The sequence below is a fragment of the Salmo salar genome, chromosome ssa03 (genome assembly GCF_905237065.1).
Source record: "Salmo salar chromosome ssa03, Ssal_v3.1, whole genome shotgun sequence".
Lineage (NCBI taxonomy): Eukaryota > Metazoa > Chordata > Actinopteri > Salmoniformes > Salmonidae > Salmo > Salmo salar.
Window position 1 is genome coordinate 103,648,993 of NC_059444.1, and position 144,179 is coordinate 103,793,171.

Here is a 144,179-nt window from a genome sequence, read left to right on the forward strand (position 1 = left end):
CCCAGGCTGAAACACATTATCGCCTTTCTCAAGTGGCCCATCAAGAGACACTAGCTTATGCGCGTGACCCCGACCGCCCCCGCCTTTGGGATTTTTTTCCTCTGTTTGCCGAAAAGGAGATTCCCTGTCGGAATTTTACCGCTTTTCTACGAGAAAAATGACGTAAAAATTGATTTTAAACAGCGGTTGACATGCTTCGACGCACGGCAATTGAATACTTTGAATTTTATTGTCAGGAATTGCGCCAAGCGCGCGACACTTCTTTACTATTTCGGATAGTGTCTGGAACGCATCGAACAAAACGCCGCTATTCGGATATAACGATGGATTATTTTGGACCAAACCAACATTTGTTATTGAAGTAGACGTCCTGGGTGTGCATTCTGACGAAGACAACAAAAGGTAATGACATTTTTATAATAGTAAATATGATTATGGTGAGTGCTAAACTTGCCGGGTGTCTAAATAGCGAGCCCGTGATGCCTGGGCTATATACTTAGAATATTGCAAAATGTGCTTTCACCAAAAAGCTATTTTAAAATCGGACATATCGAGTGCATAGAGGAGGTCTGTATCTATAATTCTTAAAATAATTGTTATGCTTTTTGTGAACGTTTATCGTGAGTAATTTAGTAAAATGTTAGCGAATTCCCCGTAAGTTTGCGGGGGTATGCTAGTTCTGAACGTCACATGCTAATGTAAAAAAGCTGGTTTTTGATATAAATATGAACTTGATTGAACAAAACATGCATGTATTGTATAACATAATGTCCTAGGGTTGTCATCTGATGAAGATCATCAAAGGTGAGTGCTGCATTTAGCTGTCTTCTGGGTTTTGGTGACATTATATGCTGGCTTGAAAAATGGGTGTCTGATTATTTCTGGCTTGGTACTCTGCTGACATAATCTAATGTTTTGCTTTCGTTGTAAAGCCTTTTTGAAATCGGACAGTGTGGTTAGATTAACGAGAGTCTTATCTTTAAATGGCTGTAAAATAGTCATATGTTTGAGAAATTGAAGTAATAGGATTTTTAACGTTTTGAAAATCGCGCCACTGGATTACACTGGCTGTTACGTAGGTGGGACGAATTCGTCCCGCCTAGCCTAGAGAGGTTAAAGAACAACCAGGCATCCTCTACTGACTGGATGAGGTAAAAATCCTTCCAGGATACCCGGGCCAGGTCGATTAGAAAGGCCTGCTTGCAGAAGTGTTTTAGGGAGCGTTTGACAGTGATGAGGGGTGGTCGTTTGACCGCGGACCCATAGCGGATGCAGGCAACGATCGCTGAGATCCTGATTGAAAACAGCAGAGGTGTATTTAGAGGGCAAGTTGGTCAGGATAATATCTATGAGGGTGCCCATGTTTAGGGATTTAGGGTTGTACCTGGTGGTTTCCTTGATAATTTGTGTGAGATTGAGGGCATCTAGCTTGGATTGTAGGACGGCCGGGGTGTTAAGCATATCCCAGGTTAGGTCACCTAATATAACCAAATCTGAAGATAGATAGGGGGCAATCAATTCACACATGGTTTCCAGGGCACAGCTGGGAGCTGAGGGGGGGTCTATAACAGGCGGCAACAGTGAGAGACTTATTTCTGGAGAGATTCATTTTTAAAATTAGAAGCTCGAACTGTTTGGGTATGGACTTGGGAAGTATGACAGAACTTTGCAGGACATCTCTGCAGTAGATTGCAACTCCTCTCTTTTTGACAATTCTATCTTGACTGAAAATGTTGTGGTTGGGGATGGAAATTTCAGAATTTCTGGTTGCCTTCCTAAGCCAAGATTCAGACACGGCCAGGACATCACACAGGGCCTGGGTTAACCTCTACATCACCCAAGGAACAGAGGAGTAGGATAAGGGTACGGCTAAAGGCTATCAGAATTGGTCGAATAGTGCGTTGGGAACAGAGAATAAAAGGAGCAGATTTCTGGGCGTGGTAGGATAGATTCAAGGCATAATGTACAGACAGGGGTATGGTAGGGTGCGGGTACAGTGGAGGTAAACCTAGGCATTGAGTGACGATAAGAGAGGTTGCATCTCTGGAGGCACCAGTTATGCTAGGTGAGGTCACCGCATGTGTGGGAGGTGGGACAAAAGAGTTCTCTGAGGCATGTTGAGTGGGACTAGGGGCTCTGCAGTAAAATAAAACAATGATAACTACCCTAAGAAACAGTATACAAGGCATATTGACAGTTGAGAGACATAAAGCGAGGCATAAAAGCAATCACAGGTGTTGATTGGGATAGCTAGCTAAGACAACAACGGGTAAGACAACAACAGTTAATCAGCTAAGACAATAACAGGTAAAATGGCGATGAATGGGCAGAGAGGGTCAGTTAACTACATACGGGGCCTGAGTTCGAGGCTGTGGCAGACAGATAAACAAAATAAACAAAATGGAGACCCGTGATTAATGAACAATCCAGCAGGCATCAGCTATGTAGCCAAGTGATCATAGGGTCCAGTGAACAGGAATATATGAAACAGGGAATCAGTTAGGTAGTCGTTACTACGCTAGCATCTTCCGCGCCTGGCTCGAGGCTAACTGGTGCTAGCTTCGGGACAAGGGCGTCACCGACATCCTGCAAAGGCCAGTTGAGGGCACATCGGACGGATTACGTTGGCAGACCAGTCGTGATGGATTGGCGGGCTCCATGTTTACAAAGGGTCCAGGCCAATTGGCAAAAGAGGTATTGTAGCTGGAGTAATTTTGTTTGCTAGCCGGGAGATGCACCTGGCTCAAGGCTAACTGGTGCTAGCTTCAGGACAAGGCGTTAGCCACTATAGCCACTCCGGTGCAAAGGTCATCACGGCAGGAATCCGGTGATGTAGTGGCTTCTAGTCGTCTTAGTGAAGAGTCTGGGAGGCATCAGCTGTGTAGCCGAGTGATCATAGGGTCCACTGAGCAGGCCGGGAGATGGGCCTGGCTCAAGGCTAGCTTCGAGGCTGGGCCACTCGGTAGCAGCTAGCTAGCTGTGATTATCCGATGTAATGGTCCAGAGCTTACGGCAGGAATACGGTGATGTAGTGGAGAAAAAAAGTCCAATATGCTCAGGTTTGATAACGCGCTGTGCAGACTGGCAGGTATAATCCAGGCAAAAAGCGGCTGGTGTCTGAGCTAAAAGGTAAAGCAGTGGCTAAAAATGACTAAATAGCTAGTTGCTAATTAGCTGCTTAGCTCCTGATGGCTAGGTTCTGATGGAGGTTCTAGCTATAAGGTCTAAAAAAATAGCAGCTCCGTATCACATTGGGTGAGGCGGATTACCGGAAGGTATATTTAATTTAAACATGGAAAAAGAGATTGAAATATTTTGCAATATATACAAAAAAAGACGAAAAACAACAACATTTACAACAACAATCACGTCATACTGCTACGCCATCTTGGATTAGAAGATGACTCAGTTAAAAAACATTGGATACAGCAAACTCTGAAATGATTTAGTATTTCTGTGCCCACAAACTGTTTTCCCAGCGTAACATAAGGAGCCACTAAATGATACGAAGGTCGAGTGCATTTTCATTCACCCGTCGCTGGAAGCCCCGCCTTCCACAGGTGATGAGCGTGAGGCTCGGGTTTATTCCTTAAAATTTAATACCGCTCTTCACCGACCCAGGAAGGGGTGGGGCCAAACAAGTGTTGCACCTCATTTCCCTCCTTCAGGGAACAGTAATTATAGTGTTAGGTTCTAATTTTTCAGAGTAAATAACTCACGGACACTAGAGAAGCTTGTGCAAGTTTAATTCTTCCCAAAGGGTCGTTACAGCTGTAATTCAGACAAAAACATGTTCTCACCATCACAAGTATATATACCCCACTTTGTACACTCCTTCAAACCAATCCTTACATCTTCTGGTTCAACAGGAAGAGGGTAACAGGATACTAAACCCTTATTACTCCCATCAGGGATCTGACCTGACCTCCTGACCTCAACCCCTCCTTCGCCTAATCCACAGATGTCCAGCCGCTTCCCCTAAAGCAATCCTGTGATCTCCTCCCGTCCACCCAGCACATTCCACAGCCACTCTGTCTTTCTACAGATCTCACTCCTTTATATACTCTGTGTCTGATCTATCATGTCTTTAATATGATCAAAGTTTAGAATCCAACAATAGTCATAAAGTTACACTCCCTTTTAGTCGGTCAACTTCGGTACTATGGGACAATACAATCATTCTCAATGCCGACCCAAACGGATACTAAATGAAACGGCCCCTGGCAGACCACCCAGACCTGACCCCGCAAGATGCTTCAGTTTTGTCAATTTATTAATTGTCTTTTGTTTGAAACACTCCTGTCAATGTTGAGTAAGGACGCACACCTAATTACGCATATAGAAGTAGGACTAGTCTACCTGGCCTGTGTGCAAATGTAGGCCTATAAATGTGCCCATTTGGGGATGTCTGATAGTATTTCTGATTGTCTTAATGCACCACCACTAATGAGTTGTGGAGGTTCTCAAAGCAAATGTTTCTTCACCTCAAACAGCAAGTGCACCTCAGCCACGCTCAAGGTCCTAAACGATATCTTAACCGCCATCGATAAGAAACAATACTGTGCAGCCGTATTAATTGACCTGGCCAAGGCTTTCGACTCTGTCAATCACCACATCCTCATCGGCAGACTCAATAACATTGGTTTCTCAAATGATTGCCTCGCCTGGTTCACCAACTACTTCTCTGATAGAGTTCAGTGTGTCAAATCGGAGGGCCTGTTGTCCCGACCTCTGGCAGTCTCTATGGGGGTGCCACAGGGTTCAATTCTTGGGCCGACTCTCTTCTCTGTATACATCAATGATGTCGCTCTTGCTGCTGGTGAGTCTCTGATCCACCTCTACGCAGACGACACCATTCTGTATACTAATGGCCCTTCTTTGGACACTGTGTTAACAACCCTCCAGACGAGCTTCAATGCCATACAACTCTCCTTCCGTGGCCACCAACTGCTCTTAAATACAAGTAAAACTAAATGCATGCTCTTCAACCGATCGCTGCCTGCACCTGCCCGCCCGTCCAGCATCACTACTCTGGACGGTTCTGACTTAGAATATGTGGACAACTACAAATACCTTGGTGTCTGGTTAAACTGTCAAACATCTCCAATCCAAAGTTAAATCTAGAACTGGCTTCCTATTTCGCAACAAAGCATCCTTCACTCATGCTGCCAAACATACCCTCGTAAAACTGACCATCCTACCGATCCTCGACTTCGGCGATGTCATTTACAAAATAGCCTCCAATACCCTACTCAATAAATTGGATGCAGTCTATCACAGTGCCATCCGTTTTGTCACCAAAGCCCCATATACTACCCACCACTGTGACCTGTACACTCTCGTTGGCTGGCCCTCGCTTCATACTCGTCGCCAAACCCACTGGCTCCAGGTCATCTACAAGACCCTGCTAGGTAAAGTCCCCCTTATCTCCGCTCACTGGTCACCATAGCAGCACCCACCTGTAGCACGCGCTCCAGCAGGTATATCTCTGGTCACCCCAAAGCCAATTCCCCTTCGGCCGCCTCTCCTTCCAGTTCTCTGCTGCCAATGACGGGAACGAACTACAAAAATCTCTGAAACTGGAAACACTTATCTCCCTCACTAGCTTTAAGCACCAGCTGTCAGAGCAGCTCACAGATTACTGCACCTGTACATAGCCCATCTATAATTTAGCCCAAACAACTGCCTCTTCCCCTACTGTATGTATTTATTTATTTTGCTCCTTTGCACCCCATTATTTCTATTTCTACTTTGCACTTTCTTCTACTTCAAATCTACCATTCCAGTGTTTTACTTGCTATATTGTATTTACTTTGCCACCACAGCCTTTTTGTCATTACCTTCCTTATCTCACCTCATTTGCTCACATTGTATATAGACTTATTTTTCTACTGTATTATTGACTGTATGTTTGTTTTACTCCATGTGTAACTCTGTGTTGTTGTATGTTGTCGAACTGCTTTGCTTTATCTTGGCCAGGTCGCAATTGTAAATGAGAACTTGTTCTCAACTTGCCTACCTGGTTAAATAAAGGTAAAAAAATAAAATAAAATATCAATGTCCCTGTTTTATTAGATAGTACTCACTGTATTTACTGGTGTTAATCAGATCAATGTCCCTGTTTTATAAGATAGTACTCATTGTATTTACTGGTGTTAATCAGATCAATGTCCCTGTTTTATAAGATATTACTCACTGTATTTACTGGTGTTAATCAGATCAATGTCCCTGTTTTATTAGATAGTACTCACTGTATTTACTGGTGTTAATCAGATCAATGTCCCTGTTTTATTAGATAGTACTCACTGTATTTACTGGTGTTAATCAGATCAATGTCCCTGTTTTATTAGATAGTACTCACTGTATTTACTGGTGTTAATCAGATCAATGTCCCTGTTTTATAAGATAGTACTCACTGTATTTACTGGTGTTAATCAGATCAATGTCCCTGTTTTATTAGATAGTACTCACTGTATTTACTGGTGTTAATCAGATCAATGTCCCTGTTTTATTAGATAGTCCTCACTGTATTTACTGGTGTTAATCAGATCAATGTCCCTGTTTTATTAGATAGTACTCACTGTATTTACTGGTGTTAATCAGATCAATGTCCCTGTTTTATTAGATAATACTCACTGTATTTACTGGTGTTAATCAGATCAATGTCCCTGTTTTATTAGATAGTACTCACTGTATTTACTGGTGTTAATCAGATCAATGTCCCTGTTTTATTAGAGAGTTCTCACTGTATTTACTGGTGTTAACCAGATCAATGTCCCTGTTTTATTAGATAGTACTCACTGTATTTACTGGTGTTAATCAGATCAATGTCCCTGTTTTATTAGATAGTACTCACTGTATTTACTGGTGTTAATCAGATCTCCAGTCTTCTCTTCTTCGTCCTCCTCTAATGTGACAGTAATCTCCCCCTCTTCATCCTTCATTCCAAAAACGTCTTCATTTTCTTTCACTTCCTCCTCTTCTTTCACAATAACATCCTCCTCCTCTTTCACTCTGAACGCGTCTTCCTCTTCTTTCTCTGTAACGTCTTTCTCTTCTTCTTTCACGGTAACAGCCTCACCCTCTACTTGTTGTTTTACTGTGACATCCTCCTCTTCCTTCTCCTCTTTCACGACAATGTTCAGCCCCAGAGCTTCTTTCTCCGTCCAGCAGACCTCCTCTTTAGCAGGAGGAGAGTAGCTTAGTGAGCGCATGGTCGGGGATGTTAGCTAGCTAGACTAGTGCTAACTTAACCAGCCAGAGAGTTGACTTACAACGTAAATATTAAATTAAATGGGGTAGCTAGTTGTTTACACATAAGTATGTTTAAATCACAGTTACAATTAAACCAGGAAAGTGTCTAAAGAACTTGAATGTTCCGACTTTGTCGGCTAGCGAGCTACCGAGGTGGCTGCAGTTGTTGAAGAAGCGTTCCGTCCACTAGATTATACGTCACACTAGAAACATCGCCTGAAAGACACATATCGCCATCTGCTGTCTGGAGGAAGGAAACGCAGTTGAGGAGGGAAAACTATTTTTATTCTTCATTGAATTATAATATTATAAAGCAGTTTAGGGAAACGTTTTTTTCCTCTCTATTAAATATGAATATTATATCAACACGTACAAAGAGCAACAAGTGTTGTTTGATTAGTTCATTTTTTTATGAGAATTTAAAACAAACTACATCTACTCCACATCTGTATTTCTGATTCAGTCAAATAACTAGATATCAAAATAAGCACCTAGTTATTGATACCCTTGATAAAGATGAGCAAAAATTACTGTATAAAATAAATAAATAAACTTTACCCACTACCAGGATATTTTAGCCCAAAACCTGGTTACCTCTCTGCTAGGAGGCTGAGACTTGGCCATAAGGGGATCTTCCAGCAAGACACATCAACATCCACAAAGAAATGGTTAATTGGGTACAAAATCAACATTTTCAATGGCCATCTCAGTCTTCGGACTTGAACTCCACTGAAAACCTGTGGTTTGAATTGAACAGGGCAGTCCATAAGCGCAGACTAAATAAATCAAGGACCTGGAGAGATTCTGTATGGAGGAATGGTCTAAGATACCACCCAATGTGTTCTCTAATCTCATTAAACATTTCAGTGTTGTTATCCTCCCAAGGGGAGGGTGCTGGAGTATTGAAAACATGGGTGGCAATAATTAAGACCCCAGCCTTTTGAGAATTACATGTTAAACTAAAGCTCTTTCACTGAGCAATTGTATCAGTATAAAATAATATAATTTCCCTTTATTTTTTGGTGTAACAATACATCATGTAGATGTATATAATTAACATTCTAGGTCTATACTGCTCCTACATGGTGTAACAATACATCATGTAGATGTATATAATGAACAGACTAGGTCTATACTGCTGCTACATGGTGTAACAATACATCATGTAGATGTATATAATGAACAGACTAGGTCTATACTGCTCCTACATGGTGTAACAATACATCATGTAGATGTATATAATGAACAGACTAGGTCTATACTGCTCCTACATGGTGTAACAATACATCATGTAGATGTATATAATTAACATTCTAGGTCTATACTGCTCCTACATGGTGTAACAATACATCATGTAGATGTATATAATGAACAGACTAGGTCTATACTGCTCCTACGTGGTGTAACAATACATCATGTAGATGTATATAATTTACAGACTAGGTCTATACTGCTCCTACATGGTGTAACAATACATCATGTAGATGTATACTACCGTTCAAAAGTTTGGGGTCACTTAGAAATGTCCTTGTTTTTGAAGGATTTTTTTTTTTGTAAACAGTGTGGTGGTTTTCTTGTTCTTTAACAAAGCTTTTGTAAACAGTGTTTGTTGCAATGCAGCAATTCAACCATGAAGGCCTGATTCATGAAGTCTCTGAACAGTTGATGTTGAGATGTGTCTGTTACTTGAACTCTGTGAAGCATTTATTTGGGCTGCAATCTGAGGTGCAGTTAACTCTAATGAACGGATCTTCTGCAGCAGAGGTAACTCTGGGTCTTCCTTTCCTGTGGCAATCCTCATGAGAGCCAGCCATACCTTGTCCCAACACAACTGATTGGCTCAAATGCATTAAGAAGGAAAGAAATTCCACAAATTAACATTTCATTGAAATTAATTCCAGGTGACTACCTCATGAAGCTGGTTGAGAGAATGCCAAGAGTGTGCAAAGCTGTCATCAAGGCAAAGGGTGACTGCTTTGAAATATCTCAAATATAAAATATATTTTGATTTGTTTAACCCTTTTGTCACAAAAATGTCATGGTGTTGCAGGGAAGACCAAAATGCAGCAGAGTTGTGGATACTCATTCTTTTAATTCACAAAAACAAGAGTAAAGCATCCACAGAAAAAACCAAAACAATACTCACGACACCAACAGTTTTGCAGGCTATACTAACGCAGTGCAAAAACAATTCCCCACAAACACACAGACAAACACACCCAACTAATATAGGACTTCCAATCAAAGGCAACACCACACAGCTGCCTTCAATTGGAAGTCCACCCCAATTAACTCTACATAGAAACACCCAACCTAGACAGAACATAGAAAACAGAACTTCTACTGCCACGCCCTGACCAAAACTATACACCTACTCCACCTGCTGGTCAGGACGTGACACCTTTTTTGGTTACTACATGATTCCATGTGTTATTTCATAGTTTTGATGTCTTCAATGTTATTCTACAATGTAGAAAATAGTCAAAATAAAGAAAAACCATTGAATGAGTAGATGTGTATAAACTTTTGACTGGTACTGTATGTAAATGTGATATTTCAGTTGTTGTTTTTGTTACATTTGAAACATTTATAAAAAACGGTTTTTGCTTTGTCATTATGGGGTATTGTGATGTCATTATGGGGTATTGTGATGTCGTTATGGGGTATTGTGATGTTATTATGGGCTATTGTGATGTCGTTATGGGGTATTGTGAAGTCATTATGGGGTATTGTGTGTAGATGGATTAAATCAATGTTTTCCTCATAAATTTTAGAATAATGTAACAAAATGTGTAAAAAGTGAAGGGGTCTGAATACTTTCCGACTGCACTGTATAAATTGGGGAAGTACTTAGTGACATCACTTCCTGAAACAGGAGGTGCAAATATATAACAGGTTCACAATATCAACATTCAATGTATCAAAATATATGACCAAGCTGGAAGTGTAAACACCAGCCCAGCCACAATCCTAGAGGTTCACTGATGATCAACCTCCTCCTTCACATCTGACTCCTGATGATCAACCTCCTCCTTCACATCTGACTCCTGATGATCAACCTCCTCCTTCACATCTGACTCCTGATGATCAACCTCCTCCTTCACATCTGACTCCTGATGATCAACCTCCTCCTTCACATCTGACTCCTGATGATCAACCTCCTCCTTCACATCTGACTCCTGATGATCAACCTCCTCCTTCACATCTGACTCCTGATGATCAACCTCCTCCTTCACATCTGACCAGCTATCTATTTATCACTGTAAAAAAACAAACTCCAAATGTAGAACAGCCATGGAGGAGGGTGAAAGGATAGCAGCCCCAACTGTCAGTGAGAGAGGAGGCTATTCTGGATAGGGCAGGTACTTTTGTGTAGTTCCTGTCCCTAGAAGTGAGGACGGAGATAATAGTAACATAATATTCAGTGTGGTGTAATTTGACTATAATGAAGTCTGTTTCTTGTGAGGTTTTCTGTCCTCAGATAAAGAGCTCTATGAAAGCCAGTCTACATATGAAGAGGTCCCAATGAAGAGCAGTGGTTCTCAGTCCTGGGGACTCAAAGAGGGGCACATTTTTGTTTTTGCCTTCACACTGCACAGCTGATTCAAATGATTCAAACTCATCATCAAGCTTCAAGTGGTATTTATGTTTTCATTTGTGATGCCATCCTTGATATGATTCTGTTATTGTCACATGCTACACATGTACATATGTGTGCCCATGCATTTATCAATCCAATGTTATCATGATTTGTTATCAGGGATATTATACTTTAGTAATCCACAATGACCTGGTGATGTAACAGTCTAATAATTACATTGTCTTCCATATTCCTACAGATACCTTGTAACTGGAGATTCCTTCATAACGGTTGCCTACAGTTACCGTGTAGGGCACTGCAAGGTTGGGTGACCAGGGTCATCTGGGACTGCCTCCTGGAGGAATTCAGGTGTGTGAAGGCTACCTGTGTCCTGCGTAACTTCATGAGGATGGACACGAGGACCAGGAGGGGATCTGCAGCTCGCCGCCGTGTGCCAGAGGAGGAGTCTGCTGCTCTGCAGGATGTTTCAAGGATGGGGTCCAACAACGCAGCAAGAGAGGCAATCCGTGTGCAGGAGATCTTCACCTCCTACTTCTTCAAAGAGGGTGCTGTTCCCTGGCAACACCATAGACGTCACTATGCACAACCAAAGGCTCTTTTAAGAGCCATTCACATTGCAATAAGAGTATTCTTCCATTTACTGAGCTATGTCAACTGCAGTTATTCAATTCAGTTTCTCTCCCTTTGATTTCTACTTCTCAGGTGAGGGTGCTGTTTAGGTAAGGGTGTGATGTCTGTGCAAAAACAAAACAGGCTATTTTAAATCACCCATATTGAAAAAATGTAGAACAATTAGACACCCTATAACCCACACCTACACACACATGTATCAATCTGATTGATGGATTGTGTTGTGCAGTAAGCAGGTTCAGGTGTATAACTGTGGCTCCTTCCACCTTCAAAGAATAGGCAAGAGGGCCAACCATGGAGAATAGTAAGACACTTCATTATTTCTATAACAAACACTATATTGTTTGTCCTCATGTGTCCGTTCATGTTTTTCAGCATAAAGTACTCCGCAGCCACTTAGTGTGGTGTGGACACCAGGTGAGGCCACACACAGATTCCTGTTGAACACTGTCGCTTTAACTACCTTATTTTCTCAATAACAGTCTCTCTCCTTCACTTCATCCCTCTCTCCTCTTCTCCCTAAATCCTCTAGGTTATATCAGCTGTGTCGGTGAACCCCTCCTGCATCTGAACTGGCTACATAGAGGGCACAGCATGATCAGAGGTGAGAGGTCACTTGGTCAGGTCAACAGGAAGTATTATTAAAGAGATGCTTTACATTGAAATACAGATAGAGATGCAGTAGTCACAGAGTTAATGATCCCAGGTCAGTTTTTTATTTCACCTCCTGATTGATGACTAACAATGTTAGAATAAAAATATAAACACAAGGTTTAAACATGCTCTCTCTCTCCATCTGTCTCTCGTCTGCAGATATGTTTTGATGTGAGAGGAGGCCAACCCCCAGTCCCATCATCGCCACCTCACCTGCTTTTAAGAACCTTTGGGTCGACGAGAGATACTATTATGTAATTGTGATGAACTGAGAGAATATTTATGTAGCACTGTGATTCATTAATCATGTGCTGCCTTCCCTGCTCCTATGTGCTTACCTCTTTCCCTTTCTGTCTTTTACACCTCTCTCACCACCTCCTCTTTCTTCCTCTGTTTTTATAATGCACAACAGATGTGCATTGAAGTACAGATTGAACTTGTATTCATAAGACTTGGATAATGAGCTTATTCAATAAAGTGTTTCACATTCTCTACTGGTTGAAATGAAGTGTAATGTGATGAAATACTCCACCTATCCTGTGTTTATCAGATCAATGCAGATGAAGAGCATTAGATGTTGAGATGAACCAGTGTTAGAGTATTTACATGATGCATAGGAAGTGTAGTGTACTGTTTTTTAACATTATATTTCTGTATATTTGAATTAACTAGTTAAATCCTGTTTCTAGTCTATTAGTTACAATGTGTAACCATTGATGTCCCAGGACCAAGATTGGTAAACACTGTTGAAGTGTATAATTGTAATCCATACATGCAGACACAGCGTCATTCAAAGACTGGAATTTGATACTCCTGGTATTGGATATGACTGAAAAATAATCTCAAAGACATTCATACCTAAACTGCACCTTTATTTGCCAAGGTAGAGTACATGATCAGTGAATATATTAAATGTACAGGCTACAATGTGGGGATCTCATGCATGGTAATAACTACATGTATATACGACTTGCATCCTTGGCACAAAGTTATATTATATTCTACTCAATCCATAGGCTTCATTAATGTCATTCAGGCTGTTTTGAAGTTGATACAACTGGCTATGATAGCTGAGGTTCATAGGTTCTGAACTAATATGTATACCAAACGTTTGGGTCCATACACAGATCGGCTAGATAGCTAGCTACACATCCATAGGCATACAGGTATTTTAATCATCCACTGCACAATAAGCAAGAACATAGCTAGCTACGTTATTTCATCTATCTGCATGGCAAATATCAGCAAGGCAAGCTAACACAATTGTACATTCAATTTTCAGTAAATTCTTCAGCTAACTAGATTCTATACATTCACTGTTTCACAAAACGACAGCCTGGATTGCAGGTTGTTTCAGGAGTCCCAAAAACAACCAGAATGACAATTACATACTCATGTCACAACACCCATAATGCTAGTCAGCTAGCTGGCTAATGTTAGCTAGTCAGCTAGCTGGCTGATGTTAGCTAGCTGGGTAATGTTAGCTAGTCAGCTAGTTGGCTAATGTTAGCTAGTCAGCTAGTTGGTTAATGTTAGCTAGTCAGCTAGTTGGTTAATGTTAGCTAGTCAGCTAGCTGGCTAATGTTAGCTAGTCAGCTAGTTGGTTAATGTTAGCTAGTCAGCTAGCTGGTTATTGTTAGCTAGTCAGCTAGCTGGTTAATGTTAGCTAGTCAGCTAGCTGGCTAATGTTAGCTAGTCAGCTAGCTGGTTAATGTTAGCTAGTCAGCTAGCTGGTTAATGTTAGCTAGTCAGCTAGCTGTTTAATGTTAGCTAGTCCGTTAGCTGGCTAATGTTAGCTAGTCAGCTAGCTGGTTATTGTTAGCTAGTCAGCTAGCTTGTTAATGTTAGCCAGTCAGCTAGCTGGCTAATGTTAGCTAGTCAGCTAGCTGGTTAATGTTAGCTAGTCCGTTAGCTGGCTAATGTTAGCTAGTCAGCTAGCTGGCTAATGTTAGCTAGTCAGCTAGCTGGCTAATGTTAGCTATTCAGCTAGCTGGCTAATGTTAGCTAGTCAGCTAGCTTGCTAAATCGCGATTTTCGTAAATAAACTTTAAGATAAGAAAAAGCATAATCGTTTGTCTCTACATTAACTAACATTTCTGTCAAATGTACATGTTTTTGCATGATTCGTTATGACGTTATAATCCCTTACATTTGCTTCCATCCTAGTATTTGTGTCCGCCATCTTTGATCCAGTTCAGTTCTGTGTAGGGGTACCTCTCTCCTAGTGTTTCTGTCCGCCATCTTTGATCCAGTTCAGTTCTGTGTAGGGGTACCCCTCTCTCCTAGTATTTCTGTCCGCCATCTTTGATCCAGTTCAGTTCTGTGTAGGGGTACCCCTCTCTCCTAGTATTTCTGTCCGCCATCTTTGATCCAGTTCAGTTCTGTGTAGGGGTACCCCTCTCTCCTAGTATTTCTGTCCGCCATCTTTGATCCAGTTCAGTTCTGTGTAGGGGTACCCCTCTCTCCTAGTATTTCTGTCCTCCATCTTTGATCCAGTTCAGTTCTGTGTAGGGTTACGCCTCTCTCCTAGTATTTCTGTCCTCCATCTTTGATCCAGTTCAGTTCTGTGTAGGGTTACGCCTCTCTCCTAGTATTTCTGTCCTCCATCTTTGATCCAGTTGAGTTCTGTGTAGGGGTACCCCTCTCTCCTAGTATTTCTGAAGAAAGTCTAACAGTCACTGGTGCAGCAGCAGCCTCCCCCTGTCCTAGGAGTTTAAGATGCGATGGAACGGTTGACGAAAAAAAAAAATCATAGAAAAAATATATTGACTGATATTGATTTATTTAGGGGGGGCTAATGAATATTTTAGGACCAGCGATGTCCCTTATTCCTACCCTTTAACTTTTTGTCTGACAAAATATACATTTTACTCAACTGCGTTACTCCACTCCAGTCAGCAGATGGCGGTCTGGGAATTTAACGCGATGCTGTTGGTGTGACGTATAATGTAGTGGACGGAACTTCTTCTTTCAACAGCAGCAACAGTTAGTCAGACACCACGTTAGCTTGCTAGACAAAATAGCCGAACAATAAAGCTCTTTAGACGCGTTAGTGTATATTAGCCACTGTGTTTTAAACCCTCTTCTGTCGTCTAGTTAGTTATCCGATTTAATTTCATATTTACGGTGTTGTTGTTATTATTCAGCTAGCAGGCTGGTTAAGTTAGCATTAGCCTAGCTAGCTAACATTCCCAACCATGCGGTCACTGAGCTACTCTCCTCCTGCTAAAGAAGATGACATCACAGTAAAACAAGAAGTAGAGGGTGAAAGAAGAAAAAGACGCGTTCAGAGTGAAAGAGGAGGAGGATGTTACAGTAAAAGAAGAGGAGGATGCAGTTTATGGAGTGAAAGAGGAAGAGGGGGAGATGACTGTTACATCGATAGAGGAGGAAACTGGACATCTGGGCCCGGTTTCCCAAACGCATCTTAAGGCGTCCAATGGTTCTAATGATGAATTTAGCCATAAGATGGTTTTGAGAAACCGTTCCCTGATTAACACTAGTAAGTACTGTCTTAAATACAGAGGCACAAACTCTGCAGTTGTTGAACTGATGTGTGGTGTTAAAGCGGAAATCTGCAATAGCTACATCTATATTTGGACTTTTAAATGATTTATTTATAGCCATTGATTCTTGAAGAATATACCACATGCCTCATGAGCTTAGTTCAACTGTTGTACCCCATCAGAACCCCAAATAAGCTTTTTTTACTCCAATGTTTAGAAATGTAAATGAACACTGTATAGCCTCAACATGGTTAAAACTTTAATGTTGATATTATGGATGGTCAGTCCTTGCATCCATAGGTCTGTCTATGAATTTGAAAGTAGTTACATTTCTCCAGACCCATCATCATCTTATTACCAAAACAGTGGTGGAATTACAGCTTTGTTATTGTTTGGACTGCAGATTGGTTGATTGATTGTGTGGCTTTTTTAAAGGGGGACCTAGTTTTAAAACAGAAACAAAATGGCTGCCCAGTGACTTGGTTTGGTAAACAGTTGATGGATGGGGGAAGGAGAAATGTAACCACTCTTAAATTCATAGAGAAAGCTATTGTAGCAACCGTAACCCAACACCTAGCAACCTCGTCAAGAAGTTAAGACATCTTGGCTTAACACTTATAAAGTGTTGGTGAAACATACCTAGATTCAGTTACATTCATGAATTGTTTTGAAACCTTTGTTTAAACCCTTCTCAAAGTTGGTGCCTTGACGGATTTGTAAAATACGGTTTGTCATAAAACACTTTTTTATTTATTCATTAACATTATTCATTTTATTTTTTATTTATTCATTAACCTCTTATGGACAGACATTCCACTAGCGGAACCCCGTTCCGCCTGCAGAACCCCTAGCCGACTGCCAATGGCATCGCACCGCGCGAAATACAAAACCAACTACAATACCACAATTCAATTTTCTCAAACATATGGCTATTTTACACCATTTGAAAGATAAGACTCTCGTTAATCCAACCACATTGTTCGATTTCAAAAAGGCTTTACAGAGAAATCTAATGTTTTGCTTATGTTAGGAGAGTACCCAGCCAGAAATAATCACACGGCCATTTTCAAAGCAAGCATATATATCACAAAAAAACAAAACCACAGCTAAATGCAGCACTAACCTTTGATGATCTTCATCAGATGACACTCCTAGGACATTGTTATACAATACATGCATGTTTTGTTCAATCAAGTTCATATTTATATCAAAAAACAGCTTTTTACATTAGCATGTGATGTTCAGAACTAGCATACACACCGAAAACTTCCGGTGAATTTACTAAATTACTCATAAACCTTGACAAAATACATAACAATTATTTTAAGAATTATAGATACAGAACTCCTTTATGCAATCGCGGTGTCAGATTTTATAATAGCTTTTCGGCAAAAGCACATTTTGCAATATTCTGAGTACATAGCTCGGCCATCACGGCTAAACTCAGAATTACTATTAGAAAAATTGGATTACCTTTGCTGTTCTTCGTCAGAATGCACTCCCAGGACTTCTACTTCAACAACAAATGTTGTTTTGGTCCCAAATAATCCATAGTTATATTCAAATAGCTCTGTTTTGTTCGTGCGTTCAGGTAACTATCCGAAGGGTGACGCGCGGGAGCATTTCGCGACAAAAAAAATTGAAATGTTCCTTTACCGTACTTAGAAGCATGTCTAACGCTATTTAAAATCAATTTTTATGCAATTTTCCTCGTAAAATAGCGATAATATTCCAACCGGACGATATTGTATTCATTCAAACTGGTGAAGAAAAACATGGAGTACTCTCGTGGCTGCGCATCTCCAGGCTCTGAGCCACTAGGCTGACCACTCACAAACAGAGCTGCTGGACCCTGCCCAGAGACAGCAGAGATCCCATTCCACTTTCTGGCGTCTTCAGAGAGCCTATGGGAACCTTAGAAATTGTCACGTTACAGCAGAGATACAGTATTTTCGATAGATAGGCAAAAGAAGCACCAGAAATTGTCAGACAGGCCACTTCCTGTATGGAATCTTCTCAGGTTTTGGCCTGCCATATGAGTTATGTTATACTCACAGACACCATTCAAACAGTTTTAGAAACTAGAGTGTTTTCTATCCAAATATACTATGCATATTCTAGTTTCTGGGCAAGAGTAGTAACCAGATTAAATCGGGTACATTATTTTCACCCGGTCGTGAAAATACTGCCCCCTACACCATAACAGGTTAATTAACCTCTTGAGGACCCCTTCCGCTCGGATCCCGTTATCGGGATTCGATTTGACAACAGCCAGGGTGCCAAATTCAAAACTACAAAAATCTCATAATTAAAATTTCTCACACATACAAGTATTATACACCATTGTAAAGATAAGATTCTCCTTAATCCAACCACAGTGTCCGATTTCAAAAAGGCTTTACGGCGAAAGCAAAACATTAGATTGTGTTAGGACACCACCTTAACAAGAAAAGCTACACAGCCATTTTCCTAGCAAGGAGAGGCGTCGTAAAACCAGAAATACAGCTAAAATGAAGCACTAACCTTTGACGATCTTCATCAGATGACACTCCTAGGACATCATGTTACACAATACATGTATGTTTTGTTCGATCAAGTTCATATTTATATCCAAAAACCCCATTTTACATTGGCGCGTAATGTTCAGAAATATTTTGCCTCCAAAACTTCCGGTAAATGAGCACAATGAGCATACATATTACAGAAATACTCATCATAAACCTTGACAAAATATATAACAATTATTTAAAGAATTATAGATACACTACTCCTTAATCCCCTGAGTTTTCCACCATTCACATTCAGAATACATTGTGAAAAACTAAAATCTTTGCTCACTATTTTTGCTCCAGGTAGATATAGTACATCCATAACTACCGGTTTCCTCATTAGCAGGGGAGGAGTTTCCGCAATCAAATTGCCCTCGTGCCGCAATTTTAGCAAACACAGAAAGGGGCCTATATTGGAAAACAAAAGTTGTCTGGCACACTGCTTAGAGTTTCAACAACATGAATATCTTATTTCTAGCCTACAATCATCAATGTCACTACGAATGTGAAAACAAGACAAAATATGACTCTTCTTGCTCATTTTAAGACAATTGTTAAATAATTTTAACATTCATTACAGATGTCAATTGTTGTATAACATCATGGCTCCGCTGTTGGCATCACCTTTTACAGTGGATTACCGCTGTTGTGGGCCTTTTAATCATCTGTCTGACTTTGTTGTTCACACAGGAGAGATACTTAACTATCGTGGATCCTCTGGGGAGCCTCAACAACCTCATGATGCTGACGAGGCAGAGAAGAGTCTCTCCAGATCAGAACACCTCAATAAACACCCGCAGAGATCCACAGGGAAGAGAACTCACTGCTGCTCTGACTGTGGGAAGAGATTCACCTCCCCATCAGGCATTAAAATGCATCAGAGAATCCACACAGGAGAGAAATCTTATAGCTGTAATCAATGTGGGAAGAGTTTTGGTCAGTCTGGAAAGCTGATTTTACACCAGAGAACACACACTGGAGAGAAACCTTTTAGCTGTGATCAATGTGGGAAGAGTTTGACTTCATCTAATCATCTGACAGTACACCAGAGAATACACACAGGAGAGAAACCTTATAGCTGTGATCAATGTGGGAAGAGTTTCACTACATCAAGCATTTTGACTGTACACCAGAGAAGACACACAGGAGAGAAATCTTATATATGTGGTCAATGTGGGAAGAGTTTTGGTCAATCTGGAGAACTGACTTTACACCAGAGAACACACACTGGAGAGAAACCTTTTAGCTGTGATCAATGTGGGAAGAGTTTTACTACATCTGATCATCTGACAGTACACCAGAGAATACACACAGGAGAGAAATCTTATAGCTGTGATCAATGTGGGAAGAGTTTCACTACATCAAGCATTCTGACTGTACACCAGAGAAGACACACAGGAGAGAAACCTTATAGCTGTGATCAATGTGGGAAGAGTTTTACTACATCTGATAATCTGACAGTACACCAGAGAATACACACAGTAGAGAAACCTTATAGCTGTGGTAAATGTTGGAAGAGTTTTGGTCAATCTGGACATCTGACATTGCACCAGAGAACACACACAGGAGAGAAACCTTATAGCTGTGGTCAATGTGACAAGAGATACTCTGATAAAAGATCTCTGATCAAACATCAGAAAATACATGGAGTTGTTTCATGATATCAATGAAATGATGTCAGAATGTTTTAACATTGTAGAAGGAGTATTTTAATGATGTCACAATGTAGAATGTTTAAACATTGTAGAAGGAGTATTTTAATGATGTCACAATGTAGAACCCTAAACGTTTGTCCCCTGTTCTATTGATTTCAACATGATATGGATATTAGCCTCAGGGGGAAAATCCAGGCTCTGAATTGAAAGAGTACTATTTATGAGTTTTAACAAAAAGTACTAACAAAAAAAGAGTTGTGTTACACTTACCACGTTGGTGACCCACTGGAATCAAAATGCACCACTTCAAAATGTAGCTAGCTGTTTTCTACAAATTGTCCTCTAACCAGGGATGTACACATTATTCCCAGATTCCATGTGGTTTTTGAGCTGTTAGTTTTAACATGACGTGCAACCTCATCTCCCTTCTGTCACACAATTGATTTCAACATGATATCGATGAGTTATGACAAATAAGTGTTGTGTTCCTTTGTTTAGCGACCCCTACATTTAAATGCATCACTCCAAAATGTAGCTGACTGTCTTCTGCAGGTTGTCCTCTAACCAGTGAGGTAAAATATATCTCCCATTTCCATGTGTTTTTTTTAGATGTGTTAGTTTCAACATCACGTACAACTTGATTTTCCCCCTAATCGATATCAGTGATTTATTGCTACTTGTCAAAACAACAGCGTTTCTGGTGCTTGTGCAGTTTATAAGGTGCTTGTTTTAAAAATTACAAGTAATATGATTATTGTGGCACATGTTATGTTTAGGTTTTCAATTCATCCCAAACTGTTTCTGCATATTGGTTATTGATTTGGACACGTTAAAACTGTTTTGACATTGGGGATATCCCACCTAGCAACATGTCAGAGAATGGAAATCCAATTCAAAATGATGTGAAAATATTACCTTAAAAAAATGAGAATTTAGACGTGAGGTATTTCTCCTCTAGAGACCGACATGCATGTACCTGCAGAGTCAAGATGTTAAATGGACGTATGAGGTGAGACGGTGAACTGATGTTGAACTGGGCAGTCAGCTGCTGCTGCTCCAATACAGTATGAGGTGAGACGGTGAACTGATGTTGAACCGGGCAGTCAGCTGCTCCAATACAGTATGAGGTGAGACGGTGAACTGATGTTGAACTGGGCAGTCAGCTGCTGCTGCTCCAATACAGTATGAGGTGAGACGGTGAACTGATGTTGAACTGGGCAGTCAGCTGCTGCTGCTCCAATACAGTATGAGGTGAGACGGTGAACTGATGTTGAACTGGGCAGTCAGCTGCTGCTGCTCCAATACAGTATGAGGTGAGAGGGTGAACTGATGTTGAACTGGGCAGTCAGCTGCTGCTGCTCCAATACAGTACGAGGTGAGACGGTGAACTGATGTTGAACCGGGCAGTCAGCTGCTGCTGCTCCAATACAGTATGAGGTGAGACGGTGAACTGATGTTGACTCATAATGATTAAGTTAATTAAAATGAATTTGTGAAACTGTTAAAAAAATTGTATATTCAATATTTTACGCTATTGTTATCATATAGAAACATGATGGAATATTGTACATCATATTAAATATATTACTGTATTGTTATCATATAGAAACATCATGGAATATTGTACATCATATTAAATATATTACTCTATTGTTATCATATAGAAACATCATGGAATATTGTACATTATATGACCATCAACATACATTATTGTTTCATTCAATTTCACATAATAAGGATATTTAATATTTTCAAGTTCAGAAGTCAGAACCCATCACCTGCTATGTAAAATAGACAGAAGAATGCACAATGGTCAATGCTATCTGGGATCCTTGGGACATCCCTACCCTAAACCCTAACCTTAACCCCTACCTTAACCATTTTAAATGTCAACTTCAACGGGCTAGGGACGTCCCAAGGATGTATCTCTACCTGAAAATACATGATCTAAGTGATTGATAGTTGGTATTCAGCAGTCATAAAGCCTTATTTACTTTAATGAACTACTAAAATAGTGATTTTGTCAGACAGCATAGACAGCAGCTCTACACTTTATTGACTGACTGATCCATTCATCCTTCCATCCCTCCTCAGCCTTCCTCTCCTCTGAAGACCCAGTGAGGGTGGAGCTCAGTCAGAGAGCTGTTGAGGGACTGGTTAGGAAGAACACTTCTACAGCCAGAGAGGTGAGAGGTCACACATGGTTTAGATGGTAAATATTTATGTCCTCTTAGCGGTTCATCACGTCAGCAAAAGGGAATATGTTCCATCATCTATGTTTATTTACATTAGTGCAAATTGTTCACTGATATTGGTGTAATTTCTCACCCCTTTTGGCTGTATGAAGTTAATTTCCCCTCAGACACACATTTGTTCTTTGATATTATGAAGGTCATTTGTGTCAAATGTACTTTTCCCCTCATTCACCCCATCTCTATACATTGCTTATGCATATTCAGTGGCCTGACTGCATCCAGACTATGTCAAAGGCCCATCCTGGTAGATCTGAACCTAATGCAACTTGGAGTGATCAGATGACAGAAGTCACATTTAGGTGCCAGGTGTAACTGAGGCCATAGATGCTCCATATCCATTACTTTGAGTGTTTTATATAATATGACTAAATGTGTTTCTGTGTTGCAGGGACAGTCAAGAAATGGAACAGCAAGGCCACAGAACATGACATAATCAGAGCTGTGGGAGACCACCTCAAGCCCCTGGTAGAGCCGGGGGTGGTGTTTACCACTCCACCACGCCTTCAGCAGGCTGGAAACGTGGGATTGATACAGTTTTTCATACTAAGGTGGACCAATAGTTTGTTGATTGGTCAGTCATTGGGTTCATTAGTTTTGCAATATGTTCAAATCAAATCAAGCTTTATTTATACAGCACATGTCAGACATGGATGCTTCACAGGAAAAAAAATAAAACAATGAAAATAAACAGAAATATTTACCACAACAAACATAAGATTAACAACTGAAAGACAGATTAGCATTCTAAGGAAAATCCATTGATTAAAATATTAATTGGATGCATGATCCAACCCAAAATATAAGCTTGTTTTTTAGGAGGGGCTCTGAAAGACACTATGGGGGTGTCCACTGGAAGTTGACTAGTAACAACAACTGGGACCTAAAAGACACCCACCATGAGACCCACTAAATCTGCCCAAGAAGAGGAAAACAAAATAAAAACCCACACCAAACTTAAAGACAGGAAGTAAACCAAAAAGGTGGAGCAACTAAAGGTGTTGACTCTCCACATGTATCAAGACAACTGGAGCACTGGGCCAGACACTCTTAAATAGAACCTGGACCAGCTCAGGTGAAACACCTTCCCACTAACGAGATGGACAAGCCAGCACAGGTGTAACACATACTGACTAACGAGGTGACACCAATCAGTGCGTCCTACGTGCTAACGGGCTAGACGTGCTAACGAGCTAGACGTGCTAACGAGCTAGACGAGCTGACGAGCTAGACGTGCTAAAGTCCAACCTCAAAACATAAATGGAAAAACCAAAGCCTGTAACACCTTAAGACAACAAATATATCCTATATTTCTTTTGGACAAGTTTGCTCACCACCAACAGAAAACAACTTCCATTTCACATTATAATCAACTACAATGCTTCACCTTCACCAATATAAACATGGTGTCTACTGGATGTCAACAATTAAAAACAAGAAAAAAAACCTTATTTCTAAATAATAATATACAATAGTATTATTTGTTTCTCCTTTTTCTTTCTATAGAATCCTAAATCCCACTAGCTTCTAGAACTCTCGTCTTCCTAAAACTCACTAGCTTCTAGAACTCTCGTCTTCCTAAAACTCACTAGCTTCTAGAACTCTCGTCTTCCTAAATCCCACTAGCTTCTAGAACTCTCCTCTTCCTAAAACTCACTAGATTCTAGAACTCTCGTCTTCCTAAAACTCACTAGCTTCTAGAACTCTCGTCTTCCTAAAACTCACTAGCTTCTAGAACTCTCGTCTCCTTGGAACGAGCCCAAACAAAACTCATCTCCAATACGGAAAAACGTGCAGTCAAAATAAATTCTGATCCATGGCAATGCACTGCCTAAATGCAAAACACAAATCTTATATCCATTTGGGGGGAAATCAGGTTGAATCTGCTCTTGAAACTAACACAACAAAACAAAAAACACATGGAAATGGAGATATATTTTACCTCACTGGTTAGAGGACAACCTGCAGAAGACAGTCAGCTACATTTTGGAGTGATGCATTTAAATTTAGGGGTCGCTAAACAAAGGAACACAACACTTATTTGTCATAACTCATCGATATCATGTTGAAATCATTTGTGCGAGAGGAGGGAGATGAGGTTGCACGTCCTGTTAAAACTAACAGCTCAAAAACCACACAGAATCTGGGAATAATGTGTACATCCCTGGTTAGAGGACAATTTGTAGAAAACAGCCAGATACATTTTGATTGAAGTGCGTCACCAACGTGGTAAGTGTAACACAACTCTTTTGTGTTAGTCACTTTTTGTTAAATCACATAAATAGTAACTCTTCCATTTCAGAGCCTGGATTTTCCCCCTGAGGCTAATATCCATATCATGTTGAAATCAATAGAACAGGGGACAAACGTTTAGGGTTCTACATTGTGACATCATTAAAATACTCCTTCTACAATGTTAAAACATTCTACATTGTGACATTAATTCATTGATATCATGAAACAACTCCTTCATGTATTTTCTGATGTTTGATCAGATGTCTTTTATCGGAGTATCTCTTGTCACATTGACCACAGCTATAAGGTTTTTCTCCTGTGTGTGTTCTCTGGTGTGATGTCAGCTGGCCAGATTGACCAAAACGCTTCCCACATTGATCACAGCTATAAGGTTTCTCTCCTGTGTGTGTTCTCTGGTGTATCTTCAGTTCGCCAGATTGAACAAAACTCTTGCCACATCGAGTACAGCTATAAGATTTCTCTCCTGTGTGTCTTCTCTGGTGCATCTTCAGTTCTCCAGATTGAACAAAACTCTTCCCACATTGAGTACAGCTATAGGGTTTCTCTCCTGTGTGTCTTCTTTGGTGTATCATCAGATGGTTAGATTTTTAAAAAAACTTCCCACATCGAGTACAGCTATAGGATTTCTCTCCTGTGTGTGTTCTCTGGTGAAGAGTCAGATTGCGCAAGCAAGTAAAACTCTTCCCACATTCATCACAGCTAGAAAGTTTCTCTCCTGTGTGTATTCTCTGGTGTGATATCAGGCTGCTTCGATGAGTAAAACTCTTCCCACATTGATCACAGCTAAAAGGTTTCTCTCCTGTGTGTATTCTCTGGTGTGTTATCAGGTTGCCTAGCTGAGTAAAACTCTTCCCACATTCATCACAGCTATATGGTTTCTCTCCTGTGTGTGTTCTCTGGTGTGTTATCAGGTTGCCTAGCTGAGTAAAACTCTTCCCACATTCATCACAGCTATATGGTTTCTCTCCTGTGTGTGTTCTTTGGTGTACAATAAGATGGCTAGATGTATCAAAACTCTTCCCACATTGAGTACAGCAATAAGCTTTCTCTACTGTGTGGCTTCTCCGATGAATTTTAATGCCTGATGAGGTGAATCTCTTCCCACAGTCAGAGAGGTTAATTATCTTCCCTGTGGGTCTCTGCTGGTGTTTCTTGAGGAGTTCTGATCTGGAGAGACTCTTCTCTGCCTCATCAGCATCATGAGGTTGTTGAGGCTCCCCAGAGGATCCACGATAGTCCCGTCTCTCTCCTGTGTGAATGACAAAGTCATACAGATGGTTAAAGGCCCACAACAGCAGAAATCCACTGTAAAAGGTCATGCCAACAGCGTAGCCATGATGTTGTACAACAATTGACATCTGTAATGAATGTAATGATTACTTGACATTTGTCTTAAAATGAGCAACAATAGTCATATTTTGTCTTGTTTTCACATTAGTAGTAACATCTAAGATTGGAGGCCCTTTTCTATGTTTGCTGGTGAGAAAAGATTTTTGCTCAGGGGAGTAACCTCCATTACCAGGTTGCTTATGAGTTCATTTCACACTACTTTGGATTATAATTGTCAGGCTCGCTTGAATCTCCTGCTTAATATGTTTGTGTCGTCGTCGCAAATCAACCGCTTTGTACTTAAAAAACACTTCAACCAGTAAAATGCTCTTTGGCTTTTCCATCAGCCTGACAATGAGGGTTTGTACACTGTTTGCCAAATTGGCCCATAACTTCACCTAACAACAAATATAGACCTACTGTTGGACCCATAACTTCACCTAACAATAACATAGACCTACTGTAGGACCCATAACTTCGCCTAACAATAACATAGACCTACTGTAGGACCCATAACTTCACCTAACAATAACATAGACCTACTGTAGGACCCATAACTTCACCTAACAATAACATAGACCTACTGTAGGACCCATAACTTCACATAACAATAACATAGACCTAGTGTAGGACCCATAACTACACCTAACAACAAATATAGGAAAATAGCTCTGTGTGTTGAACAATAGCCTATCCATCAAGGAACAGTTCTCTACACATTATGAGCTAAGTATCTCCGTTTCCAAACGGACTAACGAGACCCTACAGTAAATCAAGCAGACAATAACACATTATAAACATCAATTTGTTAGGGATGTTGGATCCAACGTGGAGCACGGCATAACTGTCTTTACCAGAGTAATGAATGAAGAAGCACTTTGGTTGTTGTTGCATGTCGTGATGTTTGTAATTTGACTGGCATTCAGAAAAGTATTTCCTGGATCTTCTGATAGTTGATCATGTGACTGTAACTAAACAGCTACAGTATTAAGTATTATGTGTAATTATTGAAGAACTGCGTTAATGACAGTATCCATTTGAGTGTTGTCAATAAAGCTAAGATAAAAAATAAAAAATGTATTTCACCTTTATTTAACCAGGTAGGCTAGTTGAGAACAAGTTCTCATTTACAACTGTGACCTGGCCAAGATAAAGCAAAGCAGTGCGACACAAACAACAGTTACACGTGGGATAAACAAACGAACAGTCAATAACACAATAGAAAAATCTATATACAGTGTGTGCAAATGGAGTACGGAGGCAAGGCAATAAATAGACCATAGTAGTGAAGTAATTACAATTTAACACTGGAGTGATAGATGTTCAAGTAGAAATACTGGTGTGCAAAAGAGCAAAAAACGTAAATAAAAACATGGGGATGAGGTAGGCAGTTGGATGGGCTATTTACAGATGGGCTGTGTACAGCTGCAGCGATCGGTAAGCTGCTCAGATAGCTGATGCTTGGAGTTAGTGAGGGAGATATAAGTCTCCAAGTTAAGCGATTTTTGCAATTCGTTCCAGTGATTGGCAGCAGAGAACTGGAAGGAAATGCGGCCAAAGTAGGTGTTGGCTTTGGGGATGACCAGTGAGATATACCTCCTGGAGCGCGTGCTATGGGTGGGTGTTGCTATGGTGACCAGTGAGCTGAGTTAAGGCGGCCTAGCAAAGACTTGTAGATGACCTGGAGCCAATGGGTTTGGCGACGAATATGTAGCGAGGGCCAGCCGACGAGAGCATACAGGGTGCAGTGGTGGGTGGTATATGGGACTTTGGTGACAAAACGGATGGCACTGTGATAAGACTGCATCCAGTTTGATGAGTAGAGTGTTGGAGGCTATTTTGAAAATGACATCGCCGAAGTCAAGGATCGGTAGGATAGCCAGTTTTACGAGGGTATGTTTGGCAGCGTGAGTGAAGGAGGCTTTGTTGCGAAATAGGAAGCCGATGCTAGATTTAATTTTGGATTGGAAATGCTTAATATTAGTCTGGAAGGAGAGTTTACAGTCTAGCCAGACACCTAGGTATTTGTAGTTGTCCACATATTCTAAGTCAGAACCGTCCAGAGTAGTGATGCTGGACGGGCGAGCAGGTGCGGTATCCCAGGTCCATAACAAATGTAGTTTTGTTCGAAAAAAGCTCATAATTTATGCCCAAAAAGCTCCGTGTTGTTAGCGCGTCGTGTAGGCTACTCAAAAACATGAACGTCGCCCGCCGGACATGTCTTCACCAAAAAGGGAGAAAAAAATTATGTACGTTCGTTCAAACATGTCAAACGTTGTATAGCATAAAATGTTAGGGCCTTTTTCAATCAGAACTTCAATAATATTCAAGGCGGACGATTGCATTCTCTTTTAAAACGTATTGGAACGAGGGTACCCAACATGCACTCGCGCGCCAGAGTAGTATCGGCCATCCGCTTATGACCAACGTTCCAAGTCTCTTGTTCGGTCAGTTTTCATAGTAGAAGACTCAAACCACTTTGTAAAGACTGGTGACATCTAGTGGAAGCCATAGGAAGTGCTCAATGATTAATAAGCCCCTGTATGTTTCAATGGCATAGGCTTAAAGTAATTCAACACATCAGGTATCCACTTCCTGTCAGAATTTGTCTCAGGGTTTTGACTACCATATGAGTTCTGTTATACTTACAGACACCATTCAAACAGTTTTAGAAAATTCAGAGTGTTTTCTATCCAAACCTGAACAATAATATGCATATCCTAGCTTCTGAGTTGGTGTAGGAGGCAGTTAAAAATGGGCACATATTTTTTTAAATTCTCAATACTGTCCCCTATCCCCAACATTAAAGGCACAGTCAACTTAGTGTATGTAAACTTCTGACCCACTGGAATTGTGATACAGTGAATTATAAGTGAAATAATCTGTAAACAATTGTTGGAAAAACTACTTGTGTCATGCACAAAGTAGATGTCCTAACCGACTTGTCAAAACTATAGTTTGTTATCAAACAATTTGTGGAGTGGTTGAAAAACAAGTTTTGATGACTCCAACCTAAGTGTATGTAAACTTCTGACTTCAACTGTAGCTGACATACTGGTACATACTGCTGTAAAGATATGCTATGTGGTTCATAAGGACAGCGTAGCTAGCTAACATACTGGTACATACTGCTGTAAAGATATGCTATGTGGTTCATAAGGACAGCGTAGCTTGCTAACATACTGGTACATACTGCTGTAAAGATATGCTGTGTGGTTCATAAGGACAGCGTAGCTAGCTAACATACTGGTACATACTGCTGTAAAGATATGCTATGCGGTTTGTAAGGATAACGTAGCCAACATATCGTTACATTGCTCAACATTCTCTTAACATTTGTCATAATTAGTTAAAGCAGTTCATTTGTATCCACTCTCTCGTCGGACTTCGGCTGCATATTTTCCACAATTTTTTTCAAATCTGGTAAAATAGTTGAAGCCCCGCCCATTTCCTGAAGAATTGCATTATGGGCCCTAAAAGCACAGAAATAGTGTCCTCTGCATATATACTTCGTATTTTGGCGACTGTAGTACCACACCGGGAACTTTTGGCATACTAACTATATCCATACTATGACAAATAAGCATAATATATAGTATGGTTAGTATGAGTATTCGAACACAGCTCAAGTCTCTGGGCAGCCATTTTGTTTCTGTTTTAAAACTAGGTTGCCCCTTTAAAAAAGCCACACAATCAATCAACCAATCTGCAGTCCAAACAATAACAAAGCTGTACTTCCACCACTGTTTTGGTAATATGATGATTATGGGGTTGGAGAAATGTAACTACTCTCAAATTCATAGACAGACCGATGGATGCAAGGACTGACCATCCATGATATCAACATTATAGTTTTAACCATGTTGAGGCTATACAGTGTTGGTTTACATTGTTTCTAAACATTGGAGTAAAAAAGCTTATTTGGGGTTCTGATGTGGTACAACAGTTGAACTAAGCTCATGAGGCATGTGTTATATTCTTCAAGAACCAATGGCTATAATTAAATAATTTTAAAGAAAAAAAAATGGATGTAGCAATTACAGATTTCCCCTTTAACACCTCAGTTTAACACGTGTAGAGTTTGTGCCTCTGTTTTTAAAACAGTACTTACTAGTGTTAATCAGGGCCCGTTCATCGTTAGAACCATTGGATGCCTTAACATGCCTTTGGGAAACCGGGACCAGATATCCAGTTTCTTCCTCTTCTTCCTTCTTCGATGTGACAGTCATCTCCTCCTCCTCTTTCACTCCAAAAACTGCATCCTCCTCCTCCTTCACTCTGAACGCGTCTTCCTCTTCTTTCACTGTAATGTCTTTCTCTTCTTCTTTCACGGTAACAGCCTCACCCTCTACTTGTTTTTGTATTGAAACAGCCTCCTCTTCCTCCTCCTCTTTGACGAGAGCTTCTTTCTCCGTCCAGCAGACATCTTCTTTAACAGGAGGAGAGTAGCTTTGTGAGCGCATGGTCGGAGATGTTAGCTAGCTAGGCTAATGCTAACTTAACCAGCCCGCTTAGCTGACTAATAACAACAACACCGTAAATATGAAATTAAATCGGATAACTAACTAGACGACAAAAGTGTCTTTAAAACACAGTTGCTAATATACACTAAAGCGCCCAAAGAGCTTTATTGGTTCGGCTATTTTGTCTAGCAAGCTACAGAGGTCGCTGAATAACTGTTGCTACTGTTGAAAGAAGCGTTCCGTCCACTAGATTATACGTCACACCAACAGCATTACCTTAAATTCCCACACCGCCATCTGCTGACTGGAGTGGGTAACGCAGTTGAGTAAAATGTTTATTTTATTGTCAGACAAAAAGTTAAAGTGTAGGAAGCATGAGTTTTTACTCACCAGCGTAACAACACAGTGTGGTTAAAGACTTACTAAGCTAGTTGTAGTCACGATATGGTTACCTATAAGTACAAACAGCTATGTTTTTGCATTATTACAAATGTATGAACTTATTTCGGGAAATCTTCTAAACTACCCACAATGCACTATTTCCCAACGTCATATGTATTATCAACTCTATGCTACCGAGTTTGTATGCCAGTGTAACGGTGTAATGAAGTTACATTTAAAAAATGTATTTAACCATTATTTAACCAGGCAAGCCAGCTAAGAACAAATTATTATTTACAATGACCGACCTACCCCTGCCAAACCCTAACCCAGACGATGCTGGGCCACTGTGCGCTGCCCTATGGGACTCCCTATCCCGGCCTGTTATGATACAGCCTAGTTTTGAACCAGGGTCTGTGGTGACGCCTCTAGCACTGAGATGCAGGACCTTAGACTGCTGCTCGTGTCTTTACATTACAGTCAGTGATAAAGGTATGGGATTCTGGGTAATACAAAGCAGATTTATGGAGAATTTAGAAATTGAGTGGTCCTGGGATAGAAATGTATGAAGTTGACATTAGATCATAAACCATCCACCTTTTACATCATAAATTAGCAATTTATGTTTTAGTAACTTCTGTTGTTGGTTTGGCCCCTCTTTATATGTTATTTGCCGAATCTCAGTTTTCCATGTGGGTTTTATGCTAAAGTTCCCTCTTTCAAGTTGGTAGCAAACTGGAAAATGCATCTTCTATAGGAGTGCTATTTATATCCTGAACATTCATCCACACTGCATCTTCTTTAGGAGTGCTATTTATATCCTGATCATTCATCCACACTGCATCTTCTTTAGGAGTGCTATTTATATCCTGATCATTCATCCACACTGCATCATCTTTAGGAGTGCTATTTATATCCTGTCGACTACTGATCATTCATCCACACTGCATCTTCTTTAGGAGTGCTATTTATATCCTGATCATTCATCCACACTGCATCTTCTTTAGGAGTGCTATTTATAACCTGCCATTACTGATCATTCATCCACACTGCATCTTCTTTAGGAGTGCTATTTATATCCTGATCATTCATCCACACTGCATCTTCTTTAGGAGTGCTATTTATATCCTGATCATTCATCCACACTGCATCTTCTTTAGGAGTGCTATTTATATCCTGATCATTCATCCACACTGCATCTTCTTTAGGAGTGCTATTTATATCCTGTCACTACTGATCATTCATCCACACTGCATCTTCTTTAGGAGTGCTATTTATATCCTGTTGACTACTGATCATTCATCCACACTGCATCTTCTATAGGAGTGCTATTTATATCCTGATCATTCATCCACACTGCATCTTCTATAGGAGTGCTATTTATATCCTGATCATTCATCCACACTGCATCTTCTATAGGAGTGCTATTTATATCCTGATCATTCATCCACACTGCATCTTCTATAGGAGTGCTATTTATATCCTGTCACTACTGATCATTCATCCACACTGCATCTTCTTTATGAGTGCTATTTATATCCTGATCATTCATCCACACTGCATCTCCTTTAGGGCTGCTATTTATATCCTGTCACTACTGATCATTCATCCACACTGCATCTTCTTTATGAGTGCTATTTATATCCTGATCATTCATCCCCACTGCATCTTCTTTAGGAGTGCTATTTATATCCTGATCATTCATCCACACTGCATCTTCTTTAGGAGTGCTATTTATATCCTGATCATTCATCCACACTGCATCTTCTATAGGAGTGCTATTTATATCCTGATCATTCATCCACACTGCATCTTCTTTAGGAGTGCTATTTATATCCTGATCATTCATCCACACTGCATCTTCTATAGGAGTGCTATTTATATCCTGATCATTCATCCACACTGCATCTTCTATAGGAGTGCTATTTATATCCTGATCATTCATCCACACTGCATCTTCTATAGGAGTGCTATTTATATCCTGTCACTACTGATCATTCATCCACACTGCATCTTCTTTATGAGTGCTATTTATATCCTGATCATTCATCCACACTGCATCTCCTTTAGGGCTGCTATTTATATCCTGTAACTACTGATCATTCATCCACACTGCATCTTCTTTATGAGTGCTATTTATATCCTGATCATTCATCCCCACTGCATCTTCTTTAGGAGTGCTATTTATATCCTGATCATTCATCCACACTGCATCTTCTTTAGGAGTGCTATTTATATCCTGATCATTCATCCACACTGCATCTTCTATAGGAGTGCTATTTATATCCTGATCATTCATCCACACTGCATCTTCTTTAGGAGTGCTATTTATATCCTGATCATTCATCCACACTGCATCTTCTTTAGGAGTGCTATTTATATCCTGATCATTCATCCACACTGCATCTTCTATAGGAGTGCTATTTTTATCCTGTCACTACTGATCATTCATCCACACTGCATCTCCTTTAGGAGTGCTATTTATATCCTGATCATTCATCCTCACTGCATCTTCTATAGGAGTGCTATTTATATCCTGTCACTACTGATCATTCATCCACACTGCATCTCCTTTAGGAGTGCTATTTATATCCTGATCATTCATCCACACTGCATCTCCTTTAGGAGTGGTATTTATATCCTGTCACTACTGATCATTCATCCACACTGCATCTTCTTTAGGAGTGCTATTTATATCCTGATCATTCATCCACACTGCATCATCTTTAGGAGTGATATTTATATCCTGATCATTCATCCACACTGCATCTTCTTTAGGAGTGCTATTTATATCCTGATCATTCATCCACACTGCATCTTCTTTAGGAGTGATATTTATATCCTGACCATTCATCCACAGTGCATCTTCTTTAGGAGTGCTATTTATATCCTGATCATTCATCCACACTGCATCTTCTTTTTAGGAGTGCTATTTATATCCTGATCATTCATCCACACTGCATCTTCTTTAGGAGTGCTATTTATATTCTGATCATTCATCCACACTGCATCTTCTTTAGGAGTGCTATTTATATCCTGATCATTCATCCACACTGCAACTTCTTTAGGAGTGCTATTTATATCCTGTCACTACTGATCATTCATCCACACTGCATCATCTTTAGGAGTGCTATTTATATCCTGATCATTCATCCACACTGCATCTTCTTTAGGAGTGCTATTTATATCCTGTTGACTACTGATCATTCATCCACACTGCATCTTCTTTAGGAGTGATATTTATATCCTGATCATTCATCCACACTGCATCTTCTTTAGGAGTGCTATTTATATCCTGATCATTCATCCACACTGCATCTTCTTTAGGAGTGCTATTTATATCCTGATCATTCATCCACACTGCATCTTCTTTAGGAGTGCTATTTATATTCTGATCATTCATCCACACTGCATCTTCTTTAGGAGTGCTATTTATATGCTGATCATTCATCCACACTGCAACTTCTTTAGGAGTGCTATTTATATCCTGTCACTACTGATCATTCATCCACACTGCATCTTCTTTAGGAGTGCTATTTATATTCTGATCATTCATCCACACTGCATCTTCTTTAGGAGTGCTATTTATATCCTGATCATTCATCCACACTGCATCTTCTTTAGGAGAGCTATTTATATCCTGTCACTACTGATCATTCATCCACACTGCATCTTCTTTAGGAGTGCTATTTATATCCTGATCATTCATCCACACTGCAACTTCTTTAGAGTGCTATTTATATCCTGTCACTACTGATCATTCATCCACACTGCATCATCTTTAGGGAGTGCTATTTATATCCTGATCATTCATCCACACTGCATCTTCTTTAGGAGTGCTATTTATATCCTGATCATTCATCCACACTGCATCTTCTTTAGGAGTGCTATTTATATTCTGATCATTCATCCACACTGCATCTTCTTTAGGAGTGCTATTTATATCCTGATCATTCATCCACACTGCAACTTCTTTAGGAGTGCTATTTATATCCTGTCACTACTGATCATTCATCCACACTGCATCTTCTTTAGGAGTGCTATTTATATTCTGATCATTCATCCACACTGCATCTTCTTTAGGAGTGCTATTTATATCCTGATCATTCATCCACACTGCATCTTCTATAGGAGTGCTATTTATATTCTGATCATTCATCCACACTGCATCTTCTTTAGGAGTGCTATTTATATCCTGTCATTACTGATCATTCATCCACACTGCATCTTCTATAGGAGTGCTATTTATATCCTGATCATTCATCCACACTGCATCTTCTATAGGAGTGCTATTTATATCCTGTCACTACTGATCATTCATCCACACTGCATCTTCTTTATGAGTGCTATTTATATCCTGATCATTCATCCACACTGCATCTCCTTTAGGGCTGCTATTTATATCCTGTCACTACTGATCATTCATCCACACTGCATCTTCTTTATGAGTGCTATTTATATCCTGATCATTCATCCCCACTGCATCTTCTTTAGGAGTGCTATTTATATCCTGATCATTCATCCACACTGCATCTTCTTTAGGAGTGCTATTTATATCCTGATCATTCATCCACACTGCATCTTCTATAGGAGTGCTATTTATATCCTGATCATTCATCCACACTGCATCTTCTTTAGGAGTGCTATTTATATCCTGATCATTCATCCACACTGCATCATCTTTAGGAGTGCTATTTATATCCTGTCGACTACTGATCATTCATCCACACTGCATCTTCTTTAGGAGTGCTATTTATATCCTGATCATTCATCCACACTGCATCTTCTTTAGGAGTGCTATTTATAACCTGCCATTACTGATCATTCATCCACACTGCATCTTCTTTAGGAGTGCTATTTATATCCTGATCATTCATCCACACTGCATCTTCTTTAGGAGTGCTATTTATATCCTGATCATTCATCCACACTGCATCTTCTTTAGGAGTGCTATTTATATCCTGATCATTCATCCACACTGCATCTTCTTTAGGAGTGCTATTTATATCCTGTCACTACTGATCATTCATCCACACTGCATCTTCTTTAGGAGTGCTATTTATATCCTGTTGACTACTGATCATTCATCCACACTGCATCTTCTATAGGAGTGCTATTTATATCCTGATCATTCATCCACACTGCATCTTCTATAGGAGTGCTATTTATATCCTGATCATTCATCCACACTGCATCTTCTATAGGAGTGCTATTTATATCCTGATCATTCATCCACACTGCATCTTCTATAGGAGTGCTATTTATATCCTGTCACTACTGATCATTCATCCACACTGCATCTTCTTTATGAGTGCTATTTATATCCTGATCATTCATCCACACTGCATCTCCTTTAGGGCTGCTATTTATATCCTGTCACTACTGATCATTCATCCACACTGCATCTTCTTTATGAGTGCTATTTATATCCTGATCATTCATCCCCACTGCATCTTCTTTAGGAGTGCTATTTATATCCTGATCATTCATCCACACTGCATCTTCTTTAGGAGTGCTATTTATATCCTGATCATTCATCCACACTGCATCTTCTATAGGAGTGCTATTTATATCCTGATCATTCATCCACACTGCATCTTCTTTTTAGGAGTGCTATTTATATCCTGATCATTCATCCACACTGCATCTTCTATAGGAGTGCTATTTATATCCTGATCATTCATCCACACTGCATCTTCTATAGGAGTGCTATTTATATCCTGATCATTCATCCACACTGCATCTTCTATAGGAGTGCTATTTATATCCTGTCACTACTGATCATTCATCCACACTGCATCTTCTTTATGAGTGCTATTTATATCCTGATCATTCATCCACACTGCATCTCCTTTAGGGCTGCTATTTATATCCTGTAACTACTGATCATTCATCCACACTGCATCTTCTTTATGAGTGCTATTTATATCCTGATCATTCATCCCCACTGCATCTTCTTTAGGAGTGCTATTTATATCCTGATCATTCATCCACACTGCATCTTCTTTAGGAGTGCTATTTATATCCTGATCATTCATCCACACTGCATCTTCTATAGGAGTGCTATTTATATCCTGATCATTCATCCACACTGCATCTTCTTTAGGAGTGCTATTTATATCCTGATCATTCATCCACACTGCATCTTCTTTAGGGAGTGCTATTTATATCTTGATCATTCATCCACACTGCATCTTCTATAGGAGTGCTATTTTTATCCTGTCACTACTGATCATTCATCCACACTGCATCTCCTTTAGGAGTGCTATTTATATCCTGATCATTCATCCTCACTGCATCTTCTATAGGAGTGCTATTTATATCCTGTCACTACTGATCATTCATCCACACTGCATCTCCTTTAGGAGTGCTATTTATATCCTGATCATTCATCCACACTGCATCTCCTTTAGGAGTGGTATTTATATCCTGTCACTACTGATCATTCATCCACACTGCATCTTCTTTAGGAGTGCTATTTATATCCCTGATCATTCATCCACACTGCATCATCTTTTAGGAGTGATATTTATATCCTGATCATTCATCCACACTGCATCTTCTTTAGGAGTGCTATTTATATCCTGATCATTCATCCACACTGCATCTTCTTTAGGGAGTGATATTTATATCCTGACCATTCATCCAACACTGCATCTTCTTTAGGAGTGCTATTTATATCCTGATCATTCATCCACACTGCATCTTCTTTAGGAGTGCTATTTATATCCTGATCATTCATCCACACTGCATCTTCTTTAGGAGTGCTATTTATATTCTGATCATTCATCCACACTGCATCTTCTTTAGGAGTGCTATTTATATCCTGATCATTCATCCACACTGCAACTTCTTTAGGAGTGCTATTTATATCCTGTCACTACTGATCATTCATCCACACTGCATCATCTTTAGGAGTGCTATTTATATCCTGATCATTCATCCACACTGCATCTTCTTTAGGAGTGCTATTTATATCCTGATGACTACTGATCATTCATCCACACTGCATCTTCTTTAGGAGTGATATTTATATCCTGATCATTCATCCACACTGCATCTTCTTTAGGAGTGCTATTTATATCCTGATCATTCATCCACACTGCATCTTCTTTAGGAGTGCTATTTATATCCTGATCATTCATCCACACTGCATCTTCTTTAGGAGTGCTATTTATATTCTGATCATTCATCCACACTGCATCTTCTTTAGGAGTGCTATTTATATCCTGATCATTCATCCACACTGCAACTTCTTTTAGGAGTGCTATTTATATCCTGTCACTACTGATCATTCATCCACACTGCATCTTCTTTAGGAGTGCTATTTATATTCTGATCATTCATCCACACTGCATCTTCTTTAGGAGTGCTATTTATATCCTGATCATTCATCCACACTGCATCTTCTTTGGAGGGAGAGCTATTTAGTATCCTGTCACTACTGATCATTCATCCACACTGCATCTTCTTTAGGAGTGCTATTTATATCCTGATCATTCATCCACACTGCAACTTCTTTAGGAGTGCTATTTATATCCTGTCACTACTGATCCCCATTCATCCACACTGCATCATCTTTAGGGAGTGCTATTTATATCCTGATCATTCATCCACACTCTGCATCTTCTTTAGAGTGCTATTTATATCCTGATCATTCATCCACACTGCATCTTCTTTAGGAGTGCTATTTATATTCTGATCATTCATCCACACTGCATCTTCTTTAGGAGTGCTATTTATATCCTGATCATTCATCCACACTGCAACTTCTTTAGGAGTGCTATTTATATCCTGTCACTACTGATCATTCATCACACACTGCATCTTCTTTAGGAGTGCTATTTATATTCTGATCATTCATCCACACTGCATCTTCTTTAGGAGTGTGCTATTTATATCCTGATCATTCATCCACACTGCATCTTCTATAGGAGTGCTATTTATATTCTGATCATTCATCCACACTGCATCTTCTTTAGGAGTGCTATTTATATCCGATCATTCATCCTCACTGCATCTTCTATAGGAGTGCTATTTATATCCTGTCATTACTGATCGATTCATCCACACGTGCATCTTCTATAGGAGTGCTATTTATATCCTGATCATTCATCCACACTGCATCTTCTATAGGAGTGCTATTTATATCCTGTCACTACTGATCATTCATCCACACTGCATCTTCTTTGCGAGTGCTATTTATATCCTGATCATTCATCCACACTGCATCTCCTTTAGGGCGTGCTATTTATATCCTGTCACTACTGATCATTCATCCACACTGCATCTTCTTTATGAGTGCTATTTATATCCTGATCATTCATCCCCACCGCATCTTCTTTTAGGAGTGCTATTTATATCCTGATCATTCATCCACACTGCATCTTCTTTTAGGGAGTGCTATTTATATCCTGATCATTCATCCACACTGCATCTTCTATAGGAGTGCTATTTATATCCTGATCATTGCATCCACACTGCATCTTCTTTAGGAGTGCTATTTATATCCCTGATCATTCATCCACACTGCATCTTCTTTAGGAGTGCTATTTATATCCTGATCATTCATCCACACTGCATCTTCTATAGGAGTGCTATTTTTATCCTGTCACTACTGATCATTCATCCACACCGCATCTCCTTTAGAGTGCTATTTATATCCTGATCATTCATCCTCACTGCATCTTCTATAGGAGTGCTATTTATATCCTTTCACTACTGATCATTCATCCACACTGCATCTCCTTTAGGAGTGCTAGTTTATATCCTGATCATTCATCCACACTGCATCTCCTTTAGGAGTGGTATCTTATATCCTGTCACTACTGATCATTCATCCACACTGCATCTTCTTTACGAGTGCTATTTATATCCTGATCATTCATCCACACTGCATCATCTTTAGGAGTGATATTTATATCCTGATCATTCATCCACACTGCATCTTCTTTAGGAGTGCTATTTTTATATCCTGATCATTCATCCACACTGCATCTTCTTTAGGAGTGATATTTATATCCTGATCATTCATCCACACTGCATCTTCTTTAGGAGTGCTATTTATATCCTGATCATTCATCCACACTGCATCTTCTTTAGGAGTGCTATTTATATCCTGATCATTCATCCACACTGCATCTTCTTTAGGAGTGCTATTTATATTCTGATCATTCATCCACACTGCATCTTCTTTTAGGAGTGCTATTTATATCCTGATCATTCATCCACACTGCAACTTCTTTAGGGAGTGCTATTTATATCCTGTCACTACTGATCATTCATCCACACTGCATCATCTTTAGGAGTGCATATTTATATCCTGATCATTCATCCACAACATCTTCTTTAGGAGTGCTATTTATATCCTAGTTGACTTACTGATCGTTCACATCCCCACTGCATCTTCTTTAGAGTGATATTTATATCCTGATCATTCCATCCACACTGCATCTTCTTTTTAGGAGTGCTATTCATATCCTGATCATTCATCCACACTGCATCTTCTTTAGGAGTGCTATTTCCATATCCTGATCATTCATCCACACTGCATCTTCTTTAGGGACTGTGTATTTATATTCTCGATCAGCTTCATCCACACTGCATCTTCTTTAGGAGTGCTATTTGACATCCTGATCATTCATCCACACTGCAACTTCTTTAGGAGTGCTATTGCATATCCTGTCACTACTGATCATTCATCCACACTGCATCTTCTTTAGGAGGTGCTATTTATATTCTGATCATTCATCCACACTGCACTTCTTTAGGAGTGCTATTTCATACCTGATTCATTCATCCACACTGCATCTTCTTTAGGAGAGCTAGTTATATCCTGTCACTACTGATCATTCATCCACACTGCATCTTCTTTAGGAGTGCTATTTATATTCTGATCATTCATCCACACGCAATCATCTATAGGAGTGCTATTTATATCCTGATCATTCATCCACACGCATCTTCTTTAGGGAGTGCTATTTTTACATAATCCTGATCATTCAAAATCCACACTGCATCTTCTTTAGGAGTCGCTATTTATATCCTGATCATTCATCCACACTGCATCTTCTTTAGGAGTGCTATTTATATTCTGATCATGTACATCCACACTGCACCTTCTTTAGAGCAAGTGCTATTTATAATCCTGATCAGTTTCATCCACACTGCATCTGTCTTCTTTAGGAGATGTTATTTATATCCTTGTCACTACTGATCATTCATCCACACTGCATCTTTCTTTAGGAGTGCTATTTATATTCTGGATCATTCATCCACACTGCATCATCTATAGGAGTGCTATTTATATCCTGATCATTCATCCACACTGCATCTTCTTTAGAGAGTGCTATTTATATCCTGATCATTCATCCACACTGCATCTTCTTTAGGAGTGCTATTTATTATCCTGATCATTCATCCACACCGCACTTCTTTAGAGTGCTATTTATATTCTCTGATCATTCATCCACACACTGCATCTTCTTTAGAGTGCTATTGATATCCTGATCATTCATCCACACTGCAACTTCTTTAAGAGTGAGTTATTTATATCCTGTCACTACTGATCATTCATCCACACTGCATCTTCTTTGAGGAGTGCTATTTATATTCTGATCATTCATCCACACTGCATCTTCTTTGAGGAGTGCTATTTATATCCTGATCATTCATCCACACTGCATCTTCTATAGGAGTGCTATTTATATTCTGATCATTCATCCACACTGCATCTTCTTTAGGGAGTGCTATTATATATCCTGATCATTCATCCTCACTGCATCTTCTACAGGAGTGTCTATTTATATCCTTGCCATTACTGATCATTCATTCCACACTGTGGTCTCATCAATGCAGGTAATTTAGATGAATGTATAAAGTAGTGTGTTTTATAAACTCATGAACACCAGCCAGTTTATCAGCCCGGTTCTGTTAGTTTAGGGTGGATTATACTTCTTCACCACCAGAGGGGGACGTTGAGTAATATTTCAGGTTAATTTGATATATTTTGATACTAAAATGGATGACAGTTTCATTCTGAGATGCTGTGAAATAAGGAGATTACACATGGAAACAATGTATTTATTTTATTATAGTAAATTAGGAATTATTAGGAACTGTTAAATCCACTATATGATCATAATAACTTTGAACAGACATCTTGATAGTTTTTTGTTAGTATATTATCACGGCAGATTTGTGGAGAATTACTATCCGGAGTGCTATTTATATCCCGTCACTACTGATCATTCATCCATACTGTGTGTATCCCATCATTGCAGCTTTGGAAATAAATGAACTGTCCATTCATTGCTCCTTCCTGTGTTGACTCACTGACTTGAGAGACGGGACCAGGAAGGTCACCACTAAGGTTGATATCTAGCTCAAGCTTTGCAAACGCTTAACCACACCTTTCCATGTACTGTGTGATTGGGTTATCTAGAGAGGGGAACCCGTTAGCACGGTAGGCTCTGGTGCCTTCTTGCTGTGGGCTCAAATCCGACAGAGGAAATCAACCTGCTTGCTACTTTCCAGTTTTTTTGACAACTTTTCATTAATGTTATGTTTGATACCGAGCTACGAGGCCTGCGTCCAAATCGCTAAGCAGTAAACTTCAAAGCAGGTAATCGATGCCTGTATCACTTTATCAGCAGCATCGTCATCAATGGCGTCTGAAGCTTCATTTGATCAAACAACCACCCGATTGGTTTGGTATTGGGCTTGTACGACACCGCAGGCTTTACCGCAGACCGACTGATCTACAAATCACCTTACATCGCAAATAACTACTCATTATTATTTATAAATCAGTCAGCCAGTCACCATTTACCCACAATGCAGCAGTGGATTTGATGTCTCGAACACGGCCAGTGGTTTAGTAGATGACAAAGGCCACACTGCGTATGCGAGTTCGTTGCTCCAAACCTGTTGATACCACATTTGCTGTTCAAAAGTTTGGAGTCAATTAGAAATGTCCTTGTTTTCCATGAAAACATTCATGAAATGAGTTGCATAATGAATAAGGGTAAAGATAGTCAAGACCCTGACAAGGTTTTAAATAATGATTTTTTAATTGGAATAATAATTGTGGCCTTGACTTTGAATCCCCTCCATTTGCAGCAATTACAGCCTTGCAGATATGGCATTTAATGTAAATGTTGAGGTAATTATACCCAGTTTCCTGAAGCAAATCCACAAATGATTGATCGATGTGAAATGATTTTCGGCAAAATTATCCTGGTTGGGGTAAAGTTTATTTATTTTATACAGTCATTTTAGCTCATCTTTATCAAGGGTATCAATAACTAGGTGCTTATTTCGATATCTAGTTATTTGACTGAATCAGAAATACAGATGTGGAGTAGATGTAGAGTTTGTTTTAAATTAACTAAAAAAAATCTGAACTAATCAAACAACACTTGTTGCTCTTTGTACGTGTTGATATAATATTCATATTTAATGGACAGAAAAAAACGTTTCCCCAAACTGCTTTACCAATATTATAATTCAATGAAGAATAAAAATAGCTTTTCCCTCCTCAACTGCGTTTCCTCCCTCCAGACAGCAGATGGCGATATGTGTCTTTCAGGCGATGTTTCTAGTGTGACGTATAATCTAGTGGACGGAACGCTTCTTCAGCAACTGCAGCCACCTCAGTTCAGCTCGTACCGACAAAGTCTGAAACATTCAAGTTCTTTAGACACTTTCCTGGTTTAACTGTAACTGTGATTTAAACATACTTGCGTAAAACAACTAGCTACCCCATTTAATGTAATATTTACGTTGTAAGTCAACGTAGCTGGCTGGTTAAGTTAGCACTAGCCCTAGCTAGCTAACATCCCCGGACCACATGCGCTCACTAAGCTACTCTCCTCCTGCTAAAGGAGGAGGTCTGCTGGACGGAGAAAGAAGCTCTGGGGGCTGAAACATTGTCGTGAAAGTGGAGAAGGAAGAGGAGGATGTCACAATACAACAAGAAGTAGAGGGTGAGGCTGTTACCGTGAAAGAAGAAGAGAAAGACGTTACAGAGAAAGAAGAGGAAGACGCGTTCAGAGGAAAAAGAGGAGGAGGATGTTATTGTGAAAGAGAGAGGAGGAAGTGAAAGAAGTAATGAAGACGTTTTTGGAATGAACGATGAAGCGGGGAGATTACTGTCCACATTAGAGGAGGACGAAGAAAGAAGACGGAGAACTGATTAACACCAGTAAATACAGTGGAGTACTATCTTATAAAACAGGGACATTGATCTGATTAACACTTCCAGTAAATACCAGTGAGTACTATCTAATAAAACAGGGGCATTGATCTAATGAACACCAGTAAATACAGTGAGTACTATCTTATAAAACAAGGGACATTGATCTGATTTAAACACCAGTAAATACAGTGAGTACTATCTAATAAAACCAGGGACATTGATCTGGTAACACCAGTAAATACACCGAGTACTATCTAATGAAAACAAGGGACATTGATCTGATTAACACCGAGTAAATACAGTGAGTACTATCTAATAAAACAGGGACATTGATCTGGATTAACACCAGTAAATACAGTGAGTACTATCTAATAAAACAGGGACATTGATCTGATTTAACACCCAGTAAAATACAGTGAAGAAAAAAGTACTATCTAATAAAACAGGGACATTGATCTGATTAACACCAGTAAATACCAGTGAGTACTATCTAATAAAACAGGGACATTGATGTGGAGTAGCTATCTTATAAAACAGGGACACAAACTCTGCAGTTGTTGAACTAAGTGTGATTTTTAAAAGGGCATTCTACACTCAAATATGTTTTTGTAACTTTGTATGAATTGTTCATCACGTCCTCCAGGATTTTTTTACTTTTCCTGTTGAAAAGTTATATATAAATATATAAATACAGTAAATTATAAAAACACTAAAAGAGGGGAAACTAATAAATGTTTTGCGCAAAATAGTGTTTTTTTAGACAACTGCAAACTAGACGGAGTGAGTGATGTCATAGTAAGGCCTTCAAGGAGTTGGCTGATGGGAAGTCGTGATGTCATCCAATAGAGACTGATCTTCATGTGAATATTCATTATTCTTTTTAAAATTCCTGTTCTGTCAAGTATGTTGTTGATCATTGCTAGAAAGCCATTTTCGGAAGATACGCCATAGACTTTCAAGATGATTTAAGTCCAAACTGTAACTTCGGCCACTCAGGAACATTCAATGTCATCTTGTGGTAAGCTCCTCCAGTGTAGATTGGCCTTTGTCGGTTTAGGTTATTGTCCTGTTAGGACAGTTTTTGTATTCAGATCTCTGAAATGTCCTACATAACCTACCTCTTTGTAACATTTAGTGTCTCCTTGCTGTTAATTGCAACTAAACAGAATTTTCATGTAAGTACAGAAATCCCAAATCATTTCCAGAGTTTTTGCTAAATCCAATGGTTCTAACCAAGAGTCACCTTAACTTTAGACAACAATCCAAATGCATACTGTCATTAACAGTGGTTTTTTTACAACTAATTACACATAATTCTTAATACAGTAGCTGTTTTATTTACAGTCACATGTTTTTAACTATCATCAGCTGATCCACCGAAATCATTTTCTGAATGACAGTCACATGACAAACATCACTGACATGCAACAACAACCAAAGTGCTTCTTCATTCATTACTCTGGTAAAGACAGTTATGCCGTGCTCACGTTGGATCCAACATCCCAAACAAATCGATGTTTATAATGTGTTACTGTTGTCTGGCCTGATTTACAGTAGGGTCTCGTTAGTCCGTTTGGAAAGCGGAGATACTTAGCTCATAATGTGGATAGAGAACTGTTCCTTGATGGATAGGCTATTGTACAAACTTACACAGAGCTATTTTTACCCTTTATTCAGGACATTTAGAATGATAACACATTACAGAGTAGCCTAGTGGGATTATTCAGAATTATCTGGTGATCAAGTTGGTGAAATGTCATGACTAAAGACATTTTAATTTCCATGTTTCACTGCTGAAATATTAAATGATTTATAGTCCCTCACGTCATATGTTGTTGTTAGATAAAGTTATGGGTCCTACAGTAGGTCTATGTTATTGTTAGAGTGAAGTTATGGGACAATTTGTTAAACACTTAGTGTACAAACCCTCATTGTCAGGCTGATGTTAAAGCTGGGCCAAAGAGCATTTTACTGGTTGAAGTGTTTTTTTAAAGTGTAAAGCAAAAAGTTGATTTGCGACAATAACACAAACATATTAAGCAGGAGATTCAAACGAGCCCTACAATTATAATCCAAAGTAATGTGAAATGCACTCATATGCATACCTGTAAATGGAGGCTATTTTTACTCTCAGCCTATGAGAACTCCCCAGAGTTCTCCCCATGGCGGTGAATTAGGGGAATAGACACAGACCTGTAATGTGAGTTTCCTTGAGTAGCACTCCTGATCTTGTGCTGGATAATATCATTTTAGAATACATTGTGAAAAACGAAAATCTTCTCTCACCATTTTTGCTCCAAGCAGAGATACTTTCATCCATAACTAGTGGTTTCTCATTACCAGATATACTACATCCATAACTAGTGGTTTCCCTCATTACCAGATATACTACATCCATAACTAGTCGTTTCCTCATTAGCAGATACTACATCCATAACTAGTCATTAGCAGGGATGAGTTTCGCACAACAAATTGTGAGCTTTGCCGTGCCGAAATTTATAATTGTAAACACAGAAAGGGGTCTATATTGGAGACCAAAAGGTAACTGGGCACATAGCTTAGAGTTTTCAACAACATGAATAACTTATTTCTAGCCTACAATAATCGAAGCATTACTCAATGTGAAAACAAGACAAAATATGACTATTCTTGCTCATTTTTAAGGCAAATGTCAAATAATTGTAATATTCATGACGAGAAGTCAATTTTGTTGTCCCAACATCATGGCTACGCTGTTGGCACTCACACACAGTGGATTACCGCTTGTTGTGGGCCTTTAACCATCTGTCTGACTTTGTTGTTCACACAGGAGAGATACTTAACTATCGTGGATCCTCTGGGGGAGCCTCAACAACATCATGATATGACCAGAGGCAGAGAAGAGTCTCTGCAGATCAGAACACCTCAAGAAAAAAACCTGCAGAGATGCACAGGGAAGAGAACTCACTGTCTCCTTTGACTGTGGGAAGAGATGACCCATCAGGCATTAAAATGAATCAGAGAATCCACACAGGAGAGAAGACCCTATAGCTGTGATCAATGTGGGAAGAGTTTTGACTCAGTCAAGCAGCCTGATATCACACAGAGAACACACACAGGAGAGAAACCTTATAACTGTGATCCCATGTACGGAGGAGTTTTACTATGATCTTATCTGACAGTACACCAGAGAACACACACAGGAGAGAAATCTTATAGCTGTGATCAATGTGGGAAGAGTTTCACCACATCAAGCATTCACGACTGTACACCAGAGAAGACACACATACAGGGAGAAAAAACCTTATAGCTGTGATCAATGTGGGAAGAGTTTTAATGAATCTGGACATCTGACAGTGCACCAGAGAACACACACAGGAGAGAAACCCCTTTACTAAGCTGTGATCAATGTGGGAAGAGTTTTGATCAAATCTGGAGATCTGACAGTGCACCAGAGAACACACACAGGAGAGAAACCTATAGCTGTGGCCAAAATAGTGGGAAGAGTTTTGGTCGATCTGCACATCTGACTCAACACAAGAGAACACACACAGGAGAGAAGCTATATTTTGGCTGTGGTTAATGTGACAAGAGATACTCTGATAAAAGGCCTCTGATCAAACATCAGAAAATACACATGAAGGAGTTGTTTCATGATATCAATAAGAAAACGAAATCTCACTGAATGTGGAATGTTTTAACATTGTAGTAGGAGTATTTTGTTGATGTCACAATGTAGAACCCCAAACGTTTGTCCCCTGTTTCTATAATGATTTCAACATGATATGGATATTAGCCCTCGTGGGGAAAATCCAGGCTCTGAAAGAAGAGTTACTATTTACGGCGATTTTAATAAAAAGTGACTAACACAAAAGGAGTTCTGTTACACTTAACACGTTGATGATGCATAGGAATCAAGCAATGAACACAACACTTCAAAAATGTAGCGATCTGTTTTCTACAAGTTGTCCTCTAACCAGGGATGTACACATTATTCTCCAGATTCCATGTGGTTTTTGAGCTGTTCGTTTTAACAGGATGTGCAACCTCATGTCCCTCCTCTTGCATAATTGATTTCAGACATGATATCGATGAGTGATGATAAATAAGTTCCGCTGTTTAAGCGAACCCCACATTTAAAATGCATCACTCCAAAATGTAGTTGATGTCTTCGCAGGTTGTCTTCTAACCAGTGAGGTAAAAATATATCTCCCCAACGTTTCCATGTGTTTTTTAGTTGTGTTAGTTTCAACATCACGTACAACCTGATTTCCTTATTTGTGCTACGTCAAAACCTAAGCTGTTTCTGAGGTGCAGTTTTATAAGCATGGTTTAAAAATTACAAGTAATATGATTATTGTGGCAGATGTTTGTGTATATAGTATATGTTATGTTTACGCCATTTATCACAAAGCGCTGTTTTACTTATTGGTTATTGATTTGGACACTGCTTTAAAAACTGTGTTTTGACATTGGGGATATCCCATCTAGCAACATGTCATTGAAAAGACGTTGAAAATATGACTATGCAACCGGAAAATATTTCATATTTACATTTCATGATCAGATTTAAGTAATCGATTTATTGATGATATTTATTCTGCAACCTTCACTGACAATTTTTGGTACAATTATATTCTGACATTGTTGCCCTGCTTTTAAATATCGGGGTTTATTCTCAGTTGTGCCAACCCAAATGTACTAGAAGCATGACATTGGGGACTGGGCCCAGTTCCGGCAACAACATGCTATCCTAGTGAACCCTGAAAAGGGAGAGAAAGCTCTGCACGGTGAGGTGCAGAAAGTTATTAAAGATATTGCAGGAGTTTCCTCTTGAAATCGGGGACATCAGGACAACTTGAAGGTTTTACTGCGATTGTCTCAAAAGGGTGGGAAGTTAAAAAGTTTTTGTGTTTAGCTAGTGCGTTGCTGATCACAATGTATTTTGACTGCACGTTTTTCTCGTATTGGGATGGAGTTTTGTTTGGGAATCGTTCCAAGGGGACGAGAGTTCTAGAAGCTGAAAGTGAGTTTTAGGAAGACGAGAGAGTTCTAGAAGCTAGTGAGTTTTAGGAAGACGAGAGTTCTAGAAGGCTAGTTGGATTTAGGAAGACGAGTGTTCCAGAAGCTAGTGGGATTTAGGAAGACGAGAGTTCTAGAAGCTAGTGAGTTTTAGGAAGACGAGAGTTCTAGAAGCTAGTGAGTTTTAGGAAGACGAGTGTTCTCTGCTGAAGCTAGTGGGATTTAGGAAGACGAGAGTTCCAGAAGCCCCTAGTGGGATTTAGGAAGATCGAGAGTTCTAGAAGCTAGTGGGATTCCCCCAGGAAGACGAGAGTTCTAGAAGCTAGTGGGATTTAGGATTCTATAGAAAGAAAAGGAGAAACAAATAATACTATTGTATATTATTTAGAAATACGTTTTTTTTTATTGTTTTAATTGTTGACAGCCATTAGACACCAAGTGTTTATATTGGTGAAGGTGAAGCATTGTAGTTGATTATCATGTGAAATGGAAGTTGTTTTCTGTTGGTGAGGTGAGCAAACTATAGGATATATTTGTTTGTCTTAAGGGGGAAGGTGTTACAGGCTTTGGTTTGAGGTTTTCCATTTATGTTTTGAGGTTGGGCGTCAGCCCGTCTAGTCGTTAGCACGTCTAGCTCATCATTAGCCCGTCTAGCTCGTTAGCACGTCTAGCTCGTTAGCCTCGTCTAGCTTTTGTTGCTACGTCTAGCCCGTTAGCTCGTTTAGCTCGTTAGCACGTCACGGCCCGTTAGCACGTCTAGCCTGATTAGCACGTAGGACGACTGATTGTGTCACCTCGTTTGATCAGTATGTGTTACACCTGTGCTGGCTTTGTCCATCTCGTTAGTGGGAAGGTGTTTCACCTGAGCTGGTCCAGGTTCTATTTAAGAGTGTCTGGCCCAGTGCTCCACGTTGTCTTGATACATGTGGAGAGTCAACACCTTTAGTTGTTTTCCACCTTTTCGGTTTACTTCCTGTCTTTTTAAGTTTGGTGTTGGGATTTTCTTTGTTTGCCTCTTTCTTGGGCAGATTTAGTGGGTCTCATGGTCCGGTGTCTTTTTTAGGGTCCCAGTTGTTGTTACTAGTCAACTTTCAGTGGACAGTTTCCCCCATAGTGTCTTTCAGAGCCCCTCCAAAAAACATGCTTATATTTTGGGTTGGATGTTTGGCATCCAATTAATATTTAAATAAATGGATTTTCCTTAGAATGCTAATTCGTCTTTCCCAGTTGTTAATCTTATGTTTGTGTCTTGTGGTAAATATTTCTGTTTATTTTTTTCCTGTGGAAGCATCCATGTCTGAAATGTGTTGTACATAAATAAAGCTTGATTTGGAAATATATTGCAAAAAGAAATTAACATAATGACTGACAATCAACAGACTCTTGCAAAACTGTAATACGTATCTTGGTCCATCTTTATTATGAAAAAAAAGTATAAATTCAGTGATATTTCCACTATGTCAAAATAGTGCTGGTATGTACGTTTAGTATCACTTTTCAACCAACCCAGTGGGGCACTGGTTGAAGATAAATGTTTAATTCAACAAATGTCGAAAAGGATTCAACTACTGGAAACGGACACAAACAAATGGATCAACCAGATCAATCCCACTTTTCCAGCCTGCTGAAGGCGTGGTGGAGTGGACACACCACCCCCGGCTCTACCAGGGGCTTGAGGTGGTCTCCGACAGCTCTGACCTTATGTCATGTTCTGTGGCCTACGCTGTTCCATTTCTGACTGCCCCTGCAACACAGAAACACATTTAGTCATATTATATAAAACACTCAAAGTAATGGATATGGAGCATCTAGGCCTCAGTTACACCTGGCACCTAAAGTGTGACTTCTGTCATCCCGATCACTCCAAGCTGCATTAGGTTCAGATCTACCAGGATGGGCATTTGACATAGTCTCGGATGCAGTCAGGCCACTGAATATGCATAAGCAATGTAAAGAGATGGGGTGAATGAGTGGAAAAGTACATTTGACACAAATTACCTTCTATAATATCAAAGAACAAATGTGTGTGCCTGAGGGGAAATTAACTTCATACAGCCAAGAGGTGAGAAATTACACCAATATCAGTGGACAATTTGCACTAATGTGAAATAAACATAGATGGAACATATTCCCTTTTTGCTGACGTGATGAACCGCTAAGGGGACATAAAATATTTACCATCTAAACCATGTGTGACCTCTCACCTCTCTGGCTGTAGAAGTGTTCTTCCTAACCAGTCCCCCAAAAAAGGCTCCGACTGAGCTCCACCTCACTGGGTCTTCAGGAGGAGAGGAAGGCTGAGGAGGGATGGAAGGATGAATGGATCAGTCACTCAATAAAGTGTGTAGAGCTGCTGTCTGACAAAATCCCACTATTTTAGTAGTTCATTAAAGTAAATAAGGCTTTATGACTGCTGAATACCAACTATCAATCACTTAGATCATGTATTTCTAGGTAGAGATACATCCTTGGGACGTCCCTTTAGCCCGTTGAAGTTGACATTTTAAAATGGTTAAGGTAGGGGTTAAGGTTGAGGGTTTAGGATAGGGATGTCCCAAAAAAAGGATCCCAGAAAGCATTGACCATCGTGCATTATTCTGTCTCTTTTACATAGCAGGTGTAAAATAAACACAGACAAGACAAGTAGGCACGCAGTGTATTATGAGTCATTGTAGTTTAAAAATAGCATCTAATTATGTAGGGTGACCATACGTCCTCTTTTTCCCGGACATGTCCTCTTTTTGGACCAAAAAAATGCTATCCGGCCGAAAAGGATTTCTAAATCTCCCAAAATGTCCGGGATTCGGCTTTTGCTTCCTACAGTCGCCATTCATTGTGTGCGTTTTGGGGGTTTTGCATTGCTTTTGACCTTTTCAAGTGCTCGTACTAAGACCGAAACAATTGTTAACGCTGTGATAAAGCTTACCACATTCTGTCGACATAGGCTCAGAAAGCACTAGAAGACAACTTACATGTGGTGTTTCTACTGCTTATTCAGTATTTGGATTGGAAGAATGGTGGCGTGCAAAGTAAATTAGTTGAAGTTAAAAACACTCCAAATGAGTTTTCATAGCTGATACGATCGCGCAATACATCAAAGAAACACTGGAAAATAATGGGATTTTTTTTCCAAATATATTGCATTTACAGTAGGGTGACCATACGTCCTCTTTTTCCCGGACATGTCCTCTTTTGGAAAACTAAAATTTGGTCACCCTAAATGTGCCAATCTGTATGTGGGGTTGTTAGAGAAGAAATGTGATTGTCGAGCCCCTAACAATCCATTCTAGCAGCTCATCAGGCTCTGAAAAAGTCTTCATTGATGACGTGTTCCATCTATTCCAGGGGACAGCAGAGGAACTTCATCGATTCCACTCCTTCATCAATACAAGCAGTGAACATCTGAAATTCACTCACCTTTGATGCGCATGAAACAAGTTACCCGATGGTTGGACAATACTTTTCTCGTTAATCATCTTGAAATACTTAAACTTGGAAATCAACCAATCCTCCATTCGTTAACGATGGAAAGGTCAAATGCTTTATTATCTACACATGTAAAGTGGGTGAGACGGAGAGAAATAAAATGGTTAGGTTATGGTAAAGTTTATAAAAAGATCAAATAAAATATTTTTTCAAAATTGTTTTTAAGTCCCAATGCAAAAGTTACACCTCACTGTTCTATTTTTGGAGTTATTACATAAAACCAATCAGAATTCAGAAGAATGATAAAGGCAGGTGTGATGTAGATATGAAGACCGGTCTATTCCTGTGATGTAAACAACAACAGAAAGAACTTCAAATTAAACCAATCGTTAAAACCAACGTTTTGGAAATACATAACGCTATCTAACCAAATATCAAAGAATGTTAGCTATATGCAGTTATCTTAGCCAGCCAGCTAACATTAGCTAGTTGGCCAACCAGCTATTAGCCTAACCAGCGCAGCCAAATCAGCACGGCTATGGTCAGCGAGCTGGAGCCAATTAGCCTAACCAGCGCAGCCAATCAGCACGGCTATGGTCAGCGAGCCGGAGCTATTAGCCTAAACCAGCGCAGCCAATCAGCACGGCTATGGTCAGCGAGCTGTTGGGAGCTATTAGCCTAACCAGCGCAGCCAATCAGCACGGCACTGGTCAGAGAGCTGGAGCCCAACTAATGGAGATCCAGTTAGAACCCAACTAACAAAACCCAACTAAAAACATGACTGCAAGATCAGAAGAGACATAAGAATGATGGCAGGAAAATCACAGCATTTAGAACAGACACATTTTTCTCATACGTAGCAGCATAGCCTTTATGTCATTATTATAGATGGTATCACCACAGTAGAGTATAGCCTTTATGTCATTATTATAGATGACATCCCACCACCAGCAGCAATAGCCCTTATGTCATTATTATAGATGGTATCCCACACCGTAGCAGCATAGCCTTTATGTCATTATTATAGATGACACACCGTGAGCAGTATAGCTTTATGTCATTATATATAGATGGTATCCCACACCGTAGCAGATAGCCTTTATGTCATTATTATAGATGGTATCCCAAAACACCGTAGCAGCATAGCCTTTTTATGTCATTATTATAGATGACACCCACACCGTAGCAGCATAGCCTTTATGTCATTATTATAGATGGTATCCCACACCGTAGCAGCACAGCCTTTATGTCATTATTATAGATGGTATCCCACACCGTAGTAGCATGAGCCTTTATGTCATTATTATAGATGACATCCCACACCCGTAGCAGCATAGCCTTTATGCTTCATTATTATAGATGACACACTGTATTGTAGTATAGCCTTTATGTCATTATTATAGATGGTGATCCCACACCGTAGCAGCATAGCCTTTATGTCATTATTATAGATGGTATCCACACCGTAGCTGTATAGCCTTTATGTCATTATTATAGATGGTATCCCAGCCACTACGCCAGGAGCATAGCCTTTATGTCATTATTATAGATGGTATCCCACACCGTAGCAGCATAGCCTTTTATGATTATTAGCTGTTAGATGACATCCCACACCGTAGACAGACATATGTTATGTCATTATTATAGATGGTATCCCACACCGTAGCAGCATAGCCTTTATGTCATTATTATAGATGGTATCCCACACCGTAGCAGACATAGCCTTTATGTCATTATTATAGATGACATCCCACAATCCGATGAGCAGCACTATGCCTTTATGTCATTATTATAGATGGTATCCTACACGTGAAAGCAGCATAGCCTTTATGTCATTATTATAGATGACATCCCACACCGTAGCAACGCACATAGCCTTTATGTCATTATTATAGATGGTATCCGGCCACAATTGTGAAAGCAGCATAGCCTTTATGTCATTATTATAGATGGTATCCCACACCGTGAGCAGCATAGCCTTTATGCCATCATTATAGATGGACATCCCACACCGAGCAGCATAGCCTTTATGTCATTACACCATAGATGGTATCCCACACCGTAGCAGCATAGCCTTTATGTCATTATTATAGATGACATCCCACACCGTAGCAGCATAGCCTTTATGTCATTATTATAGATGGTATCCCACACCGTAGCAGCATAGCCTTTATGTCATTATTATAGATGACATCCCACACCGTAGCAGCATAGCCTTTATGTCATTAGCTATAGATGGTATCCACACACCGTGAAGCAACTAGCCTTTATGTCAGTATTATAGATCCGGTATCCCACACCGTAGCAGCATAGCCTTTATGTCATTATTATAGATGGTATCCCACACCGCCCGAGCAGACACAGCCTTTATGTCATTATTATAGATGGTATCCCACAACCGTAGCAGCATAGCCTTTATGTCATTATTATAGATGGTATCCCACACCGTAGCAGCATAGCCTTTGTATGTCATTATTATAGATGGTACACACCGTAGCAGCATAGCCTTTATGTCATTATTATAGATGGTATCCCACACCGCAGCAGCACAGCCTTTATGTCATTATTATAGATGGTATCCCACACCGTAGCAGCATAGCCTTTATGTCATTATTATAGATGAGATCCCACACCGTAGCAGCATAGCCCTTGTATGTCATTATTATAGATGACATCCCACACCGTGAAAGCAGCATAGCCTTTATGTTATTATTATAGATGGTATCCCACACCGTAGCAGCATAGCCTTTATGTCATTATTATAGATGACACACCATAGTAGCATAGCCTTTATGTCATTATTATAGATGGTATCCCACACCGTAGCAGCATAGCCTTTATGTCATTATTATAGATGGTATCCCACACGTGAGCAGCACAGCCTTTATGTCATTATTATAGATGACATCCCACACCGTAGCAGGCATAGCCTTTATGTCATTATTATAGATGGTATCCCACACCGTAGCAGCATAGCCTTTATGTCATTATTATAGATGGTATCCCACACCGTAGAGCATAGCCTTTATGTCATTATTATAGATGACATCCCACACCGTAGCAGCATAGCCTTTATGTCATTATTATAGATGGTATCCCACACGTAGCAGCATAGCCTTTATGTCATTATTATAGATGACATCCCAAACGTACAGCATAGCCTTTATGTCATTATTATAGATGACATCCCACACCGTACGCAAGCCTTTATGTCATTATTATAGATGGTATCCCACAACCGTAGCAGCATAGCCTTTATGTCATTATTATAGATGGTATCCCACACGTAGCAGCATAGCCTTTATGTCATTATTATAGATGGTATCCCACACCGTGAAGCAGCATAGCCTTTATGCTTGTCATTAAAGATGACATCCCACACCGTAGCAGCATAGCCTTTATGTCATTATTATAGATGGTATCCCCACACCGTAGGCAGCATAGCCATGTCATTATTATAGATGACATCCCACACCGTGAGCAGCATAGCCTTTATGTCATTATTATAGATGACGCATCCCACACCGGAAGCAGCACAGCCTTTATGTCATTATTATAGATGGTATCCCACACCGAGCAGCATAGCCTTTATGTCATTATTATAGATGGTACCCACACCGTAGAAGCATAGCCTTTTATGTCAGTTATTATAGATGACATCCCACACCGTAGCAGCATAGCCTTTATGTCATTACTATAGATGACATCCCACACCGTAGCAGCATAGCCTTTATGTCATTATTATAGATGGTATCCCACACCGTAGCAGCATAGCCTTTATGTCATTATTATAGATGGTATCCCACACCGTGAGCAGCATAGCCTTTATGTCATTATTATAGATGGTATCCTACACCGTAGCAGCACAGCCTTTATGTCTGCATTATTATAGATGGTATCTTCCCACACCGATAAAGGAGCATAGCCTTTATGTCATTATTATAGATGACATCCCACACCGTAGCAGCATAGCCTTTATGTCATTATTATAGATGACATCCCACACCGTAGCAGCACAGCCTTTTATGTCATTATTATAGATGACATCCCACACCGTAGCAGCATAGCCTTTATGTCATTATTATAGATGGTATCACACCGTAGCAGCATAGCCTTTATGTCATTATTATAGATGACATCCCACACCGAAGCAGCATAGCCTTTATGTCATTATTATAGATGACATCCCACACCGTAGCAGCATAGCCTTTATGTCATTATTATAGATGACATCCCACACCGTAGCAGCATAGCCTTTATGTCATTATTATAGATGGCATCCCACACCGTAGCAGCATAGCCTTTATGTCATTATTATAGATGGTATCCTACACCGTAGCAGCATAGCCTTTATGTCATTATTATAGATGGTATCCACACCGTAGCAGCATAGCCTTTATGTCATTATTATAGATGGTATCCCACACCGTAGCAGCATAGCCTTTATGTCATTATTATAGATGGCATCCCACACCGTAGCAGCATAGCCTTTATGTCATTATTATAGATGACATCCCACACCGTAGCAGCATAGCCTTTATGTCATTATTATAGATGGTATCCCACACCGTAGCAGCATAGCCTTTATGTCATTATTATAGATGGTATCCCACACCGTAGCAGCATAGCCTTTATGTCATTATTATAGATGACATCCCACACCGTAGCAGCATAGCCTTTATGTCATTATTATAGATGACGTCCCCACACTGTAGCAGCATAGCCTTTATGTCATTATTATAGATGACATCCCACACACGTAGCAGCATAGCCTTTATGTCATTATTATAGATGACATCCCACACCGTAGCAGCATAGCCTTTATGTCATTATTATAGATGATATCCCACACCGTAGCAGCATAGCCTTTATGTCATTATTATAGATGGCATCCCACACCGTAGCAGCATAGCCTTATCATTATTATAGATGGCATCCCACACCGTAGCAGCATAGCCTTTATGTCATTATTATAGATGACGTCCCACACTGTAGCAGCATAGCCTTTATGTCATTATTATAGATGGCATCCCACACCGTAGCAGCATAGCCTTTATGTCATTATTATAGATGACATACCCACACCGTAGCAGCATAGCCTTTATGTCATTATTATAGATGACATCCCACACCGTAGCAGCATAGCCTTTATGTCATTATTATAGATGGTATCCCACACCGGTAGCAGCATAGCCTTTATGTCATTATTATAGATAGACATCCACACCGTAGCAGCATAGCCTTTATGTCATTATTATAGATGACATCCCACACCATAGCAGCATAGCCTTTATGTCATTATTATAGATGACATCCCACACCGTAGCAGCACAGCCTTTACTGTCATTCATTATAGATGGTATCCCACACCGTAGCAGCACAGCCTTTATGTCATTATTATAGATGGCATCCCACACCGTAGCAGCATAGCCTTTATGTCATTATTATAGATGATATCCCACACCGTAGCAGCACAGCCTTTATGTCATTATTATAGATGGTATCCCACACCGTAGCAGCATAGCCTTTATGTCATTATTATAGATGACGTCCCACACCGTAGCAGCATAGCCTTTATGTCATTATTATAGATGGTATCCCACACCGTAGCAGCACAGCCTTTATGTCATTATTATAGATGACATCCCACACCGTAGCAGCATAGCCTTTATGTCATTATTATAGATGGTGGTCCCCACACCGTGAGCAGCATAGCCTTTATGTCATTATTATAGATGGCATCCCACACCGTAAGCAGCATAGCCTTTATGTCATTATTATAGATGGTATCCCACACCGTAGCAGCATAGCCTTTATGTCATTATTATAGATGACATCCCACACCGTAGCAGCATAGCCTTTATGTCATTATTATAGATGGTACCCACACCGTAGCAGCATAGCCTTTATGTCATTATTATAGATGGCATCCCACACCGTAGCAGCATAGCCTTTATGTCATTATTATAGATGGTATCCTACACCGTAGCAGCACAGCCTTTATGTCATTATTATAGATGGTATCCACACCGTAGCAGCATAGCCTTTATGTCATTATTATAGATGGCATCCCACACCGTAGCAGCATAGCCTTTATGTCATTATTATAGATGCGTATCCCACACCGTAGCAGCATAGCCTTTATGTCATTATTATAGATGACATCCCACACCGTAGCAGCATAGCCTTTATGTCATTATTATAGATGGTATCCCACACCGAGCAGTAAATATAGCCTTTATGTCATTATTATAGATGACATCCCACACCGTAGCAAGACAGCCTTTGTATGTCATATTATAGATGACACATCCCACACCGTAAGCAGCATAGCCTTTATGTCATTATTATAGATGACGATCCCACACCGTAGCAGCATAGCCTTTATGTCATTATTATAGATGACATCGTTCCACACCGTAGTAGCATAGCCTTTATGTCATTATTATAGATGACATCCCACACCGTAGCAGCATAGCCTTTATGTCATTATTATAGATGACATCCCACACCGTGCAGATAGCCTTTATGTCATTATTATAGATGACGTCCCCACACCGTAGCAGCATAGCCTTTATGTCATTATTATAGATGACATCCCCACACACTGTGAAAGAGCATAGCCTTGTGTCATTATTATAGATGACATCCCACACCGTAGCAGCATAGCTTTATGTCATTATTATAGATGACATCCCCACACCGTAGCACAGCCTTTATGTCATTATTATAGATGACATCCCACACCGTCAGCAGCATAGCCTTTATGTCATTATTATAGATGACGCCCCACACCGTGTGTGTAGCCTTTGTTTTATGGTAGCATAGCCTTTATGTCATTATTGTAGATGGCATCCCACACCGTAGCAGCATAGCCTTTATGTCATTATTATAGATGATATCCCACACCGTAGCAGCATAGCCTTTATGTCATTATTATAGATGGTATCCCACACCGATAGCAGCATAGCCTTTATGTCATTATTATAGATGGTATCCCACCGTAGCAGCACAGCCTTTATGTCATTATTATAGATGACATCCCACACTCGTAGCAGCATAGCCTTTATGTCATTATTATAGATGGTACGTCCCACACCGTAGCAGCATAGCCTTTATGTCATTATTATAGATGGCATCCCACACCGTAGCAGCATAGCCTTTATGTCATTATTATAGATGGTATCCCACACCGTAGCAGCATAGCCTTTATGTCATTATTATAGATGACGATCCCACACCGTAGCAGCATAGCCTTTATGTCATTATTATAGATGGCATCCCACACCGTAGCAGCATAGCCTTTATGTCATTATTATAGATGGTATCCCACACCGTAGCAGCATAGCCTTTATGTCATTATTATAGATGGTATCCCACACCGTAGCAGCATAGCCTTTATGTCATTATTATAGATGGTATCCCACACCGTAGCAGCATAGCCTTTATGTCATTATTATAGATGGTATCCCACAACGTAGCAGCATAGCCTTTATGTCATTATTATAGATGAACATCCCACACCGTAGCAGCATAGCCTTTATGTCATTATTATAGATGACATCCGCACACCGTAGCAGCATAGCCTTTATGTCATTATTATAGATGGCATCCCACAACCGTAGCAGCATAGCCTTTATGTCATTATTATAGATGGTATCCCACACCGTAGCAGCATAGCCTTTATGTCATTATTATAGATGGTATCCCACACCGTAGCAGCATAGCCTTTATGTCATTATTATAGATGGTATCCCACACCGTAGCAGCATAGCCTTTATGTCATTATTATAGATGACATCCCACACACGTAGCAGCATAGCCTTTATGTCATTATATAGATGGTATCCCACACCGTAGCAGCATAGCCTTTATGTCATTATTATAGATGGTGTCCCACACCGTAGCAGCATAACCTTTATGTCATTATTATAGATGGTATCCCACACCGTAGCAGCATAGCCTTTATGTCATTATTATAGATGACATCCCACACCGTAGCAGCATAGCCTTTATGTCATTATTATAGATGGTATCCCACACCGTAGCAGCATAGCCTTTATGTCATTATTATAGATGACATCCCACACCGTAGCAGCATAGCCTTTATGTCATTATTACACAGGAAGGAGCAATGGATGGATAGTTCATTTATTTCCAAAGCTGCAATGATGGGACACACACAGTATGGATGAATGATCAGTAGTGACGGGATATAAATAGCACTCCCACAGCAATTCTCCATAAATCTGCCCTATAATATACTAACAAAAACAATCAAGATGTCTGTCAAAGTTATTGTGATCATATAGTGGATTTAACAATTCCTACTAATTTCTAATTTACTATAATAAAATAAATACATAGTTTCCATGTGTAATCTCATATTCACAATATCAGAATAAACTGTCATCCATTTTAGTATCAAAATATATCAAATTAACCTGAAATATTACTCAATGTCCCCCTCTGGTGGTGAAGAAGTATAATCCACCTAAACTAACAGAACCGGGCTGATAAACTGGCTGGTGTTCATGAGTTTATAAAACATATACTTTATACATGTCATAAATTACCTGCATTGATGAGACACACAGTGTGGATGAATGATCAGGATATAAATAGCACTCCTAAAGAAGATGCAGTGAGGATGAATGATCAGGATATAAATAGCACTCCTAAAGAAGATGCAGTGTGGATGAATGATCAGGATATAAATAGCACTCCTAAAGAAGATGCAGTGTGGATGAATGATCAGGATATAAATAGCACTCCTAAAGAAGATGCATTTTCCAGTTTGCTACCAACTTGATAGAGGGAACTTTAGCATAAAACCCACATGGAAAACTGAGATTCGGCAAATAACATATAAAGAGAGGCCAAACCAACAACAGAAGTTACTAAAACATAAATTGCTAATTTATGATGTAAAAGGTGGATTTTATGATGTAATGTCAACTTTATACATTTCTATCCCAGGACCACCCAATTTTCAAATTCTCCATAAATCTGCCGTGGGTTACCCAGAATCACATTGGGTTACCCAGAATCACATCCTTTATCACTGACTGTAATGTAAACACACAAACAGCGATTTAAGGTACTGCATCTCAGTGCTAGAGGTGTCACTACAGACCCTGGTTCAAAACTAGGCTGTATCATAACAGGCTGTGACAGGGAGTCCCATAGGGCAGCGCACAGTAGCCCAGCATCGTCTGGGTTAGGGTTTTGGCAGGGGTAGGTCGGTCATTGTAAATAATAATTTGTTCTTAGCTGGCTTGCCTGGTTAAATAATGGTTAAATACATTTTTTAAATGTAACTTCATTACACCGTTACACTGGCATACAAACTCGGTAGCATAGAGTTGATAATACATATGACGTTGGGAAATAGTGCATTGTGGGGTTTGTAGAAGATTTCCGAAATAAGTTAATACATTTGTAATAACGCAAAAAACATAACTGTTTGTACTTATAGGGAACCATATCGTGACTACAACTAGCTTACTAAGTCTTTAACCACACTGTGTTGTTACGCTGGTGAGTAAAAACTCATGCTTCCTACACTTTAACTTTTGTCTGAAAATAAAGTATACATTTTACTCTCTACTGCGTTACTCCACTCCAGTCAGCAGATGGCGGTGTAGGAATTTAAGGCAATGCTGTTGGTGTGACGATAATCTAGTGGACGGAACGCTTCTTTCAACAGCAGCAACAGTTATTCAGCCACCTCTGTAGCTTGTAGACAAAATAGCCGAACCAATAAAGCTCTTTAGGCGTTTCGGTATATTAGCCACAGTGTTTTCAACCACTTCTGTCGTCTAGTTAGTTATCCGATTGTAGTTTCATATTTACGGTGTTGTTATTATTCAGCTAGCGGGCTGGTTAAATTAGCATTAGCCTAGCTAGCTAACATCTCCGACCATGCGCTCACAAAGCTACTCTCCTCCTGTTAAAGAAGATGAGGCCTGCTGGGACGGAGAAAGAAGCTCTCGTCAAAGAGGAGGAGGAAGAGGAGGCTGTTACAATACAAAAACAAGTAGAGGGGTGAGGCTGTTACCGTGAAAGAAGAAGAGAAAGACACGTTCAGAGTGAAAGAGGAGGGAGGATGTTACAGTAAAAGAAGAGGAAGACACGTTCAGAGTGAAGGAGGAGGAGGATGCAGTTTATGGAGTGAAAGAGGAGATGACTGTCACATCGAAGAAGGAAGAAGAGGAAGAAACTGTATATCTGGGCCCGGTTTCCCCAAGGGCATCATAAGGCATCCAATGGTTCTAACGATGAACGGGTCCTGATTAACACTCGTAAGTACTGTTTTAAAAACAGAGGCACAAACTCTACACTTGTTAAACTGAGGTGTTAAAGGGGGAAATCTGTAATTGCTACATCCATTTTTTTTCTTTAAAATTATTTAATTATAGCCATTGGTTCTTGAAGAATATAACACATGCCTCATGGAGCTTAGTTCAACTGTTGTACCCCATCAGAACCCCAAATAAGCTTTTTTTACTCCAATGTTTAGAAACAATGTAATCAACACTGTATAGCCTCAACATGGTTAAAACTATAATGTTGATATTATGGATGGTCAGTCCTTGCATCCATAGGTCTGTCTGTCTGTAGTTACATTTCTCCAACCCCATAATCATCTTATTACCAAAACAGTGGTGGAATTACAGCTTTGTTATTGTTTGGACTGCAGATTGGTTGGTTGATTGTGTGGCTTTTTAAAGGGGCAACCTAGTTTTAAAACAGAAACAAAATGGCTGCTCAGAGACTTGAGCTGTGTTCGAATACTCATACTAACCATACTATATTATGCTTATTTGTCATAGTGTGGATATAGTTAGTATGCCAAAAGTTCCCGGATGTGGTACTACAGTCGCCAAAATACGAAGTATATATGCAGAGGACACTATTTCTGTGCTTTTAGGGCCCCTGTGGCTCAGTTGGTAGAGCATGGTGTTTGCAACGCCAGCATGGTGGGTTCGATTCCCACGGGGGGCCAGTACAAAAAAATGCATGAAATGTATGCATTCACTACTGTAAGTCGCTCTGGATAAGAGTGTCTGCTAAATGACTAAAATGTAAAAAAAAATAAAAAATAATGCAATTCTTCAGGAAATGGGCGGGGCTTGAACTATTTTCCAGATTTGAAAAAAAATTGGAAAATATGCAGCGAAGTCCGACGAGAGAGTGGATACAAATGAACTGCTTTAACTAATTATGACAAATGTTAAGAGAATGTTGAGCAATGTAACGATATGTTGGCTACGTTATCCTTACAAACCGCATAGCATATCTTCACAGCAGTATGTACCAGTATGTTAGCTAGCTACGCTGTCCTTATGAACCACATAGCATATCTTTACAGCAGTATGTACCAGTATGTTAGCTAGCTACGCTGTCCTTATGAACCACATAGCATATCTTTACAGCAGTATGTACCAGTATGTCAGCTACAGTTGAAGTCAGAAGTTTACATACACTTAGGTTGGAGTCATCAAAACTTGTTTTCAATCACTCCACAAATTGTTTGATAACAAACTATAGTTTTGACAAGTCGGTTAGGACATCTACTTTGTGCATGACACAAGTAGTTTTTCCAACAATTGTTTACAGATAATTTCACTTATAATTCACTGTATCACAATTCCAGTGGGTCAGAAGTTTACATACACTAAGTTGACTGTGCCTTTAATGTTGGGGATAGGGGACAGTATTGAGAATTTTGAAAAAAATATGTGCCCATTTTTAACTGCCTCCTACACCAACTCAGAAGCTAGGATATGCATATTATTGTTCAGGTTTGGATAGAAAACACTCTGAATTTTCTAAAACTGTTTGAATGGTGTCTGTAAGTATAACAGAACTCATATGGCAGTCAAAACCCTGAGACAAATTCTGACAGGAAGTGGATACCTGATGTGTTGAATTACTTTTAAGCCTATGCCATTGAAACACACAGGGGCTTATTAATCATTGAGCACTTCCTATGGCTTCCACTAGATGTCACCAGTCTTTACAAAGTGGTTTGAGTCTTCTACTATGAAAACTGACCGAACAAGAGACTTGGAACGTTGGTCATAAGCGGATGGCCGATACTACTCTGGCAGCAAGTGCATGTTGGGTACCCTCGTTCCAATACGTTTTAAAAGAGAATGCAATCGTCCGCCTTGAATATTATTGAAGTTCTGATTGAAAAAGGCCCCTAACGTTTTTATGCTATACAACGTTTGACATGTTTGAAACGAACGTACAATTTTAATTTTTTCCCTCTTTGGTGAAGACATGTCCGCGGGCGACGTTCATGTTTTTGAGTAGCCTACAGGAGCGCTTAACAACACGGAGCTTTTTGGACATAAATTATGAGCTTTTTAGAACAAAACTACATTTGTTATGGACCTGGGATTTCTGGAAGTGCCTTCTGATGAAGATAATCAAAGGTAAGGGAATATTTACATAGTATTTTTGATTTTAGATCTCTCCAACATGGCGCCTAGTCTGTATCGCCAAGCCTATTTTTCTGAGCGCAGTACTCAGATTATTGCAAAGTGTGATTTCCCAGTAAGGTTATTTTTAAATCTGCGCAATGCCGTGGCGTTCACGAGTGTCCGCGTCCTGACCATATACTTAGGTTTTTTTTGTATTATATTTGGTCAGGACGTGGCAGTTATGTTTGGTTGTGGTATAGTGGGGTTGTGAGTGTTGGGGTAGGTTCTAGGTTAGGTATTTCTATGTGGAGTTTGGTGAGTGTATGTCTGTTGGGTTGATTGGGGTTGGGACTCTCAGTTGAAGGCAGGTGTTGTCTATCTGCCTTTGATTGAGAGTCCCATATAGTGGGGTGTGTTTGTGTTTGATTTTTGTGGGTAATTGTAATTTTGCACTGTGTTTCGTTCACCTGTGAAACTGTCACCCTTCTCCTCTGCGTGTTTATTTTGTTTTGTCGTTTCCATCTAAAATAAATATGATGTGGAACAGTCAACCTGCTGCGTATTGGTCATCGAGTGATTTCGACATATCTTCCGATGAGGGAGAATACGAGGAACGTGACAGAATTACCCACCAACAACGGACCAAGCAGCAGAGGAAGGAGCAGCACAAGGAGAGGCACCAGGAGAAAAGCTATCTGGAGTCATGGACTTGGGAGGAAATCCTGGACGGAAAGGACCATGGACTCAAGCTGGCGATTGATCGCCGCCCACAGTGGGAGATCGAGGCGGCGAGAGCTGAGAGGCGCTGGTATGAGGAGAGGGCGCGAACGGACACGGAGGCAGCCCCACAATTTTTGAGGGGGCACACGGGGAGATTGCGGAGTCAGGTGGTAGACCTAAGCCAACTCCCCGTGCTTACCGGAAGCAGCGTGGTACTGGTAAGACACCGTGTTATGCTGTGGAGCGCACGGTGTCCCCAGTGCGTTCAAAGCCCGGTGCGCTACACACCAGCCCCCGCAAGTGCCATGCGAGTGCAGGCATCGAGCCAGGGCGGATGGTGCCAGCTCAGCGCGTCTGGTCTCCAGTCGCGCCTCCTCGGTCCAGGTTATCCTGCGCCGGGCAAGTTGCGCACTGTGTCTCCAGAGCGCTGGGAGGGTCCAGTTCGCCCCAATGCCTGCTCTCCGCCCGTGCCGGGCCAAAGTGGGCATTCAGCCTGGAGTGTGGGTAAAGAGTGTCCGTACCAGAACTCCAGTGCTCCCCCACAGCCCGGTTTATCCTGTGCCTCCTCCTCGGACCAGGCCTCCAGTGGGTCTCCCCATCCTGGTTCATCTGTGCCACCTCCCAGGACCAGGCCTTCAGTGGGTCTCCCCAGCCTGGTGAGTCCTGTGCCACCTCCCAGGACCAGGCCTTCAGTGGGTCTCCCCATCCTGGTCCGTCCTGTGCCACCTCCTCGGACCAGGCCTCAGTGGGTCTCCCCATCCTGGTTCATCCTGTGCCACCTCCCAGGACCAGGCCTTCAGTGGGTCTCCCCATCCTGGTTCATCCTGTGCCACCTCCCAGGACCAGGCCTCAGTGGGTCTCCCCATCCTGGTCCGTCCTGTGCCACCTCCCAGGACCAGGCCTTCAGTGGGTCTCCCCAGCCTGGTGAGTCCTGTGCCACCTCCCAGGACCAGGCCTTCAGTGGGTCTCCCAGCCTGGTGAGTCCTGTGCCACCTCCAGGACCAGGCCTTCAGTGGGTCTCCCCATCCTGGTCCGTCCTGTGCCACCTCCTCGGACCAGGCCTCCAGTGGGTCTCCCCCATCCTGGTTCATCCTGTGCCACCTCCCAGGACCAGGCCTTCAGTGGGTCTCCCCAGCCTGGTGAGTCCTGTGCCACCTCCCAGGACCAGGCCTTCAGTGGGTCTCCCCATCCTGGTTCATCCTGTGCCACCTCCCAGGACCAGGCCTCCAGTGGGTCTCCCCATCCTGGTCCGTCCTGTGCACCTCCTCGGACCAGGCCTCCAGTGGGTCTCCCCATCCTGGTTCATCCTGTGCCACCTCCCAGGACCAGGCCTTCAGTGGGTCTCCCCAGCCTGGTGAGTCCTGTGCCTGTGCCCAGGGCCAGGCATCCATCATGTCTCCCCAGCCTGGTGAATCCTGGGTCAGGGCCGTCGGAGGATCCGACACCGGGTGCGGACCAGAGTATCCGACAACCTCTTGCGACCCGGGACTGAGGGGGAGCTGCCTGTGACCCAGAACCGGGTGAGTCTGGTCACAATTCTAAAATAAAGTTGATTAACTATGACTGTGATGATTCTGCCTACAACCCAGAACCGAAGGGGAGTCTGCTTACAGCCTGGGACCGACGTGAGTCGGCCCACGAACCAGAACCAAAGAAGTCTGCCTACTGTCCTAAGCCCAACAGGTCTGTCTACGGTCTGTTGGACAGTAGGCCAGAACCGAGCCACCTCCAATATAGGTGGGTTGGGGAGGGGGTGTAGCACTGTGCCGTCGTTGACGGCAGCCACCTCCCTTCCCTCCCTTTAGTTAGGAGGTTAATTGTGTGTTGTTTTTTTTGTTTTTGTTTTTCTTGTTGGTTTTGTGCATTCAGTGTATGCACCTTTAGGGGGGGGAATGTCACGTCCTGACCATATACTTAGGTTTTTTTGTATTATATTTGGTCAGGACGTGGCAGTTATGTTTGGTTATGGTATAGTGGGGTTGTGAGTGTTGGGGTAGGTTCTAGGTTAGGTATTTCTATGTGGAGTTTGGTGAGTGTATGTCTGTTGGGTTAATTGGGGTTGGGACTCTCAGTTGAAGGCAGGTGTTGTCTATCTGCCTTTGATTGGAGAGTCCCATATAGTGGGTGTGTGTTTGTGTTTGATTTTGTGGGTAATTGTAATTTTTGCACTGTGTTTCGTTTCACCTGTGAAACTGTCACCTTTCTCCTCTGCGTGTTTATTTTGTTTTGTCGTTTCCATCTAAAATAAATATGATGTGGAACAGTCAACCTGCTGCGATTGGTCATCGAAGTGATTTCGACATATCTTCCGATGAGGGAGAATACGAGGAACGTGACAACGAGATGTTAATCTATAATTCTTTGAATGAAAATATAATATTTTACCAATGGTTTCGAATAGTAATTATTTAATTTGTTGTGCTGATTGACTGGCGGTATTGGAGGGAAAATATTTTCTCAACATCAACGCCATTGTAAAATGCTGTTTTTGGATATAAATATGAACTTGATAGAACAAAAAATGCATGTATTGTCTAACATAATGTTCTAGGAGTGTCATCTGATGAAGATTGTCAAAGGTTAGTGCATAATTTTAGCTGGTTTTCTGCTTTTGGTTACGCCTGTCTTTGCATTGAAAATAGCTGTATGTAATGTTTTGTCAATGTACTGTCCTAACATAATCTAACTTTATGCTTTTGCCGTAAAGCCTTTTTGAAATCGGACAACGTGGTTAGATTAAGGAGATGTTTATCTTTCAAAGGGTGTAAGATAGTTGTATGTTTGAGAAATTTGAATTATGACATTTAATTGTTTTCAAATTTGGCGCCCTTGATATTTCACCTGCTGTTGATAGGGTGTACCAGGGTGGGACGCTGCTAGTAAAACTAAATGTATGCTCTTCAACTGATCGCTGCCCGCACCCGCCCGTCCAGCATCACTACTCTGGACGGTTCTGACTTAGAATATGTGGACAACTATAAATACCTAGGTATCTGGTTAGACTGTAAACTCTCCTTCCAGACTAACATTAAGCATTTCCAATCCAAAATTAAATCTAGCATCGGCTTCCTATTTCGCAACAAAGCCTCCTTCACTCACGCTGCCAAACATACCCTCGTAGAAACTGGCTATCCTACCGATCCTTGACTTCGGCGATGTCATTTTCAAAATAGCCTCCAACACTCTACTCATCAAACTGGATGCAGTCTATCACAGTGCCATCCGTTTTGTCACCAAAGTCCCATATACCACCCACCACTGCACCCTGTATGCTCTCGTCGGCTGGCCCTCGCTACATATTCGTCGCCAAACCCATTGGCTCCAGGTCATCTACAAGTCTTTGCTAGGCCGCCTTAACTCAGCTCACTGGTCACCATAGCAACACCCACCCATAGCACGCGCTCCAGGAGGTATATCTCACTGGTCATCCCCAAAGCCAACACTTACTTTTGGCCGCATTTCCTTCCAGTTCTCTGCTGCCAATGACTGGAACAAATTGCAAAAATCGCTGAGTTGGAGACTTATATCTCCCCTCACTAACTTTAAGCATCAGCTATCTGAGCAGTTTACCGATCGCTGCAGCTGTACACAGCCCATCTGTAAATAGTCCATCCAACTGCCTACCTCATCCCCATGTTTTTATTGACTTTTTTGCTCTTTTGCGCACCAGTATTTCTACTTGAACATCTATCACTCCAGTGCTAAATTGTAATTACTTCACTACTATGGTCTATTTATTGCCTTTGCCTCCGTACTCCATTTGCACACACTGTATATAGATTTTTCTATTGTGTTATTGACTGTTCGTTTGTTTATCCCGTGTAACTCTGTTGTTTTTGTCGCACTGTTTGCTTTATCTTGGCCAGGTCACAGTTGTAAATGAGAACTTGTTCTCAACTGGCCTTCCTGGTTAAACAAAGGTGAAATCTTAACTTTATTGACAACACCCAAATGGATACTGTCATTAACGCGGTTCTTCAATAATTACACATAACTTATAATACTGTAGCAAATAATATATTAAACATTACATTCAAACGAGCCTTACAATTATAATCTAAAGTAGTGTGAAATGAACTCATAAGCAACCTGGTAATGGAGGTTACTTCCCTCAGTTACCCCCATTCACTTTCAGAATACATTGTGAAAAACTAAAATCTTTGCTCACCATTTTTGCTCCAGGCAGATATAGTACATCCATAACTATCGGTTTCCTCATTAGCAGGGGAGGAGTTTCTGCAATCAAATTGCCCTCGTGCCGCAATTTTAGCAAACACAGAAAGGGGCCTATATTGGAGACCAAAAGTCGTCTGGCACACTGCTTAGAGGTTCAACAACATGAATATCTTATTTCTAGCCTACAATCATCAATGTTACTACTAATGTGAAAACAAGACAAAATATGACTCTTCTTGCTCATTATAACCTCTATGGGCTAGGCGGGACGAATTCGTCCCACCTACGTAACAGCCACTTGAAGCCTGTAGGCCGATTTTCAAAACCTTAAAAATCCTATTACTTCAATTTCTCAAACATATGACTATTTTACAGCTATTTAAAGACAAGACTCTCGTTAATCTAACCACACTGTCCGATTTCAAAAGGCTTTACAACGAAAGCAAAACATTAGATTATGTCAGCAGAGTACCAAGCCAGAAATAATCAGACACCCATTTTTCAAGCTAGCATATAATGTCACAAAACCCAGAAGACAGCTAAATGCAGCACTAACCTTTGATGATCTTCATCAGATGACAACCCTAGGACATTATGTTATACAATACATGCATGTTTTGTTCAATCAAGTTCATATTTATATCAAAAACAGCTTTTTACATTAGCATGTGATGTTCAGAACTAGCATACCCCCCCCCGCAAACTTCCGGGAATTCGCTAACATTTTACTAAATTACTCACGATAAACGTTCACAAAAAGCATAACAATTATTTTAAGAATTATAGATACAGACCTCCTCTATGCACTCGATATGTCCGATTTTAAAATAGCTTGTCGGTGAAAGCACATTTTGCAATATTCTAAGTACATAGCCCAGGCATCACGGGCTAGCTATTTAGACACCCGGCAGGTTTAGCGCTCACCAATATCAGCTTTACTATTATAAAAGTTTGATTACCTTTTGTTGTCTTCGTCAGAATGCACTCCCAGGACTGCTACTTCAATAACAAATGTTGGTTTGGTCCAAAATAATCCATCGTTATATCCGAATAGCGGCGTTTTGTTCAGTGCGTCCCAGACACTATCTGAAAGGGTAAATAAGGGTCGCACGCATGGCGCAATTCGTGACAAAAAAAATCTAAATATTCCATTACCGTACTTCCGCAAGCATGTCAACCGCTGTTTAAAATCCATTTTTATGCCATTTTTCTCGTAGAAAAGCGATAATATTCCGACCGGGAATGTCCATTTAGCTAAACTGAGGAAAGTAAACAAAGCTTTGGTCGACGCGGGCACGAGCCTGAGTCTCACAGTACTGTAACCAGCCACTACCCAAACGAGCTACTTTTTTTCAGCCAGAGCCTGCAAAGCCACGATTCAGCTTTTTACCGCCTTCTGCGACCCTATGGCAGCCGTAGGAAGTGTCACAGGGACAGCTAAGATCCTCACTCTTCAATAAACAGAGACAAGAAGAACGACACCTTGTCAGACAGGCCACTTCCTGCATGAAACCTTCTCAGTTTTTGCCTGCCAAATGAGTTCTGTTATACTCACAGACACCATTCAAACAGTTTTAGAAACTTTAGGGTGTTTTCTATCCATATGTAATAAGTATATGCATATTCTAGTTACTGGGTAGGAGTGGTAAACCAGATTAAATCGGGTACGTTTTTATCCAGCCGTGAAAATACTGCCCCCTAGCCATAACAGGTTAAGACAATTGTCAAATAATTTTAACATTCATTACAGATATCAATTGTTGTATAACATCATGGCTACGCTGTTGGCATCACCTTTTACAGTGGATTACCGCTGTTGTGGGCCTTTTAATCATCTGTCTGACTTTGTCATTCACACAGGAGAGAGACAGGACTATCGTGGATCCCCTCTGGGGAGCCTCAACAACCTCATGATGCTAACGAGGCAGAGAAGAGTCTCTGCAGATCAGAACACCTCAATAAACACCTGCAGAGATGCACAGGGAAGAGAACTCACTGCTGCTCTGACTGTGGGAAGAGATTTACTTCCTCATCAGGCATTAAAATTCATCAGAGAACACACACAGGAGAGAAACCTTATAGCTGTGGTCAATGTGGGAAGAGTTTTGGTCGATTTTGCAGTCTGACTCAACACCAGAGAATACACACAGGAGAGAAACCTTATAGCTGTGTTCAATGTGGGAAGAGTTTTGGTCAATCTGGCCATCTGACTCTACACCAGAGAACACACACAGGAGAGAAAACTTTATAGTTGTACTCAATGTAGAAAGAGTTTTGTAAAATCTACAGATCGACAGTGCACCAGAGAATACACACAGGAGAGAAATCTTATAGCTGTGACTAGAGATAATCTGATAGAAGTACATACATGAAGGAGTTGTTTCATGATATCAATGAATTAATGTCACAATGTAGAATGTTTTAACCTCTAGTGGGCTGCACTCCATCAACAGCAGGTGCATTTCAAGAGCGGCAAATTTGAATCCAAATAAATGTCAAAATTCAAATTTTCAAACATACAACTATTTTACACCCTTTGAAAGATAAACATCTCCTTAATCTAACCACGTTTACGATTTCAAAAAGGTTTTACGGTGAAAGCATAAATTTAGAGTATGTTAGGACAGTACATTTACAAGAGTTGTGTGTAATGTTTTGTCAAGTCAAAGACAGGGTCACCAAAACCATAAAACCAGCTAAAATGATGCACTAACCTTTTACAATCTCCATCAGATGACACTCCTAGGACATTATGTTAGACAATGCATGCATTTTTAGTTCTATCAAGTTCATATTTATATCCAAAAACAGCGTTTTACTATGGCATTGATGTTGAGGAAATCGTTTTCCTCCAATAACCGGCAGTCAAGTCAGCATCACAAATTAAATAATTAAAATTAGAAAACATTGGTAAAATATTATATTGTCATTTAAAGAATTATGGATTTACATCTCTTGAACGCAATCAACTTGCCAGATTTAAAAATAACCTTACTGGGAAATCACACTTTGCAATAATCTGAGCACTGCGCCCAGAAAAATACACGTTGCGATACAGACTAGACGTCATGTTGGGGAGATCTAAAATCGAAAATACTATGTAAATAATCCATTACCTTTGATTCTCTTCATCAGATGTCACTTCCAGGTATCACAGGTCCATAACGAATGTAGTTTTCTTCAAAAAAGCTCATCATTTATGTCCAAAAATCTCCGTCTTGTTAGCACATGATCTAAGCCCGCCGGACTTCACTTCATGAACGAGGGGAAAAAATATATTTACGTTCGTTCAAACATGTCAAATGTAAAGCATGTAGAACACAACTTTCACAGCAGGTGGCTGCCGTCTTTGACTCCCCCCCCAGGAGGGAGTGGGTCCTGTGAACAGACCTAAGGTGTCATCCTTTTCTCAATGTGGCCGTGAACCAGACCAGGCACCATCTATATCTGAGGGTGAGACATTAGAGAAGGTTTTGACTTTGTTAGAGAAGGCTCTGGTCAGCAATACTCAGTCTGTAAGAACAGAGGGCCCGTAAACAGTTCCACAAACGTCAGCGTGAGTGCGCCGTCTGTGGAAGCACTAATCACTGGACCAAAGCTCACTGTCAGTACCAGCTGTGCTTCAAGTGCTTCTCTCCGGGCCACATGAGCTTTGACTGTAGTGAGGCTGGGCAGCGACAGAGCCCTGGATGTGGACAGACTGGCAGGTCTCAGGAAAACTAGAATGCCTCCATTCTGAGGAGGGCAATGTGGTGCAGTCTTGTTTTCCTCCACTGATGATGATATCCAATCTGTTTATTCTTACTTTTGTGAGTCAGTACCCAAGAACAACACAGTCATTTTTCAGAACACAATGAGAATTACTCAGAATGACAGTTTGTTTTACACCTCTGTGCCAGTACAGGATAAAGTTGAGCTGAAGGGGATGTTAGATAGTGGGTCCATGGCTACTACTCTGCGCGCAGATATTGTACCTCGGTTGAGGGAGGCAGGAGTGGTAGAGGGGAACTTTCTAGCTCCTTCAGACATCATCCTGGTGGGTTGTGGTGGGAAGCAAACTAGCCCAGTGGGCATGTGTGATTTAAAAATGCAGCTTTATGGTTTCAGCTATGTAGTCCCAGTGCTTATTGTAGATGGGCAGGTTGATGAACTCATTGTGGGCACTAATGTGTTGAAGTCTTTGATTAGACAGTTCAAATCAAATGACAGCTACTGGCGGGTGGTGGGTACACCAGGTTCCTCTAGCCAGTGCGATGACAGCCACTTCCTGCGTCTCCTGTCAAATCTGGAGAGATGGAGAGGAGACTCTATCCCAGATAAAGTAGGCACCATTAAGTTGAAGAGAGCAGTAACGCTCCAACCCATGAGTGAGCATCTGGTGTGGGGCCGCCTACCCCCAAAGACAAAACTCTCTGTGGGCAGTACTGTTGTCATCTCGTTGTGTGAATCGACACATACTAGTGGGGGAGAGTAGTTACGCCTCTGTGGGGGGGATGGATGGCTACCTGTGAAGATAGTGAATCCAACAACATCACCAGTTACCCTGAGACCGAAATGCTAAAGTGGCGGATGTGTATCCTTGCATTGCATTAGAGGATTTTGATGATGTCAAGCAGCAAGCAGCTTACAGAACGTGGCTAAAGTTCAATGTGACAGCTCACACGGCAGTCTGACAGCTAAGAGTTCAGTTAGTGGCAGTGTAGTTCATGGCAACAGTACACTGAGAAATCTTGGACTTCAAGGCCTGTCTGTTGAGGAGTGTCCAGTTTCCACAGTTCTGGAAGGATAAACTTGTCAATTTAATTGGGAAGTATGACAGTGTTCTCTAGACATAGCCTAGATTGTGGTGAGGCAAAGGGGTTCTGCCATCGCATACGGCTGACTGATGACCGCCCATTTCGATTCCTTATCGTAGGCTTTCTCCAGCTCATTACCAAAAACTCAGGGAAACACTGGATGATATGGAGGAAAAGGAAATCGTCAGAAAATCCAGCAGTGAGTATGCCTCACCATTGGTGCTGGTATGGAAAAAGAATGGGGACTTGCGCCTATGTACTGACTTTAGGTGGTTAAATGCCCGCACTGTAAAGGACGCTCATCCCCTGCCTCATCAGGCTGATGTACTGGCCGCTGGGAGGTAATGCCTTCTTCAGCACAATGGACTTGACGTCAGGGTATTATAACGTGCCACTGCATGAAGAGGATAAGAAATACACTGCCTTTCCTCTCCTTTTAGGCCTGCATGAGTACAATCGGTTGCCTCAGGGCCTCTGCAACAGCCCGGCTACGTTCATGAGAATGATGCTGACCATCTTTGGTGACCAAAACTTTCTAAGTCTCCTTTGTTATTTGGATGATCTGATGGTTTTTGCTAAGACTGAGGAAGAGAGTCTGCAGAGATTTGAGATGGTTTTTCAGCGGTTGCAGGAGCACAATCTTAAACTGTCTCCGTCTAAGTGCAAGTTTTTGAGGAGGTCTGTTAAGTTTTTGGGTCACATCATTTCTCAGGAGGGTGTAGCCACTGACCCTGCTAAAGTTCAAACTATTTTGAACGTGACTGAGAGCGAGATGATGGAAGCTGATGGTGTCACTCTATCAACACTACATTGAGAATTGTTACATGGTTGCTAGGCCATTGTTTCAGCTAACTACAGGTTAGCTGAAACAGGAGGAGGAGGCCTGGAGGAGGAGGAGGCCTGGTCCCTCTCGCAGGCTCACTGCTGCAGACTGGACTGCCGAATGTCAACTCGCTTTTTGAAGCTTTGAAATCAGCACTAGTTGACCAGGCACTGCTGGCTCATCCAGATTTTTCTCAGCCATTTTTACTTTCTGTGGATGCATCTACTAGTGGTTTGGGAGCTGTACTATCCCAAGTGCAAGATGGGACGGCAATAGCCAGGCCGATAGCTTTTGCTAGTAAATCTCTTAATCATGCACAATCCAAGTATCCTGCTCACCGGCTGGAATTTCTAGCCATGAAATGGGCCATTCATGATAAATTCAGCCATTGCCTGCGAGGGCATAAGTTTACTGTGTGGACCGACAACAATCCACTCAAATATATTCTTACAAAGCCGAGACTTGATGCATGTGACCAGAGATGGGTCGCAAAGCTGGCACCCTTGACTTTGATATCCAGTACATACCGGGTCCCAAGAATGTCGTTGCTGATGCTTTGAGCAGAGAGCCATTTGTCCGCTCCACAGTTCTGCACCGACTGACAAGAATTCCATATGATGTCCTGCTGGAGGAAGCCAGAGGTCTTCGAGTGGATGATGTTCAAGACATGTTCCGCCTCTCCTGTGAACAGCCCGAGGCTGGCTGTGGAACGTCTATGGCTCCTGGGAGTGAGTTAAGTAGAGCTGGAGACGATGTCAGTGGGTTGGTTTCCTGTGAAGAGGTGTCTGCTGTCCTCCATGCTCACCGCCGATGGGATGATGGTGCCACGGTGAGGGCCATTTCACATGCGCAGCACCTTGAGAAGTTGATGTCCATGGGTCAGAGCCCTTTACCTGTCTTTACACACAAGGAGCTGTATGATAACCAGTCACTGGATCCTGTCATCAGCAGAGTCATGTTCTTTGTAGATAGAGGCCGGCGCCCATCTAGGAGAGAGCGAGTCCTTGAAGCTAATGAAACAGTTTATACTCTAAGACAGTGGGGGAAAACTCACCAGCGGTTAGGGATTCTGTATCGTGTCTCAAAACACCCAGTGAGTAAGAAGAAAATATTCCAGTATGTTGTACCTGTGTCTTTGAGAGGCCTTGTGTTGAAGGGAGTTCATGATGACGCTGGTCATCAGGGTCAGCAAGCGCACATTGTGGCTTACGAGACAGCGGTTTTACTGGGACTCTATGGAAAAGGATGTCAAGGAATACGTGGCCCACTGTAAGAGATGCGTGTTGAGTAAAGCACCTGAGCCTGAAGCAAGAGCTCCACTTGTCTCCATTGTGACAACGGCACCTTTGGAACTTGTGTGTATTGATTTCTGGACTGCAGAAGATTCAAACAACAAGTCTATTGATGTGTTAGTAGTGACTGATCACTTTACTAAGCTGGCATGTGTGTATCCGTGTCCAAACCAGTCTGCTAAGACTGTGGCTCGTGTTCTCTGGAATAATTTCTTCTGCGTTTATGGGTTCGGGCTGATTGTATCCATTCTGACAGGGGTGCTAACTTTGAAAGTTCACTTATTGCAGAATTACTTCAGTTCTCTGGTGTTGGAAAGTCCCACACCACACCTTATCATCCCATGGGGAACGGTCAAGCAGAACGTCTAAATCGCACGCTGGGTGGGATGATTAGAGCTCTGCCAGCTAGGTCCAAGGCTAAATGGCCTCAGATGTTGAACACATTGACATTCTCCTATAACAGCACTGTTCACGAGACTACTGGGTTTCCGCCCTTCTTCTTGATGTTTGGACGCACCCCTAGGTTGCCAGTAGATGTTATGTTTGAAAGTGTGCTGTTGGATGGGGACACGGTCGATGTGGATAAGTATGTCCAGTCTTTGGGTGAGGATCTGAGAGAAGCCATGACATTGGCTCAGCAGCATGCTAGTAAGCAACAAAAGAGACAAGCTGAGGCCTACAACAGACGGTCGAAGGGTCATTCTGTAGAGAAGGGAGACAGAGTTCTACTTGCTAACAAGGGAGAGAGGTGCAAGAAGAAACTGGCTGATCGCTGGGACAGTGCGGTGTACATAGTTGTTGCGAAGAACAGCTCACTGAACACATATCGTATACAGCACCCTACCACTGGACGCATCAAGACGGTGCATAGGAACCTGATTATGCCAGTCAACTTTCTGCCTTTGCCTTCTTGGGAGGAACCTGAGAGTCACGGATATCTATCGGGTGGTGACGTGTTCTCTGGGATGTCTGCAACGTCCAGCAAAATGGATGGGAGTGACGCAAGGACTGTTCACTGGGTAGCAAGCCTTCCTGAGTCTTCTGGGAGGATATTCCAAGAGAGGATGGTGAAGTCCCAGTTGATGGAAGTGAAGTGGAAAGGCCGATACGACGTCCCCTTCAGTGAGGTGTGCTCAGTAGAAGTGGACCGAGAGAGATCCCCAAAGCCTACAAGAGTTCTGATGGCGAAACTCCATTCAGTGGGGATGGTGCTGTGACAGATGTTGTTAACTTAGTTGAAGATGCTTTGTCAGTGTGGTCTGTGGCAATCTACCAGGATTCTGATCAGTCGTCTGACACTACTAGTGTTGAGTCTGTAACTGAAAGTGTGCTAGCTCCGGATAGGCCGAGTTGTAGTATTCCCCAACCTGAGGTTAGACCTCTGAGCACGGTTAGTGCTGTCCGTGACATTCCTGCTAGGTTTTTGGGTGAGGGTGTTCGGACTAGACTAGGTAGATTTATTAAGCCAGTGAATAGGTTAATCCAAACTATGTCTACACAGGAAATGAAACCGTTCTTGGTTTCTCAGTGACGGTAGGATATTGCCTACCTTTTCATTTTTGGGGTGTATATGGTAATCTAACTGGGTCTTAGAGTGATTTGTGGGTTGGTCTAAAATTTTGACAATTCATGTAACTTTGTGTGTAGTTCATCAGCATAAAATGTATTTGGCATTTTTTTGTATACGGTTGAATAAGGGATTAGCTACCTCTTATTTTCCCTAATCCTTCCAAGGGATAGCTTTCAGCTGATCGACCATTTGTGGGTCTAGATTTAAGGGACTACACTGGGTTACTCCGTCGCTCTGTGGGTGTGAATTTTTTTTTCTTTCTTTGCTTTGTTACCTTCGAGGTAATGTGTTTTGTTTTGTGCCTATAATCTAGTGTAAAACAGTGGGGTGAATGTAGTAGAGTGATGTTGTTCCCCTAGATTATGCACCAAGTTGCACGCAAGGACAGTTCAAGTAGGCCAGGTCAAGAGGGGATGTTAATAAGTTAATAACAATAATAATAATTCTATGTGTTTTCTTTATTTAATTACAGCAGCATAGTTAATGTTATTTTTCGGTGTACAAACATTTTTTGATATCTATATTGTAAATACACCTAATTGTAAAAGTTTGTATATTTTGGTTTGGTCCATCGGGGTTATCCGTACTTACTTTTATCGTTCTCTTTTGCCGGACCTTCAGCTAGCAAGGTGCCCGAGAGCTGTGACTGCACCGAGGGCTAACATATTGTGTGTTGTCTCTTCGTTGTGCAGGACCAATAAACATGATTCAACCATCATAATTCCAGTTGTGGCAGTGTCCTGATTAGTAGTACAACGCAGAACGAACCGCGCAAACCGGTTTGTAGCGTGGTTCGTTCTGCGTTTGTACTTTTTATGATGGTTGAATCATGTTTATTGGTCCTGCACACCTGAAGACAACACACAATATGTTAACCCTCGGTGCAGTCACAGCTCTCGGCACCTTGCTAGCTGAAGGTCCGGCCAAAAGAGCGGGAACTGCATGCATACATTCAGTGCCCAACAGCACACTATACAATTAAAATGATATACAACATATTCGGAACAAAATAAAAGACATACCTGCACACGAAGAGACAACACACAATATGTTAGCCCTCGGTGCAGTCACAGCCCCTCGGGCACCTGCGTGAGCACATAGCAACTCACTCAAACACGGTCCCAAATACTCCCAAGTTACAATAGGTACCCTAATTAGCGAGCTTGGTGAAAGTTGTTAACATAAATCTTTATAATTGTTCACATTGTAACAAAACCTATAGTTGCGTAACAGCACTTTATGTAACTTTACCACAGTTTTATATTGCCAAATTACGGCGCCAAGGACAACATACTTTGCTAGCTGAAGAGTTACACATTGGTGCAGCTGGCTTCCGGTTAAGCGGGCAGGTGTTAAGAAGCGCGGTTTGGCGGGTCATGTTTCAGAGGACGCATGACTCCACCTCCTGAGCCGTTGGGGAGTTTCAGCGATGAGACAACCATGTCTATGTATTACTCATCTCATATGTATATACTGTATTCTACTGTATCACTCATATGTATATACTGTATTCGATACTATTCTACTGTATTACTCATCTCATATGTATATACTGTATTCTACACTATTCTACTGTATCTTAGTCTATGTATTACTCATCTCATATGTATATACTGTATCTTAGTCTATGTATTACTCATCTCATATGTATATACTGTATTCTACTGTATCTTAGTCTATGTATTACTCATCTCATATGTATATACTGTATTCTACTGTATCTTAGTCTATGTATTACTCATCTCATATGTATATACTGTATTCTATACTATTCTACTGTATCTTAGTCTATGTATTACTCATCTCATATGTCTATACTGTATTCTATACTATTCTACTGTATCTTAGTCTATGTATTACTCATCTCATATGTATATACTGTATTCTATACTATTCTACTGTATCTGTCTATGCTGCTCTGACATCACTCGTCCATATATTTATATATTCTTATTCCATTACTTACATTTGTGTGTATTAGGTATTTGTTGTGAAGTTGTTAGATATTGCTGCACTGTTGGAGCTAGGAACACAAGCATTTCGCTACACCCGCAATAACATCTTCTGAACACCTGTATGTGACAAATAACATTTGATTTATTATGAAGGTAATTTGTGTAAAATGTACCTTTCCCCACTCATTCAGCCCATCTCTTTACATTGATGATGCATATTCAGTGGCCTGACTGCGTCCAGACTGTCAAAGGCCCATCCTGGTAGATCTGAACCTAATGCAGCTTGGAGTGATCGGAAGACAAAAGTCGCATTTAGGTGCCAGGTGTAACTGAGGCCATAGATGCTCCATATCCATTACTTTGAGTGTTTTATATAATATGACTAAATGTGTTTCTGTGTTGCAGGGGCAGTCAATAAATGGAACAGCAAGGCCACAGAACATGACATAAGCAGAGCTGTGGGAGACCACCTCAAGCCCCTGGTAGAGCCGGGGGTGGTGTTTACCACTCCACCACGCCTTCAGCAGGCTGGAAAAGTGGGATTGATACGGTTTTCATACTAAGATGGACCAAGAGTCTGTTGATTGGTCAGTCATTGGGTTAATTTGTTGAAATCAAATCAAGCTTTATTTATACAGCACATTTCAGACATGGATGCAACACAATGGCTTCACAGGAAAAAACAAATAAAAGACAATGAAAATAAACAAATATTTAGTACACAACAAACAGAAGACGAAACAACTGAAAGACTAATGAGCATTCTAAGGAAATGCCATTGATTAAAATATTCCTTGGATGCAATATCCAACCCAAAATATAAGTGTGTTCTTTAGGAGGGTCTCTGATATGACATGATGCAACACAATGTCTTCACAGGAAAAAAACAAATACTTAGTACACAAACATAAGAGGATGAAATGCCATTGATTAAAATATTAATTGGATGCAACATCCAACCCAAAATATCAGCTTGTTTTACTACATTGTTTGTTGTTACATTTCCCAGCAAGAAAAATCTAAAATGTTTCTCAAACAGAAGAGGAACTAACAAAGACTCACTGACAACAACCACAACTAAACAGGTGGGGTTTTAGGAGGGGCTCTGATAGACACTATGGGGGTGTCCACTGGAAGTTGACTAGTAACAACAACTGGGACCTAAAAGACACCCACCATGAGACCCACTAAATCTGCCCATGAAGAGGAAAACAAAAGAAAAACCCACACCAAACTTAAAGACAGGAAGTAAACCAAAAAGGTGGAGCAACTAAAGGTGTTGACTCTCCACATGTATCAAGACAACTGGAGCACTGGGCCAGACACTCTTAAATAGAACCTGGACCAGCTCAGGTGAAACACCTTCCCACTAACGAGATGGGCAAGCCAGCACAGGTGTAACACATACTGACTAACGAGGTGACACCAATCAGTGCGTCCCCACGTGCTAACGAGCTACACGTGCTAACGAGCTAGACGTGCTAACGAGCTAGACGTGCTAACCAGCTAGACGTGCTGACGGAACTAGACGTGCTAACGAGCTAGACGTGCTGACGTGCTGACGGAACTAGACGTGCTATACATGCTAACGAGCTAGACGTGCTAACCAGCTAGACGTGCTGACGGAACTAGACGTGCTAACGAGCTAGACGTGCTAACGGGCTAGACGTGCTAACCAGTGCACCCAAGACACATTTCAGTTGTACAATCAATAAATCAAATGTATTTATAAAGCCCTTCTTACATCAGCTGATGTCACAAAGTGCTGTACAGAAACCCAGCCTAAAACCCCAAATAGCAAGCAATGCAGGTGTTGAAGCATGTCAGTTGGCTTTTCATTCAGAGTATCACTACAACTTCCATTTCACATAATCATCTACAATGCTTCACCTTCTACAATATAAACATGGTGTCTACTGGCTGTCAACAATTAAAAAACAAGAAAAAACACATATTTCTAAATAATAATTTACAATAGTATTATTTGTTTCTCCTTTTCTTTCCATAGAATCCTAAATCCCACTAGCTTCTAGACCTCTCGTCTTCCTAAAACTCACTAGCTTCTAGAACTCTCGTCTTCCTAAAACTCACTAGCTTCTAGAACTCTTGTCTTCCTAAAACTCACTAGCTTCTAGAACTCTCGTCTTCCTAAAACTCACTAGCTTCTAGAACTCTCGTCTTCCTAAAACTCACTAGCTTCTAGAACTCTTGTCTTCCTAAACCTCACTAGCTTCTAGAACGAGCCCAAACAAAACTCAAATCAAATTGTAATAGTCACATGCGCCGGATACAACACTGGAAAGCTTACTTACGAGCCCCTAACCAACAGCGCACTTTCAATACGGAAAAGAATAAGAGATAAAACTCATCTCCAACACAGAAAAACGTGTCAAAATAAATTGTGATCCATGGCAACTCACTGGTTAAATGGCTAAACGCATAAAACACATCTTTTTGACTGCCAACCCTTGAGATAATCAGCAACCAAGTTGTCCTTACCACGACATGTCTGATTTCAAGAGGAAACTCCTGCAATATCCGTAGTAACTTTCCACCTCACTGCAGAGCTTCTCTCTCTTTTCAGGGTTCACTAGATAGGCATGTTGTTGGATCGGGGTCCAGTCCCCAATGTCATGCTCTAGTACATTTGGTTTGGCACATCTGAGAATGAACCCTGATATTCTAAAAGCAGGGCAACAATTCCAATATAATTGTACCAAAAATTGTCAGTTGGTTGCATGAATAACTATGATTACTAAATGTTACATAATTGTAAATATGAAATATCAAAACCAAATATACACCCCTTTGTTAATATGTATTGGCAATAATTAACTTAATGGTGAGACATGGAATGATAAAAAAATGTATATTTTGTCAGGCTGGATGTTTGAAATATGAGGTGATTTGAGTCATTCTTCTTCAGTAGTGGAATAAAGACAATTAGCACTTGAATGTTGTAAATAAATACTGGAGTGATGTAAGATTGTTAATAAAATTGATTATAGGTGTATAGGCTGCAAGTATGTTGAAATTAAGTTGTTTTCAAGTCATTGAAAAAAACGACATCTTTTCAACTACAACCGAACATATATTGGACTTTTAGTCTTATTTTCAACGTCTTTTCAATTCCATTTTGCTAAATGAGAATAGTGCAATGTCAAAACACAGTTGCAACGTGTCCAAATCAATAACCAATATGCAGAAGAAGTTTGGGATATATTGAAAACCTAAACATTTTGAAGTGTTTCATTGTGATTCCAGTGGGTAACCAACATGGTAAGTGTAACACAACCCTTTTTGTGTTAATCACTTTTTGTTAAATCTCATAAATAGTACTCTTCCATTTCAGAGCCTGGATTTTCCCCCTGAGGCTAATATCCATATCATGTTGAAATCAATAGAACAGGGGACAAACGTTTAGTGTTCTACATTGACATCATTAAAATACTCCTACTACAATGTTAAAACATTCTATATTGTGACATTAATTCATTGATATCATGAAACAAATCCTTCATGTATGTATTTTCTGATGTTTGATCAGAGATATTTTACGACAGTATCTCTTCCCACATTGATCACAGCTATAGGGTTTCTCTCCTGTGTGTCTTCTCTGGTGCACTGTCAGATTGCTAGATTGACCAAAACTCTTCCCACATTGACCACAGCTATAAGGTTTCTCTCCTGTGTGTATTCTCTGGTGTAGAGTCAGTTGGCTAGACTGACCAAAACTCTTCCCACATTGGCCACAGCTATAAGGTTTCTCTCCTGTGTGTGTTCTCTGGTGTAATGTCAGCTGGCTAGACTGACCAAAACTCTTCCCACATTGACCACAGCTATAAGGTTTCTCTCCTGTGTGTATTCTCTGGTGTACAGTCAGAAATCTAGATGTAGTAAAACTCTTCCCACATTGATCACAGCTATAAGGTTTCTCTCCTGTGTGTATTCTCTGGTGCACTGTCAGCTCTCCAGATTGAACAAAACTCTTCCCACATTGACCACAGCTATAAGGTTTCTCTCCTGTGTGTGTTCTCTGGTGTACAGTCAGAGAGCCAGATGTAGTAAAACTCTTCCCACATTGATCACAGCTACAGGGTTTCTCTCCTGTGTGTATTCTCTGGTGTACTGTCAGATTGCTCGAGTGACCAAAACTCTTCCCACATTGATCACAGCTATAAGATTTCTCTCCTGTGTGTATTCTCTGGTGTAAAGTCAGCTGGCTTGATGTAGTACAACTCTTCCCACATTTATCACAGCTATAAGATTTCTCTCCTTTGTGTGTTCTCTGGTGTATTTTAAGTTTTACTGAAGAGTTGAATCTTTTCCCACAGTCAGAGGAGCAGTGAGATTTCTTCCCTGTGGGTCTCTGCAGGTGTTTATTGAGGTGTTCTGATCTGGAGAGACTCTTCTCTGCCTCGTCAGCTTCATGATGTTGTTGAGGCTCCCCAGAGGATCCACGATAGTCACTTCTCTCTCCTGTGTGAATGACAACGTCAGATAGTTAAATGCCCACAACAAAAATCCACTGTTTATTTGAGGTAAAGGGTGATGCCCAGAGCGTACCCATGAAGTTGTACAACAATTGACGTCTGTTAAATTTGAAAATAAACACAGTCAAGATAGCAACAATAGTCATATTTTGTCTTGTTTTCACATTAGTAGTAACATCGATGATTGTAGGCTATAAATAAGTTATTCATGTTGTTGAAACTCTAAGCAGTGTGCCAGACGACTTTTGGTCTCCAATTTGGGTCCCTTTCTGTGTTTGCGACAATTGCGGCACGAGGGCAAAGCACACACAATTTGGTTGCAGAAACTCCTCCCTGCTAATGAGGAAACCGATAGTAATGGATGTAGTATATCTGGTAATGAGGAAATGTAATGGACTGCTCGCTCCACTCCGGAGCGAGCAGTCGCACTTCGCTTCGCTCCACAGGTAATACTACACTTCTTTACATTACAACGGTTTGGTTTGTTTGATCTGAGCAATTTTTCTTAGCTATCAAAGATAATTGTGTAGTTTAGAGTAATTATCGAGGTTAGCTAGCCAGCCGCGACGCGACGCCTTGTCCTGACTCCAGACTTAGTCAACACACCTAGTCATCAAACCCACTGCTAGCTAGTGGGTTTGCTAGCTAAACAACCGTTACCGATTAGCAGCGCTGTAGATACTAATACATTACAACGGAACGGTTTGACTAGTGCAGTGTTAGCTAGCTAGCTACATAGTTGTCTTTGTCATAGCTTGATAATTGTGTAGTTTAGTAATTATCGAGGTTAGCTAGCCAGCTATTTCCGTCCCCGCGACGCCATTGTTCCATACCTAGCCAACTATTACCGATGAGCAGCATTGTAGAAACTAAATACATTACAAAGGAACGTCTTGATTAGTGTTATGTTAGCTAGCTACAAAGTTGCTTTTGTATAATAGCCAACCTCTACCGACTAGCAGCACTGTAGAAACTATCACATTACAAACGGAACGACTTGATTAGTGTAGTGTTAGTGTTAGTTAGCTAGCATTTTCGACATTTTAGTCAATAAGATTTTTGCAACGTAAGCTTAACTTTCTGAACATTCGAGACGTGTAGTCCACTTGTCATTCCAATCTCCTTTGCATTAGCGTAGCCTCTTCTGTAGCTTGTCAACTATGTGTCTGTCTATCCCTGTTCTCTCCCCTCTGCACAGGCCATACAAACGCTTCACACCGCGTGGCCGCTGCCACTCTAACCTGGTGGTCCCAGCGCGCACGACCCACGTGGAGTTCCAGGTCTCCGGCAGCCTCTGGAACTGCCGGTCTCCGGGCCAACAAGGCTGAGTTCATCTCAGCCTATGCTACCCTCCAGTCCCTAGACTTCCTGGCGCTGACGGAAACATGGATTACCACAGATAACACTGCGACTCCTACTGCTCTCTCCTCGTCTGCCCACGTGTTCACGCACACCCCTAGAGCATCGAGCCAGCGGGGTGGTGGCACTGGAATCCTCATCTCTCCCAAGTGGACATTCTCTCTTTCTCCCCTGACCCATCTGTCTATCTCCTCATTTGAATTCCATGCTGTCACAGTTACCAGCCCTTTCAAGCTTAACATCCTTATCATTTATCGCCCTCCAGGTTCCCTTGGAGAGTTCATCAATGAGCTTGACGCCTTGATAAGTTCCTTTCCTGAGGATGGTTCACCTCTCACAGTTCTGGGTGACTTTAACCTCCCAACGTCTACCTTTGACTCATTCCTCTCTGCCTCCTTCTTTCCACTCCTCTCCTCTTTTGACCTCACCCTCTCACCTTCCCCCCCTACTCACAAGGCAGGCAATACGCTTGACCTCATCTTTACTAGATGCTGTTCTTCCACTAATCTCATTGCAACTCCCCTCCAAGTCTCCGACCACTACCTTGTATCCTTTTCCCTCTCGCTCTCATCCAACACTTCTCACTCTGCCCCTACTCGGATGGTATTGCGCCGTCCCAACCTTCGCTCTCCCTCTCCCGCTACTCTCTCCTCTTCCATCCTATCATCTCTTCCCTCTGCTCAAACCTTCTCCAACCCTATCTCCTGATTCTGCCTCCTCAACCCTCCTCTCCTCCCTTTCTGCATCCTTTGATTTTCTCTGTCCCCTAATCCTCCAGGCCGGCTCGGTCCTCCCCTCCTGCTCCATGGCTCGACGACTCACTGCGAGCTCACAGAACAGGGCTCCGGGCAGCCGAGCGGAAATGGAGGAAAACTCGCCTCCCCTGCGGACCTGGCATCCTTTCACTCCCTCCTCTCTACATTTTCCTCTTCTGTCTCTGCTGCTAAAGCCACTTTCTACCACTCTAAATTCCAAGCATCTGCCTCTAACCCTAGGAAGCTCTTTGCTACCTTCTCCTCCCTCCTGAATCCTCCTCCTCCCCCCCACTCCCTCTCTGCGGATGACTTCGTCAACCATTTTGAAAAGAAGGTTGATGACATCCGATCCTCGTTGCTAAGTCAAACGACACCGTTGGTCCTGCTCACACTGCCCTACCCTGTGCTTTGACCTCTTTCTCCCTCTCTCTCCAGATGAAATCTCGCGTCTTGTGACGGCCGGCCGCCCAACAACCTGCCCACTTGACCCTATCCCCTCCTCTCTTCTCCAGACCATTTCCGGAGACCTTCTCCACTACCTCACCTCACTCATCAACTCATCCTTGACCGCTGGCTACGTCCCTTCCGTCTTCAAGAGAGCGAGAGTTGCACCCCTTCTGAAAAAAAACCTACACTCGATCCCTCCGATGTCAACAACTACAGACCAGTATCCCTTCTTTCTTTTCTCTCCAAAACTCTTGAACGTGCCGTCCTTGGCCAGCTATCTCTCTCAGAATGACCTTCTTGATCCTAATCAGTCAGGTTTCAAGACTGGGCATTCAACTGAGACTGCTCTTCTCTGTGTCACGGAGGCTCTCCGCACTGCTAAAGCTAACTCTCTCTCCTCTGCTCTCATCCTTCTAGACCTATCTGCTGCCTTTGATAATGTGAACCATCAGATCCTCCTCTCCACCCTCTCCGAGCTGGGCATCTCCGGCGCGGCCCACGCTTGGATTGCGTCCTACCTGACAGGTCGCTCCTACCAGGTGGCGTGGCGAGAATCTGTCTCCGCACCACGTGCTCTCACCACTGGTGTCCCCCAGGGCTCTGTTCTAGGCCCTCTCCTATTCTCACTATACACCAAGTCACTTGGCTCTGTCATATCCTCACATGGTCTCTCCTATCATTGCTATGCAGACGACACACAATTAATCTTCTCATTTCCCCCTTCTGATAACCAGGTGGCGAATCGCATCTCTGCATGTCTGGCAGACATATCAGTGTGGATGACAGATCACCACCTCAAGCTGAACCTCGGCAAGACGGAGCTGCTCTTCCTCCCGGGGAAGGACTGCCCGTTCCATGATCTCACCATCACGGTTGACAACTCCCTTGTGTCCTCCTCCCAGAGTGCTAAGAACCTTGGCATGACCCTGGACAACACCCTGTCGTTCTGGAGTTCTGTACTGGTGTGTGTGTTAATATAAAAGGCTTAGTACATTGTAAGGATTTTCAGAGCTCTCATAAATTAACGTTTAAACCCTTGTAGGCTGGCTATCCGTCTGCTTCATTCAACCAGAATCTAACACACTCTGGGGGGGCAGACTGAGTAGTTTAATTGAAGTTCGGTTTAAGAACATTGATAACTTAATTCACGTAACAGGAAACCACTAGTTATGGATGTAGTATATCTGGTAATGAGGAAACCACTAGTTATGGATGTAGTATATCTGGTAATGAGGAAACCACTAGTTATGGATGTAGTATATCTGGTAATGAGGAAACCACTAGTTATGGATGTAGTATATCTGCTAATGAGGAAACCACTAGTTATGGATGTAGTATATCTGCTAATGAGGAAACCACTAGTTATGGATGTAGTATATCTGCTAATGAGGAAACCACTAGTTATGGATGTAGTATATCTGGTAATGAGGAAACCACTAGTTATGGATGTAGTATATCTGCTAATGAGGAAACCACTAGTTATGGATGTAGTATATCTGCTAATGAGGAAACCACTAGTTATGGATGTAGTATATCTGGTAATGAGGAAACCACTAGTTATGGATATAGTATATCTGCTAATGAGGAAACCACTAGTTATGGATGTAGTATATCTGCCTGGAGCAAAATGGTGAGCTAAGATTTTAGTTTTTCACAATGTATTCTGAATATTACAGCGCAAGATCAGGAGTGCTACTCAAGTAAAGTCACATTAAGCTCTGTGTCTACTCACTAATTCACCACCGTGGGGGAAACTCAGGGGAGTTCTCATAGGCTGACAGCAAAAATAGCCTCCATTTACAGGTTGATGATGAGTACATTTCACATTACTTTTGGATTATAATTGTAAGGCTCGTTTGAATCTCCTGCTTAATATGTTTGTGTTATTGTCGCAAATCAACTGATTTATAGTTAAACACTTCAACCAGTTAAATGCTCTTTGGCTAGCTTTTCCATCAGCCTGACAATAAGGGTTTGTACACTAAGTGTTTAACAAATTGGCCCATAACTTCACCTAACAATAACATAGACCTACTGTAGGACCCATAACTTTATCTAACAACAACATAGACGTAGGACTATAAATCATTTAATATTTCAGGTGAAACATGGAAATTAAAATGTCTTTGTCATGACATTTCATAACCTGATCACCAAATAATTTTGTGAATAATCCCACTAGGCTACTCTGTAATGTGTTGTCATTCTAAATGTCCTGAATATAGGAAAATAGCTCTGTGTGTTGTACAATATCCTATCCATCAAGGAACAGTTCTCTACACATTATGACCAAAGTAGGAATGTTGGATCCAACGTGGAGCATATCTCTGTGCACAAACAGACTAACGAGACCCTACTGTAAATCAATCAGACAATAACGCATTATAAAAAATCAATTTGTTAGGGGTGTTGGATCCAACGTGGAGCATATCTCTGTGCACAAACAGACTAACGAGACCCTACTGTAAATCAATCAGACAATAACGCATTATAAAAATCAATTTGTTAGGGATGTTGGATCCAACGTGGAGAACGGCATAACTGTCTTTACCAGAGTAATGAATGAAGAAGCACTTTGGTTGTTGTTGCATGTCGTCATGTTTGTCATGTGACTGTCATTCAGAAAATGATTTCCTGGATCAGCTGATGATAGTTGAACATGTGACTGTAACTAAACAGCTAAAGTATTATGTATTATGTGTAATTATTGAAGAACCACATTAATGACAGTATCCATTTGGGAGTTGTCAATAAAGTTAAGGTCACTCTTGGTTAGAACCATTGGATTAGCAAACTCTGAAATGATTTAGGATTTCTGTATCCATGAAAACTGTTTTTCCAGCGTAACATAAGGAGACACTAAATGTTACGTAGGTAGAGAGCATTTCAGAGATCTGAATACAAACAACTTTCCTAACAGGACAATAACCTAAACCACAAGGCCAAATCTACACTGGAGGAGCTTACCAAGATGACATTGAATGTTCCTGAGTGGCCTAGTTACAGTTTGGACTTAAATCGTCTTTAAAATCTATAGCAAGACTTGAAAATGGCTTTCTAGCAATGATCAACAACCAACTTGACAGAACATGAAGGATTTAAAAAAAGAATAATGAATATTCACATGAATATCAGTCTCCTATTGGATGACATCACAACTTCCCATCAAGCCAACTCCTTGAAGGCCTTACTATGACATCACTCACTCCTTCTAGTTTGCAGTTGTTAAAAAAACACTATTTTGCTCAAAACATTTATTTGTTTCCCATTAGTGTGTTTATACTTTACTGTATTTATATCACTTTTCAACAGGAAAAGTGAACAATTCATACAGTACAAAAACATATTTGAGTGTAGAATGCCCTTTAAAAATCACACATTAGTTCAACATCTGCAGAGTTTGTGTCCCTGTTTTATTAGATAGTACTCACTGTATTTACTGGTGTTAATCAGATCAAGGTCCCTGTTTTATTAGATAGTACTCACTGTATTTACTGGTGTTAACCAGATCAATGTCCCTGTTTTATTAGATAGTACTCACTGTATTTACTGGTGTTAAACAGATCAATGTCCCTGTTTTATAAGATAGTACTCACTGTATTTACTGGTGTTAATCAGATCAAGGTCCCTGTTTTATTAGATAGTACTCACTGTATTTACTGGTGTTAATCAGATCAATGTCCCTGTTTTATAAGATAGTACTCACTGTATTTACTGGTGTTAATCAGATCAATGTCCCTGTTTTATAAGATAGTACTCACTGTATTTACTAATGTTAATCAGATCTCCAGTCTTCTCTTCTTCGTCCTCCTCTAATGTGACAGTAATCTCCCCCTCTTCATCCTTCATTCCAAAAACGTCTTCATCTTCTTTCACTTCATCCTCCACTCCAAAACGGCATCTTCCTCCTCGTCTTTCACTCTGAAAGCGTCTTTCTCTTCTTCTTTCACGGTAACAGCCTCACCTTCTACTTGTCTTTGTAATGTAACATCCTCCTCTTCCTCTTTCACGACAACGTTCTGCCACAGTCCCTCTTTCTCCGTCCAGCAGACCTCTTCTTTAGCAGGAGGAGAGTAACTTAGTGAGCACATGGTCGGGGATGTTAGCTAGCTAGGCTAATGCTAACTTAACCAGCCAGAGAGTTGACTTACAACGTAAATATTAAATTTAATGGGGTAGCTAGTTGTTTACACATAAGTATGTTTAAATCACAGTTGCAATTAAACCTGGAAAGTGTCTAAAGAACTTGAATGTTCAGACTTTGTCGGCTAGCGAGCTACCGAGGTGGCTGCAGTTGTTGAAGAAGCGTTCCGTCCACTAGATTATACGTCACACTAGAAACATCGCCTGAAAGACACATGTCGCCATCTGCTGTCTGGAGGGAGGAAACGCAGTTGAGGAGGGAAAACTATTTTTTATTCTTCATTGATTATAATATTATAAAGGAGTAGGGAAACGTTTTTTCTCTCCATTAAATATGAATATTATATCAACAAGTACAAAGAGCAACAAGTGTTTGATTAGTTCAGATTTTTTATGAGAATTTAAAACAAACTCTACATCTACTCCACATCTGTATTTCTGATTCAGTCAAATAACTAGATATCAAAATAAGCACCTAGTTATTGGTACCCTTGATAATGATGAGCAAAAATTACTGTATGAAATAAATAAATTAACTTTACCCACTACCAGGATATTTTAGCCCAAAACCTGGTTACCTCTCTGCTAGGAGGCTGAAACTTGGCCATAAGAGGATCTTCCATTAAGACACATCAATATCCACAAAGAAATGGTTAATTGGGCACAAAAATCAACATTTTTAATGGCCATCTCAGTCTTCGGACTTGAACTCCATTGAAAATCTGTGGTTTGAATTGAACAGGGCAGTCCATAAGACAGACTAAATAAATCAAGGACATGGAGAGATTCTGTATGGAGGAATGGTCTAAGATCCCACCCAATGTGTTCTCTAATCTCATTAAACATTTCAGTGTCGTTATCCTCCCAAGGGGAGGGTGCTGGAGTACTGAAAACATGGGTGGCAATAATTCAGACCCCAACCTTTTGAGAATTACATTTGAAACTAAATCTCTTTCTCTGAGCAATTGTATTAGTATAAAATAATATAATTTCCTTTTTTTGTGTTGGTGTAACAATACATCATGTAGATGTATATAATGAACAGACTAGGTCTATACTGCTCCTACATGGTGTAACAATACATCATGTAGATGTATATAATGAACAGACTAGGTCTATACTGCTCCTACATGGTGTAACAATACATCATGTAGATGTATATAATGAACAGACTAGGTCTATACTGCTCCTACATGGTGTAACAATACATCATGTAGATGTATATAATGAACAGACTAGGTCTATACTGCTCCTACATGGTGTAACAATACATAATGTAGAAGTATATAATGAACAGACTAGGTCTATACTGCTCCTACATGGTGTAACAATACATCATGTAGATGTATATAATGAACAGACTAGGTTCTATCCTATTCTACTATCTGTATTCTACTGTATTACTCATCTCATATGTATATACTGTATTCTATACTATTCTACTGTATCTGTCTATGTATTACTCATCTCATATGTATATACTGTATTCTATCATATTCTACTGTATCTGTCTATGTATTACTCATCTCATATGTATATACTGTATTCTATACTATTCTACTGTATTTTAGTCTATGCCACTCTGACATTGCTCGTCCAAATATTTATATATTCTTAATTCCATTCCTTTACTTTAGATGTGTGTATTTGTTGTGAAGTTGTTACATATTATTGCACTGTTGTCCTTGAGTGGTCCAGCCAGAGCCCGGACTTGAACCCGATCAAACATCTCTGGAGAGACCTGAAAATAGTTGTGCAGCGATGCTCCCCATTCAACCTGACAGAGCTTGAGAGGATCTGCAGAGAAGAATGGAAGAAACTACCCAAATACAGGTGTGCCAAGCTTCTAGTGTCATACCCAAGAAGACTCAAGGCTGTAATCGCTGCCAAAGGTGTTTCAACAAAGTACTGAGTTAAGGGTCTGAACACTTATGTAAATGTAGGATTGGGCCGTTGTCATCAAACTTCCATGATTAGTAAGAATTAGGGTAGATTTATAGGACTATTGTTTTTTATGATTCATACATACTTTCCTAACCCTAAAATGTACCTAAATAATCTACAAGATCAGAGTATTTTTTAAATCTACCAGTTGGTGTTGAAACAGAGACGAATGATGACTTTCTTGAATTGATCCCTAGTTTCTGACTCCGTGTATTCTATTGAGTCCGTCAACAAAATTAGAATGAAAAGGTATTTAAAGGTACAACATTCTAATTAAAGGTATTACCGTATTTAAAAGAATGGCTTAAGATGAAATGGACTCTAAACCCTATTGAATGAAAACTCCATGACAAAATCTGTTGGCCAACAACTGTGAGGGTTTTCAGCAAGGTATCAACACATGCAGAGTGTGAGTAAGCAAGACATACATTCCTAAATGGGGATCGGCCCCAGTCTCCTGGTAAAACACCAGAACCCTCCCCCTACAGCATTTATGTTCATTTTGAGAAAGTAGCACTACAGTCTCCGGGTAAAAAACTACTTTTGGGTAAAAATAGACGCAACACCTGTCTATGAATTTGAGAGGTTACATTGATGCTCCAGATACTCAACTAGTCTAAAGCAGACCAGTTTTATTGCTTCTTTAATCATAACAACAGTTTTCAGCTGTGCTAACATAATTGCAAAAGGGTTTTCTAATGATCAATTAGCCTTTTAAAATGATAAACTTGGATTAGCTAACACAACGTGCCATTGGAACACAGGAGTGATGGTTGCTGATAATGGGCCTCTGTACGCCTATGTAGATATTCCATTAATAATCAGCCGTTTCCAGCTACAATAGTCATTTACAACATTAACAATGTCTACACTGTATTTCTGATCAATTTGATGTTATTTTAATGGACAAAAAATGGCTTTCTTTTAAAAAAAAGGTTATTTCTAAGTGACCCCAAACTGTTGAACGGTAGTGTACATCTACATCCTCCCATGTTGCTGAACCACTGATCAATAACTCCCTATTACAGGAAAAAACACTATTTCCATTGGTTGTTAGTACTGTACTGACCTCTCGTCCTCTGTCTCTCTCTTACTCTGCCTTGTGTATTTATCTTCAAAATATTCTTATAGTCCCAACATAGAACCAAATAGACTTCCCAAAAATAATATGGCATTTACTTTATTTCACATTTATTTAATCAGATATGTCAATTGAGAACCAATACGCATTTACAATGACAATCTGAATGAAGAAATACTAATATCAATCTATTTAATAATTAACATGTTTGAAATATCCCAATGATATAGTGAACAACATTTAGGGGTTTACACTTGCATTCAATCAATCTTAAGTTCATAATCAAAACATTTTTTTACTCTTTTAATCCGATTTTCGACATGATCATGTCTTGAGCTGGGAAAAACATGTAGACCTATTTTTCAGTATGATTTCATTCATACAATATTATTTAATGTAGAATGAACAAAAACACAATTTCTCAATCAAAACATAAGTCAGAACACAGCCTCTCTATTCTCTCATGTGATTTCAGGTCCTCTGACTGGGAAAATGTCTTTTCACAATGAGAGCAGTGGTATGTCTTCTCCTCCTGTGTATTAGTATGTTGGAAAGGCTTTTCTCCTGTGTGTGTTCTCTCATGCTTTTTTCAAGCTCCCCTAACCGGGTAAAACTCTTTTCACATCGGGGACATTTGTAAGGCTTTTCTCCTGAGTGTATTCTCTCATGCGCTTTCAGGCTCCCTCGATGGGTAAAACTATTTTCACAATTGGAACAGTGGTAAGGCTTTTCTCCTGTGTGTATTCTCTCATGCTCCTTCAGGCTCGCATACCACCTAAAATTCCTTCCACAGTGGGAACAGTGATAAGGCTTCTCTCCAGTGTGTCCCCTCTCATGTGGTTTCAGGCTCCCTAACTGAGTAAAACTCTTTACACAGTGGGAACAGTGGTACGGCTTCTCTCCAGAGTGTCTTCTCATATGTATTTTCAGGTTCCCTAACCCAGTAAATATCTTTCCACACTGAGAGCAGTGGTAGGTCTTCCTATCTTCTGTGTGTATTTCTTCATGTTGTTTCAGGTACCGTAACTGGGTAAACCTCTTTCCACACTGGGAACATTGGAAACTCTTTTCTCTTGTGTGTGTCCTCTCATGCTCTTTTAGGTTCCCTAACTTGGTAAAACTCTTTCCACAGTGGGAGCATTCGTAAGGGTTTTCTCCTGTATGCGTTCTCTCATGTACTTTCAGGTTCCTTAACCACTTAAAACGCTTTCCACACTGGGAACAGTGGTGTTGTCTCGCTGGTTTGGGCGTCTCTGGGTCTGGTTCCCCTAAAGGAGTCTCCCTGCTGTCAGAGTGAGAGTCTGGTCCCTCTCCTACCAAAGACAAACAGAGTTTTTAGTTAAATATTAAACAGAGAACTGAATTAAACCTCCATAAAATAAAACTGTCTTCCTGTGAGGCTAGATTCCTCAAAAACCTGAAGTCAGTTTTCAGAACATTACATAATTTAATAAAAACTTGGTGGCCGCCCTAATAATAATAATAATGTAGAACATAAAATCTAATCTTTCTCACATGTTTATAGGCTGAGCAGAGCTCTACAATAGGGAAAGGGGGGATACCTAGTCAACTGAATGGATTCAACTGAAATGTGTGTCCCGTATTTAACCCAACCCCTCTGAATCAGAGAGGTGTGCGGGGCTGCCTTAATAGACATCCACGTCATCGGCAGCCAGGGAACAGTGGGTTAACTTCCTTGCTCAGGGGCAGAATGACAGCGTTTTTACCTTGTCAGCTCGGGGATTTGATCCAGCAACCTTTCGGTTACTGGCTCCTACCTGCCAGGCTACATAATGTCGTATTTTAGGCTGAGCAGAGCTCTATAATAATAGATAATGTCATGTTTATAGGCTGAGCAGAGCTGTATAATAATAGATCATGTTTATAGGCTGAGCAGAGCTGTATAATAATAGATAATGTCATGTCTATAGGCTGAGCAGAGCTCTATAATAATAGATAATGTCATGTTTATAGGCTGAACAGAGCTCTATAATAATAAATAATGTCATGTTTACAGGCTGAGCACAGCTCTATAATAATAGATAATGTCATGTTTACAGGCTGAGCAGAGCTCTATAATAATAGATAATGTCATGTTTATAGGCTGAGCAGAGCTCTATAATAATAGATCATGTTTATAGGCTGAGCAGAGCTCTATAATAATAGATCATGTTTATAGGCTGAGCACAGCGCTATAATAATAGATAATGTCATGTTTATAGGCTGAACAGAGCTCTATAATAATAGATAATGTTTATAGGCTGATCAGAGCTCTATAATAATAGATAATGTCATGTTTATAGGCTGAACAGAGCTCTATAATAATAGATAATGTCATGTTTATAGGCTGAGCAGAGCTCTATAATAATAGATAATGTCATGTTTATAGGCTGAACAGAGCTCTATAATAATAGATAATGTCATGTTTATAGGCTGATCAGAGCTCTATAATAATAGATAATGTCATGTCTTCAGGCTGATCAGAGCTCTATAATAATAGATAATGTCATGTTTATAGGCTGAGCAGAGCTCTATAATAATAGATAATGTCATGTTTACAGGCTGATCAGAGCTCTATAATAATAGATAATGTCATGTTTACAGGCTGATCAGAGCTCTATAATAATAGATAATGTCATGTTTCCAGGCTGATCAGAGCTCTATAATAATAGATAATGTCATGTTATAGGCTGAACAGAGCTCTATAATAATAGATAATGTCATGTTTATAGGCTGAACAGAGCTCTATAATAATAGATAATGTCATGTTTATAGGCTGAACAGAGCTCTATAATAATAGATCATGTCATGTTTATAGGCTGAACAGAGCTCTATAATAATAGATAATGTCATGTTTATAGGCTGATTAGAGCTCTATAATAATAGATCATGTTTATAGGCTGAGCAGAACTCTATAATAATAGATAATGTCATGTGTATAGGCTGATCAGAGCTCTATAATAATAGATAATGTCATGTTTATAGGCTGAACAGAGCTCTATAATAATAGATAATGTCATGTTTATAGGCTGATCTGAGCTCTATAATAATAGATAATGTCATGTTTATAGGCTGATCAGAGCTCTATAATAATAGATAATGTCATGTTATAGGCTGATCAGAGCTCTATAATAATAGATAATGTCATGTTTATAGGCTGAGCAGAGCTCTATAATAATAGATAATGTCATGTTATAGGCTGATCAGAGCTCTATAATAATAGATAATGTCATGTTTATAGGCTGATCAGAGCTCTATAATAATAGATAATGTCATGTTATAGGCTGATCAGAGCTCTATAATAATAGATAATGTCATGTTTATAGGCTGATCAGAGCTCTATAATAATAGATAATGTCATGTTTATAGGCTGAGCAGAGCTCTATAATAATAGATAATGTCATGTTTATAGGCTGAGCAGAGCTCTATAATAATAGATAATGTCATGTTTATAGGCTGATCAGAGCTCTATAATAATAGATAATGTCATGTTTATAGGCTGATCAGAGCTCTATAATAATAGATCATGTTTATAGGCTGATCAGAGCTCTATAATAATAGATAATGTCATGTTTATAGGCTGAGCAGAGCTCTATAATAATAGATAATGTCATGTTTATAGGCTGATCAGAGCTCTATAATAATAGATAATGTCATGTTTATAGGCTGATCAGAGCTCTATAATAATAGATAATGTCATGTTTATAGGCTGAACAGAGCTCTATAATAATAGATAATGTCATGTTATAGGCTGAGCAGAGCTCTATAATAATAGATAATGTCATGTTATAGGCTGATCAGAGCTCTATAATAATAGATAATGTCATGTTATAGGCTGATCAGAGCTCTTTAATAATAGATAATGTCATGTTTATAGGCTGATCAGAGCTCTATAATAATAGATAATGTCATGTTATAGGCTGATCAGAGCTCTATAATAATAGATAATGTCATGTTATAGGCTGATCAGAGCTCTATAATAATAGATAATGTCATGTTATAGGCTGATCAGAGCTCTATAATAATAGATCATGTTTATAGGCTGAGCAGAGCTCTATAATAATAGATAATGTCATGTTTATAGGCTGATCAGAGCTCTATAATAATAGATCATGTTTATAGGCTGATCAGAGCTCTATAATAATAGATAATGTCATGTTTATAGGCTGATCAGAGCTCTATAATAATAGATCATGTCATGTTATAGGCTGTATTTGATCCAATGTAAATAACATTTTGTTGGTGTCCCACTTCATCTCTAAAGTAATAATTACCATACTTTCTAAATGATAATTCTTTAGTTCAGCCTTTCCTTGAAATGGCTATTTTATTTTATGTTTTTTTGTAGACTTACAAACGTTTGCTAATATGTTCAGTCCCCAAAACGCTTGTCCTTTTGCTAATATGTTCAGTCTCCCCATAACACATGTCCATTTCATGTCAATAATGCATCTTATTTTATGTATTTCTCCAACATTATTTAGAAATCTGCTTTTTGTTGGTATACACACTCCACACAAGGCCTACAATGGACACACGTCAAAAGTTTCATTTATAACTTGTTTGCCATTCTGTGAGACAATTAAGTTGTGATTTTGTGGTGGGAGGGACTCTGATGGTATACACATGTTACAGTTAAGCAATAAGACCAGAGGAAGTGTGGTATATGGCCAATATAGCACGGTTAAAGACTGTCCTTATGCACGACGCAACACAGAGTGCCTGGATACAGCCCTTAGCCGTGGTATATTGGCCATCTATCACTGAGGTGTCTTATTGCTATTATAAACTGGTTACCAACGTAATCAGAACAGTAAAAATACATGTTGTCATACCCATGGTATACGGCCTGATATACCACGGCTGTCAGCCAATCAGCATTCAGGGATTTAAAATGTAGCTTCAACATTATATTATAACATAAATTCCTATAGTACAGAACAACATTTTCAAGTATAGAATTTCAGTAGCATGCTGCTTTAAAACAACACATTCGTTCAAAACCTTTGCAGTTAGAGCCCGTTTTTAAGACAGTACTTACTGGTGGTAATCAGATCTCCTGACTCCTCTGTCAATATGACAGTTCTCTCTCCCTGTTTCCCCTCCTTCACTTCAAAAACTACATCCTCCTCTTTCACCTCTTCCTCTTCTTTTACTGTAACATCCTCCTCCTCTTTCACTCTGAACGCATCTTCTTCTTTCACTGAAACGTCTTTCTCTTCTTCTTTCACGGTAACAGCCTCACCCTCTACTTCTTGTTTTACTGTGACATCCTCCTCTTCCTTCTCCTCTTTCACGACAATGTTCAGCCCCAGAGCTTCTTTCTCCGTCCAGCAGACCTCCTCTTCTTTAACAGGAGGGGAGTAGTTTAGGGAGCTCATGTTCGGGGATGTTAGCTAGCTAGCTAGTTAGCATGAGCGACTAGTTTAGTGCTAGGCTAACTTATCAAGCCAGCTAGTTGACTAACAATGTACCTATAACATTTAAATGGGGGAAATTAACTAGATGTCAGAAGTATATTTAAAAAACAGAGGCAAATATGCACAGAAACAGTCTAAATGTTTCGGCTGTTGGCTACCGAGGTGGCTGACTAGATGTTGTTGAAGAAGTGTTCCGTCCACTAGATTAAACGTCACGCTGCAGCATCGCCTGAAAGACGCACATCGCCGTCTGCTGACTGGAGGGAAACGCAGTTGTTGTTGCACACAAATGTATTTTTTCATTCCTTTCATTAAATAATAATATTATATTGAGACGTTCAAAAAGAGCAGTGCATATTTTGAGTGAGAATTTAAAACATACTGTCCTTCACATCTGTATTTAAGGCAGTTTCATATTCATTCATTTAAAGAAACCCACTGGTCACACTGGTTGAATTATCTGTCAAAATAGGAACTCTGCAGCCTAGTTGAACAGTGATCTATGTTCTATTAACGCTGCTGGGAGCAAACTGGAGAGTAGCTAGAGGAAAACAAACCTAACTGCATGTCCAGGCCCTGGTATATCACCAGACTGTACAAAACCTAACGGCATCCCCAGTCCCTGGTATATCATCAGACTGTACAAACCTAACTACATCCCCAGTCCCTGGTATATCATCAGACTGTACAAACCTAACTACATCCCCAGTCCCTGGTATATCACCAGACTGTACAAACCTAACTGCATCCCCAGTCCCTGGTATATCACCAGACTGTACAAACCTAACTGCATCCCAGTCCCTGGTATATCACCAGACTGTACAAACCTAAGTGCATCCCCAGTCCCTGGTATATCACCAGACTGTACAAACCTAACTACATCCCCAGTCCCTGGTATATCACCAGACTGCATACAAACCTAACTGCATCCCCAGTCCCTGGTATATCACCAGACTGTACAAACCTAACTACATCCCCAGTCCCTGGTATATCATCAGACTGCATACAAACCTAACTGCATCCCCAGTCCCTGGTATATCATCAGACTGTACAAACCTAACTACATCCCCAGTCCCTGGTATATCATCAGACTGCATACAAACCTAACTGCATCCCCAGTCCCTGGTATATCATCAGACTGCATACAAACCTAACTGCATCCCCAGTCCCTGGTATATCACCAGACTGTACAAACCTAACTGCATCCCCAGTCCCTGGTATATCATCAGACTGTACAAACCTAACTACATCCCCAGTCCCTGGTATATCATCAGACTGTATACAAACCTAACTGCATCCCCAGTCCCTGGTATATCACCAGACTGTACAAACCTAACTGCATCCCCAGTCCCTGGTATATCACCAGACTATACAAACCTAACTGCATCCCCAGACCCTGGTATATCACCAGACTGTATACAAACCTAACTGCATCCCCAGTCCCTGGTATATCATCAGACTGTACAAACCTAACTACATCCCCAGTCCCTGGTATATCATCAGACTGTATACAAACCTAACTGCATCCCCAGTCCCTGGTATATCACCAGACTGTACAAACCTAACTACATCCCCAGTCCCTGGTATATCACCAGACTGCATACAAACCTAACTACATCCCCAGTCCCTGGTATATCACCATACTGTATACAAACCTAACTGCATCCCCAGTCCCTGGTATATCACCAGACTGTACAAACCTAACTGCATCCCCAGTCCCTGGTATATCATCAGACTGTACAAACCTAACTACATCCCCAGTCCCTGGTATATCATCAGACTGCATACAAACCTAACTGCATCCCCAGTCCCTGGTATATCATCAGACTGCATACAAACCTAACTGCATCCCCAGTCCCTGGTATATGACCAGACTACATACAAACCTAACTGCATCCCCAGTCCCTGGTATATCATCAGACTGCATACAAACCTAACTGCATCCCCAGTCCCTGGTATATCATCAGACTGTACAAACCTAACTGCATCCCCAGTCCCTGGTATATCATCAGACTGCATACAAACCTAACTGCATCCCCAGTCCCTGGTATATCACCAGACTGTACAAACCTAACTGCATCCCCAGTCCCTGGTATATCATCAGACTGTACAAACCTAACTACATCCCCAGGCCATGGTATATCACCAGACTGCATACAAACCTAACTGCATCCCCAGTCCCTGGTATATCATCAGACTGCATACAAACCTAACTGCATCCCCAGTCCCTGGTATATCACCAGACTGTATACAAACCTAACTGCATGTCCAGGCCCTGGTATATCACCAGACTGCATACAAACCTAACTACATCCCCAGTCCCTGGTATATCACCAGACTGCATACAAACCTAACTGCATCCCCAGTCCCTGGTATATCACCAGACTGCATACAAACCTAACTACATCCCCAGTCCCTGGTATATCACCAGACTGTACAAACCTAACTGCATCCCCAGTCCCTGGTATATCATCAGACTGCATACAAACCTAACTACATCCCCAGTCCCTGGTATATCATCAGACTGCATACAAACCTAACTACATCCCCAGTCCCTGGTATATCACCAGACTGTACAAACCTAACTGCATCCCCAGTCCCTGGTATATCATCAGACTGTATACAAACCTAACTGCATCCCCAGTCCCTGGTATATCACCAGACTGTACAAACCTAACTGCATCCCCAGTCCCTGGTATATCACCAGACTGTACAAACCTAACTGCATCCCCAGTCCCTGGTATATCATCAGACTGTATACAAACCTAACTGCATCCCCAGTCCCTGGTATATCATCAGACTGCATACAAACCTAACTGCATCCCCAGTCCCTGGTATATCATCAGACTGTACAAACCTAACTACATCCCCAGTCCCTGGTATATCATCAGACTGTATACAAACCTAACTGCATCCCCAGTCCCTGGTATATCACCAGACTGTACAAACCTAACTGCATCCCCAGTCCCTGGTATATCACCAGACTGCATACAAACCTAACTGCATCCCCAGTCCCTGGTATATCACCAGACTGTACAAACCTAACTGCATCCCCAGTCCCTGGTATATCACCAGACTGCATACAAACCTAACTACATCCCCAGTCCCTGGTATATCACCAGACTGTACAAACCTAACTGCATCCCCAGTCCCTGGTATATCACCAGACTGTATACAAACCTAACTACATCCCCAGTCCCTGGTATATCACCAGACTGTACAAACCTAACTGCATCCCCAGTCCCTGGTATATCACCAGACTGCATACAAACCTAACTACATCCCCAGTCCCTGGTATATCACCAGACTGTACAAACCTAACTGCATCCCCAGTCCCTGGTATATCACCAGACTGTATACAAACCTAACTGCATCCCCAGTCCCTGGTATATCACCAGACTGTATACAAACCTAACTACATCCCCAGTCCCTGGTATATCACCAGACTGCTGTGACCCTCCCACTCTGTCTGCTGAATTCTTTCTCTTTGCTCTTCCTTAATAGGATGTCGGTGGGCGGAGCCGGGAGGGTCGTCAGTGAAATGGGACACACCTGGGCTGGGGGGGGGCGCTGGAAGATGGCGGCGAGTGTAGACGAGATTTCAGCTTGCTCCGAGTAACCTTAACTTTTATCCCTCTCAAACTTAAATGTAACGGAACTTGGCTTATAGTAAACACAATAGAGAACAACACTTAGTTGACCGATAATTTGATTCATAACTTCGAGAAATGGAAGGAAAAAATGTGCGAAAGAGCAAAGGGAGGAGAAGGCAGTTGCTAGCTGAGCACTCATACGTTGGAGAAAAACCGCCACCTGACTCCTCAGGAGAAGAAATGGAGGATTCTGGACATTCGGTTGATTCTGAAAATGCAGTCAATAGTCCTGCACCCAAAAAGACACATAAAGAATTATCTTTGCGCGAATTACAGGTCAACATAATCGATGCTGTCTCTGCAAAGAGAAACGAAAGAGCCGATGGTCTGGAGAAAATGATACGCGAAAACACATCAAAAATAGTTGACCTCGAGACCTCTGCATTCTGACTGTACACCAGAGAAGACACACAGGAGAGAAACCTTATATATGTGGTCAATGTGGGAAGAGTTTTGGTCAATCTGGAGAACTGACTTTACACCAGAGAACACACACTGGAGAGAAACCTTTTAGCTGTGATCAATGTGGGAAGAGTTTTACTACATCTGATCATCTGACAGTACACCAGAGAATACACACAGGAGAGAAATCTTATAGCTGTGATCAATGTGGGAAGAGTTTCACTACATCAAGCATTCTGACTGTACACCAGAGAAGACACACAGGAGAGAAATCTTATAGCTGTGGTCAATGTGGGAAGAGTTTTGGTCAATCTGGACATCTGACAGTGCACCAGAGAACACACACAGGAGAGAAACCTTATAGCTGTGATCAATGTGGGAAGAGTTTTACTACATCTGATAATCTGACAGTACACCAGAGAATACACACAGTAGACAACCTTATAGCTGTGGTAAATGTTGGAAGAGTTTTGGTCAATCTGGACATCTGACAGTGCACCAGAGAACACACACAGGAGAGAAACCTTATAGCTGTGGTAAATGTGGAAAGAGTTTTGGTCAATCTGGAGATCTGACTCAACACAAGAGAACACACACAGGAGAGAAACCTTATAGCTGTGGTCAATGTGACAAGAGATACTCTGGTAAAAGATCTCTGATCAAACATCAGAAAATACATGGAGTTGTTTCATGATATCAATGATATAATGTCACAATGTAGAATGTTTTAACATTGTAGAAGGAGTATTTTAATGATGTCACATTGTAGAATGTTTTAACATTGTAGTAGGAGTATTTTAATGATGTCACAATGTAGAACCCTAAACGTTTGTCCCCTGTTCTATTGATTTCAGCATGATATGGATATTAGCCTCAGGGGGAAAATCCAGGCTCTGAATTGAAAGAGTTACTATTTATGTGATTTAACAAAAAGTACTAACAAAAAAAGAGTTGTGTTACACTTACCACGTTGGTGACCCACTTGAATCAAAATGCATCACTTCAAAATGTAGCCAGCTGTTTTCTACAAGTTGTCCTCTAACCAGGGATGTACACATTATTCCCAGATTCCGTGTGGTTTTTGAGCTGTTAGTTTTAACAGGATGTGCAACCTCATCTCCCTCCTCTCGGCACAATTGATTTTAGCATGATATTGATTAGTTATGACAAATAAGTGTTACTTATTTTAGCGACCCCTACATTTAAATGCATCACTCCAAAATGTAGCTGACTGTCTTCTGCAGGTTGTCCTCTAACCAGTGAGGTAAAATATATCTCCCATTTCCATGTGTTTTTTTAGATGTGTTAGTTTCAACAGCACGTACAACCTGATTTCCCCCCTAATCGATATCAGTGATTTATTGCTACTTGTCAAAACAACAGCGTTTCTGGTGCTTGTGCAGTTTATAAGCTGCTTGTTTCAAAAAATACAAGTAATATGATTATTGTGGCAGATGTTTGTGTATATTGCACATGTTATGTTTAGGTTTTCAATTTATCCCAAACTGTTTCTGCATATTGGTTATTGATTTAGACACGTTAAAACAGTTTTAACGTGTCTTAATCAATTGAGGATATCCCAAGTGTGGTCTCCCTGAGATCCCAAGTTAGAGGGATCCCTCGTGCACCATTTACCCAGGTCATCAGGAGCGGTCACCAAGTCAAGATTCACATCCCCAAATGTGGTGGTTAATTTCTTTAAAATCAATTGAGGAGACAAACTTATCACACAAGTCAGAGTTATTCTTAAACTAAATCTTTATTCACTTAATAATGGAGCAGGGCAATACAACGTACACATACAAAATTAATCAAACGAGTGCTCTACGATAATGATGGCTGGTCAACAACTCCCCCCCCAGATGATTCGTTGAGAGCCACAATACAAAAGTACAAAGGTATTTTACAGCCAAGATACACCCCTTTCAACCTACATGACTGGGACCTAAAAAGACACCCATCATGAGACCCACTAAATCTGCCCAAGAAGAGGGAAAACAAAAGAAAAAACCCACATCAAACTTAAAAACAGGAAGCAAACCAAAAAGGTGGAGCAACTAAAGGTGTTGACTCTCCACATGTATCAAGATAACTGGAGCACTGGGCCAGACACTCTTAAATAGAACCTGGACCAGCTCAGGTGAAACACCTTCCCAGTAACGAGATGGACAAGCCAGCACAGGTGTAACACATACTGACTAACGAGGTGACACCAATCAGTGCGTCCTACGTGCTAACGAGCTAGACGGGCTAACGACCTAGACGTGCTAACGGGCTAGACGGGCTAACGAGCTAGACGGGCTAACGAGCTAGACGTGCTAACGAGCTAGACGGGCTAACGAGCTAGACGTGCTAACGAGCTAGACGGGCTAACGAGCTAGACGGGCTAACGAGCTAGACGGGCTAACGAGCTAGACGTGCTAACGAGCTATACGTGCTAACGAGCTAGACGTGCTAACGAGCTAGACGTGCTAAAGTCCAACCTCAAAACATAAATGGAAAAACCAAAGCCTGTAACACCTTAAGACAACAAATATATCCTATATTTCTTTTGGACAAGTTTGCTCACCACCAACAGAAAACAACTTCCATTTCACATTATAATCAACTAAATGTATTCCCTTCTACAATATAAACATGGTGTCTACTGGCTGTCAACAATTAAAAACAAGAAAAAACATCTCTAAATAATATACAGCATCTTTTCTCCTTCATCTTTCGTTCTATACAATCCTTCCTTAGCTTCTAGAACTCTCGTCCTCTTGGAACGAGCCCAAACAAAACTCATCTCCAATAGGACACAGACATGTCTGATTTCAAGAGGAAACTCCTGCAATATCTGTACTAACTTTCCACCTCACTGCAGAGCTTCTCTCTCTTTTCAGGGTTCACTAGATAGGCATGTTGTTGGATCGGGGCCCAGTCCCCAATGTCATGCTCCAGTACATTTGGGTTGGCACATCTGGGAATGAACCCTGATATTCTAAAAGCAGGGCAACAATGTCAATATAATTATACCCATAAATTGTCAGTTGGTTGCATAAATAATTATGATTACTAAATGTTACATGAAATGAAAATATGAAATAGCCCCGATGTCAAAACACAGTTTTAACGTGTCCAAATCAATAACCAATATGCAGAAACAGTTTGGGATGAATTGAAAACCTAAACATAAAATGTGCTACATACACAAACATCAGCCATAATAATCATATTACTTGTATTTTTTTTTAAACAAGCACCTTGTTTTGACAAGTAGCAATAAATCACTGATAATCAATTAGGGGGGAAATCAGGTTGTACGTGATGTTGAAACTAACAACTAAACAAAACACATGGAAATGGGAGATATATTTTACCTCACTGGTTAGAGGACAACCTGCAGAAGACAGTCAGCTACATTTTGGAGTGATGCATTTAAATTTAGGGGTCGCTAAACAAAGGAACACAACACTTATTTGTCATAACTCATCGATATCATGCTAAAATCATTTGTGTGACAGAAGGGAGATGAGGTTGCACGTCCTGTTAAAACTAACAGCTCAAAAACCACACGGAATCTGGGAGTAATGTGTACATCACTGGTGAGAGGACAATTTGTAGAAAACAGCTAGCTACATTTTGAAGTGGTGCATTTTGATTCCAGTGGGTCACCAACGTGGTAAGTGTAACAACTTTTTTGTTAGTAACTTTTTGTTAAATCACATAAATAATAACTCTTCCAATTCAGAGCCTGGATTTCCCCGAGGTTAATATCCATATCATGTTGAAATCAATAGAACAGGGGACAAACGTTTAGGGTTCTACATTGGGACATCATTAAAATACTCCTACTACAATGTTCAAAAATTCTACATTGTGACATTAGTTCATTGATATCATGAAACAACTCCTTCATGTAAGTAGTTTCTGACATTTGATCAGAGATCTTTTATCAGATTATCTCTGGTCACAGCTATGAGGGTTCTCTCCTGTGTGTGTTCTCTGGTGTTTAGTCAGACGACGAGACTCAGTAAAAAACTCTTCCCATACTGATCACAGCTATTCGGTTTCTCTCCTATGTGTGTTCTCTGGTGCACTGTCAGATGGCCAGATTGAACAAAACTCTTCCCACATTGACCACAGCTATAAGGTTTCTCTCCTGTGTGTGTTCTCTGGTGTAGCGTCAGAGTGCTAGATGCAGCAAAACTCTTTCCACATTGATCACAGCTATAAGGTTTATCTCCTGTGTGTGTTCTCTGGTGTAATGTCAGATGGCCAGATTGAACAAAACTCTTCCCACATTGATCACAGCTATAAGGTTTCTCTCCTGTGTGTGTTCTCTGATGAATTTTAATGCCTGATGAGGTGAATCTCTTCCCACAGTCAGAGCAGCAGTGAGTTCTCTTCCCCTGTGGATCTCTGCAGGTGTTTATTGAGGTGTTCTGATCTGGAGAGACTCTTCTCTGCCTTGTCAGCTTCATGATGTTGTTGAGGCTCCCCAGAGGATCCACGATAGTCCCGCCTCTCTCCTGTGTGAACGGCAAAGTCAGACAGATGGTTAAAGGCCCACAACAGCAGAAATCCATTGTTTATTTGAGGTAAAAGGTCCTACCCATGAAGTTGTACAACAATTGACGTCTGTTCAATTATTTGACAATTAAGACAGTCAACTTAGCAACAATCATATTTTGTCTTGTTTTCACACTAGTAGTAACTAGAAATAAGTTATTCATGTTGTTGAAACTCTAAGCAGTGTGCCAGACGACTTTTGGTCTCCAATATAGGCCCCTTTCTGTGTTTGCTAAAATTGCGGCACGAGGGCGATGCACATGCAATTTGGTTGTAGAAACTCCTCCCTGCTAATGAGGAAACTGATAGTTATGGATGTAGTGTATCTGCTAATGAGGAAACCACTAGTTATGGATGTAGTATATCTGCTAATGAGGAAACCGATAGTTATGGATGTAGTATATCTGCCTGGAGCAAAAATGGTGAGCAAAGATTTTAGTTTTTCACAATGTATTCTGAATGTGAATGGGGGAAACTCAGGGGAGTAACTTCCATTTCCAGGTTGATGATGAGTTCATTTCACACTACCTTGGATTAAAATTGTAAGGCTCGCTTGAATGTCCTGCTTAATATAATGTTTGCTACAGTATTAAGAACCGAGTTAATGACCGTATCCATTTGGGTGTTGTCAATAAAGTTATGATTTTTTAAATGTATTTTTAATTACATTTTGTTTTTCACCTTTATTTAACCAGGTAGGCCAGTTGAGAACAAGTTCTCATTTACAACTGCGACCTGGCCAAGATAAAGCAAAGCAGTGCGACACAAACAACACAGAGTTACACATGGAATAAACAAACGTACAGTCAATAACACAATAGAAAAATCTATATACAGTGTGTGCAAATATCTATATACAGTGTGTGCAAATGGAGTACGGAGGTAAGGCAATAAATAGGCCATAGTAGCGAAGTAATTACAATTTAACAAATGAACACTGGAGTGATAGATGTGCAGATGATGATGTGCAAGTAGAAATACTGGTGTGCAAAAGAGCAAAAAAGTAAATAAAAACATGGGGATGAGGTAGGCAGTTGGATGGGCTATTTACAGATGGACTGTGTACAGCTGCAGCGATCGGTAAGCTGATCAGATACCTGATGCTTAAAGGTAATGAGGTAGATATATGTCTCCAACTTCAGAAAGTTTTGCAATTTGTTCCAGTGATTGGCAGCAGAGAACTGGAAGGAAATGCGGCCAAAGTAGGTGTTGGCTTTGGGGATGACCAGTGAGATATACCTCCTGGAGTGCGTGCTATGGGTGGGTGTTGCTATGGTGACCAGTGAGTGAAGGCGGCCTAGCAAAGACTTATAGATGACCTGGAGCCAGTGGGTTTGGCGACGAATATGTAGCGAGGGCCAGCCGACGAGAGCATACAGGTTGCAGTGGTGGGTGGTATATGGGGCTTTGGTGACAAAACGGATGGCACTGTGATAGACTGCATCCAGTTTGCTGAGTAGAGTGTTGGAGGCTATTTTGAAAATGACATCGCCGAAGTCAAGGATCGGTAGGATAGTCAGTTTTACGAGGGTATGTTTGGCAGCGTGAGTGAAACCAGCTAGCTGACAAACAACGTAAATATATAATTAAATGGTCCAACAAGTACATACAACAGAAGTGTGTTTAATACACAGCGACTAATATACACCAAAACAGTGTAAAGAGCGTGAATGTTGTAGCTATGTTTGCTAGAAAGCTACCGAGGTGTCTGACTAGCTGTTGTTGTTGAAGGAGCGTCCCGTCCACTAGATTCTACGTCACACTGGCAGCATCGCCTGAACCTAAAAGACGCACATCGCCATCTGCTGACTGGACTGGGCAACGCAGTTGAGGAACCAAACGTTTATTTTTCATTTATTTCATAAAAGTTTAAGATTATATTAACCTCTCTAGATATTTACAACACATGGACACTTACCGAGGCTGAATCAAAGGTACTGAAAACATACTACGATCGTTTTGAAGCATATGTTGTGCCGAAGACTAATACAATTTTCGCTAGGTACAAATTCCATGAGAAAGTACAGGGAGCTAGCGAGTCTTTTGAACAGTTTGTGACTGAGCTGCGTCTGCTTGTGAAAGACTGTGATTATGCAAACAAGGATGAGATGGTCAGGGACCGTATTGTATTTGGAATACACTCACCGCGAGTGAGAGAGAAACTTTTGAATGTTGGGTCTGAGCTAACGCTGGACAAAGCTATCGACATAGCCAGATCTCACGAGCTAGCACAGGCTCAGATGAAAAGCATTTCGCGCCGCAGCACGAGCGCATCACGTGAACAAGCAGTGCACGCAGTCAGGCAGACATCAAAGCACACCTCCGGTGCCCGGAGAGAGCGTTTCAGAACGGAGAGACATGACTCCAAAACAGAGCGACACAGACTCAAAACATGTGGATATTGTGGATACAAAGTGCATGGCGAACAAGGAAATTGCCCAGCTAAAGGCAAACAGTGTACTAAATGTGGTAAATGGAATCACTTTGCAAAAGTGTGCAGAGCTTACCGTGGAAAAAACAGTACACACAGTGAGTGAAGATGAAATGTCAATCAAAGAGTCAAATGATGATGAACTGTTTATTGATTCAGTGACACAGAAAAGTCACATATCAGAGACAGAGCAAGCCTTTGCTGACATTGAGATAGGAACACAAGGCACAAAGCTAAAGTTCAAACTAGACACTGGTGCACAAGTAAACATTATTCCTCTGAATAAATACCGCAGCTTGACATCTGAGTGCGAGCTACAGCCCACCATGCGCAGACTGACCGGTTATGGTGGTGAACAGCTCCCAGTAAAGGCACATGCACTTTCAAATGCAAATACAAGGAAAGTGACATGATGTTGGACTTTTACGTTGTTGACACTAGAGCACCTGCAGTGCTAGGTCTTAAAGCATGTTTAGACATGGACCTCATCAAGCTAGTTTTATCAGTAACAGCACCAGTAGAGACAGAAAATGTACTGGAGGAGTTTGCTGATGTCTTTACAGGAATAGGATTATTCCCAGGAGAATGTACCATTCACCTTGACCCAGACGCAACCCCTGTGGTCTACCCACCGAGAAAGATCCCCCTTGCTCTCCGTGCCCGTCTGAAGAAAGAGTTGGAGAGCATGGAGCAATCTGACATAGTCACCAAGGTTACAGAACCGACTGACTGGGTAAACGCGTTAGTGGTGGTGGAGAAACCACGCACAGGCAAGCTCCGAGTATGCCTCGACCCAAGAGACTTGAACAAGGCTATCAAACGGCCCCATTACCCTTTACCGACGCTAGATGGTATCACGCACAAGCTAGCGGGAGCACACTACTTCAGTGTCATGGACGCTAGATCAGGCTACTGGGCTATCAAGCTCACAGAAGAGTCATCTAAGCTCACAACATTCAACACACCGTTTGGACGCTACAGGTTCCGTCGCCTGCCTTTTGGGATTATCTCAGCCCAAGACGAGTTTCAGCGAAAGATTGACGAAGTATATGAAGGCCTCGACGGAGTTGTGGCAATTGTGGACGACATCCTTGTTTATGGTCGAACCAAAGAGGAGCACGACCGAAACCTCCGCGCGATGCTGCAAAGGTCCCGCGAGAGAGGAGTCCGGCTCAACCCCGAGAAGAGCACAGTCAGCGCTACAGAGGTCAGCTACTTCGGACATCTTCTCACAGCGAATGGAATCAAGCCAGATCCACAGAAGATCTCAGCCATAAAAGAAATGGAGCCACCAAAGAACCGTGCAGAGCTGGAAACAGTGCTTGGCATGGTCAACTACTTATCCAAGTTCGCACCCAGCCTCTCCAATGCTAATGCACCCCTTCGTCAACTGCTAAAGCAGTCCAGTGAGTTTCTCTGGGACAAGCAACACGACATTGCTTTCCAGAATTTGAAAGACTTGATCACGAGAGAACCAGGACCAATCCTTGCCTACTACGACCCCAACAAAGAGCTCAGACTCCAAGTGGACGCGTCGAAGTATGGACTAGGTGCAGTGCTACTTACATGTTGCTACTGCAAGAAGGAAAGCCCATCGGCTACGCTTCCAAATCTCTCACAGACTGTGAAATCAACTACGCTCAAATCGAAAAAGGAGCTCTATGCCATTCTGTTCGGATGTAAACGTTTCCATCAGTACGTATATGGACGACAAGTCATTGTGGAATCCGACCACAAGCCCCTTGAGTCAATCATGAGGAAACCACTAGCTGCAGCCCCGCCAAGGCTACAGAGAATGATCCTTCAACTACAAAAAATATGACTTCACAATCACTCACCGTCCAGGCAAAGACATCCCTGTCGCAGACACACTCTCCAGGAAGTTTCTGACCTACAAGGACAGCAGCCTCAGTGAGGGCATGGACATGCAAGTGCACACTGTGTACAGCAACTTACCAGTTAGTGACACAAAACTGTAGGAGATCCAAGCAGAAACAGACAAGGACTCACAACTCACACAGCTGAGGGAAGTCATACAGGATGGATGGCCTGAGGAGAGGAGAAAATGCCCTCAGAGCGTCTCAGAATTCTGGAACCATCGTGATGAACTATCACAGATCAACGGAATCATTTTCAAAGGAGAGAAAATCATTATTCCTACCAGTCTCAGAGAAGAGATTTCGACAAAGATCCATGCTGGACACATGGGCATGGAAAAGTGCAAACAGAGAGCACGGGACATTTTGTTTTGGCCTGGAATGTGCAAACAAATAGAGGACATTGTTGGTAGATGCACCATCTGTCTTGAAAGACGCCCCTCAAACACCAAAGAGCCAATGTTACCTCACTGTATCCCAGACCGACCCTGGCAGGTCGTGGCAACCGATCTGTTCACCTGGAACAACGAGGACTACATCGTAACAGTGGACTACTACAGCAGATACTTCGAACTCGACAAGCTTCACAGCACCACATCTGCAGCTGTGATACACAAGCTGAAAGCAGCCTTTGCCAGGCATGGCATTGTAGAGACTTTAATATCTGACAATGGGCCCTGTTACAAATCAAATGAGTTTGAATCCTTCACAAAAGCATGGGAGTTTACACATGTCACCACAAGCCCACATTACCCTCAAAGTAATGGCCTTGCTGAAAAATCTGTGCAGATTGCTAAATCACTCATGGACAAAGCAAAAGCAGACAAGAGAGACCCCTACCTCAGTCTCCTTGAATACCGCAACACTCCAGTTGACAACTTCAAATCACCAGCCCAGCTGTTGATGAGCCGCAGACTTCGCTCAACCCTTCCCAGCACCAACCAGCAGCTGCAACCTGAGGTCGTCAGCTACAAGGAAATGCATGAAAACGTGCACAGAGACAACAACAACAAAAGCGATACTACGACAGGTCAGCTAGACCACTGCCACCACTGATCGGCGGAGAGTCAGTTAGAATCCAGGAGCATGGCCTCTGGAAGCCAGCAGTCGTCATCCAGCCAGCTGACACTGAACGTTCATATCACGTCCGCACAGCAGAAGGAGCGGTGTACCGCCGCAATCGTCGTCACTTACTGAACACAAAAGAACAACACACTGATGAGATGAACTGTTCCCCTGAAAGAGAACGTGATGGACTAAACACACACACAGCACAACATACACCACACTTACCTGCAACACCACAAGAGCTGTTGACTGACACAGAAGCATGCTCAACATCATATCGCACAAGGTCAGGAAGAGAGGTCAAGCCCAGAGCTGTCCTCGACCTATGAAATGTCAAAGGGTGTAGGCGGATCGCTGCCCTAAAAGAGTTCCAGACTGTAAACTTGTTATTGAAAGTTGACTTGACATGCTTTGGTATTGTATTTGTTTGAAATGTTAAGATGTAATTTCTACAGTGAAGCTGAGTTGCTGAGAATCCCTTGTTTGAAAAGTAACAGTATGTTGGATCATTGTTTCAGAGTCTATGTTGATTCAGTTGGTGTAGTATGCAATATAAATGGTTACTTACCTTGAGTTCAAACTACAGAGCATGTATCCAAAAGAAAAGCTTAGAATATGTAAAACATTTGTATTTTGTTTAAAAGAAGGGGGATGTAATATTCATATGTGAATACATGCTGAGTTATGGTTGGATGCATTTTGCCGCCGTGTCATACTGTGCGGTGATTGGTTGGGACCACCCAGACGGTTGATCGTGGGCAGTTGATCGTGGTTGGAGATAGGCTAACATGGAGTTGTAACTAGTTAATAAAGAGTTATGTTAAGAAACATCCTGTGGTTCTGCGTTTTATTATTTTGTACAAAGTGTACAAAACAAAACACTGTACATGTTTTTGCATGATTCGTTATGACGTTATAATCCCTTACATTTGCTTCCATCCTAGTATTTCTGTCCTCCATCTTTGATCCAGTTCAGTTCTGTGTAGGGGTACCCCTCTCTCCTAGTATTTCTGTCCTCCATCTTTGATCCAGTTCAGTTCTGTGTAGGGGTACCCCTCTCTCCTAGTATTTCTGTCCTCCATCTTTGATCCAGTTTAGTTCTGTGTAGGGGTACCCCTCTCTCCTAGTATTTCTGTCCTCCATCTTTGATCCAGTTCAGTTCTGTGTAGGGGTACCCCTCTCTCCTAGTATTTCTGTCCTCCATCTTTGATCCAGATCAGTTCTGTGTAGGGGCACCCCTCTCTCCTAGTATTTCTGTCCTCCATCTTTGATCCAGTTCAGTTCTGTGTAGGGGTACCCCTCTCTCCTAGTATTTCTGTCCTCCATCTTTGATCCAGTTCAGTTCTGTGTAGGGGTACCCCTCTCTCCTAGTATGTCTGTCCGCCATCTTTGATCCAGATCAGTTCTGTGTAGGGGTATCCCTCTCTCCTAGTGTTTCTGTCCACCATCTTTACTGAATAAATTCTAACAGTCACTAGTGCAGCAGCAGCCTCCCCTGGTCCTAGTGCGGCCCCATAAAAAAGTTTAAGATGCGATGTAACTGTTCACGGAAAAAATTAATTACAGAAAAAATATATTGACTGATATTGATTTATTTAAGGGGGCTAATGAATATTTAGGCTATTGAATATTTAGGCCTAGCGACGTCCCGGATTCCTACCCTTTAACTTTTGTCTGAAAATTAAATAAACATTTTACTCTACTGCGTTACCCACTCCAGTCAGCAGATGGCGGTGTGGGAATTTAACGCAATGCTGTTGGTGTGACGTATAATGTAGTGGAGGGAACGCTTCTTTAAACAGCAGCAACAATTAGTCAGCCACCTCCGTGAGTTGCTAGACAAAATAGCCGACCAAATAAAGCTCTTTAGACGCTTTTAGTGTATATTAACCACTGTGTTTTAAACCCACTTCTGTCGTCTAGTTAGTTATCCGATTTAATTTCATATTTACGGTGTTGTTGTTATTATTCAGCTAGCGGGCTGGTTAAGTTAGCATTAGCCTAGCTAGCTAACATCTCCGACCATGCGGTCACTGAGCTACTCTCCTGCTAATGAAGAGGAGGACATCACAGTAAAACAAGAAGTAGAGGGGTGAGGCCGTTACTGTGAAAGAAGAAAAGACGCGTTCAGAGTGAAAGAGGAGGAGGATGTTACAGTAAAAGAAGAGGAGGATGCAGTTTATGGAGTGAAAGAGGAAGAGGGGGAGATGACTGTTACATCGATAGAGGAGGAAACTGGACATCTGGGCCCGGTTTCCCAAACGCATCTTAAAGGCGTCCAATGGTTCTAACGGTGAACTTAGCCATAAGATGGTTTTGAGAAACCGTTCCCTGATTAACACTAGTAAGTACTGTCTTAAATACAGAGGCACAAACTCTGCAGTTGTTGAACTGATGTGTGGTGTTAAAGCTGAAATATGCAATAGCTACATCCATATTGCGACTTTTAAATTATTAATTTATAGCCATTGATTCTTGAAGAATATAACACATGCCTCATGAGCTTAGTTCGACTGTTGTACCCCATCAGAACCCCAAATAAGCTTTTTTTACTCCAATGTTTAGAAATGTAAACCAACACTGTATAGCCTCAACATAGTTAAAACTATAATGTTGATATCATGGATGGTCAGTCCTTGCATCCATAGGTCTGTCTATGAATTTGAAAGTAGTTACATTTCTCCAACCCCATAATCATCTTATAACCAAAACAGTGGTGGAATGACAGATTTGTTGTTGTATGAACTGCAGATTGCAGGGGTTGTGTGGGTTTTTTCAACAGTAACAAAATGGCTGCCCAGAGGCTTGGTTTGGTAAACAGCTGAGGGATGGGGGAAGGAGGAGTGTAACCACTCAAATGTATTCATCCATGATGTCATAATTATAGTTTAACCAGGTTTCTAGGATATATAGTATATTCTAGAATTCATCCATTATGTCATAATGATAGTTTAACCAGGTTTCTAGGCTATATAGTATATTCTAGAATTCATCCATGATGTCATAATGATAGTTTAACCAGGTTTCTGGGCTATATAGTATATTCTAGAATTGCCAGTGTAGATTTCCTGTGGAGGCAAATTATTAGAGCTGTTAAGTCATTGTATAATATTCAGCCAATTGTTTTTCATGCCATTACATTAAAGGCAAGACATACCTAGATTCAATTACATTCATGAATTGGTTTGAAACCTTTGTTTTAAACCCTTCTCAAAATTGGTGCCTTGCCGGATTTGTAAAAATGGTTTGTCATGAAACTCTATTTTTAAATGTATTTAAATGTAACCTTTATTTAACTAGACAAGTCAGTTAAGAACAAATTCTTATTTACAATGACTGCCTACCCGGACAACGCTGGGCCAATTGTGCGCCGCCCTATGGAACTCCCAATCACGGCCGGTTGTGATACAGCCTGGATTTGAACCAGGGTGTCTGTAGTGAAAGCCTCAAGCACTGAGATGCAGTGTCCGCTGCGCCACTCGGGAGCCCCAAAATCACTATAACCTGACTAGAGGGAGCCAGTCGTCAACATAACCTGACTGGAGGGGAGCCAGTCATCACTATAACCTGACTGGAGGGAGCCAGTCATCACTATAACCTGACTGGAGGGAGCCAGTCATCACTATAACCTGACTGGAGGGAGCCAGTCATCACTATAACCTGACTGGAGGGAGCCAGTCATCACTATAACCTGACTGGAGGGAGCCAGTCATCACTATAACCTGACTAGAGGGAGGGAGCCAGTCATCACTATAACCTGACTAGAGGGAGGGAGCCAGTCATCACTATAACCTGACTGGAGGGAGCCAGTCATCACTATAACCTGACTGGAGGGAGCCAGTCATCACTATAACCTGACTGGAGGGAGCCAGTCATCACTATAACCTGACTGGAGGGAGCCAGTCATCACTATAACCTGACTGGAGGGAGCCAGTCATCACTATAACCTGACTGGAGGGAGCCAGTCATCACTATAACCTGACTAGGGGGAGGGAGCCAGTCATCACTATAACCTGACTAGAGGGAGGGAGCCAGTCATCACTATAACCTGACTAGAGGGAGGGAGCCAGTCATCACTATAACCTGACTGGAGGGAGCCAGTCATCACTATAACCTGACTGGAGGGAGCCAGTCATCACTATAACCTGACTGGAGGGAGCCAGTCATCACTATAACCTGACTGGAGGGAGCCAGTCATCACTATAACCTGACTGGAGGGAGCCAGTCATCACTATAACCTGACTGGAGGGAGCCAGTCATCGCTATAACCTGACTAGAGGGAGGGAGCCAGTCATCACTATAACCTGACTAGAGGGAGCCGACCAGTTCTGAAAGCCTTTTGCCGTACCCTCACCCTACTCCTCTGGTGATGTAGAGGTTATCCCAGGCCCTGTGTGTCCCCAGGCGCTCTCATTTGTTGACTTCTGTAACCGTAAAAGCCTTGGTTTCATGCATGTTAACATCAGAAGCCTCCTCCCTAAGTTTGTTTTACTCACTGCTTTAGCACACTCCGCCAACCTTGATGTCCTTGCCGTGTCTGAATCCTGGCTTTGGAAGGTCACCAAAAATTCTGAAATTTCCATCCCCAACTACAACATTTTCCATCAAAATGAGAGGAGTTGCAATCTACTGCAGAGATGGCCTGCAATGTTCTATCATACTTTCCAGGTCTAAGCCCAAACAGTTCGAGCTTTTAATTAAAAAAATGAATCTCTCCAGAAATAAGTCTCTCACTGTTGCTGCCTGTTACAGACCCCCTCAGCTCCCAGCTGTGCCCTGGACACCATATGTGAATCGATTGGCCCCCATCTATCTTCAGAGTTTGTTCTGTTAGGTGACCTAAACTGGGATATGCTTAACCTCTCTAGGGGGGTTTTCAAAACGTTTGAAATGCTATTACTTCAATTTCTCAAACATATGACTATTTTACAGCTATTTAAAGACAAGACTCTCGTTAATCTAACCACACTGTCCGATTTCAAAAAGGCTTTACAGCGAAAGCAAAACATTAGATTATGTCAGCAGACTACCCAGCCAGAAATAATCAGACTACCCATTTTTCAAGCTAGCATATAATGTCACAAAACCCAAAGACAGCTAAATGCAGCACTAACCTTTGATGATCTTCATCAGATGACACACCTAGGACATTATGTTATACAATACATGCATGTTTTGTTCAATCAAGTTCATATTTATATCAAAAAACAGCTTTTACATTAGCATGTGACGTTCAGAACTAGCATACCCCCCGCAAACTTCCGGGGAATTTACTAACAATTTACTAAATTACTCACGATAAACGTTCACAAAAAAGCATAACAATTATTTTAAGACTAATAAGAACTAATAGGACTTAAAAGGACTAATAATCAGATTAAATCGGATGCGGTTTTTATCCAGCCGTGAAAATACTGCCCCCCTAGCCATAAGAGGTTAACCTCTCTAGGGGGTGTGGGACGCTACCGTCCCACATGGCCAACATCCAGTGAAATTGCAGAGCACCAAATTCAAAAACAGAAATACTCATTATAAGAATTCATAAAACATTCAAGTGTTATACATCGGTTTAAAGATTAACTTCTTGTTAATCAAACCACGAGTGTCAGATTTCATAAAGGCTTTACCGTGAAAGCATACCATGCGATTATCTGAGAACAGCGCCCAGCAGACAAATCATTAGTAACAGTTACCAGCCAAGTAGAGGAGTTACACAAGTCAGAAATAGCGATAAAATGAATCACTTACTTTTGATGATCTTCATATCGTTGCAACTCACAAGACTCCCATTTACTCAATAAATGTTTGTTTTGTTCGATAAAGTCTCTCTTTATATCCAAAAACCTCCGTTTTGTTCATGCGTTTTGTTCAGTAATCCACAGGCTCAAAGGCAATCACAACAGCCAGACGAAAAAATCCGAAAAGTATCAGTAAAGTTCATAGAAACATGTCAAACGATATTTATAATCAATCTTCAGGTTGTTTTTAGCCTAAATAAATATAACATTTCAACCGGACAATAACGTCGTCAATATAAAAGGTAAACAAGAAAGGTGCGCTCTCGGTCTCGGCATGAAAAAATCTCTGAGATACTGAATGGTCCACTCATTCAGAGTGGTCTTACACTCTCATTTTCAGGATGCAAGCCTGAAACTATTTCTAAAGACTGTTGACATCTAGTGGAAGCCCTAGGAAGTGCAATTTGAGACCTAAGTCAATGGAATCTGTATAGGCAGTCAATGGAAAACTACAACAACAACAAATCCCACTTCCTGGATGTATTTTTTTCTCAGGTTTTCGCCTGTCATATCAGTTCTGTTATACTCACAGACATTGTTTTGGAAACTTTAGAGTGTTTTCTATCCAAATCTACCAAGTTTACTTTGGCACGCTTTTCATCCGGAGGTGAAAACAGTGCCCCCTACCCTAGTGAGGTTAACACCCCGGCCGTCCTACAATTCCAAGCTAGATGCCCTCAATCTCACACAAATTATCAAGGAACCCACCAGGTACAACCCCTAAATCTGTAAACATGGGCACCCTCATAGATATTATCCTGACCAACTTGCCCTCCAAATACACCTCTGCTGTTTTCAATCAGGATCTCAGCGATCACTGCCTCATCGCCTGCATCCGTTATGGGTTTGCGGTCAAACGGCCACCCCTCATCACTGTCACATGCTCCCTAGAACACTTCTGCGAGCAGGCCTTTCTAATCGACCTGGTATACATATTCGTCGCCAAACCCACTGGCTCCAGGTCATCTATAAGTCTTTGCTGGCCGACTTCACTCAGCTCACTGGTCACCATAGCAACACCCACCCATAGCACGCGCTCCAGGAGGTATATCTCACTGGTCATCCCCAAAGCCAACACCTCCTTTGGCCGCCTTTCCTTCCAGTTCTCTGCTGCCAATGACTGCAACGAATTGCAAAAAATCGCTGAAGTTGGAGACATATATCTCCCTCACTAACTTTAAGCATCAGCTATCTGAGCAGCTTACTGATCGCTGCAGCTGTACACAGCCCATCTGTAAATAGCCCATCCAACTGCCTACCTCATCCCCATGTTTTTATTGACTTTTTTTGCTCTTTTGCACACCAGTATTTCTACTTGAACATCTATCACTCCAGTGTTAAATTGTAATTACTTCACTACTATGGTCTATTTATTGCCTTGCCTCCGTACTTCATTTGCACACACTGTATATAGATTTTTGTATTGTGTTATTGACTGTTCGTTTGTTTATCCAACGTGTAACTCTGTTGTTTTTTTGTCGCACTGCTTTTGCTTTATCTTGGCCAGGTTGCAGTTGTAAATGAGAACTTGTTCTCAACTAGCCTACCTGGTTAAATAAAGGTGAAATACATTTTTTTTTAATCTTAGCTTTAATGACAGCACTCAAATGGATACTGTCATTAACGCAGTTCTTCAATAATTACACATCATTCTTAATACTGTAGCTGTTTAGTTACAGTCACGCCATATTCAACTATCATCAGCTGATCCAGGAAATCATTTTCTGAATGACAGTCACATGACAGAACGCCACAACATGCAACAACAACCAAAGTGCTTCTTCATTCATTACTCTGGTAAAGACAGTTATGCCGTGCTCCACGTTGGATCCAACATCCCTAACAAATTGATGTTTATAAAGTGTTATTGTCTGCTTGATTTACAGTAGGGTCTCGTTAGTCCGTTTGGAAACGGAGATACTTAGCTCATAATGTGTAGAGAACTGTTCCTTGATGGATAGGCTGTTGTTCAACACACAGAGCTATTTTCCTTTATTCAGGACATTTAGAATGACAACACATCACAGAGTAGCCTAGTGGGATTATTCACAAAATTATCTGGTGATCAGGTTATGAAACGTCCACGACAGACATTTTTAGTGTCCATGTTTCACCTGAAATATTAAATGATTTATAGTCCTACGTCTATGTTATTGTTGGGTGAAGTTATGGGCCAATTTGTTAAACACTTAGTGTACAAACCCTCATTGTCAGGCTGATGTTAAAGCTAGCCAAAGAGCATTTTACTGGTTGAAGTGTTTTTTAAGTGTAAAGCAGTTGATTTGCGACAATAACACAAACATATTAAGCAGGAGGTTCAAACGAGCTTTACAATTATAATCCAAAAGTAATGTGAAATGCACTCATATGCAACCTGTAAATGGAGGCTATTTTTGCTGTCAGCCTATGAGAACTCTCCTGAGTTTTCCCCCACAGTGCTGAATTAGTGAATAGACAGAACTTAATGTGAGTTTACTTGAGTAGCACTCCTGATCTTGTCCTGATAGTGCGGCTGTAATATTCAGAATACATTGTGAAAACGATCATCTTCGCTCACCATTTTTGCTCCAGGCAGATATACTACATCCATAACTAGTGGTTTCCTCATTACCAGATATACTACATCCATAACTAGTGGTTTCCTCATTACCAGATATACTACATCCACAACTAGTGGTTTCCTCATTACCAGATATACTACATCCATAACTAGTGGTTTCCTCATTAGCAGATATACTACATCCATAACTAGTGGTTTCCTCATTACCAGATATACTACATCCATAACTAGTGGTTTCCTCATTAGCAGATATACTACATCCATAACTAGTGGTTTCCTCATTACCAGATATACTACATCCATAACTAGTGGTTTCCTCATTACCAGATATACTACATCCATAACTAGCGGTTTCCTCATTACCAGATATACTACATCCATAACTAGTGGTTTCCTCATTACCAGATATACTACATCCATAACTAGTGGTTTCCTCATTACCAGATATACTACATCTATAACTAGTGGTTTCCTCATTACCAGATATACTACATCCATAACTAGTGGTTTCGTCATTAGCAGATATACTACATCCATAACTAGTGGTTTCCTCATTGGCAGATATACTACATCCATAACTAGTGGTTTCCTCATTACCAGATATACTACATCCATAACTAGTGGTTTCCTCATTACCAGATATACTACATCCATAACTAGTGGTTTCCTCATTACCAGATATACTACATCCATAACTAGTGGTTTCCTCATTACCAGATATACTACATCCATAACTAGTGGTTTCCTCATGACCAGATATACTACATCCATAACTAGTTGTTTCCTCATTACCAGATATACTACATCCATAACTAGTGGTTTCCTCATTACCAGATATACTACATCCATAACTAGTGGTTTCCTCATTACCAGATATACTACATCCATAACTAGTGGTTTCCTCATTACCAGATATACTACATCCATAACTAGTGGTTTCCTCATTACCAGATATACTACATCCATAACTAGTGGTTTCCTCATTACCAGATATACTACATCCATAACTAGTGGTTTCCTCATGACCAGATATACTACATCCATAACTAGTTGTTTCCTCATTACCAGATATACTACATCCATAACTAGTGGTTTCCTCATTACCAGATATACTACATCCATAACTAGTGGTTTCCTCATTACCAGATATACTACATCCATAACTAGTGGTTTCCTCATTACCAGATATACTACATCCATAACTAGTGGTTTCCTTATTAGCAGGAGGATTTCTGCAACCAAATTGTGTCGCCCTTATAGTCCAAACACAGAAAGGGGCAGAATATTGGAGACCAAAAGTCGTCTGGCACACTGCTTAGAGGTTCAACAACATGAATAACTTATTTCTAGCTTACAATCATCGATGTTACTACTTATGTGAAAACAAGACAAAAATATGACTATTCTTTCTCATTTTAAGACAATTGTCAAACATTTTTACATTCATTACAGATGTCAATTGTTGTACAACATCATGGCTACGCTGTTGGCATCACCTTTTACAGTGGATTTCTGCTGTTGTGGGCCTTTAATCATCTGTCTAACTTTGTTGTTCACACAGGAGAGAGACGGGACTATCGTGGGTCCTCTGGGGAGCCTCAACAACCTCATGATGCTGAAGAGGCAGAGAAGAGTCTCTCCAGATCAGAACACCTCAATAAACACCTGCAGAGATCCACAGGGAAGAGAACTCACTGCTGCTCTGACTGTGGGAAGAGTTTTGTTAATTCTGGGAAGCTGACTGTACACAGGAGAATACACACAGGAGAGAAACCCTATTGCTGTGATCAATGTGGGAAGAGTTTTACAAGATCTAGCGAACTGACATTACACCAGAGAATACACACAGGAGAGAAACCTTTTAGCTGTGATCAATGTGGGAAGAGTTTTTTTCTGCATCTAGCAATCTGACTCTCTACACCAGAGAATACACACAGGAGAGAAACCTTATAGCTGTGATCAATGTGGGAAGAGTTTTACAGGATCTGGCAATCTGACAAGACACCAGAGAATACACACAGGAGAGAAACCTTATAGCTGTGATCAATGTGGGAAGAGTTTTACAGGATCTGGCCAGCTGACTGTACACCAGAGAACACACACAGGAGAGAAACCTTATAGCTGTGATCAATGTGGGAAGAGTTTTACAGGATCTGGCAATCTGACAAGACACCAGAGAATACACAGGAGAGAAATCGTATAGCTGTGATCAATGTGGGAAGAGTTTTACAGGATCTGGCCAGCTGACTTTACACCAGAGAACACACACAGGAGAGAAATCTTATAGCTGTGATCAATGTGGGAAGAATTTTGTTCATTCTGGGAGTCTGACTGTACACAGGAGAATACACACAGGGGAGAAGCCTTATACATGTGATCAGTGTGGGAAGACTTTTGTTCGATCTGACCAGCTGACATTACACCCAGAGAACACACACAGGTGAGAAACCTTATAGCTGTGGTCAATGTGGGAAGACATTTGTTCAATCTCGCCAGCTGACATTACACCAGAGAACTCACACAGGAGAGAAACCTTTTAGCTGTGATCAATGTGGGAAGAGTTTTGCTGCATCTAGCAATCTGACTCTACACCAGAGAATACACACAGGAGAGAAACCCTATTGCTGTGATCAATGAGGAAGAGTTTTACAAGATCTAGCGAACTGATGTTACACCAGAGAATACACACAGGAGAGAAAGCTTTTAGCTGTGATCAATGTGGGAAGAGTTTTGGTCAATTTGGGCAGCTGACTGTGCACCAGAGAACACACACAGGAGAGAAATCTTATAGCTGTGATCAATGTGGGAAGAGTTTTTTCAGGATCTGGCCAGCTGACTCTACACCAGAGAACACACACAGGAGAGAAATCTTATAGCTGTGATCAATGTGGGAAGAATTTTGTTCATTCTGGGAGTCTGACTGTACAGGAGAATACACACAGGGGAGAAGCCTTATACATGTGATCAGTGTGGGAAGACTTTTGTTAGATCTGACCAGCTGACATTACACCCAGAGAACACACACAGGTGAGAAACCTTGATAGCTGTGATCAATGTGGGAAGAGTTTTGCTGCATCTCGCAAATCTGACTGTACACAAGAGAACACACACAGGAAAGAAACCTCTAGCTCTGACCAGAGATAATCTGATAAAAGATCTCTGATCAAATATCAGAAAATACATGGAGTTGTTTCATGATATCAATAAATTAATTTCACAATGTAGAATGTTAACACATTGTAGTAGGACAATGTAGAACCCTAAACGTTTGCCCCTTCATCAACATGATATGGATATTAGCCTCAGGCTCTGAAAGGGTCGTTACACTTACCACGTTGGTGACCCACCTGAATCAAAATGCAACACTTCAAATGTATCTGTATCTGGCTGTTTTCTACAAATTGTCCTCTAACCAGGGATGTACACATTATTCCCAGATTCCGTGTGGTTTTTTGAGCTGTTAGTTTAACAGGATGTGCAACCTCATCTCCCTCCTGTCACACAAATGATTTTAGCGATGAGTTATGACAAATAAGTGTTGTGTTCCTTTGTTTAGTGACCCCTACATTTAAATGCATCACTCCCAAATGTAGCTGACTGTCTTCTGCAGGTTGTCCTCTAATCAGTGAGGTAAAATATATCTCCCATTTCCATGTGTTTGTTTAGTTGTGTTAGTTTCAACATCACGTTCAACCTGATTTCCCCCTAATCGATATCAGTGATTTATTGCTACTTGTCAAAACAAGTGTTTCTGGTGCTTGTACAGTTTATACGGTGCTTGTTTAATAAAAAAATACAAGTAATATGATTATTGTGGCAGATGTTTGTGTATATAGCACATGTTATGTTTAGGTTTTCAATACATCACAAACTGTTTCTGCTTATTGGTTATTGATTTGGACAGCCCACCAGACATTATTTCCTAAAGGACTTAATGATGAAATGCCTATGTATTTTATGTTGTGATTCTGAACTTGAATTATTTCCCTATTTAAGATAATTCTGATGCTTTTTCGTACGATGTACCCAATGATTAATGAAAACTTGTCCTCATTGTGGTTTTATTTAATGCGTCTTATTTATACACTGTAGTGTTTGTGAAATGCTTGTTATGTTTGGTAGCACTTATTTATTTGTCCTTTGCCTCCAACCCCTTTCCATGCATGGAAAATATCCCACCCAGCAAAATGTAATTGAAAAGATGTTGAAAATAAGACTATGCCCAACATCCAATACACATTCAGTTTTAGTTGAAAGTGAAAGTTGAGAAGATGTCGTTTTTTCATTGACTTGAAAACAACTTAAATTCAACGTCCTTGCAGCCTATACACATTGACTCAGTATAATAAATTGGTCTATAATCAATTGTATTAACAATCCTACATCACTCCAGCATTTATTGACAACATTCAAATTCTAATTGTCTTTTATTCCACTACTGAAGAAGCATGACTCAAATCACCTCATATTTCAAACATTCAGCCTGACAAAAGATACGTGTTTTATTATTCCATGCCTCACCATTAAGTTAATTATTGCCAATACATATTAACAAAGGGGTGTACATTTGGTTTGATATTTCATATTTACAATTAATGTAACATTTAGTAATCAATGATTTATGCAACCAACTGACAATTTTTGGGTACAATTATATTGATGTAATATCAGGGATAATTTTATAATGTAATTTTATAATATCAGGATCATTCTCAGATGTGCCAACCCAAATGTACTAGAGCATGACATTGGGGACTGGGCCCCGATCCAACAACATGCCTATCTAGTGAACCCTGAAAAGAGAGAAGCTCTGCAGTGAGGTGGAAAGTTACTATGGATATTGCAGGAGTTTCCTCTTGAAATCAGACATGTCCGTGGTGAGGACAACTTGGTTTCTGATTGTCTCTGGGGTTTGGCAGTTAAAAGATTTGTGTTTTGCGTTAAACCAGTGTGTTACCATGGATCGCGAATTTATTTTGACACGTTTTTTCCGTGTTGGAGATGAGGTTTATCTCTTATTCTTTTCTGTATGTTTTTGAAACTGCACTGTTGGTTAGGGGCTCGTAAGTCAGCATTTCACTGTTAGGTCTGTTGTATTCGGTAGCAGTACAATTTGATTTGAGTTTTGTTATACGGCATGTTTTTCCGTATTTGAGATGATTTTGTTTGGGCTCGTTCCAAGGGGACGAGAGTTCTAGAAAGCTAGTGAGTTTTAGGAAGACGAGTGTTCTAGAAGCTAGTGAGTTTTAGGAAGACGAGTGTTCTAGAAGCTAGTGAGTTTTAGGAAGACGAGTGTTCTAGAAGCTAGTGAGTTTTAGGAAGACGAGTGTTCTAGAAGCTAGTGAGTTTTAGGAAGACGAGAGTTCTAGAAGCTAGTGAGTTTTAGGAAGACGAGAGTTCTAGAAGGCTAGTGAGTTTTAGGAAGACGAGAGTTCTAGAAGCTAGTGAGTTTTAGGAAGACAGAGAGTTCTAGAAGCTAGTGAGTTTTTAGGAAGACGAGAGTTCTAGAAGCTAGTGAGTATTAGGGAAGACGAGAGTTCTAGAAGCTAGTGACTTTTAGGATTCTATAGACAGAAAAGGAGAAAAAAATAGTACGATTGTATATTATTATTTAGAAATACGTGTTTTTTTCTTGTTTTTAATTGTTGACAGCCAGTAGACATCATGTTTATATTGGTGAAGGTGAAGCATTGTAGTTGATTATAATGTGAAATGGAAGTTGTTTTCTGTTGGTGGTGAGCAAACTTTTCCAACAAAAATATATGATATATTTGTTGTCTTAAGGTGTTACAGGCTTTGGTTTTTCCATTTATGTTTTGAGGTTGGACATTAGCACGTGGGAAAGGGGCATACCAAGTCAGTTGTACAACTGAATGCATTCAACTGAAATGTGTCTTGGGTGCACTGATTGGTGTCACCTCGTTAGTCAGTATGTGTTACACCTGTGCTGGCTTGTCCATCTCGTTAGTGGGAAGGTGTTTCACCTGAGCTGGTCCAGGTTCTATTTAAGAGTGTCTGGCCCAGTGCTCCAGTTGTCTTGATACATGTGGAGAGTCAACACCTTTAGTTGCTCCACCTTTTTGGTTTGCTTCCTGTCTTTAAGTTTGGTGTGGGATTTTCTTTTGTTTTCCTCTTCTTGGGCAGATTTAGTGGGTCTCATGGTGGGTGTCTTTTAGGTCCCAGTTGTTGTTACTAGTCAACTTCCAGTGGACACCCCCATACTGTCTTTCAGAGCCCCTCCTAAAAAACAAGTTATATTTTGGGTTGGATATTGCATCATATTGTTGATATTTTAATCAATGGCATTTCCTTACAATGCTCATTAGTCTTTCAGTTGTTAGTCTTCTGTTTTTTTATCCTCATATTTGTGTACTAAATGTTTATTTTCATAGTTTTTTCCTGTGAAGCCATTGTGTTGCATCCATGTCTGACATGTGCTGTATAAATAAAGCTTGATTTGATTTGAACACATTGTAAAACAAATTTACCCAATGACTGACCAATCAACAAACTATTGGTCCACCTTAGTATGAAAAACCGTATCAATCACTCTTTTCCAGCCTGCTGAAGGCGTGGTGGAGTGGTAAACACCACCCCCGGCTCTACCAGGGGCTTGAGGTGGTCTCCCACAGCTCTGCTTATGTCATGTTCTGTGGCCTTGCTGTTCCATTTCTTGACTGTCCCTGCAACACAGAAACACATTTAGTCATATTATATAAAACACTCAAAGTAATGGATATGGAGCATCTAGGGCCTCAGTTACACCTGGCACCTAAATGTGACTTCTGATCACTCCAAGCTGCATTAGGTTCAGATCTACCAGGATGGGCCTTTGACATAGTCTGGATGCAGTCCGGCCATTGAATATGCATAAGCAATGTAAAGATATGCTGGGAAAAGTACATTTTACACAAATGACCTTCATAAATCAAATGTTGTTGGTCACATACAGGTGTTCAGCAGATGTTATTGCGGGTGTAGCGAAATGCTTGTCCTTCTAGTTCCCACAGTGCAGTAATATCTAACAATTAATATCTAACAATTTCACAACAAATACCTAATACACACAAATCTAAGTAAAGGGAATGGAATTAGGAATATATAAATATATGGATAAACAATGTCAGAGCAGCATAGACTGAGATACAGTTTATACATAGAGATGAGAAATGATATGTAAACATTATTAAAGTGACTAGTGTTCCATTTATTAAAGTGGCCAATGATGTCAAGTCTATATGTAGGCTGCAGCCTCTCTGTGCTGTTTAACAGTCTGATGGCCTTGAGATAGAAGCTGTTTTTCAGTCTTTCGGTCCCAGCTTTGATGCACCTGTACTGATATCGCCTTCTGAATGATAGCGGGTGAACAGGCAGTGGCTCAGGTGGCTCGGGTAATAACAAAAAAACATGTATGTATGCCTAAGGGGAAATTCACTTTCATACAGCTTAAAGGGGTGAGAAATTACACCGATATCAGTGGACAATTTGCACTAATGTAAATAAACATAGATGATGGAACATATTCCCTTTTGCTGATGTGATAAACCGCTAAGGGGACATAAATATTTACCATCTAAACCATGTGTGACCTCTCACCTCTCTGGCTGTAGAAGTGTTCTGCCTAACCAGTCCCTCAACAGCTCTCTGACTGAGCTCCACCCTCACTGGGTCTTCAGAGGAGAGGAAGGCTGAGAGGGATGGAAGGATGAATGGATCAGTCAGTCAATAATGTGTAGAGCTGCTGTCTATGCTGTCTGACTAAATCACTATTTTAGTAGTTCATTAAAGTAAATAAGGCTTTATGACTGCTGAATACCAACTATCAATCACTTAGATCATGTGTTTCTAGGTAGAGATACATCCTTGGGACGTCCATCGCCCGTTGAAGTTGACATTTAAAATGGTTAAGGTAGGGGTTAAGGTTAGGGTTTAGAGTAGGGATGTCCCAAGGATCCCAGATAGCATTGACCATCGTGCATTCTTCTGTCTCTTTTACATAGCAGGTGATGAGTTCTGACTTCTGAACTTGAAAATATGAAATATCCTTATTCATGTCACTGTTTGAGGGGAATGTAGAACGTTTACATTCTGTCACAATGTGTTATTGTTATTCTTTACCATATATTGTATATCGTTTCCATAAAGCCAACATGGCTTTACACTCGATTAACGTAAGTTTCCAATCTACATGTACAACTAGCTAACGTTAGCTTCGTTAACTAACTAACTAACTAACTAACTAACTAACTAAGGACGGTGACCTGGCTCCAGACCAGATGTTACAACGAACTGAATCGTCAATGGAGGTCTTCCTCTTTATATAGCCTGCTACAGCATGCAATACTATTAACTCACAAGGGGGCATAACGTTACATGGACAATACTATCCCATTTTTGGATACATTACATGTACAATACTATCCCATTTTGGAAACGTTACATGTACAATACTATCCCATTTTGGAAACGTTACATGGACAATACTATCCCATTTTGGAAACGTTACATGGACAATACTATCCCATTTTGGAAACGTTACATGGACAATACTATCCCATTTGGAACCGTTACATGTACAATACTATCCCATTTGGAACCGTTACATGTGCTAATACTATCCCAACTTGGAAACGTTACATGTACAATACTATCCCATTTTGGAAATGTTACATGTCCGCCCCCTTGTGGAGGGAAATTAATATCTTAGATGGTAGCTGTAGATGGATTCAAATGCACAATGGTATTAATACAGTGTCTAGACTACCTCTTTTGTATAAATGCCCTTCAGAATCCAAACACAGTATTGCCACGCAGCAAAATGTTGAGTATAATCTTTCAAGTCAGCCTGTCTACACAATGCTATTCTCAAACATAACTAATCAATTAGTTGTTTTTTTCAACAATATTTTTAACCTGCAGGAATATTTTCACATTTCTATCTCATGGTTAGTTCCTAGGATAATGCAACTCATACATTTTTCATTACTTGAAATGGGGTACAGGTTTAAAATAATGACAGGTTTAGAATAAGTACAGGTTTAAAACAAGTTTCCATAAAGCCAACATGGCTTTACTCTCATTAACGTAGTTTCCAATCTAGAGCAGTTCTCACTTTTTGTGATAATGAACTAGCTAACGTTAACTAACTATTACAGGTTTTAAATCAAGTATATGTTTAAAAATAATTACAGGTGCACCTTACTAGCTTATACTATATCATAAATGGTCTTACCTAGTAAAACACAGATTCTAGTTTTCATTCAGTTCACAGATGGCTGGCTGGGCTTTACACTCCAAGCGCGGCGGCGCCCCCCACACCCCCACACAGAATACACACTCAGAGCCTCCTGACTGGGCCCTGTTTACACATCCACACAGGAATACACACTCAGAGCCTCCTGACTACAGGCCCTGTTTACACCTCCACACAGGAATACACACTCAGAGCACTCCTGACTGGGCCCTGTTTACACCTCCACACAGGAATACACACTCAGAGCCTCCTGACTGGGCCCCTGTTTACACCTCCACACAGGAATACACACTCAGAGCCTCCTGACTGGGCCCTGTTTACACCTCCACACAGGAACACACACTCAGAGCCCTCCCCCTGACTGGGCCCTGTTTACACCTCCACACAGGAATACACACTCAGAGCCTCCTGACTGGGCCCTGTTTACACCTCCACACAGGAATACACACTCAGAGCCTCCTGACTGGGCCCTGTTTACACCTCCACACAGGAATACACACTCAGAGCCTACTGACTGGGCCTGTTTACACCTCCACACAGGAATACACACTCAGAGCCTACTGACTGGGCCCTGTTTACACCTCCACACAGGAATACACACTCAGAGCCTCCTGACTGGGCCCTGTTTACACCTCCACACAGGAATACACACTCAGAGCCTACTGACTGGGCCCTGTTTACACCTCCACACAGGAATACACACTCAGAGCCTCCTGACTGGGCCCTGTTTACACCTCCACACAGGAATACACACTCAGAGCCTCCTGACTGGGCCCTGTTTACACCTCCACACAGGAATACACACTCAGAGCCTCCTGACTGGGCCCTGTTTACACCTCCACACAGGAATACACACTCAGAGCCTCCTGACTGGGCCCCTGTTTACACCTCCACACAGGAATACACTCAGAGCCTCCTGACTGGGCCCTGTTTACACCTCCACACAGGAATACACACTCAGAGCCTCCTGACCGGGCCCTGTTTACACCTCCACACAGGAATACACTCAGAGCCTCCTGACTGGGCCCTGTTTACACCTCCACACAGAATACACACTCAGAGCCTCCTGACTGGGCCCTGTTTACACCTCCACACAGGAATACACACTCAGAGCCTCCTGACTGGGCCCTGTTTACACCTCCACACAGGAATACACACTCAGAGCCTCCTGACTGGGCCCCTGTTTACACCTCCACACAGGAATACACACTCAGAGCCTCCTGACTGGGCCCTGTTTACACCTCCACACAGGAATACACACTCAGAGCCTCCTGACTGGGCCCTGTTTACACCTCCACACAGGAATACACACTCAGAGCCTCCTGACTGGGCCCTGTTTACACCTCCACACAGCAATACACTCAGAGCCTCCTGACTGGGCCCTGTTTACACCTCCACACAGGAATACACACTCAGAGCCTAGGAGGCTTTTAAAAACTCCACTTTGCGTGTTTCACTGTGTGTAGAGACCAGGGTCTGGCCCTGGGGTCATCTCTCCCTGGTACCATATAGAACAGAAACATTAACTCATGTTCTGGAATGCGGTCTCTTTAGGTTTTATCACCCAAAAGACATTGTAAATCTCCTGTCAGTGTTTTCTCCCAGAGGCCCATCCTCAGTAGAACACACAGACACAATAGTTCTAAGAACCCTCTATTCTGTTGCATAAAAACAACCATTTGATGCAATAAAAGTATTATAACATAATGTTGCAATTTTGCTCTCAGTTTCCACTGAAAGTTGACTAGTAACAACAACTGGGACATAAAAGACACCCACCATGAGACCCACTAAATCTGCCCAAGAAGAGGCAAACAAAAGAAAACCCACAAGGTGGAGCAACTAAAGGTGTTGACTGGAGCACTCAATTTATTAGGATTGTTAATAAACGTATTATAGGCGTCCATGTGTATAAGCTGCAAGTACATTGAAATTAAATAGTTTTCTTTTCAACTAAAACAAACTTATATTGTACGTCGGGCATAGTCTTAGTTTCAATTACATTTTGCTAGGTGGGATATCCCCAATGTCACAGTTTTAACGTGTCCAAATCAATAGTCCAAATGCAGAAACAGTTTGTGATAAATTGAAAACGAGTATCGATGAGTGATGACAAATAAGTGTTGTGTTCCTTTGTTCAGCGACCCCCTACATTTAAATGCATCACTCCAAAATGTAGCTGACTGTCTTCTTCAGGTTGTCCTCTAACCAGTGAGGTGAAATATATCTCCCATTTCCATGTGTTTTTTAGTTGTGTTAGTTTCAACAGCACGAACAACCTGATTTCCCCCTAATCGATATCATTGATTTATTGCTACTTGTCAAAACAACAGCGTTTTTGGCACAACTAAAAAAAACACATGGAAATGGGAGATATCTGTTAGCACGTCTAGCTCGTTGTTACGTCTAGCTCGTTAGCACGTCTAGCTCCGTTAGCACGTCTAGCTCGTTAGCCCGTCTAGCTCGTCGATAGCACGTCTAGCTCGTTAGTCAGAATGTGTTCCACCTGTGCTGGCTTGTTCATCTTGTTATGGTTGAATATAACATCCAATTGTTAAAATTTTAATCAATGAATTTTCCTTAGAATGCTCAGTAGTCTTTCAGTTTTATTCTGTTTGGTATCATCTTATGTTTGCTGAGTAGTAAATATTTCTGTTTATTTTCATTGTTTTTTATTTGTTTTTTTCCTGTGAAGCCAGCTTGCGTTGCATCCATGTCTGAAATGTGCTGTATAAATAAAAGCTTGATTTGATTTGAACATATTGTGAAAACTAATGAACCCAATGACTGACAATCAACAGACTTTTGCAAAACTAATGAACAAATATGTGCAAAAGCAACACGTATCTTGGTCCATCTTAGTATGAAAACAGTATAAATTCAGTATATCTTCCACTATGTCAAAATAGTGCTGGTATGTAAGTTTAGTATCACTTTTCAACCAACCCAGTTCATTTGTTGAAAATGAAAAATGTTGAAATCAACAATATGTTAAAGGATTCAACTACTGGAAACTGAAACAAACAATTGGATCAAACAGATCAATCCTACTGGACATTGGGTTTGATTCAGACCCTGCCAACATGGGCCAGAGATGTAACTTATAACCACAGAACCACCCCAGACCTTTCTGACTAAAAAACACCTAAATATTAGATTTACTGCCATGGTCTAGTATGTCACACGCCTCAGACACCATTCACAATGCTGGCTGAGGTACTCGTGTAAACATGACATATTATTTCCTAACCAGTCACAATGCTGGCTGAGGTGGCGAGTAAAACATGACATATTATTTCCTAACCATTCAATGCTGGCTGAGGTACTAGTAAAACATGACATATTATTTCCTAACCATTCACAATGCTGGCTGAGGTACTAGTAAAACATGACATATTATTTCCTAACCATTCACAATGCTGGCTGAGGTACGAGTTAAAACATGACATATTATTTCCTAACCATTCACAATGCTGGCTGAGGTACGAGTAAAACATGACATATTATTTCCTAACCATTCACAATGCTGGCTGAGGTACGAGTAAAACATGACATATTATTTCCTAACCATTCACAATGCTGGCGAGGTACGAGTTAAAACATGACATATTATTTCCTAACCATTCACAATGCTGGCTGAGGTACTAGTAAAACATGACATATTATTTTTCCTAACCATTCACAATGCTGGCTGAGGTACTAGTAAAACATGACATTTTATTTCCTAACCATTCACAATGCTGGCTGAGGTACTAGTAAAACATGACATATTATTTCCCAACCATTCACAATGCTGGCTGAGGTACTAGTAAACATGACATATTATTTCCTAACCATTCACAATGCTGGCTGAGGTACGAGTAAAACATGACGATATTATTTCCTAACCATTCACAATGCTGGCTGAGGTACGAGTAAAACATGACATATTATTTCCTAACCATTCACAATGCTGGCTGAGGTATGAGTAAAACATGACATATTATTTCCTAACCATTCACAATGCTGGCTGAGGTACTAGTAAAACATGACATATTATTTCATAACCATTCACAATGCTGGCTGAGGTACTAGTAAAACATGACATATTATTTCCCTAACCATTCACAATGCTGGCTGAGGTACGAGTAAAACATGACATATTATTTCCTAACCATTCACAATGCTGGCTGAGGTACGAGTAAAACATGACATATTATTTCCTAACCATTCACAATGCTGGCTGAGGTACGAGTAAAACATGACATATTATTTCCTAACCAGTCACAATGCTGGCTGAGGTACTAGTAAAACATGACATATTATTTCCTAACCATTCACAATGCTGGCTGAGAGTACAAGTAAAACATGACATATTATTTCCTAACCATTCACAATGCTGGCTGAGGTACTAGTAAAACATGACATATTATTTCCTAACCATTCACAATGCTGGCTGAGGTACGAGTAAAACATGACATATTATTTCCTAATTGTAAAAAAAAATCCCCACTGTTTAACCAGAACAACATGAGTTGTGTCCTTCAAACTGTTAGTCCATAATCATATTCAGCTACTTAGATGTCATGTATTGTAATGTTCTCTATAATGAAACATCACCACTGTAGATGTCATGTATTGTTATGTTCTGTTCTCTATAATGAAACATCACCACTGTAGATGTCATGTATTGTCATGTTATGTTCTCTATAATGAAACATCACCACTGTAGATGTCATGTATTGTTATGTTCTCTATAATGAAACATCACCACTGTAGATGTCATGTATTGTCATGTTCTCTATAATGACACATCACCACTGTAGATGTCATGTATTGTCATGTCATGTTCTCTATAATGAAACATCACCACTGTAGATGTCATGTATTGTTATGTTCTCTATAATGAAACATCACCACTGTAGATGTCATGTATTGTTATGTTATGTTCTCTATAATGAAACATCACCACTGTAGATGTCATGTATTGTCATGTTATGTTCTCTATAATGACACATCACCACTGTAGATGTCATGTATTGTCATGTTCTGTTCTCTATAATGAAACATCACCACTGTAGATGTCATGTATTGTCATGTTCTCTATAATGAAACATCACCACTGTAGATGTCATGTATTATTATGTTCTCTATAATGAAACATCACCACTGTAGATGTCATGTATTGTCATGTCATGTTCTCTATAATGAAACATCACCACTGTAGATGTCATGTATTGTTATGTCATGTTCTCTATAATGAAACATCACCACTGTAGATGTCATGTATTGTCATGTTCTCTATAATGAAACATCACCACTGTAGATGTCATGTATTGTCATGTTCTCTATAATGAAACATCACCACTGTAGATGTCATGTATTGTTATGTTATGTTCTCTATAATGAATCATCACCACTGTAGATGTCATGTATTGTCATGTCATGTTCTCTATAATGAAACATCACCACTGTAGATGTCATGTATTGTTATGTCATGTTCTCTATAATGAAACATCACCACTGTAGATGTCATGTATTGTTATGTCATGTTCTCTATAATGAAACATCACCACTGTAGATGTCATGTATTGTTATGTTATGTTCTCTATAATGAAACATCACCACTGTAGATGTCATGTATTGTTATGTTCTCTATAATGAAACATCACCACTGTAGATGTCATGTATTGTTATGTTATGTTCTCTATAATGAAACATCACCACTGTAGATGTCATGTATTGTTATGTTCTCTATAATGAAACATCACCACTGTAGATGTCATGTATTGTTATGTCATGTTCTCTATAATGAAACATCACCACTGTAGATGTCATGTATTGTTATGTCATGTTCTCTATAATGAAACATCACCACTGTAGATGTCATGTATTGTTATGTCATGTTCTCTATAATGAAACATCACCACTGTAGATGTCACGTATTGTTATGTCATGTTCTCTATAATGAAACATCACCACTGTAGATGTCATGTATTGTCATGTTATGTTCTCTATAATGAAACATCACCACTGTAGATGTCATGTATTGTCATGTTCTCTATAATGAAACATTACCACTGTAGATGTCATGTATTGTCATGTTATGTTCTCTATAATGAAACATCACCACTGTAGATGTCATGTATTGTTATGTCATGTTCTCTATAATGAAACATCACCACTGTAGATGTCATGTATTGTTATGTTCTCTATAATGACACATCACCACTGTAGATGTCATGTATTGTTATGTCATGTTCTCTATAATGAAACATCACCACTGTAGATGTCATGTATTGTCATGTTCTCTATAATGAAACATCACCACTGTAGATGTCATGTATTGTTATGTTATGTTCTCTATAATGAAACATCACCACTGTAGATGTCATGTATTGTCATGTTATGTTCTCTATAATGAAACATCACCACTGTAGATGTCATGTATTGTCATGTTATGTTCTCTATAATGAAACATCACCACTGTAGATGTCATGTATTGTCATGTTATGTTCTCTATAATGAAACATCACCACTGTAGATGTCATGTATTGTCATGTTCTCTATAATGAAACATCACCACTGTAGATGTCATGTATTGTCATGTTCTCTATAATGAAACATCACCACTGTAGATGTCATGTATTGTTATGTTATGTTCTCTATAATGAAACATCACCACTGTAGATGTCATGTATTGTCATGTTATGTTCTCTATAATGAAACATCACCACTGTAGATGTCATGTATTGTCATGTTATGTTCTCTATAATGAAACATCACCACTGTAGATGTCATGTATTGTCATGTTCTCTATAATGAAACATCACCACTGTAGATGTCATGTATTGTCATGTCATGTTCTCTATAATGAAACATCACCACTGTAGATGTCATGTATTGTCATGTCATGTTCTCTATAATGAAACATCACCACTGTAGATGTCATGTATTGTCATGTCATGTTCTCTATAATGAAACATCACCACTGTAGATGTCATGTATTGTCATGTCATGTTCTCTATAATGAAACATCACCACTGTAGATGTCATGTATTGTCATGTTCTCTATAATGAAACATCACCACTGTAGATGTCATGTATTGTCATGTTCTCTATAATGAAACATCACCACTGTAGATGTCATGTATTGTCATGTTATGTTCTCTATAATGAAACATCACCACTGTAGATGTCATGTATTGTCATGTTCTCTATAATGAAACATCACCACTGTAGATGTCATGTATTGTCATGTTCTGTTCTCTATAATGAAACATCACCACTGTAGATGTCATGTATTGTCATGTTCTGTTCTCTATAATGAAACATCACCACTGTAGATGTCATGTATTGTCATGTTATGTTCTCTATAATGAAACATCACCACTGTAGATGTCATGTATTGTTATGTTCTCTATAATGAAACATCACCACTGTAGATGTCATGTATTGTTATGTCATGTTCTCTATAATGAAACATCACCACTGTAGATGTCATGTATTGTCATGTCATGTTCTCTATAATGAAACATCACCACTGTAGATGTCATGTATTGTTATGTTATGTTCTCTATAATGAAACATCACCACTGTAGATGTCATGTATTGTTATGTTATGTTCTCTATAATGAAACATCACCACTGTAGATGTCATGTATTGTTATGTTATGTTCTCTATAATGAAACATCACCACTGTAGATGTCATGTATTGTCATGTCATGTTCTCTATAATGAAACATCACCACTGTAGATGTCATGTATTGTCATGTTATGTTCTCTATAATGAAACATCACCACTGTAGATGTCATGTATTGTTATGTCATGTTCTCTATAATGAAACATCACCACTGTAGATGTCATGTATTGTCATGTTATGTTCTCTATAATGAAACATCACCACTGTAGATGTCATGTATTGTCATGTTCTCTATAATGAAACATCACCACTGTAGATGTCATGTATTGTTATGTCATGTTCTCTATAATGAAACATCACCACTGTAGATGTCATGTATTGTCATGTTATGTTCTCTATAATGAAACATCACCACTGTAGATGTCATGTATTGTCATGTTCTCTATAATGAAACATCACCACTGTAGATGTCATGTATTGTCATGTTATGTTCTCTATAATGAAACATCACCACTGTAGATGTCATGTATTGTTATGTTATGTTCTCTATAATGAAACATCACCACTGTAGATGTCATTTATTGTCATGTTCTCTATAATGACACATCACCACTGTAGATGTCATGTATTGTTATGTCATGTTCTCTATAATGAAACATCACCACTGTAGATGTCATGTTATGTTCTCTATAATGAAACATCACCACTGTAGATGTCATGTATTGTTATGTTATGTTCTCTATAATGAAACATCACCACTGTAGATGTCATGTATTGTTATGTTATGTTCTCTATAATGAAACATCACCACTGTAGATGTCATGTATTGTTATGTCATGTTCTCTATAATGAAACATCACCACTGTAGATGTCATGTATTGTCATGTTATGTTCTCTATAATGAAACATCACCACTGTAGATGTCATGTATTGTTATGTTCTCTATAATGACACATCACCACTGTAGATGTCATGTATTGTTATGTTCTCTATAATGAAACATCACCAAGTGAAATAAAGTTGATAAGATATTCTTAATAGACATTAAATAAAAAATGGTTGTTCAGAAATCATTAATTATCATGTTGCTCTCATGAAATGAACTAAATATTTCACAATCATTCCCACTGCTGAATATTCACAGAGAATAATTACAAGGATCATATTTCACAATCATTACCACTGCTGATATTCACAGAGAATAATTACAAGGATCATATTTCACAATCATTCCCACTGCTGATATTCACAGAGAATAGTTACAAGGATCATATTTCTCAGTTGCATTGACCTGCAGACATCAGACACCACCTCTCCCTTATGCATGTGACTGAAATGGAACCAATCACACAAATCACTGACACAGCTTTGATGGCCCAATAAAAACGAAACTGCGTTTCTGCCAGCCAATGGGATAATTCCAGTGCAGTACATGTGTAGAGTGATAATTCCAATTCAGGAAGTTCCTACCGTTTAACTTTTTTGTCTGAACATTATAATATACATTTTACTCAACTGCGTTACCCACTCCAGTCAGCAGATGGCGGTCTGGGAATGTAAGGTAATGCTGTTGGTGTGACGTATAATCTAGTGGACGGAACGCTTCGTTCAACAGCAACAACAGTTAGTCAGCCACCTCGGTAGCTTGCTAGACAAAATAGCCAAACCAATAAAGCTCTTTAGATGCTTTCGTGTATATTAGCCACTGTGTTTTAAACCCACTACTGCCGTCTAGTTAGTTATCGATTTAATTTCATATTTACGGTGTTGTTGTTAGTTATTCAGCTAGCGGGCTGGTTAAGTTAGCATTAGCCTAGCTAGCTAACATCTCCGACCATGCGGTCACTGAGCTACTCTCCTGTTAAAGGAAGAGGTCTCTGGACGGAGAAAGAAGCTCTTGTGAAAGAGGAGGAGGAAGAGAAAGATGTTACAATACAAAAACAAGTGGAGGGTGAGGCTGTTACAGTGAAAGAAGGGAGAAAGATGCGTTCAGAGTAAAAGAGGAGGAGGATGTTACAGTAAAGAAGAGGAGGAAGATGCAGTTTGATGGAGTGGAAGAGGAGGGGAGATGACTGTCACATCGAAAAGGAAGAAGAGGAGGAAACTGTATATCTGGGCCCGGTTTCCCAAAGGCATGTTAAGGCATCCAATGGTTTTAACGATGAACGGGCCCTGATAAACACTAGTAAGTACTGTCTTAAATACAGAGTCACAAACTCTGCAGTTGTTGAACTGATGTGTGGTGTTAAAGGGGAAATCTGCAATTGCTACATCCATATTGTGACTTTATAATTATTAATTTATAGCCATTGATTCTTGAAGAATATAACACATGCCTCATGAGCTTAGTTCAACTGTTGTACCCCATCAGAACCCCCAAAGAAACTTTTTTTACTCCAATGTTTAGAAACAATGTAATCAACACTGTATAGCCTCAACATGGTTAAAACTATAATGTTGACATCATGGATGGTCAGTCCTTGCATCCATAGGTCAGTCTATGAATTTGAGAGTAGTTACATTTCTCCAACCCCATAATCATCTTATAACCAAAACAGTGGTGGAATGACAGCTTTGTTGTTGTATGAACTGCAGATTGGTTGATTGATTGTGTGGCTTTTTTAAAGGGGGCAACCTAGTTTTAAAACAGAAACAAAATGGCTGCCCAGAGACTTGGTTTGGTAAACAGCTGAGGGATGGGGGAAGGAGAAGTGTAACCACTCTCAAATTCATAGGGACCTCATCAAGAAGTTCAGATAATCATGGCGTAACAGTTATAAGGTGTTGGCTTGACAGTCACTGGACCCAGGTTTGAGTTCAGCTCAGGGCCTCCCCTGAATGGACTACACTATAAATACAAAGACTGGCCATCCATGATGTCATAATGATAGTTTAACCAGGTTTCTAGGCTATATAGTATATTCTAGAATTCATCCATTATGTCATAATGATAGTTTAACCAGGTTTCTAGGCTATATAGTATATTCTAGAATTCATCCATGATGTTATAATGATAGTTTACCTTGTTTGGGATAGGGGCGTATTTTCACGTCCGGATAAAAAACGTACCCGATTTAATCTGGTTACTACTCCTGCCCAGAAACTAGAATATGCATATAATTAGTAGATTTGGATAGAAAACACTCTAAAGTTTCTAAAACTGTTTGAATGGTGTCTGTGAGTATAACAGAACTCATATGGCAGGCAAAAAACCTGAGAAGATTCCATACAGGAAGGCCCTGTCTGATAATTTGTTGTCCTTCTGCATCTCTATCGACATTACAGCATCTGTGCTGTAACGTGACACTTTCTAAGGCTTCCATTTGCTCTCTAAAGCCACCAGAAAGTGGAATGGGGTGTCTGCTGTCTCTGGGCAAAGTACAGCAGCTCTGTTTGTGATCAGTCAGCCTGGGGACAGTGAGACTGAGATGCGGCGTTCCACGAGAATTCAATTTTTTTTTTCTTTCAGCCTTTGAATGAATACAACGTTGCCGGTTGTAATATTATCGCTATTTTACGAAAAAGTAGCATGTAAAAATTGATTTTAAACAGCGTTTGATATGTCACAAAAACCAAAACCACAGCTAAATGCAGCACTAACCTTTGATAATCTTCATCAGATGACACTCCTAGGACATTATGTTATACAATACATGCATGTTTTGTTCAATCAAGTTCATATTTATAGTAAAAAACCAGCTTTTTACATTAGCATGTAAAAAGCCCATAGAGGTTAACCTCTATGGGCTAGGTGGGGAACCGCTTGCGTAACAGCCACTGGCAGCCTGTGGAGCGATTTTCAAAAACGTTAAAAATCCTATTAATTCAATTTCTCAAACATATGACTATTTTACAGCTATTTAAAGACAAGACTCTCGTTAATCTAACCACACTGTCCGATTTCAAAAAGGCTTTACAACGAAAGCAAAACATTAGATTATGTCAGCAGAGTACCATGCCAGAAATAATCAGACACCCATTTTCAAGCCAGCATATAATGTCACCAAAACCCAGAAGACAGCTAAATGCAGCACTCACCTTTGATGATCTTCATCAGGATGACAACCCTAGGACAATATGTTATACAATACATGCATGTTTTGTTCAATCAAGTTCATATTTATATCAAAAACCAGCTTTTTACATTAGCATGTGACGTTCAGAACTAGCATACCCCCGCAAACTTCCCGGGAATTCGCTAACATTTTACTAAATTACTCACGATAAACGTTCACAAAAAGCATAACAATTATTTTAAGAATTATAGATACAGACCTCCTCTATGCACTCGATATGTCCGATTTTTAAAATAGCTTTTTGGTGAAAGCACATTTTGCAATATTCTAAGTACATAGCCCAGGCATCACGGGCTCGCTATTTAGACACCCGGCAAGTTTAGCACTCACCATAATCATATTTACTATTATAAAAGTTTGATTACCTTTTGTTGTCTTCGTCAGAATGCACACCCAGGACTGCTACTTCAATAACAAATGTTGGTTTGGTCCAAAATAATCCATCGTTATATCCGAATAGCGCCCGTTTTGTTACGGTACGTCCCAGACACTATCCGAAATAGTAAGAAGTGTCATGGCGCATGGCGCAATTGTGACAATAAAATTCTAAATATTCCATTACCGTACCGAAGCATGTCAACCCGCTGTTTAAAATCATTTTTACGACATTTTTCTCGTGAAAAGCGATAATATTCCGACAGGGAATCTCCTTCTTCGGCAAACAGAGGAAAAAAATCCCAAAGGCGGGGCGGTCGGGTCACGCACTAAGCCCAGTGTCCCTTGATCGGCCACTTGAGAAAGGCGATATGTGTTTCAGCCTGGGGCTGGAATCGACATTCTGTTTTTTCCCGGGCTCTGAGCGCCTATGGACGACGTGGGAAGTGTCACGTTAGAGCAGAGATCCTTAGTAAATGATAGAGATGGAAAAGAAGTTCAAGAAATGGTCAGACAGGCCACTTCCTGTAAAGGAAACTCTCAGGTTTTGACCTGCCATTTGAGTTCTGTAATACTCACAGCAACACCATTCAAACAGTTTTAGAAAATGTAGGGTGTTTTCTATCCATATGTAATAAGTATATGCATATTCTAGTTACTGGGTAGGGAGTGGTAACCAGATTAAATCGGGTATGTTTTTTATCCAGCCGTGTCAATACTGCGCCTAGCCTAACAGGTTAACCCGTGATGTCATTTTCGAAATAGCCTCCAACACTCTACTCAGCAAACTGGATGCGTCTATCACAGTGCCATCCGTTTTGTCTCAATGCCCCATATACCACCCACACTCGACCTGTACGCTCTCGTCGGCTGGCCCTCCGCTACTATTCGTCGCCAAACCCCACTGGCTCCAGGTCATCTATAAGTCTTTGCTATGTAAAGCTCC

At 40.6% G+C, this 144,179-nt stretch overlaps 1 protein-coding gene and 2 pseudogenes across 1 annotated transcript; 1 reads left to right on the forward strand and 2 right to left on the reverse strand.

The window, feature by feature from the left end:
- Window positions 1–24,578: 24,578 nt before the first annotated feature.
- On the reverse strand, window positions 24,579–84,389 carry LOC123741805 (zinc finger protein 271-like; annotated as a pseudogene).
- A 6,458-nt stretch (window positions 84,390–90,847) lies between these two features.
- Window positions 90,848–99,756, reverse strand: LOC123741874 (zinc finger protein 391-like). Its single transcript, XM_045716106.1, has 3 exons — window positions 99,185–99,756; window positions 94,748–95,456; window positions 90,848–90,950 (listed from the first exon to the last, which is right to left on the reverse strand). Exons 1-3 carry the CDS (start codon window positions 99,522–99,524, stop codon window positions 90,848–90,850), a joined length of 1,152 nt encoding a protein of 383 aa, XP_045572062.1. The 5' UTR covers window positions 99,525–99,756.
- Window positions 99,757–123,523: 23,767 nt separating this feature from the next.
- LOC106600464 (zinc finger protein 180-like) lies at window positions 123,524–124,477 on the forward strand (annotated as a pseudogene).
- Window positions 124,478–144,179: the final 19,702 nt, after the last annotated feature.

Coding starts and splice junctions, on each gene's coding strand:
- LOC123741874 (XM_045716106.1), bottom strand. CDS start 99,524: ATGAGCTCCCTAAACTACTCCCCTCCTGTTAAAGAAGAGGAGGTCTGC. Junction 95,457..99,184: donor AGGAGATCTGATTACCACCA/GTAAGTACTGTC, acceptor TGTCTTTGGTAG/GAGAGGGACCAGACTCTCAC. Junction 90,951..94,747: donor TGTGAAAAGAGTTTTACCCG/GTTAGGGGAGCT, acceptor TACATTACAAAG/ACAAGTAGAAGGTGAGGCTG.